Genomic DNA, 144,179 nt, shown 5'->3' with positions numbered 1-144,179 from the left:
CAGTCTCCTAAATTTACTGACTTAAAGATATTACTGATTGAGTAGTAGATTCTGTCCTTGTAACGGGATATTTTTAGCTCCTCATTGCATGCTTTTCAATGGGAGTGATCTGTCTGAATTCACTGATCAAAAACTGATCACGACATGCAAAAGGAAAAAACTGCTGTGGTTAAAGTCAGCAAAGTGCTATGCCATGCAGCTTGTTCTGTTTGTGTAAGCCCAACGCCCAGCATCAATCAAGAGGTGAAAGTTGCTGACAAAGGCCACCTTTCATGAGCATTTCCACATCCCACCATTTTCTCAGCCCTTTGTTTCCTCCCTGGGAAAAAAGAAGCTTTTTTGCTTGGCTCCCAAATTCTCCAAAAGAGTACATTTCCCAGCAGTGCCTAATGAAGTTCCCTTAGAGCACATCACAGTTCCCCATCACCTTCTGGTGATTAAAGAGTTATGAAACCTCACCCTTCCAGTATTCACAGGGAGGAGCACAGAGGGGTCACAGAGCATGCCCTCTGTGCAATGTCCTCAGCAGCAGCCACATGCAGCCCAATCTCTTCCTTGCCGACAGCAGGGACAGTCATGCAGTACACAGCTCTGAGCCAAACTCTTCAACTCTGTTATGAACTGGATCCAAAACTCAAGGCTATTCAAAGCATGTCATAGTCAGCATTTAGGAAGATTGCCTCCAGATGGGAGACACAATTTCCTCTTCTTCATACATTATTTGGTAGAACAACCTGTTGCTTCCACTCACTTATTCTACAAAACCAAAATTGAAGTTTTCACTTGATTATTCAAGCAGATGTTCCTGTAAGATTCTTAGCAATAACAGTTAGACTTGAATCACATTGGCTTTGCAGAACATGGGTTTATATAATGGTACATTTTCACAGTGTACAGACAATCCTGTAGATTTAAAAACATATATATTTTTGGTAGACATAGCAGCATCAGAGATTTTTTTAATTTCTCAAGCCAAGAGATTTCAGTTCCTGAACACTTCTAGCAGCCTTATTAACAAAAGGCATGTTGTTAAGAAGGCTGCAGAGAGATTATGTATGATTAGATGAAACAGGATTAGATATGAATATCTGAATCACACTAAATAATACCTGAGGGAGGCTTGAAACTGAAGTTCATATATAGATATACAGCACTGATTTGATAGTCTTACAGCTCATGAAACACTTTGTAGCTCAGGCCTGTAGGACTATGATCATATTTCTTTAATGCAAAGAGAAAGAAGTGAAAATTTTAACTATTTTAAGCATTTTTCTTAATAGAAAATATCTTGAAAAAATAACATTCAATTTTTTGGTTGAAAATACGTTTTTTTAAACTGTCATGGTCCAAAAACAATAGGTGAAACACTGTAGCTGAAATTCACGGAAAAAGCAAACAATATAAATCTAAGAGTTGAATGTGCAAGGGCTCTTTCTTACAAAATTCTCCCTGTTCTGGAGATATTTTTTATCCACATACATCTGTTTGAGAGAAGGCTTGTGGGCAATGGCAGCAGTCAAGGCACTTTTTTACCTCCTAAAAAAGCCTCTCATACTGCAATTTGAGCATTTTCAACAACACCTTCTCTGCCTACAATATATCAGTGCCAAAAGAATGCACTATTAGCAAGATTTGTACTTTGTTGACTACACATCTGCATAAGTCATGCTCTGTTTCACACACCCCTTTCCTACTAATTTCTTTGTGAGCACTGTGTTACCAAAAAGATTCAGAATCAAGACCCAGCTACAGGCACAAAGTGTCACTTACTGAATAACAGCAGGAAATACTTTCCTTCCAAACCTTACAGATTTTAAAATATTTGCTAATCAACCATCCCCCATCCCAGAGATTATCTACCTTGTCCTTTGGAAAGATACAGCCTGTCTATAAAATAACAGTGATTTTTAGCTGTCTTATCAGAAAAACATTGATCCTTTCTTTATTGTACCATGAAAATACAAACGTGCATGTGGTTGGGCAGCAGACTATATCTTGTATAAATGATCAATATATTCAGGCCTCATAGAGTGAAAGTCCTTGTGAAAGAATCATAGAATAATTAAGGTCGGAAAAGACTTCTTAAATCACCAAGTCCAACCATTAAGAAGACACAATATATGGAGTTTGTGATTTGATAGATGCTGCCCACTCCACAAGAGACTAAATTCAGCAGGTACGTGATAATACGTCGTTCTTAATTTAGCACCAAATCTTGGTTATATAGGTCAGAGGTAACCTCTGCTAGGTTACGTAAACCATACACGTTCATTGCAAACTGCACTAAAACAGCCTTTCTACTATTGTGCCATTTCAGCAGATAATTTTAAAAAGAAAAATATCTGTATATATTTAAAACATAGCTAAACTGAAGAGATATACGACCTGATGGGTGAGGGTGGATACATATGCAGACTCCAGAGCAGGGCCCGGTGCAAGCACAAGAAACAATGGTCACAAACTGAAACATAACAAATTCCACTTCCACATAAGTAAATATATTTTACTGTGAGAGTAGTAAAATGCTGGTACATGTTGCCCAGAAAAGTTGTAGCATATCCATTCTTGGAAATGCACAAACCTGACTGGACATTGCCCTGAGCAACCTGCTATGAGTGACCCTGCTGAAAGCTGGGGTGGAGGTTTGATTGCACCATTTCCAGAGGCCTTTTCCAATCTCAGCCCTCCTGGGATACAATGATTGTATGATGCTTGAGCATGCTGGATAGGCATTCATTTTCAGTCCTCATACCAATAAAACTACAAAATTATTATGTGCACCACTTTCCAGTTCAAGATCTTCTGACCCTTACTGCAGGCTCAGGTGAAAAATGAGATGGTGAAAGAGCATTTCCCTGAGCCGTGGCTGCCGGCAGGCATATTAACTCTGACACTGGTCACAGAGGGCTCTGGGAGAGGCATCACACAGCCTCAATGACTTCAAGGAAACTCTCTCCTACCCAGGAAAGCAAAAAGAACCTCCTCAGGAAGGTTAGCTGCGTCACAGGTTCCTGCTGTAGAGTTTCTCACCACTGCTCTGATGCATTTTATCAGGTGATTGATCCATGCAGGATGCTGAGCTAGAGTGACAATTGTCTGCCCCAGCCTGACTGTAGCCCTAGTCCAAGCATTTTATTGCAGGATATGCTCACTGCTAACAGCACATTCACTGAGCACATCTCCATCAGAGGCATTGGTGGTGTCCAACAGCAGCAGAAAATGGGTGGATAACTAGTTCTCAACACCATAAGATCAGAAGGAAATAAATTTGGGATTTTTGTATCTCATTCTTCACAAATATTGTGAATTCTCAGACTGGGCTATCAAGATCACCAAGCAGTTAGTCTCCTCCTATTTACTCAGAGAATAAAAAAGAAACATCATGTCCCTCTCTTCCAATACAGTTCTTGTCAAACTGCTGGAAAGTATTTCATAATTTTTTTAAATGCACACATCACTGTCTAGACAGGGTAATATTCAGTGAACACTTATGTTTCTGCATTTTATGAAACTAATAAAGCATATTAAAGAAACTAATACAGTGTAATGAGAGAATAATGCTGGATGAATTCTGACAGTGACAATCTGAAAGTATTAAAATTGTGCTGTTTAGATAGGCTTTTCGAAGTCATTGTAGTTGATTTCTGCATATTGTGTTGCTCAAGCACCCTTAAGTGAAAATAAAATCTGTTTGTCCATGAACCAATCTTTTTCAGGGCCTCCGGAAAAAAAGACACAGTTTGGCTCTTTCTCAACACTTCATTTTACTAGTCTGCAGTGCTCCATCACAAAATTGTTTCTTGTTAGTGTGTGCCTCAATCCTGCAAGTGATGCATGCTAACATTGTGGTCTCTGAATTAATCCACTGAACTCAAAAGGAATACTCAGGCTGTGTGAAGTTAAGCACACACAGACATGCTTTCAGGGTAAAGAATGTATTTGAGATGACAGGGGGAAAGCTAAGGCATTTTATAGGCCAGCTTTTAACCAGATTAACTTAACAAACATTGAGGGGGGAAAAAGGTTTTGTCTATTTTAGAGATCAAAATAAATCCATTCTTTTCCTTTCCAACAAAGTTTAATATTACTGTTACGTCTTTTTATTTAAATATTCTTATTATGAGGCCTTGATTGTACAATTGTCTAAACAGCCAGTTAGTTTGTCTCTGAGTTTATAAAACCCATACCACATTTTTTAATGGTTTGGAGGAGTTTTTAGTTTTTACCACAAATACTATTTTCATGCTTGTAACTTTGAAATGAACTACAGCAGTAGCTTAATGCTTGTAACTTGGAAATTAACTAAAGCAGGAAAAAGAAATTACTTGTACTTCTAAGGCCCAAAATAGCTGCAAAGAGTGAGAAAATGTGCCTTAGCTTATTGGCAGCTTCACCTGTAATTATCTGAAGTTGAGCTTCAGTGTAGAGTCAGGATCCAGGTCCACATCCCCAATTTCTGGGGTTGCAAACAGCTCCAGTCATTTTCCCCGTTTGCTGCCTGTGGTCTCAGTTAAGAAACACCAAGCAGCAGCCCAACATGACCCTGCATGAAGCTTGAGGTGAGTGTGTTCTACCTTTTCATGACAGCAAGATGCACCATAGATGTCTATGGGCTCTGATCAAGTTAATATACTACTGCAGACATCCATTTATTCTACTGTAGATATTTATTTGACAGATAAAATATCTTAAAGTAGAAAATCAAATGCACTATGTGAGGTTAACCAAGTAGAGTTGCTTGACCACAAATGTCATGTTTTTGTGGAGGAAAAGTGCATGACAGAAAAATTCTTTTTTTTTCCCCATCCAGTCTTGCCCAAGTCCAGCAACTGTGAGCACTGAAGAAACCCCAGAAAATCTTTTCTAGGTTCCTTTGAAACTCCCTCTAGCATCTTGGAGGCTATTAGGTCTTATCCAATTGGAGAAAAGTTCCTATGTTTCTCAAGGCGCCACTCTCAACCCTTTTATTAAAACACCTCCATCCCTGGGCAGAACCAAAGCATCTCCCACAAGAAGCTGCTTTTAAGCCAAGAAGATGTCCCTTCATCCCCCAGTGCCCTGCAATGCTGTGGCCAGGAGGACACAGGGGGGTTTGCCAACCACTGCCAAGTCACATGTCACCTTTGTATAGAAAATCAAGTAAACTGAATGTCCATCACAAGAAGATTGGAAAATAAATCTGCAAAAAACCACTGGGTGATGAAAGACAGATTCACTGCCGCCAAAAGGGAGGTGTTTTCACCAGTGTAGGAGGTGGAAGAAAGGGAATTGCTCGTATCAACTCAAATTGTTTTGCTAAAAATGTAAAGTAGACAATAAATCAAGACATAAAATACCCCTAGTAATCGGGAAAGTGTCTGGAGACTCACGAGCAAGGTGAGGCAGTCCCTTGTGAGAGCGTCTGCATCCACCCAGCTGTTCCAGAAACCCATTTGCAGGATCAAACAGGAAAGGCATGCTTCAGCCAGAAGAGGACATTCAGAGTAATCAGCACTGATGACTAACCCGTTTATAGCCAACAAAGCCCTGGCTAACACATCACATCAGGAGTTACCTTATGACAAAACTACTTGCAGAGTTTTTGACAAGTTAACCAGGAACAGCTAAGCACAGGCCAGTGCCACACAGGCTGCAAACAGCTATTGGCTACAAGCCGTGTGGCTGAGACATGGAGGTAGAGCAGGATAAATGCAGATACGCCACAGGATTATCCGGCCATGGTATATAGCTCCTGGACCATATCCAGTGGCAATATGAAAGCAAATGCCTTCAAAAGCTTTTTACCTCCCTTCCTCCTAATTCTGCAACATTCGCTGCTCCCTGTTGAACTATAAGGGCTGGGGCAACAGCCCCATGAGGAATTTACACAGGGCAAAGATGGAGTGAGGGAAAGTAAAGGGTATGTTCACATGAAAATGAAAGCTGGACCACTATCCTGTATACTCAAGGACGCTTCCACTAGTCTCCTCTCACAGATGCTTCCCAAACCTTGAACCAGGCTACTCCAGCCAGCCAATCACCCTTGGAGGAAGTCCACATTGATTGAGTCCCTTTATAGGACCCCCAGGCTTTAAAACACTCTTTCCAAGTGTTTTAAGACAAGATGTTTCTGTTCATGGAATGGGAAAGAAAGCCTATTGCCTCTAGATAAGATAAAAGGTCTGATCTGCATCTCTCTTTTGCTCAGTACCTCTCCATACTGGGAGGGATGCCAAGGAGCAGGATAACATTTTAAGTCTGTGTAAATACTCTGCTACCAGCAGTTCCCTAAACTTGTCTGCTTCCTATCAGTGCTCTTTAGGTAAAGAGTAACCATCTGCCTGAAAGAATTATTGTTCCTCACTGCTTTGTAAAAAGTCAGGTTGCTTGTGTTTATCTGATGGCAAGTCCTTCCTATTTATTTTAGACCTAGATCTGTTAGTTTCGGGAGACAATACCTCTGTAAGTAGTTTAACCCTTCTCAAGCCAATTAACAACATTAATGAGATTACAAGTTTTCACAGCCAGTCCCACAAAGCAGCCTGACGTCTTGTTAATTGGTGCAGGGCACCTCATGCCTCCAGGAGGAGGTGCTGGGAGAACTGAGGAGGCTCTGCCTGTACTTCTGTTGCACCCTTCAATTCCTCCATGCACCAGCTTCTCAGCCTGAGGCTGGGACTAAGCGTTCTTGCTCCTTAAGGAACCTGTTGTTGGGATGAAAAGTGATGAGGTATGTTAAAATCTCCTAGAAAGGGTTGCAGGTTTGTAAAATCTTAGCTTGTATTTGTGGCTTTGGCTCATATAAATATGTAATTACAATTAAGTAACACAGCCATAAAGTTTACCTTTGAATCAGAGCATGGACTATGACCCACAAATTCCAGAGTGATTACAAAATATCTAATGAACTTCATCTACTACCAAGAGCTAAGTAATTTACTGAATGTCTGATAACATAAAGAGAAGGATTACGAGGGGTATTGGAAGAAACTCCTGTGGCTTTGCCTCCTTCATAGCTCCCCATTGCTTCAGAGATACAGATTATGGTTTCTAGGGTAACTAGACACACACACACAAAAAAAAAGGACACATTGTCTAGTTTGGTTTCCTGAGAGTGTCAGAGCATTGTCAGGCCAGAAGCATTGCCTAACATAATTATGAAAGAGATCTGTAATTTATTTAGCCACTTACTTTAATTCACAGTCACGCCTTATGTACCATGTTTTGTTTTAAGGGTAATTATCATATTTAAATGTAGAGTTTCTAACAAATAGTGAAACTTAAAAATTCAGACCATTATTAAGAACACACAGAAGATAGATGATTTTTGTGTATTGTGTATGTGCATATACTACTACTGAGTGAGTTTGTATTTGGCTTCATGTCACACACAAACATAAAAATTTGAATAAACATATGACTTTTCTATAGTATTTATGTTTTGGTATGGTTTACATGCATACACACACCCAGATGACAGACCATTTCACAGCCTTTCACACTGTAGAGAGGAGTAAATTTTGCATGTAAGGGCCAAAAATGAGGCCACGCTGGGTAAAACTGGGGACTAATTATACTTTATAACAAAAGTGACTTGTGTGGTGTTTGCCAGCCAGGGTTATGGGCACATGTATGTGTTCCCATGTACACACTTGTGCTGTGGCTCTGATGGAATTCTGCTCCTTTTTTTTTTTTCTTTTTTTGAGACCAGGAGACACCATGCACCTCCTGCAAAGCCCACAGGTCCTGTCATGGGGAAGGCTTTGGGCACACCAAACACTTTTCACCTACAGTACTGACACTCCTACCCTCTTGTCTCTGCACTTCCAAAGGTGTCGTTGCATCTGAAGAAGCTGCATAATTCCATCTCTTCAGGACCCAACTTTCCCACTTACCAAGGTCTGTGTCACTCAGACAGCATTCCTCCCTCCCTCCACCTTCATCAGCATTTAGGTCATGATGCAGCTGGATCATACAACCAGTTATCAGTCTGCCCAGCTAGCCACCAAGGACCTAAAGGTGATGTTGCTCACTGCTCTGGCTGGGACAATGGCACTATACCAAACTGTATTTGGTTGTGTTCCCAGGCATAGAACAGACTGTCAGTTCTGCTCAGTCACTTGAGAGCCCCAGTGTGGTTTTGGCCCATGCAAACGTGCACTCCTCAGGAGTGTTCCTGGGTAGGGTTCAGGAGCCAGAGCACTCCAGCAGCCACTCCAAGCAGTTTGCATGCAGCCACCCTGTCTTGCCAGGACAAGAGGCTGCTCAAAGGGCTCAAGGCTGTTTCCTGCCAGCTGGCCTCCATGCCAGATCATCCCCAGGCATATTCAATTTACTAGCATAAACAGGGCCTTTGAGACTTTCACAGGTCAGGGCTGATCACCCCAGGATGCTTGATGAAGCTGTAGTCAATGCTAATGAGCTTATTTTTTTCTAATCATTCAAGGCATTTAGTTTCTACACTTACTATGAATAAAGCCAATGCCTTGCAGATGTCTTGTAAAGATCATCCCTTGTTTAAAACTTAAAGGTAATTATTTTTTTACACTCTCACCATAGATATCAGAACCTCCAGTATGAGAAAACTTCCCAGCAAAGGAGTTTGATTCCATGACCAGATAGAGTAAGTAAACCTAAAATGACATTAACTGAATCACTCTACAGCAGTTTGTTCATGCCGAGTGCTGCTGTAAGCATCCCATGCCCTGGTGAAATCCAAATAAAGTAAACCAACCCAGGTTATTGTCCAGCAAAGAGCTTGCAATAAACACAGAAACTAATTCAACCTTACCTGGCTCTGTGGAAAGGCTGATTTCTTCTGTTATTCTTCATATTTAAAGATTCTCCAAGTGTCCTACTCCATCAGCCAAAACTGATGACAAATATCTCAAACACTGCTTAAACAAGCCATGCCAAAGCCAGAAAGTCACTTAATACTATGGGCCAAACTCTTTGGAGCAAAGAAAGACTGAAAGAAACCCGTGGCTTTTCACAGGGCAGCTGCAAGAGTTTTAAAAGAGGTAATTTAGAAGATGTCAGAAAACTTGCTACTTTATATCTGGACAGTGTTCAGCAAACTCTTTCAGGCCAGACAGGTGCTAAGCCAATGTAGAAAATCAATAGCATTAAAAAGGTATTTAAGCAAACAACCAACCAAACAAAAAAACCAACCCAAAACTAAGAATGTACACACAAAAATATAAGTAAGATGAAAAGGTCAAAGAGTTTGACTATACATGTATATAAAACAATTGGAATGTTTTACATGCAGCCAGGATTTTCTGACTTGAAAATAATCAGAAAGGATTCAAGATGCCTAATTCCACTTCCAAGTGGTATCAGGCACTAACTAAACTGTACTGCAAGCTCTAACAAACTTGCATTTCCTGTTCTTAAACGTTTTGAGGCTCTCTGAGTTTTAACTGCTGAACTTTGAGATAGAGATCATAGTAAGAGCAGCAGTAGAGAACAAAGGAAAGGAAAGCGCAGCTGAAGCAGCAGCTTAAACCAAAGCATTTAATTGCATGTTGCTGATGTGCTTCTTTTAAGAGGACATAAAAAAGGGCATTATAAAGGATTCAAAGCATTTAGTGGTGAGGAAAGAGGGGAGGAACAGACAACACTTAAAATAAACATTCCATGGAGAGGAAATATCTAATAATTTATTTGAGCTTCAGTTTCACATTGTGAAAAAAAGTGAGTTGTACAAAATCTTAAGACATAGTAGCAAACAACATAGACAATTTTACTTCTTCACTTGCAGTTTGCTTTTAGCACATGAACCACATCTTCAATGGCCAGGAATGGGAACATTATTCTGTTCTAATCACTCTTACTCAGACAGATGTCAGACATATAGAAAAGGGGCTGCACAATTACACCAGAAGAGGAAGGCTGTCCTTTGTTACATGTTTCTACAGTAACCAGCCTGCAAAATAAGAGGAACCTTCCCATCTTATGCCAGGGTTTTTGTGTGCACTCTGCTGTGAACTGCTTCTATCTAAGTCTGGGGTGTTTTGCAGGGCTGAAATGGTCAAATAGTCAGCCAGGATTCCCGCAACAATTCATAGAGCAAGAGCCTCGTGTAGTCCCTGCAGAGCCGGAGGCCCACCCTGACTTCAGTTTCCTTCAGCCTACACACAGGAATTAACTGAGGCCTTGAAAGCAGACCACAAGTTTGGAAACAGCTGCAGAAAATTCATCCCACTTTTGGAAGCTGAATGGTGCTACAAAACAGATTTCATAAGCTAAACAGTCAGATGCAAGGCAGCTTCACCTCTGGATTGTGATCGGCTTGACAGAGAACACATATCTCAAAGCTACATGTCCTTATTCAAACACAGGGGCCCCTGGGGACCCAGTTCTTTACTTCCTGGTACCTTATGTAGTTGCTAGTGCCTGGGGAGAGGACATGCAAAATACAGGAAGTCTGATTTTATGGCTCCCTTCACTCCTGAGAGTGATCCACAAGATGAAAGGCCAACAAAAATTCAAGGCTGTTTGCTTCAACATGGCAACCTGTGCAGGTACAGGGATATAGAAAGGAGACCTATCCTAATCTGTTTTCCTATTGCTAAAGGTTGTCTAAGTGGGGGCAAGGGTAGACAGGCTGTGGGTTTAAATACTTTTTTAATCTACCACTTTAGGAATCAGTTTAATCAGTGGAACTACAATTTTATCACATCTAGCTGGAACCCACCCTTTTAAAAACTGCAAATGACTGCTTATTAATCAATGTTCTCTCGGTATTCACAGAACTCCAAATACTTTATTTCTGAAATGTAAAGAGTCTACTCCAAACAGCAAATCAAACATAAGGCAGCGCAGAGAAACTTCCAGTGACCAATGTAAACACTTTCAGATGACAAAACTTTCACAAATACATCACTTTCACACAGAGAAAGGCAAGCATCACAAATGTGACTATTTTTGTTTTGCATGCACACATGCAGCTGTTTACTTATACCACAGCACACACCAACCATGTTACTGAATGTGCCAGTTTAAGTGGGCTCCAGAAACATTTCGGAAAAAACACAATACAATACAAGCTTCATTACAGGATCTGGCAAAGAAAGTACCTGTGAAACACAAGCTTCTGAAATTCCTAAGAAAAGAATAGCTTCATCTCTGTCCAAAGACCAGAATAATAAGAAACAATTTTATTTAAAAATCAAAATTTGGTTTCTCAGGATTCTCTGAGGCTTCTGAGCAACCAAGTGATTAAAGACACACCTGGATAACAAAAATAAAAAGCAGCAGAGTTTGAGGGCTTTTTTTTTTCTTTTTAAGATAAGAGGTTTGAAATTCATTTTCTATCCCCATAAGAATTTTTCTAGAGCACTTGGGTCTTTGACATCTGGCCATTCAGATGATCTGAAATCCAGATGGATGAGGCAATCCAGTCAGTGCAAAATTGCTGCTCTTTCTTCTTCTTTTTTTTTAAGACTTCATCATTAACCTATGCTGAGGTTTTCTTTTTTGTTTTTATTCTTGAATCACCATTCTCCACTCCTTCAGGACAATGTGGCTATATTGTAGGTAACCCTCCTCCAACCCAATAAATAAATAAATAAGTTTGGACAATGACTTCATCTGGGCTTGGTATCCAGAAGCTCTTCCACAGTATTTGCGTTGCAATCAGGAAGCTGCACAAAGCGAGTGTTTGCAAGAGACTTTGGCTATTTCCAGGTTAGAAATTGAAAGGCATGACCAACAAATGAAATGTTGCAAGGACACCATCTACAAGACACACCACATGCAACCTGGGGAGCTGGTGGCCTGAGAAAGTGACCTCCATGGCTTCTTCCTTTAGTACACGTGTAACTTTAAATCCTGTCTTGTAATCCTTCCATTTCCGACTGGGAAGCCACTCCTCCCTCCCACCTCCAACTGTTACCCAACAGTTTTCTTTCTTTGTGCAGCAGAGCAAGTCAGCAATCACAATATGTGCAAAACATACAATTCACACAAGCCCTTGCAACATGAAGACAATTGCAGGCATTGTTTCAGCATGCAAGCATTGAACAATAAATAACTATATCTACAACAACTAACATAATAGGAAAGGGACAGACTGAATTATAAATACAGGGAAGAACAGGAACAATGAGCATTTTGGGGCTGTAATGTTTGTTCCCCACTGCTGCAAAAACATTTCACCACTGGACTGGTCCTTATGAACAGAAGGTCACTTACTGCACACGGGACAATGCAACACAGGGTGTAACAGATGCTGTGGGCACTGCCCACAGGCAAGCACACTCCAGTCAGCAGAGCTCAGCAGCAATGCTGCTGTATCTTCATTCACAGCAGCATCTTGCTGTTTCAGACCTGGCCTGCTGCCCCTGCAGCTGGCGCTGGCACTTCAAACCATTACAAAGAGAGGTGACAACCATTTCAAATTTCACATAAAAACAGTGCGGTCCATGGAAATCAAGTGATGTGTGGTGCACAGCTAAGAGACGTTCTGTCTCTGTTTTTTTCATCTTTGAAGGACTGATTAACATGGGCATTAATCCACAATTACTAGCACAAGGTTTGTCCATTCATATTTAAACCACGTGTTGAAGCACTAAAGACGGGTTTCTTCTCCCATTCCTTCAAGTCTGGGTTGGATAATTTACAAGGTGCAGATGATTTTCTTCAAATGCAAGAAACGCTGAATGATTTTTCTTCATAAAAACTTCTCCAGATCTGAGGTTCCAATTATCTTCTCCAAATAAAGGAGTAAACTGAAAGCATGGGAAGAGGTGGAAGGAAAGGAGAAATTACTTAAAAGGTTTTGCTGCAACAATATACCATAAGGTTTTTTGTTAGATGTCAAAGAAAATCTAAAAGCTAGGCTTAGGATACAACCCAGTTGATGGGCTTCCCTGCCCACCCTGAACCTCAAGGTTCTTGTGCAATAACCAACTACTAATACATAAATGAGTCAAGAACATAATTATTTAGGGACAGATTCTGATGTTATTATTCTGCTAACACTACTCTGCAAACTTTCCTATTGACGGCAAAAAGACTAACTAATGTTTTGGGTATAAATTCAGTCACTTGAAACCTAAATCAAAGTGCCCTGATACACTTTAAACTGATAAGACTCTGTATCCTGCATACTTCCACATTTTTATGTTCCCCTAAAATCTTACGTTTGTGGACCTGTTTTAAATAAACAACCTTTCGTAACTTCTCTTTCACAAAAAAACACATGAACACCCAGTGTAGAGTTTTTTCTATACCTCAGCCAAAACCAACCTGGTTGGAGCAAAGCAGAAGAGAAGCTGAAAGTGTCTTGTCCCAATACTTCTGTTCACCTTCACAAATTCTGAATTTAATTTACTCACAACAGAGAGGGCCATAGAATTCCCTTGCTTAAAATACATCTACTCTTATTTTCAGAAAAATTCTGCCTAATTTCTTTTCAAACAGCAGTATACCATCCACCAATAAATCCATCCTAGAGTCCTTTATAAAAATAATCATTCAATAAGAAACTCAGCCTTTGGATGCTGAGATTGTGCTTTGCTTTTTCACTCCGAAGCTGTATCAAAATCCCAGCTTCTAAACCATCATCAGTTCATCACAATAATTCTGACAGCACTGCTACAATTTTAGCAGGCAAATTCTACTTCATTACAATGCAAATGAGCTCTAGTGCACTCACAGACCCTTTGAACACACCACATCTCTCTCAGGCTGTGATGTCTAAGAACAACAGGGAACATTCACAGGAAACAACCCAGCCTCCATAACAGTCCATGGGGTTTTTGCAAGTGTGGGCTATTTTTTTTATGTCTAAAAAAAGGGTCCATTCAGTATTGATTAGTCTTCTCTAGGTATTCTTCAGTATAGCATGACATTCTTCCCATCAAAACAGACTATCAACATGGAAGCCAAAACAGTGTTTCTTGTCATGGGCTGAACTTTAAAAAAAGTCATAAATAATTCCAAAACAGAGGGGAAAAAACCCAACCCAAAACTCCCAAGTTTGAGGAAAACGACAAAGCAGACTGAAGTCTTCCTGAAAGCTGTCAGACTGGGGCCACACAGCACCATGAAAACAGAGTAATCACAAGTAATTTCCTTTTTGGCCCTCCCACCCACTGACAAAGCAGCAGGAGTCAGAAGGAAAAAAAGCAACCTACTTACTGGATGAGCACACAGCACTGGATAGATTTCAGACTACAGCTACATTCAGTTATCTTGTGCGCTAGTTAAGCCATATATCTTGTGTGTTAGTGAAGATAAAATAATGGCTTTTAACAAGATACTGCAGAGTAAAGGAAAGTTTTTTGCACCGTTATATTCAGAGAACTCTTTTTCAAAATAAAACACTCCCTCATGCACTGTAAACTCCAGAACAATTAAGTGAGACTCAGAAGAGTAAGTCAATATTTTTCTTGGCACAGACCTGAGTCCGGGCATTCAATACTGCCGTTCTGATAACACTGAGAACTGCATAAATTCTGCAGTAATAATACAAATTAACTGAAGATATCGAGATGTAGTTCTCAGCTAGGGAGGAAGCTGACACACAGAAATGAGGACTTCCATTTGCTTTTGGGGGGCAATTACAGTCAGTGAGCACGACCTGGTAAGTCTCTAGAGTTTAATCTGCTTTCCAAAGAAAAGTCTGGAAAAACAAAGTGGGGAGAAGGCAGAGGGCAGAGTGTTTTCAAGGCAAACAATCACCTGCGAGCAGAGCATCATGGCACAACACTGCCCAATTTCACCGTAGATTTCAAAGCTGAGCTGCTGCTTTGCATGGGCCCAACCTTGTATTCTTTACTCAATCAAAAGTCCCAGTCAACTGAAAGACATCTACAGGAGTAACTGTCTGCCCAATCTACACGGCTTCACAGGCCTTTGGGGCTTGCATTTACTGCAAGAGTCAGGCAAATATCTACTGCTGCAAAGAATACCAAAAAACCTTCCCAATTATCTGTCCCAAACAGAAGAACCTAGAAAAGTCTTTACACACAACAACTTCTTCCTATATTCTGGAGAACCTCTTCAGTCTGAACTTTTCAGTAACCCAGAGGCACATGAATAGCTTGTTTAATTACTGCAACTGTATTTGTCTGCCTTTTTCTTATCACCTGCCTGTCTTCATGGGTACGATATACACTGCTCATATGCAAAAAGAAACTACCATTCACAGGGCACTGATTATTTAGGATCAAGGACATCACTATTTTTATCAGTTATAGTTACTGGGAGTAACTAATTTTGTACTAAAGCCACAAGGAGGAAATGGGGAATAAAAGCAACACAACACAAATGGGAGTCTACCAGGTTTGTTGCAAAATATACACAGATGAATAGCAAAAATCTTCTCCCCTCTGCCCAAAAATAAGAAATGCACAACAACCCACCAAGCAAGACCAAATTCAGACTTGCTTGTGAGAAGATACAATGCTGAAGTTGCATCTGGTAAGAACCTGGCCTATTATGTATAATTAAATTCTTTTGGAACAGTGTGTGCTATAGACTAGTAATTATTTCAGGCTGCAATATTAATTACATATCTTCCTGACACTATACCTAGTTCAACATATATAAGCATAAGTATTTTGAAAAGTCTGTATTTTAAAGTGTTACAATGGAGAAAATGCAACCTTAGTCCATGAAGATGCAACCACATTGTCTAGCTGAGATTGAAAATTAGGCCTGAACTCCCTGTAAAACACCTATCATAAGACAGTAGCTTTCTCTGAAGGCCGTCTGCATGAAAAGTCAAGTGAATTCAGTATGAGGCTTCAGATCAGAATTTTCTGTATCTTTTTTGGGTACTGCTACTGGATGCAAAGTGACCTAGTCTCTGTCATCAGACAACTGGCAGTGGAACCTTTGTTTAGCATGCATTTAGTACTTAAGAGCCAGAGCCAATTTTAAAAAGATTATCTGCATTTCCACACAAGTTGAAAATGCTATTTTTGCTTAGTCCTTTACATCTAAATCATAGAGGAAAAGGCCTTGTAAAGGCTGGTGCACGATATGTGGCAAACTACTTCCAGGATCTGGTGTTGTCATAGATGTGGTGCCTGGCTTTCAACAGTCCATGAACATATGTGTCTCAGGTGATCCAGATGTAAAACTGCATCAAACATACTCACCCCTCCTCAGAGCTGCTGCTGAAATGTTTTTTGAAAAGCATTATTACAGTGAAATTCAAAGGTGTTATTTCTTACCTGATAACTTGTAATTGCCAACAAATACACAATTAGGAGGGGAGGTGCTTCCATGTGCTGACAAATGCCGCGGGAATTAATGAATAGGGCACAGTTGTTATGCTGTTCCACGCATCTAACGTGGGATCGTAGCAGTGCAATGTCTTGCACCTCTGAATGCCAAAGTAGCCTCCAACCGCATACAATTTGTTTCCAGAAGCCACTGCATGGCAGCTCATTCGCTTCGCTGTCACATCTCCCACCTTAGTCCACTGGTATGCCTCACTATTGAATTTATAAGCAGAGCATGCAGAGAATTCAGTATCTCCACCCATAATAAAAATCTGGTTTCCCAGAACAGCTGCAGCTGTGTAGCGCCAGGGCTGGGGGCAGGTGGCTGGTACAGTCCATCTGTTTTCACACTGATCATAGCACTGGACTTTGGGCAGCTTGTCATGGCTAACGCTGGTACCACCAAAAGCAAACAGCTTCAGCTTCGCACTGACGACAGCTGCATTGCTCACTCCCTCTCGCAGTGGGGCAACCATGGTCCATTTGTTGGTCACGGGGTCGTACTGTTCTACTTGCTTCAGGGATACTGAAGGGGAAGCTGGAAGGCAACCAGTTGCTGCAGTGTGCCCCCCTACTACATACAAACAGTGCTTAAGTTCGGCAGAGCCATGGCCAAACCTAGCCACCAGCATGGGAGCAGCCTTCGACCACTCCTCATGAAGGGTGTCATACACCCACACGTCTTTGGAGACCCCATTTTCTGATCCTCGTCCCCCAGTGATATACACCTTGCAGCCTATGGCACAAGCACTGAACTCTTTCCGTGGGCTTGGAATGTCAGCCTTTGGAATGATCGCCTTGGCCTTTTGATCCACCAAGTACAGCTTGTCACACATAAAGGTTTGGCCACCTAAAAGAAAAAGTGAATGGCCAGTTTTTCGGGGTCTGGCACACAAGCTGGTGACCACTCCATCATTCTGTAAGATCTTCAACTTGCATCTTATTGATTCTTCTACAATCTCGTTGCTTTTCCTTTGCTTGGTGATAAGTTCTTCCATGGCCACATTCTCCATAAGGTATATGGCTGGCAGGAGGGCCAGTCTCACTGTCTGCAGTAGCTCTGGCAGGTAACAGTGACGCTTACTCAGGTCATAGTTGACCCAGTTAATAGCTGATTCATATACCAGCCTTTCATCTTCAGTTTCTAATTCTTCACTGGAAAGGAGCTGCACTACCATGTCTTTAGGCAGCTGGAGGAAGTCTTCGCTTTTACTGATACTCTGGAAGTTGCTAAGGCACATCCTCCAAGAGAGCTCATACAGCTTGGTACACTGATGAGCATCTGACAGCAGCAGCATTCCAAGACAGTTGGTGGGATGAAGGTTTTTCTCCAGAAACTCTGCACAAGCATCCCGAATGTCCTGAAACTCCAGCATGTCACCAGCCTCCAGCAGTGACTCTGCATTTTCCTCATTGATGATAACTCTGGAGGAATATGCATAGTCCAGAAGAAGCTCCAGGACTTCTGGGTGAATAGAGTTGTGAAAGTTGACTTCACTGTCCTGGCTCTCTTTCAGTCCTCCGCTGAACATTGCTTCAAAATAGCGGCTACAAGCAGCTAGAACTGCTCTGTGGCAGGGGAATGACCTGTTTCCAGCATGGAGAAGTACATCTGTAAAGAGACGCTGCTGACGCAGAAGGTTTAGGTGAGTAAGGACACTATCAGCATAGGATGACTTGTGGAACAAGTATATGTTTATGGAGCCAGTACTGGCCCTGGACTTGCGATTTTCATGCATGCTGACTGACATTTTCTTTCACACCTATAAGCAAAGAAAAAATTTAAAATAAATAAAAGTCAAAACCATTTTTAGTTTTACATATCAAAAAATGTGACTATTATTCACTACAGGATGGGGAAGAAAAATCCTTAATTTACAGCTGAGCGGACAGAGAATTACATCTCCCTTTGGCATGCATTTTTTTTTTTTTTGTAAGCTGAGATTCATAAATGACATACTCTAAATTTGTTGCCCAAGAGCAGGTTTATCTTGGGAAACCTGATCTCCAACTTTCATAGCAACACAGTAAGCAAGTAAGTTGGAGAAAGAAAATGAACCTGGACTGATTTTCTCACCCTTCCCCAACCTAGACCAGCTGATTCATTACATACATACACATGCACATGCTTGAAACATTCTCCTGTACTGAATCATAGCAGGAAGAGCTATCAGACAGAATACCTAAGGAATGTCAAAAGCTGCATAGAGAACAAAAACCTACTAATCCCATTAGGAAGCTTCCCTTTGGTATAGTGATTCCATATGCAACAACACAAAATGAAAACAAAAAACCCACAAACTTTAAAATAAAACCCTGGTATCATACATTTAGACTTGTGTAACTGTAAAAAAAAATAAGATTAGTAAAATCTACAGATTCCACCTTTATTTCATAGAATTCAGCGTCTGTTTGTTATAGTGATTTAGCATATACTTAGGCAGTGTCGCAGAAAACCATGTTTTCACCACCAGTCACTGAGACACTGCCTCTGAAGCCATCTGGAGCGACAGGTCCTCAGAGCTTAAGCCATTGCTCATTCTGAACTTCTGAAGAGGCATAAAACTATTCCATCCTGCCCTATTCCTAAACAACAAAACCCTACTCAGATCTGTTTAGAGATGAATGTTACTGTTACACGCCATGATGTGCAGGCCTATGTATAATTACAGCAAGTTTCCAGATTTAACTAAGAGTCAAGTCAGAATGGCATGAAGTACAGGGTAAGGGAGGAATATTGACAGCAATATAAAGGTAATGGCCAGAAAGCCACAGTGCAAATAGTGGGAGATGAAACATAAAGAACTCAGGGCAAGCTGTGGCTGTGACTGGTACTGAAATATCTCACTTCTCTCTCTTCAAACTGCAGAAAAACCTCAGCAAAAGCCAAGAACAAAACCTGACTAATTAGTAAGCTATTTGCATGTCCAGAGTACCTCTTACTGCACTTTCAAATAAAGAACTGGCCAAAAGGTCTACCTGGAAAGCATGCAATGTCCTAAGTCAGAGCACCTGGGGCCACTTGTGAAGGTTTTTAATGTGTATACACTTTGCTCTCACACAGACATTTCCATATACTCGAGCATCTTTAAGCAGTACTGAATTGCAGAATTTCATTCCCACACTTCATGCTTCAAGATAATACATGAGCTTTACAAGTCTCAAAACCAGCATTTTTAATAGATGTATTTTCCTTGATTCATATAACCAGAAATATTGAGAAACTCAAAACCACACATTTAATTTGAACAGCAGACTCCATTTCAGAACAAGCAATCTGTGTATATGGAACATGCAACACCTGCAGTCTAACAGCAGCACAGCCAGTACCATCCTCCACACTCTGTGCTAATACAATTGATTCACCATATTGAACAACAGCAAGTCTGTGTTACACCTTTCCCTTCCGTTACAAAAAAAAACCTTAAACCCAACTTGAAGTAAAGAATAGAGAGACACCTTACTGTAAAACTACCATAGCCCACTTCCTTTAATAGGAAACACAATTTGCCCTATGAAATTTAACTGGGATTGAAAATAGCAAGCAACACTACTCAATATATGGTGCACAGTCCAAATTCCTCCAAAACAGAGAGGAGTCCTGTACATCAGAGCTACAAGGCAGAGTATCTGTCTCACTCTGCTTAAGCAAAAGCTTAGTAAGGGATCACACCAGTGCTCCCTAGGCCAACCTATTAAATGCAGTAAGCACAGAACAACTTAAGTCTGCTGGTATGTCTTCAAAACACAAACTCTTTTACCAGGAAAATCATATGACCTTTAATGAACTTGTATTGTCTGGCAAAAAAATACCCAGATGTCATTTGAGGATCTTGAGCACTAATCTCAGACTAAAATAACCCACTTAACCTATAGCCAAAAATAAGATACTGACCATTTACAAGTTGAAATATCCTGGAACTGAAGGATTACAGAAAGGTCAAGGCCTGGAATACTAGTATACAAGCAGCTTGATGACACAAATCAGAAGCTGAACACTTTACTGTCATATTTTTCAAACTTTTCCAGGCACTTTACTGTCTTAAATGCTGTTATGATGCAAGGCACAGTAATCGCTGGATCTCTACAGGTAGGTTTTCCTCACACTGAGGACTTACTCTTTGAAGGTTCCTCACCAGGGAGCAGGATTGGAGCTAAACACCCCACTGATCAGAGACAACAGAACAACCAGTATGTGAACACGGCCACTGCCCCCCACACTCCATTCCAGTTAGCCGAATGTGAGTGTAGACATCACAGTCTAGGCATGTCAGGATCTCTATGAAAACACAGGTTCTCTTCTTTGACCCCACATATTAAGGGAATTCAGAGTTTACTGAAAACTTTCTTTCGTCATGCACACAGGGTTCAGGAATAGGGCAGGTAAAGTTCATATCAGAGGCTGCAGATGCAGGGACTTAGATCTTTCACCAGGCTCTGTACTCCCATGAGCAGCGCTTGTTCAGCACCATTCAGAATGAGCCCATAACCACAACAAAATAGAGGCAAACATAAAAAAACCACCCTGCAGTTATGCATACCGTGCAGGCTAGTGAACTACAGACCACATGCAGAGGGGAGGAACAGATCACTGTCTGTTACCCAAAGCCCACCCACAGCCATGGTAACAAATACCACTTAAAAAAAAAAATTTAAAAATTGTATAAAGACCCCTCCCAAACAGCTACTGAATAAGGCACTCAGCACTATTACAGAAGCCTTAGTCTCTTGGTGAGAAGTAGATTTCCCATATGCTGGTCTTGAACTGTTCCTGTAAGATTGCTTTTATCATCACAATGTCATCTATTGAGAGGAATTCAAAATATGCCAATTCACAATTAAGATAAGCTAACATATTTCCCCAAACAGAACAAAGATATATATCTATACACATCTTTTTCCTCCAGTGTGGTGCTGAGATGCGTTTGCACATAGACTAGCTGAACAAACACCCTTAGAAGCAAGTACCATCATTCAATAACAGGCAGTGTTTCTGTAAATTAGGTCAATCCAGAATCTTGGAAGAATACTAAAATGCAAAAATGACATCTCCAATTTCTCTGCTTAGTGTTGGAAATTATGCAAGCCTCAAATACTTCAGTAGAGGTAATTTACTGTCAGTGATCAAGTATTCATCTTGAATAATATTAGCCAATTTCCTTCAGGCATTTCTTTCCTTAGAAATAGTATTTGTATATAAAAGACAAGAAGTGGTCAGTAAATTACAGATATAGATTTTATCTAGGAACAGAGGTTGAACCAAGACTTTGATTTATAATTACACTTCAACAGGCTACTTGTCACAGCAGCCCAGCAGTAAACACTCTTTAAGACTAAACAACAGGCTCCTTGTCCTCCTTAACAGTTTTATAGCATGCAGATCTCAGCCTAAATCGAAAGAAAAATCAAGTATTTTCAAATTACTGACACATCCCTGATGCACGCTCATTTAAATATGACTGTGTAATTACACACTAGTGGTTGCGTTTTTCTTTAGAATCAGTGAAACAACCGAAAGAGAGGAAATCTGCTGATCATCCCGTCGATGTAACTAACACCGCTTTCCATGGCTAAATCTGCACCGATGCTATCAGTGTGGCAGAGGCAAACCGTGACACTGCCTAAAGTCTCCAAAATCAGTGGCTGCCTAGGACCTGCAGCGAGACAGAAAGCAGAACACGCTGCTCCTGCTAGGAATGCACTACAGCTCACCACATGCAAACAAAGAAACGCGACTCTAAATTCCCCTCAGTTCGCCCCATCAAAACGCCTAAATAACTCCGTCTCTGAGAAGAAACTCAAAGAGCTTCTTCCCAGAGTGATATAAAAACCAGTGTGAGAAGCTAAAATGCATTTAGTTTGCTTTATAGAGCAATAACCACGTGCAAAAAGTTTCTGTACCGGCGCAGGGAGAGCAGCGCCGCAGCCAGCTCGGGAGCAGCGAGGCGCTGGCTCATTCCCTGCCCTGCCTCACGCCCGCTGAGGGAGGGATGCTCGGGACCGCTCGGGGCCCCAAGCGGGAAGCTGAAGCCCAACAGGGAGGCTAGCAACCTCCCTAATAGGAGCCCACGCTTTCCGAGGGCAGCCGAGTACAGGAGATAGCAAATCACCGCGAATGTCTACCCACCAGTGCCCGCTGGTACCTGGCGTTCCGGGTAGGGCGGAGGAGGGCCAGCCTGCGCCTGTGCCGGGGACCAACAAGGCAGCCCGGCTCCAGCCGAAGAAGCACCGCCGGCAGCGCGGCGGCAGCTCTGGCCCCCAGCTCTGCCCCCCAGCTCTGCCCCGCAAGCTCTGCCCCCCAGCTCTGCCCCCCCGCCTCCCCTCCGTGCCGGACGCTGCTCCGGGCCGGCGGCACCAACTTACAGCAGCGGCTCCCGAGCGAGCGCGGAGGTCCGTGGGCGACGCAGCGCCGCGCATGGGAGAGGAGCTGGGCTCTGCCGGTCCGGCGGGGCCGCGGAGACGCGGCGGGCGAGCAGCAGCGCCGGGCGGAGCTGGTGCCGCCGGCGGGAGGCGGGTCGCGGAAGGAGGGCGGGAGGTAGGGAAGAGGGACGGAAGAAAGGGAAAGAGCGGCTCCAGCTACTGCTGGCACGCCGACCGCAGCTCTGTCCCGGCGGCGGAGCGGAGAAGGGGTATATGGGCTGGGGGGCGGGGGGAGGCTTTATGCACAGCCTGTGAGTGACAGGCAGGGGAGGGACGGCAGGGCGAGGGCAGCGCGCTCGCAGTTGCTCTCCCGGCCGGCGGCGCGGAAGGTGCGCCGGGTGTCTCGTGTCGCCGCGGACGGGGCTGCGGGATGGCCTCTGCTTCCCGCCTTGCCCACCCTGCCTGTGGGAGCCCCGCGGGGCCGGGCGGAGCAGGCACTCGCTGTAGGAGCTCCCGCTCCGGGTGTACAAGGGGTGCGCCCCGCCGAGCAGGCACCGAAAACGCCGCGCGGCCGGGAGGGGTGCCGGTCCTCGTGGCGTGTCCCGTCGGGTGGCGAAGACCGAGCAGGGAAGACGGTGGGAAACTCCTCCTGGGCGCCCCGGGAGCGGCCGGGAGGGCGCGGAGGAGCCCGGGCACCGCAGGCCCCGAGCCCGCCGCCGGGCCCTGCTCGCCCCCGGGCCGCGCCGCGGAGCCACCGCGGGCCGAGCGCGCTCGGGAGGCCTTGGCAGAGCTGCCCTTTCATAGCTGCCCAGTGCAATGCTCCCGCAGCACAAAGGGAAGCCTGGCTTTACTTATTTCCCAGTTAACAAAGTATGTGAAAAACGCATTTGTGCAAAAGGCCGATTTCAACAATAAACATTTTCTAGACAAAACAACAGTGTTTACATAATGGTATTGTGTGGCTCTGTGTAAGAAAAACATAAGGTACCGTGCTAAACATTGCCCATATTGTTAGTTTACGATTTGTTAATATCATTTAAAGCAATGGTATTAGTCTAAAGAGGCTTTAACGAAGATAAGAACAATTGCGCCAGCAGCAAGCTTCTTTTTGAATATAATTGTTTGGAGAATTTGACCATTCTTCATAATAAAATGTCTCCTGCTGAAAAAAAGAATGCCCTGCAAGCAATTTGCTAACATGCAGAGCGTTATTTATATTTGTGTTGCTGGACTCCAGTCTCTGCAGATTAGCACACATTTAGTGTACAGCAGGACACATCTGTAATTCTAGACATCCTGTGGGCATATGCAAACCTGGAGAGCATAGCTGAACAGCGAGCAGATTAAAGAGTAATTTGTTTCATAGATTATTTCTTGTTACAATATTGTTTTCTTACAACATGAAGGCTGCAGGTTGCATGGTCTAAAAATGTTGCACATCTGTATGTAATAAAGAATGTTTCAGAGTTGCTTAGGTGTGAGAAGCTGTTGTAAATTGTAAACAACCTTGCACAAGGGGTATTCATGGACACCAATGTTCATTTGAGTCATGTACCTGTAGAGGATTTTGGATTAGACTGTGAACGTTCAACCTTTTTTGCACATTGTATTGTCCACATTATGAGTCCAGGTTTTTCCTTTCATTGTAACATAACCATAAAATGCCTTGATCCTATTTTCCCACATTTTCCCCCAAGTAAAAATCTTCTGAAGAGATTCCACCCAAATCCTGTCCATTATGGTGACTCTTCCACAATCTGGTGTCAGTAAATCAGATTATCTCAATGTCCTGGGGTGACTTTATGGTACTTGTATCCCCATTTGTCTGTTTAGCCCAGAAATGAGTTTTGCGCCTTTAAGGTTGGTTCCAAGATCGGAGAGGGAGAGAGAAGAAGCACGCAGTTTGTGACCAGAACCTGCACCTGCTCCCCCGCATCCTGCTCCTGGACTGTGTTGTCTGCAGCACGGACAGACAGACAGCGGGACAGAGCTCTCCTCTGCTCTTTAGTTAGTTTTTAGCTAGCTGAGGCAGAGAAGTTCCCTAGACTGTGGTTTCTCTTTTTATTGGAACTGTTCAGACCTGCTCTGGACTGAGCACCCAGCGGAGCAGGGGCAGCTCGTACCTGTGGCCACTGGGCCAGGCCTGGGCTGAGGCATTTCCAGCACCAGTGGGACTGGTAAGAGACTGAGTGAGCCAAGCTACAGCCCACCAAGGGGACTTTCTGGGTCTGTCATCTCTTCACATTGGCAAGAGGTTTTATTGTTTAAATTGTTCAGTTTTTATGCTGTGAATGCTTTGCCTGTTAAAAAATCAGGGTTTTTTCCACTTTTCTCCAAGGAAATCTTTTCCCAAACTGACTGGGGGAGGGGCCACTTGGATTTGCTTTCTAGAGGGACCCCAATTGAGAGGTTTTCTCCAAAATTTGCCCTAAACCTCATTCTATGCAACTGAAAACACCAGGACACATTACTTCATACAGTGTTAGGATAAACTTTTAACGGGCATAGTTATCACTATGGGTGGTAAACTAAAATGATAGAATAATGTTACCTATCTATTGCTTAGCAACATCTAAACTACATCTGTAAGGAATGGTCAGTGAAAAATGAGATCCCCACACAGGACAACGTACAGCATTTACATGGATGCCCACAGCATGCACATTTGGGCAGTACCCTCCATGAAAAAAATGGGGCAATAATCCTGTAAACAAATGACCAGATGAAGTACTGATCTTCCTTTTATTTAACGAAATGAGGAACCTGTTGAAGTTAATCAGGGCAGAATGATTGGATGAAGCTTTAAGTCATCTGTTGGGGAAGCAAGTACACAACCAGACAGATCGTTCTGTGTGTGTAAAGCAGTGGTACTGGTGAGAGCAGGGAGAAAATGAGAGAAAAAGGAATGCCACAATCCATGCTTACAAACCACAGCAGTTGTTCTTTTGCATATGCTCAAATGAGGTCTCATTTATGCTTAAGTGACAAAACACCTGAAGTGTTTCTTTTCCTTTCTGCACCAGAGTTAGAAGTAGATAGGTTTGTCTGAATACGGCTTATAGCATATTTAGAATAAGAATGCTTGTTTTGCTAGCATGGGAAAAACACACAAGAAATTAACTTGGTCCTAGCAAATCTTTGGCCTGGTTTACGTTGGTCTGAGAACTAAGTCAGATCACAGTTAAGCACTATTCTGGTTCAGCCAGTTTTGTAGATGGGCCAATCTGTATTTTGACATTGCTGAAAACAAAGCTGGCCTAGCCTATTCGAGGACATAGTTTAACATGCCCGCTGAACTAGTTGAAACATGTTTCTCCAAATATTAGTATGCCAGGATAGATAGGATCTTTGCAGTGTTGCTAAATATCATGATTTTATCACAAATCAAAAGATAATTGGCCCTTTTCTCAAAGCCTCAGTTTCTAGAGTCATGTGAACTTGATAATCTCTTAGGGTTGGTTTTGTTGTTTGTTTGTTTGTTTGTTTGTTTGTTTGTTTGTTTGTTTGTTTGTTTTAATAAGAAGTCTGAAATATGAGTATGTCAGTATAAACCCCTAAATATTTTCATTTTAATCTCAAGAATTAAGTGCCACATTTGACTCTGAAAACACTGGGGCAGGAAAATCTTCATTCAACTCAAATCCAGCTTGCTTGCTATTTAAAGAACACTGCTGTTTTAACTAAATTATTTCACCTTTCTCTTTACTTAAATTGGTTCGGCTTCTGTGTTTAGACAAGTTCTTGGAACCTTGAATGTATAGCAAACTTTATCATATGGCTTTATTGACACTTAATGTTTTGCAGTCATACCTATGTAGCTAAAAGATCTCACAGATTACCCGAGTAGCACCAGCAAGAGTTCTAACACTGGCAGAGCCGTACTGGTAAAATAATCTACTTACCAGAGCAGATTATTTCACTTAGGAGATGGAAATATGTATTTTGTTTTGTTTTGTTAGTATCAGCTGCATCTAAACTAGTAGGGTTTGTCTGTACAGCTATCTTGGCAAGCTTTTAAATGCAAGCAGGCAGTATGTGCCTGCAGCACAGTCTGAGATCTCATTTTTAATACAATTAAGCAGCTGTGTCTTGGGCTTTTGACTTGTTAGATTCTTTTTAACCACATTATTTTGTTCAACTGCTAAATAAACAGCATGGGGTTAAATGTATTAGTGTAATTTATCTTCTTTCCTTCCTAATTTACACTTTGAATGAATTAATTAGAATGATTTAATTAACAATGTACAATAGCAGTACCAGTGCCAGAGCTCTCCCAGGGGGATGGAGCCTGGAACACCCCTCAGTGACCCACACCTGCTTTTCTTATCATTTGACTTTGATGTGCTTCTCCAGGCTGGCCTGCAAACAGAGATTTGTGTGGATACAGCACAATGCATTATAGTGCTTGTTTAGTCCTAGAGACATACTAAAAGTGTTTGGGGAGGTCAACATTCAGTATTTCTTAGCAGCACTTACACCAGTTTGTCCACCAGTTCCAAGGGTGAGAAATCCCAGTTTGCCCACTTCTGCCTTTCTCTGTGTGTGCTTTTGTTTTCAAAAGGATTACATTCAGTTAGGCTGGCCCTTAGATGTCATTCCTTCATGTCATGACAGCTCAGACCAAAAGGAGCTTCGGTCTAAAAACCTGCTGCTGTCTAAATCAGCAGCATGATGGGGCAAATATTGTGGTATGTGACACATAAACTGCTTCTCTCCAAAATATCAGTGTGATAAATTGTTATGTGTGAGTCCCTTGCCACTTATAAAGTATATGAACTGTTTGAAGTTGGTCAGTTATGCCATCATATTATAGGAAAGAGACAGGAAAAATCAGGCCTTGGTTTCCATTCCATAAATATGTTTTGTACAAATGATTTTGGGTGTAAATAACATAATAAATGTGAATAATGTCTGAAGTGAGAAAGATTTCAATTTGAAATTTCTTGATTCTTAGGAGAAACCCTTGTAAAGCCTAGTCTATGGATTCTAGTCCAGAATCCATATTTCAGCAGTATGTACTTACAAAGAGAAGTAATATGGAGACAAAAAAATGTCCCAAGACTCTAAGGAGAAGCCACTCACTTCTCTTTTGCATGTAATTCCTCTGCCTATTTTATCATTTTCCATTTTGTCTTGCTCTCTAATTGCTCCGCAAAGTCTCTGCGATAAAAACATTTCTATGGCAGACTATTCCATAGTCTGTTCTCCTTCTTAACAAGAAAAGTAATTCCTGCTCATAGAAGACAATGATGACCCATTCTTGAGCAGGTTTGGTTCGTAAGGGGTCCCAATTATTACTGATTTGCAAGCCCTTCCCAAAGATATATGGATCGGCACAGGACTGGGAATTCCACTGCAAAAGGTGAGTGGTTGCTGCCACTTCTGCCATCACTCATGATGACGTTTGGCAAAAGTCATGTGTTCATTGTCAGGAGATTTCCTGTGCATACCTTTGCTAGCTATTCCCATCTCTTAAGCGACTCCATAGTGGGTCATTTTCTTGCCTCTCTGCAGGAGCTATCTCCAGTAGTGCAGACTGCGGGCCATGCAGCAGCTTCCTTTTCTCTCTTGCTAAGTAGCAGTGGCCCCCAGTGGTGACAGCTAAGCTGGCTCCTTATTTCAGGTTTTACCACGCTGCGCTGAAAAGCCTCCGTCCTGTAACAACCTTGGCATAAGGATTTCGGAGTTTCTCACATCTTTCACTTCTGCAGGGACCACGGGCCAGTTTCTTCTGACCACGCCTTTCCCCTCCCTCACCCCCGAACTGACCAACACTGATGAGACTTTGAGAATAGAGGTATGTAACATATTATTCTCTAAGATGTTCAGTATTTAAGAAGGAACTATATCACTTAAATAGTACACATATCATCTAGAGAGACCCCTAAATGATGGAGGCATTTTTCTTCATCTTTTATGTCAGTATTTAAAGCAGGAAGACAAAAATGTATTAATTCAAACAATTGCTTTGGCATTTTAAGGACAGTAATGCACATCTAAATAGCTATTTTTACATTGCTGACAAGCATTACACATTGAAATACAAGATATTTAAGGACAAGGATTTCTGACAAGGATTTTAGATGGAATACATATACTCTTTTGGAGCTGCAACTTTGAGTCACTGAAGTCTGCAAACACAGTATGTATGTATGTCTCAAAACACAAAAAAACCCAAAACATTTTACCTAGGGACTTGTTTCACTGTTTCACTCATTAGATTGTATTTTGCCCTCAAATCAGGATGGAACAAGCTTTTCACTTCTTCAGGCCTGCTGAAGAAGACAAGCCATACATAGACAGGTGCCAGAGAAAAAGAAGGTAATGCATAGGGACTGAAATGCCCTCACTCTGTCTCATACTTAGCTGAGAGAGCTTATCAGATGTATTCAGCTGAATAAGAGTAAACATGAGAGAAATACTTCTTTTGTTCTTTCTTTTTATATGGATTTTATAAGTCCAGATTATTGCTCACCTGTCAATAGTCTATGCCTCAATGCTATTATCATCCACTGTACCAAATTAAAGTGAGAGCAAACAAACCTCCTGTAGTTATGCTTTCCATTATCATATACCTAAATCTAAGTTTTCAGGCCATGAGGTTATGGGAAGTGGTCCACAGAACCAGAGAAAACTGTAAAGTGTATATTGTTTGAAATTTAAATTTTTTATTATAAGAACACATGAGAAATTAGAAAGCTTAACATGATTTGTTGGAGACCACTGCTTTAGGGAGAAGGAGAGTACAGAATTCTCTGATTTTAGTGGGTTTAGGACAGATCCAGACAAGTATTTTAAAGCAAGCTTGTTTGTGTAAGTATGACTTTATTAATTTTCCTGCTCAGCAATTCACCACAAACATCTGGAACAGCATTATTAGTAGTTTTGAGGCCGCATTAATTCTGGATGTTCTTAAATAGCATTTTTGCAGATGCTTCACAACACTTAAGAAAGGAACACTTTAGAAGGCTCTTGGCAGAACATGAGAAGGTTAAAACAGTCTCACTCACCTAGTTTTAATCTGGGAAGTTTGATGGTTGTGAGGACTAAGTAATCTGATTCCAAACTCTTTAACAAAATGAAATGTATCCTATGGAGTTGGTATTTCTGTGGTTTAGATCAAACTTTTGAACATGTTGCCTACAGCAGGGGTTGTTTCTCAGGCACTGAATGCACAAATAGCCTCAGTATCCTCATCAGGCTGTGCCTGTTTAATGAGGAGGACTTAAAAGGACACATTTGTCTGATTTAAAAGACTTGTTTATGTACTTTGACCCTTCATTGTTCTTGTGTACAAAGGAAACCAGTGAATTTGATTCTGCCACAGAGCCCATATGTTATAAAAAGGTTTAAAATCCTTCATAGTTGTGATTTGAATTATTTTATCTTTTTCATGACCAAGCCTTGGTAGAAGATTAATTCACTGTTGGTGCAGTGTAATTAATTTAGGTCTGCAGCAAAACCTTTTCCTAAAAATAAAAGTGAGCTTTTGAATGAAGAAATGTCATATAACAGGCAAAGCCTTGCAAGTTACATGTTCAACAGGATGAGGAAACCAGATTTCTTAGGTGAACAGTATTCCAAAAAGGCCCATTACTTCTCTTCTCTAAATGTTCATTTGGATGATTCAGTTATGGCCAAGTTAAGTCAGAGGGTTTAAACTTGGAAGAATGTTTAGTGTGGGCAAAGCTTCAAAAGCCTCTTAACGCAGTCAGTGTGGCATTTACTCTGGTTATTGATTTGTGTCTTCAAAGCTCTGCCTTATTTTAGGCTAATGGAATTTAATTAGACATCTGATTGCTGCTGAAAGTAGTAAAAATGAAGCTGTTGATGCTTTACTTGACCTAAACATTTTCTGGCGTTTTTCCCAATCTCCTGGACATGTCTGAACATGTTTTTACTTCCCTACTAGAAGAGCCACTTGGCACGTCAACATATGTATATTTTGGCTTAAAGAAAAGACAGTAGTTTGGAAATACAAAAGACAGCTTCTGTGTTCTGTAACAAGTCTTGCTAAGATGTAAAAGAGGTAATACATTACATTAGAAAGAAGTTGAAGTGCATAGTTGGAAGATAGCTGACTGATCACTTGTACTTTCTTAAAGAAAACTATTTAAGGTTTCAGTTAACAAGCAATTTCCTTTTCAGAATTTGCTTTCATCTATATGTGAACTTAGAATTTTGCTCTAAATAGAATAACAAAGCCTAGTGACTCACCACATAAAAATAATTGATTGGAAGAATCTCGGATTTTCCTCAAAGGCTGAATGTAGATTAAGCTGGGGAAACAATCTTATGCTGTGATGGCTTGAAGAATAGATTTCTAGTCATATATTCTCTAGACATCTCTGAAATTCATTGCTTATGAATTCATTGTGATAAACCACACATATCATAAGTATTCTGGATAGAAAAATATGTGGAAGCTTTGTCATATCACAATAAGCAGATGGGAGTAGAGGCTGACAGCCTTGAAACTGTGGTACACACACAGCAGTGGCCAAATACTTGTAAATGGATTTAGTAGTTCAAAAGTAATAGTTAACTAAAGTATCTAGGGAGATATTTCTAGTGCTCAATAGCTATCTCAGTAGCTTGTCAAATGCCACTACATTTATGATACACATGCACACATACATAGAAACTATTGTATGCACAAGCCCAGCCAGAACTTGTGTTTGTACATTTTCTTATTTAGAAACAACTTTAAAAACAGGAATCTATGGATTATCAATTACATGAAAATTCACCAGATTTGGAAATCTAACATCAAAATTATCTCGAACAAATTTTGCATGATCATTGCTCAAATGAAGATTAAAAATAACTGAAAAACTCAATAAGCATTAACAGAACAACCAGATGTTAATGCAAATGAAAGCTGCATTCATATGCAAAAAGAATCCTAAGACTTAGCTTGAGTATCACCTGAGCTTCTGTGACTAAGATAGTTCAGAAAAAGCCTCTATTTCTCTTCTGCTCAAGTACTTTTGAAGAAGCTTTCTATTTGCTGAGGGTCTTTGAGATTCCATTCCATTAAATGGGGAAAAATCTTAGAGGTACAAAATGTCTGAAAAGAAATCTTGAATGGTTTCATTAGATGCCATTGTTCACCCCAGATCATAGGCAGATCAAAAGAAAAAAAACAGATTAAAAAACAAACAAAAAAAACCTTGCAACAACTTAGAATTCTCCTTTATGATTGACACAGAAGATTTCATTTAGTTTCTAATAAAATTAATAAATATCATTATTTTATATTGCTTTTCTGAGCAGTGTAGTGAAGATGTGTTTCTGCAAAAGAGTTGTGTTGCCTGAGAGCAAAAGAGTTTTAAATTTTCTAGACTTCTTTCATCTCATTTTCCACCAAATAGCATTAATGTGTGAACTTCTGGAACATGCGGCAAGTAATGTGATGTGATTTAGCTTTTTCATGCTAATGCACCTCAATAAACAGACTTTAGAAATGAAAATACATTTAAAACACAGGACTCCCAGCCCATCCAAATACAAAGCATAAAATTTTGTCCATGATCTTTAGAAAAAATGTAAACAAGAAGCAATCTTTAGACATCTTGTCAAATTTTTCCTTTTACTATAGTCTAAATGTTTTTATATTTCAACCTGTCCCAATATATTCCTGTGTGAGAAATTAGCTAAAAAATAAAAAAATCCAGTCCATTGTTTAAGGAACCAAAAGAAAAAGATACTTCAATCATGTATTACTTCAACAAGGATTATAAAAGGAGGAAATCTTTTTAAACTTTCATTCTTCTTCCACTGTTAGTTACAGCACTTACTACCATTGAATTAACATCATCTTCCGCCGTATACTTGTTAGGTATAATGATTTAGACCCCACTTTTTAAACTGTGATAGTTGTAGAATCTGGGCTGAGTTCTGCAGCCATCTCTCCCCACTCTCCCTGTGGTGAGGTGGCCTGTCCAAGTCAGCACCTCCACAGGCAGGGCAGGACAGGAACATCCTCCCTGCCTGACTAGGAAACAACTATATGGCACCAGGCAAGGCACAAGGCTGCCCAAAGCTCATGAGAAGGGATGTTAAACTCACTGTTTAGTCAATCCATAACCATGAACAAACTTAGACATCTGAAAAAGGAATGAGTACATCCTGGCTTTGTTGAAGATAGTATGTGGATGATTGGAGATGTGGTTATGTCTCCCTAATTATTATAGAGTTAGGCAATAACACTTAGTGAAACGGACATGCATTTATATTACCTAGACTCACTAATGTAAAACAATCTCCACCCTTCCCTCTTTAAATACATTCCTTTCCCCTTTTTTATTACTTATGGTAGAATTACTTATTCTTTATACATAAACACATTCCTAAGGAACTCATTATGATGGCATTTTTCCTTTCTTTTCTGCATATATCCTTCTTTGCACAGTTCCTGTTTTGCTTTGTCTTTGCACAGTGCAATCATGTGCCTTAACTGTTAAAAACATACGTTTTTCTTAGCTGCCCTCCTAGCTTAGCAGTATTTGTCCATAAAGGTAAAAGGAGCTGCAGAGAGAGAAGCCTGCCAATTGCACAGCCAAAATATACTCAGTCACACCCTGGGAATGGACAGATTCTGGAAGGATTGCACAGATTCCACTCTGATAGGTTTTGGTACCACATGCCCTATCTGATCCACTTATTTGAATGAATCCCACAACCATGAAAAGATAGGCCTGACGTGTTTATTCCTGCAGGCATAGCTATCCACTCTACCAACAGATTTACCCAAAGTTTCTGAAGCACATTTTTTTCAACATTATTTATTTAGGACTCAAACCCAGCTCCTGTGAAGTCAGAGGGAATTTGCCAGTGAACATCAACACCTCTGCTATTTTATTCTTTGGCTTCCTAAGCAGGAACTGCCAATCATACCGTATTACACAGTCATTTTATTAGGCATCCAATCATGCTCTCATGAAGTAGAGACAAGTTACCGTTTGCCTTTGCTGGCTACAGAATTGGGCGCCTTCAGCAAACCACCACATTCTCTACATGTTTCTTTTCTTGGAAGACACAACTCTAAACTTCAAACCATTCTGCCTTATGAAAGGAAAAAAACCCAAAACATTATACTATCATATATATATAGTATCAAGCTCATATCTGCAAGCCTATTTCCTGACATTTTTCCTCTCCCTCAGAACCTAAGTGTCTTCCTATTTCTTTCTGAATAGTAAAGACTGCAAAATAGACATTGGAAGATTCAAAGTGATACAGTTTTGCACAACTAGAACAAAGAGTCAAGGAAACATAACATATAGATATAAATCTTGTTTTTCATCAGAAAATCAACTTGAGCTTTATAAAATGTGTAATTATTACTTCAGATTCTTTATCTAGAGGTGTTTATTTTTGACTGAAGTATCTTTTTGTGTGATTATTCTTAAAAACAGTGTCTACATATAACAAAACATATGCCTAACAATATTGGGCAATCTTAAAATATTGGCATGTTAGCATAGCAGCTCTTGGCAGAACTGAAAGCAGCAGACAGATATGGCTTAAATTGTCTTCCTTTCTTTGTTTCCTTTTTTCCTCTTCCAGCTACAGTCAAGGCAAGAAGCCACCCCCAAGGTTCTTTAAACATTCAATAGCCCTTGGGGAGGGAAAGCAGAAATATGGCAGTACACAAGCACTACCTAAGGAACACAAAATGGGAGTAACACAAGACTCCTCCACCCAGGGGGTTGCTTTAAAGCCATTTTGCACTGTCAGCATCAGTCGCGGCAGCTCTAAGCGCCATGTGCCATTTGACTGCACATTCCCCCTGTTTACATTGTTGACTTGAACAAAGCTGGCTTTCTAAGCACTCTTCAGCTGACCAAACAAAGTGCTGAAATAAATAATAAAAGACATTTTAGATTAGTACAGTCCAGTTTTGATACCACTTATTCATAGCAGTCCTAAGAGGAACATTTACACAAAACATCCAAGTCATACAAATACTAAGGACCAAAAGAAGCAGGAGATAAATAAAATTATATGACCACTTCTAGCAAAATAAACTGCAAACCTTAGAGCTCATTGAACAAAAGAGATTACTTGTGGATTGCCAAAAAAAAAAGCAACATCTGTTACCAGTGTCTATAGAAAGAAAATATTACTATTTAACAGCAATCAAAACCATTCTGTAGCTCTTAAAATCCACAGTTCAATTTAAATGTATTGTTAGGTTGTTTTTTTTTTTTTTGAAACTTGATACTTTGTAAGGTTTTCTTTATCGCTTAAAAAATGCTTTTCTGCAAAAAATTTCCTAATAAATCTTGAAATTCTTTTCAACAGGTCTAAGTATACTGAGCAATACTGCTTACAGAAGCCTTTTAGTTACATTGTGGTAGCTCTTTGGATTGTAAATCACTGTTTAATTTTTTTTTTTTGAGACTTCCAGACTCTACACTGTATTCCTAAAATGCTGTCATAATAAATTAAATATTCACAGTAAAGATAAGGGGCTTGGGGAGGTGTGCATATTAGCAATTATATTGATCATATATTAAAGATTCAATTATACATAGAAAATTTAAAATAATTCAAATCTAAAGTCTTTCATATAAACAAAGCACTTAAACTCCATCAATTTCATCAAATTTACTTTGCACTTACCCATTAAGTGCTTAATTAAAGTTAATTTTGAGAGCTGAGATTCCTATCATCACTAAGGTATATCAGATTATTTTCTGTATTATGGCAAAATCATAAATAATTGGCTGGAAAGGGTCTTCAAGGCCTCTAGTCTAACCTCTTGCTCAAAGGAGGGCTATTTTTGCAGTTAAATCAGGTTGCCTATGGCCCTTTTGAAAATCTCCAGACAAATTTTGAAAAATCTTCAAGAATGGAGAATATTGACTTCTCTTCACCCCCTGGTGGAGTTGCTTGTACCACCCAGGATGCCATTCACCATTATTGCTGTGAGGTCATGCTGCTGATCAGGTTCACCAAGAGGCCCAGTCCTTTTCTGCAAGTTGGTCTTGTGACAGCCAGTACCAGTGCATGGAGGTTTTCTGCCTCAAGTGCAGCCTTTACACTTGTTGAACTTGTTCCTGCTTATTCCATGGTTGCAAAGTTCCATGGGTTTGTATATCTTCAGCTCGTTTAACTCGACCCTCCTTTGAGCAATTACAATAATATACAACAGAACACTATAGAATAGCCCAGTTCTGTTGAAAGGGGACTACAGTGATCATCCAGTCCAACTGCCTGACTGAGGCCAACCAGAAGTGAAAGTATGTTGTTAAGGGCGTTGTTCAAATGCATCTTAAACACTGTGACAGGCTTAGGGCATTGACCACCTCTCCAGGAAGCCCATTCCAGTGCTTGATTGCCCTGTCCATAAAGAAATGCTTCCTAATGTCCAGTTTGACCCTCTGCTGGCACAGCTTTGTACCATTCCCACACATTCCATTACTGGGTCCCAGGGAGAAGAAATGGAGACATCTCCTCTCACTCCCTGTGCTCAGGAACCTGTGCAGAGCAATGAGGTCACCCCTCAGCCTCCTTTTCTCCAAACTAAAGAAGCCCGAAGTCCTTAATGGCATCTCCCAGAACTTTCACCAGCTTTGTTACCCTCCTCGAGACACATTCAAGAACTGCCACATCCTTCTTCTCTGATTCTATGTTTTTAAATCACAGGGCCCAGAACTGCACTCAACATTCTAGAAGAGGCTGCACCAATGCTGAATACAGTGATAATCACCTCTCTTGCACTGGCATTGCAGTGTTTGATGCATCTTGGGATGCTGTTTGCCTGCCAGGCTGCCAGGGCTCACTGCTGACTCACGCTGATCTGCTGCCAAACAGCATCCCACATCTCTCTCTGCAGGATTGCTCTCCTGCCACTCATTTTCCAATTTGTACTTGTGTTCAATCTTATCCTGTCCCACATATGGAACCCAGCATTTGTTCCTGAATTCCATGCCCTGATGATTGCCTAATGCTCTATTTGGATCCCTCTGCAAGGCCTCTCATCCCTCAAGAGAGTCAAAAGCACCTCCCAGTTTAGTATCATCAACATAATAATGGTGCATTCATCTCCTGCATCCAGATCATTGACAAAAAGATCAAACAGAACTGGCAGAACCTGGAAGGCTTAGCAGGAGATCCTGCTAGTAAGGACTGAAATAAGTAAAGCATTAGATATGTCAGCATCTTTCATGCCCTTCACTAGTAGATCACCTACCTGATTCACCACCAGGTCTGTGATTTCCCTGGTTTTCTTTTTGCTGCAATATAATGGCAGAATCCCTTCTTGTTGCACTTCACATGCCTTGCAATACCAGCCAAACTTTGGTATTGCTAATTTCATTCTTCCATCCCCATATGGTGTTTCTACTCTTGGCAGTACATCCCATCTTCTGCTTTTCATACACTCCTTTCTTGTGGTTGAGCTCAGCCACATGATCTCTGTTTGACCACACTGGTTTCCTGTGGTGCCCGCTGTGTGTCTTGAATATTGGTGCAATATCAGTGGCCAATAAAGATGGAGTCAAAGCAGGTTGTGTCTACAGGGATCGACAAATTAAAAAAAAAAAATGTTCCAATTTGGACTTTGGAGCATTCTAATATTTTGGCTTAGAATTATTTTTTTCCTGGTGAAACCACTCCATGTCTCTCATGTCTGAACTATACATTAAGACTGAGACATGCTATCCCTCTCTGTCAGGGCTTTAGACTATGAATAAATCCATATGTGACAGTTAATTTGTTACTGTAATGAAAGGGTTAACAGGAACACTGGATCTTGCACTTGAATGTCAGGCCTTTTTCTCTACACCGTGGTTTTCTTTTGCCTTCATCAATCTAGTTACTGAATGAAGCACATATACCCATTCTGTTCATCACAGACTGAAAAGTGGAAAATGAGATACAAATCCAGTGAGAATTCTAAAAAGCAGGAGCTTAATGTTGAAGCTTAATGTTTAGAAGAACTATAAAAAAAGAAGAGCTGGGAAAAGTTGAGAGGGAAATGATTCAAGAATGAATAATAATTTCAGTAGAGCCAGAGCTGAATCAAGGAAGAAGCCTGGCAGTGCTGTAGGGATTGGGAAAGGTCAGTGACACACAAGCAAACTGTAAGGAGGATAGAAGGTTTAGAAATCATGTCAGACTCAAGGATGGCTTCAAGATTTCCTGTCTTCACTACTGCAGAAAATAATTAAGCAAATGATTGCAATAGTTGCAGTCTTCTTACAAAGTTCAAAAAAAAACAAAACATATTTCATTGCTGCCAAACCATCATCCCTACAGACTTCTGCTCCCTTTCAATAAAAGTTAATGGAAGTAGGGGTTCTGATAGCGTTCTGGTACTGACACCTGTCAAGGCTGACCTTAATGCACTTGCTTTTAAACAATCTGTAACATATTTGGGAATACACATGTAGGGGATTTATTTGTTTGAGGAGATTCTGCGGAGTTAAAAGAAAAAACAAAACCAAAATCAAACTAAAGAAACTGTAGGAGATTGACGTTGACAGCTCTTCTACAGATAATAAATGTGTTAAAAAGGCATGGAACAAAGGATTATAAGAAATGTAGAATGCCAGGTAAACAAAGCTCAATGTGCTCGACAGAAATGGCAATGGTAAATGAAAGAAAGTTCAAAGTAGCATTTTTAAAAAGCCTAGATATTTAGTAAATATCTCGTGAAAATAGTAAAACCTTAGACAAAGAAAAGGTGTAGAGGAGAACTGCTCAGTTACCTGCTTTTCAGAGTTGTTTGGAAATTAACAATGGCAAAAGCAAGCTGGGCATGATTCAGTGGAATCTCTTTTCCACTTGATAGGAGTTCAGTTCACCTTACTTGAAAATGTCATGCAAGACTGTAAAATGGAGACTTTCCAGCTGGCTTTTATGCAAAGCTGTTGTCCTAATGAGAAAATGTGAAAGGCTGAACAATAATTTCATAGACCTGCAAATCTAACAGAACACAGTCCTAGAGAAGAAATAAACAACTCTTGGATCAAAGACTTCATAGATCACCTTCACTGGAGGAACAAGTAAAAATTTATTAGTTGCTTTCTTTTCCTTTTTTTTTTTTGAAGCCAACTCACAATAAGTATACAGTTTAGTGTCAACTTAAATTACATCTACAGCTTTCTGACAGATTCATTTGCTTTTTGAGGTTTATGTCTAACACACTGACAGTTTCTAATCAATAGGAGACAATTCCCTTCGAGAGTTATTAAAATATACCTTGCATTTAAATGCAATAAAAAGCATGACTGAACATGCCTCTGTTCCTCATAACACATAAATACCACATCTGGCCCATAAAAAACATGCATTATACAAAGGTTGTATGAATGCCAGATACGTATTATTACATGGAACTGTTTTATCCATCTAGCCTAATTTCCAGATGTTTTGTTATTTGTAGACAAGAGTATTGTCAAATCTGTTGTTCGAAGTCCATTTATTTCAAGAGGGCAAGAGACAGGGCTAGCAAGTTAAGCTACAGGAAATGTTTGTGATACAGTTAATGGCAAATCATGTGACTAAATTATCAGCGCTATCATGTTTAAAGAAATGCACTTAAAAACTCAATTTCAGACTAAGATTTCACTCGACTGCATTTTAAATATGTACTTACTTATTCTTCCAGCAGTAAATGGCACATAATTGTAGGTAATATTTACAAAAAACAGAGCAAGAAACTAATAAAAATGAAATGGAAACCATTAGTACAAAAATTGCTGGTAACTGTAACCATATCCAACAACATATCAAGCAGTTAAATAAAAATTTTGAAGACATTGAAAACTAGTATCTTTTGATTCCTCCAATTTAAAATTGGGCTGTGGGATTCTTCTTGGGTTGGGGAGGGTGTTCGTTTGTGGGGGTTTTTTTAATCTCTAAAGAACAGAAATACATTAGGAAATATATTTGGTAATGTATTAGGGTGACAGTTCTCAAAGAACCATATGGCATCTGAAAAGCTTGTTTGAGTCCTTCACAAAAGCCAGGTTTCTAGTGCAATAGTTAAAGTATGAGGTAGGGAAGGGGGTGAAAAGGCATGTAGGTGAGCATATAAAAGAAAAGCAGCAGACACTATGTCATAAAAATGTTGTTTCACCAAGATGTCTGAACACACAGGACACAAAAGACTTTAAGCACAGCAAAGTGGAAATGAAGAATTGTAAGAATGCCACTAAAAAAGAGTTACTAACATAGGGGTTGGGCAGTAACCACTAGTTTCCTTGTAATGAAAGTACATTTTATTAAATGCAGGGCTTGGTTTAATGAAATACAAGATATACAGAGATATGAAAGTTACCAAGTGAAAACACACAGTTTTAGAATAATTGATGTATCAGTGTGACACTTTTGATTTCATCCTTGAAAACAAACAAAAAAACAACAATCTTAGAAGACTACAGAGAATATACGTCACAATCCTATTCAAAATGTACAGATCTCCTAACTTCTCTTTTCTAAAAAGTAACATTAACCCCAGGGTCTTTTCTGTCCTATAATATTTCCTATACTGGCACTGAAAACCTCAAAGTTCCGCTGCTCAATTCATTGTGAGTCCTGTTTCAAATTACCTACTACTTCTCACATCAAGCCTTGGTTTTTTTTTTTGTAAGTCCTAAGCAGGAGCACAGCCATTAAAAAAAACCCCAGACATTTCAGGTGAAGGGAGGCAGACCTAATAGGGTCTCAGGAAAACCTGGAGGCTACAGTCTAGGGTGGACTTCATAGTTAATGATTAATTTGTTTACCTATCTTCAAATTTACTAAATACCAATATTTAAAAGAGGGTTATAACTATATCCACAAAAAACATAAACCCCCCATTTTTTCTGAAATACGTAATGGCTGGGAGGGTATAATTCATTTCAATCCTGTGAATACCTTGTGAGTTGTTTTTTCCTGAAACCTAACAAAGACTACAAAGATGTCCCAAGGTTTTAGACAGCGCTAAAAGATGGGAAAACATTCATCATTCTGCCTATTAAAAATATGATGGATCCACCATCACTGATAATTTGTCAGTAGTTGAGCTAAGATGATGATCAATAACTTACTCTACTTCTCAAGTTAAGACCTGTCCTGCTGAAGCCATCAGTTTTATTGTCCAAGGACAGCTCCAGTGACTTTCTGATTGGTTAGCATTCTGGGTATTGTGCATTAGCAGGCCCCCTAAACCAGTCAGAAAACTTGGGGCTTAGTGTACTGCCAACTACAGACAAGGACATTTAGAATTACAGATTGAGTAGCACAGCACATAAGATTATCCTTGGTAAACACAAAGCTGGCTATTCACTTGCCTTGCTGTGAATAGCCATCTGAATGGGTTTTCAGACCAAAGACTACTTACATCCCACGTCTAAAGGTTTGTGTATAATGATTGAGATAGCTGTGACAATACTAAGAAGGTAATTAATATTTCTCACTGTATGTATTAGCTGAATTGCCAAGCATTTCTCTTAGAAACTCTTTGTTCTTTTATTGTAAAGAGAAAGCAATCTGGACCAAGAGTACACCTGATACTGGTTGTACAATGGATTGCTCAAGGAAGACAGAGTACACAGAAATATTCTGTGTATGAACACCAGCAAGAAGAGAGCAACAATGCACTTGTGCAATACTGGAAGGAAATAACCTGTACATTCCCTGTAATGTTTCTGAGTTGGAAACATAAATTAATTATTCCTTTTTGGATCCCACAAAGAAGGCCTGGTTAAATCAATCTTGAGGTTCTGCATGACTCCTGCTATTGAAAATAAAAACTACACAGACTATCTGCACTGCTAAATATCCTGACACCTGGAGGGATCAAATATGTCACTTAGAATATGTCTATAATGTATCCAACAGAATGAACTTAAAATTGACTAATTACAGCAGTACAAACACATAACAGAAAAAATTCAAAACAAGCAGCTTGTTACACACATTTATGTTACACATTTATGCTCAAATTATTTTTTTCTTCAAAGCTAAGAACACAAAGATATTAAATACTACTAGTACTGTTTGTTAGGAGGTCTCCAAACACTTCACAAAGGGGACAATGCTTTCTAAACGTAACATGCTACCCAAAACCACACTAAGTCAGAGACAAAACTATCACAAGCTAAATTATAACAGATGCAAAATTTATGGCAGGTAGAATTAGCCTCATCCTCACCCTTTAGAGTAATGCATTCACCTGTATCTACTATCAGTTTTTATTGAAAGCATCTGCAAGCTCTCACTGCAACACTATTGTCCAGGAGAAAAACAAGTGTTGTTAAAAACAAACCAGTACCCTCAAAGTGTTCCTTTCTGGAGATTTTTAAAATACTGTTACCTATATTACAGTCTAAAACATAGAGTATTCCTTTCACAGTTCTCATGAAGTCCAAGGAAAAAAAGATATACATATATATTTGATTTACTGGTCTAGAAAATGCATCTTCCTTGTATGTACTCTGGGTCCTGTTTGCATACATGCTGTAATCCTAACACATGTTCTTGTTTCATTTTATAAGGACCAGTGGAAGAGTTTGTATGCACTGACTTCTTTACTGCTCCATAAAGCATGACTCTTCTGTAATCAAAGTTAATGTTAAAAATTAAATTAGCCTAAGGAGGATAATTTATATCTCCTGCCTCCATATTTCCCCATCCATGCCATCTGCAAAGAATAGTGTACTTGACACTGCAAAAAAAAAGGGGTTGGATTATTTTGTTCTTGACAGACTGCATGCAGCTTGCTGCTCTGGGATCATAATGCTGTATGAAAATAATTTTAAAAAATCAGTCACAAGTTGCCAGCAGTGAACAATGCACCAGATCTAGTTTGGCAATGTACTAGTTCACCCTACTGGTCAGCAACACTGTCTGACCTTTTGGACGTAAAAATCCCAAATCACAGGATCAAAGAATAGTTTGGGCTGGAAGAGGCCTCAAAGATCATTTAGTTCCACATCCTCTGCCACAGGAAGGGACACCTACAACTAGACCAGGTTGCCCAGAGCTCCATCCAACCTGGCCTTGAACACTTCCAAGGATGCGGTGTCCACAACTTGTCCAGACAACATGTTCTAGTGTCTCAGCACCCTTATAGTGAAGGATTTATTTCTAATGTCTAATCTAAACCTACCCTCTCTCATCTTACAGCTATTCCCTCTTGTCTTATCACTACATGCCCTTGTAAAAAGTCCCTCTTTATACCTCTTGTCAGCCCCCTTTATGTACTGGATGGTGTTCTAAGATATCCCAAGAGCCTTCTCTTTTCCAGGCCAAACAACCCTAACTCTCTCAGTTTGTCTTACAGAGGAGAGATGTTCCTGCTTTGTGATCATCTCCATGGCCCTCATCTGGACTAATTCCAACAAGGCCATGCATTTTTTATACTGGAGGCCCCAGTGCTCCAGGTGGGGTCTCAGCAGAGCAGAGCAGAGGGGCAGAATCCCCTCCCTGCCCTGCTGCCCACCCTGCTCTGGATGCAGCCCAGGACACGTGTGGCTCTCTGGGCTGGCAGTGCCCGTGGCTGGGGCATGTCCAGCCTCTCAGCCACCAGCACCCCCAAGTCTTTTGACTCAAATCTGTTATCAATCCGTTCTCTACATCATTTCCTCCTCTCCCCTGGTAACTTGTGCTTGGGATTACGAGATGTAGGACCTTGTATTTGACCTTGTTGAACTTCATAAGATTTACACGGACCCAGCTTTCAACACTAACAAGCTCTCTCTGGACGGCATCCCTGCCCTGCAATACATGAACTGCACCACACACACAGCTTGGTGCAGTTGAAAGCCTTGCTGAGATTGTACTCAATCCCACTGTCCGTGTCACCAACAAATATTTTAAACAGGGAGAGTCACAATACAAATCCCTGAGGAATTCCACAATCACTGGACTTGGACATTGAACTGCAACCCTTTGAGTCTGACCATCCAGCCAATTCTTCATCCATCAAGTGACCCACCCATCCAATCCATTTCTCCCCAGTTTAGAGACAAAGGTCATATGGGACAGAGTCCTTTACAACAGAAGGAGCTATACAAGCACCTCGTTCTTGGAGCACCTCTTCCTTTTACCTTTTACTAACCCTTTTCTTGCTAGGTGATCTCACTGCCCTTGAGCCAGAGTTTGATGTATGGGACTTTATCTCAATAGAAACTTTGGAGCACTGAGTAACACATGCACTCTTTTTTTTCTTCTCTTTTGCTCTCCTACAAAACTTACTTCTCTTTCAAGACAACACAACTGCAGCCATAGCTTTGTTCCATGTCCAGACAAGCTTTAGTAAACCCTACCTTACCCCAGCACAAAACAGTGAAGCTGTAGGGTCCCTCTGTTCCCATGCAGCAGAGAGAGGCACAGCATGGCCATGTGACATAGAGCAGATGAACATTGCTTCAAATACCCAAAGTGAACAGAAGACAATATCATTAGGTTACTGTTCCTAGAATCTTTTATGTCATACAAATTTCCCACACTAATCAGTGCATATTCTTAATTTAAGTATAGTGTGTAGCATAGACCTACTGCAGCTGGCACTAAGCCAAAGTAACACAGCTGAAGGTCAGTCTTACCTGGCCAAGCTCAAATGTCCTATGGATGAAACACCACTGCCTCTCCAGGGAGCTTGTTTCAGTGCTGCACTGAAGAAGTTGCCAACGAGCCTGTTCCGATGCACAGGGCACTGAAGTTAATTAGCTTTCTGTTAGTCCAACCCTTAACTTTCTCAAGAACTCTCTGAAGTTGTACCTGCAGGCATGTCACCCTTTCTGACTGAACTGTACTGTCCATAAGTTGGATATTTCATCACAGCAGACCAACAGGTCTCCACTTGGAAACACTGTCTGCGTTTATTTAGTTTTCTTAGTTTTCAGAACTTAGTTTTCAGAGTAAAATTAGGAGAAAAAGATTAAAACTTTTCCAAGGCCACAACAGTTAAATTCATTCTAAGTTTAACATTTTCAGTGACAGCAAGGAAGGAAGCAGAAACAAACAAAATCTGCTCTGGTCCTGAGAAATAATAATTTTATTTCTTGCCTTTCTAAATATAGCTGATTTCACTTTTTTTTTTTTTTTTTTTTTTTTTTTTTTTTTTTTTTTTTTTGCCACTGGAAAGTTCTTCTAATGTCCCTAAAAATGGGACAGACTTATCCCTGTACACAGGGGGTACAGGAAAATAAGGGTTCCTATTTTCCTGTAATCTGTAATCACTGTATTTGAATGTTAAATACACAGAATAAATATAGTTGTTAAGTAGGCATCTGATTTGCATGGATTTCTTCAGTGACAAAATGCAGCAATATTTATTTTGCCGTATAAGCACAGCATGGAGAAACCCCGCAAAAAACTATGCGCATGGAATCCTGGGATGATTTGTAATCAGCTAACGAGATGCACAGAAGAGACCAATTGTTGTTGCTATCACGCCTGTAGTTGCACTCTCAGGGTGAAGGCCCCAGCAGCGAGAGACACCGGTGCAGTGAGAGCTTAGCACCATCTGCTGGTGAATACATGGCTTCAGAAGGGAGGAAAGGATTTTGTCATCTTTCCCCATAATAGTTAGAGATCAATCAATCAATCAATCAATCAATCAATCAATCAATCAATCAATCAATCCTCTCTGTATAGACTTTATTCTCTTTGATTATTAAAGAAATCTCCAACATTTAAAACTTGCAAGGGCTCTGCACCTCAGATATTGTGTGGAAGCTTCTAGTGTTCTGTTATAAAAGAAAGAAAAAAAAAACACCAACCAAAAAACCTGAGTGTATACTAAAAGGAGGCATAGGGTAGGTTTCAGGTAGTCGGTATCTTCCAAGAACCTCAGCCAATGGGGAAATGAAGAGAGTGACGTGACCAGGAACTCAGGATAAATAGGGGGCTGTGTCCCCTAACAATATGAGAGATCCCAGGGGAATGCCCCATGGTCTCTCCCTTTATATAAAGTTCTATAAAGTGAATAAAGTTACTGAACTCCTCTGTTTCCTTTCTGGACATAAATCTCTGGTGTTGTGAATTTTTCCACACACTTCTAATCCAGAACAGCTCTATTATGTCCTACTTGACAAACTGTACCATGAGGACCAAAGCACTTTAAGGAATCAGCAGTTAATGAACAGGCACAAATAATTACTCAAAAAAGACTGTACAAAAGGCTTTATTCAGCCTTTTTCTCCCTCTGATATCTCTTTGCAATTGCTGCAGACCAAAGAAACAGTGCTGATGAAACTAAAGACCAGTGATTGTGACCAGTGGATCTCTATCAGAATAGGAGGCTCTATGAGCCTGAAGTCCCCAAGCCCAGAGGCAGCACTACTCTAGACCTCACTTTCACAGAATTCCCAGACAGCTGTGAAACAAAAAAGACAAATCAACAAAAGACCATGAGGAGTTTTATAGCCACCCAGTAGCCTAGAACCTTTCTGCATCTGGCATACATTAGCACTTTCTCCCAGCATGTTTTTCACAGTTTCTAGGCGCTTAGGCATTGAAGCCACAGACCTGACCCATTCTACTAGATTCATTCCAATTTCTTTCTATCCAAACAACATAACAAAGACTAAAAGTAGTCAGAGAGTAGCACACAATGAGGCTGGCAGCCTAAACCACAATTCCCTTTACAAAAAAATTGTGTGTATTACATATATGTGTCCACAGTTTCTTTCTAGTTGGTTCACCTACTTACACTAATCATACATCTGGCATGCACATCCATTCACAAACTGCCCTTGCTATTGTTTGAAATATTTTCAGCCTGTGAGTTTCCTTGAAGTTACATCATTTAAACATCCTGTTTTCATTAGTTCTTATCCCTAATTATGTATGTCAACATCAATACCAACATTCCCAGCACGTAGCTCACAGACAGCTCATGTATTATGATCCATTTGGAAACTCTCTTCAGCCAACAAACATACATAAAGTCAGACGGTTCTAAATCCATCATTCAAGCACTTATTGGTCACACACAGGATCTCTAGGCTTATCAGGGTTTCCAGCCTTCTAGATGTAATTAGCACCTGGATACTCCTGGTATTATAAAAGACATCCATAACAAGATATCTATACAAAATGGCCAGGATGAAAATGAACATATATTTGGAAAAATATGGACATACAATAACCATACAGAAAACTGTGCGCAAGTTAGGTTAGGAACTTACAGTGCAGCGACTCCCTTCTAGAAGTTCATTACATTTCGAAACTGCAGCCCCCAACAGAAGTTTATTTCATTTCCAAACTGCAGAATCTTCACAATCTTTCCCTATACAAAATTTTTGTCAGCAGCTATATGTAATATGAAATTATCTTCCTGCTTTATTCAGTCACAACACCCCCTTGTACGCAAGACCTTCATATAAGATACCCTATGTTATGTACCTAGCAAGTAATCAGCTGAATGGAAAGATTCAGTCCCATCTGCAAAAGATATGTACTACTTACTACTCATATGCTCCACTATCCAGATAGTGGAACAGCAGAACTTACTACAATCACAGTAAAAAACACTTCCTTGTGATCTGTCAGTTTCAGGTAACTTAAGAATTTACCTTAGCTTGGCAATGCAGCAAATAAAATATCACCTGGTTTCCAAATAATGGGGAAATCATACTTTTCACTATCAGTGATGAATGTCTTCTAAAATTTAATGGATGAACCTCTAACATAGTCCAAAAATGTCTTTGTGAGACACTGATGTGTAATCCCCAGTCAGGTCTCCATTCACACCCTAGTCTACTGGGTAGTAACATTCCCATATGTTGACCAGACTACAGTGGCCACAAAATATTACTCAGTGGCAGTAAGTCACTGTTTCCTCTATGCTGCCTTGCTATTTCTCAAATAAGAAATCAACAGCGGAGACTATATGGTACATTTCTTTTGTGGAGTCAACAGCAAAACTATATGGAACATTTCTTGGCACACCAGGAAACACTGCTGAGAGATTTCCTGCCACTTTGTAGTGACTGCTGTAGTCACAGAATAACTGCAAGGACTGAGCTACACAAATGGAAGACCTTCGTCCTGTAAAAGTTACTGGTGTGCAGCCCAATTGCACCATTTTGGTTAGCAAGGTGAACTTTTGAGATTCCTAATGCCCAAAACTGCCTGCCTTTTTTGTTTTTGTTTTTGTTTTTTTAATTCCTATTTAACACAGGAATGTGTATGAAAGAATCTGCAGAGTTCTGTGTAGGAGTCAAGCTTGGCTACATTTACCATGTTTTTTTACTGCAGCAATTTTCTTCTCCTTTACAGAAAGGATTATTCTGCAACTAAACAACACATAACTTTTACCTTGGGGAATGGAAAACACATCTCTGATGGAACCAGGGGTTTAAAGTTCATTATCAGAATAACTCATGATGACACTTTTCAATTTTTCTACGAAAATGCAAAATAGTACTTTAGTACTCATTCAATGGGTATGTGTAACCTATAAAACCATATAAGTCTTTCCAAGCCTAGATAAGAGTACATTTCCATTCTAACAGTTTACAATGTAGGCAAAACATCAACAATAAAGATCAAAATTCATTCCTCTCAGAAGCACAACATCAAACTTACAGAACAGGCTAAGAATACAGTATGGTGGATTTTCACATTCAAGATTTTGAGTTGATACTGGAGCTCTTTTTTTTGTTGTTGTTGTTGTTTTTTTTAAGAGCATGAAGCACACTGATGTCTTCTTTGCTTGCGCACAATGCTGGAAACAATTACAGTCCTAGTTGTGCAGTTTCATTGTTCTGCTCTGTTCGGTGGAAATCCCTCTGAAATCACCTGGTCCCTGAAGAGAACAACTATAGCCTGCAGTAAAATACTCTTCAATTCTTTACATCCTGCTTATCCTCTACTATGAGCTTAGAACCAGTCCTAAGATGCAACATAAAACTGAGTTACATCATAACACTTCAAACCTAAGTATCTGAAAATGTCAATGCAGACTTAGATTGTTTGTGGTAACCAAAGTCACTACAGCAATGTTTCCTCAGAAAATGAAGATAGCATGTTTATGTCTGAGTACTCCACCCAGCAACTGTTAAATGCCAGAGGCCTAGATACCAAGTTTCTACAATTTTGTCCAGTATACCTGTGGGTAAAAGAAAGAAACTATACTCATGGACTTACACAAGGAAAGACTATCTGATCTCCTTATTCATCATCAGAAAATCTACCCAGAGAAGATTAAAAAGCAAACTTCATTTAATTATTATTTTGTGCACAGAATAAGTATTTTAAGGTGTGATTATGATAAATTATTAGGTGAATATTTATTAGATGACTAATGAATCGGTGCACTTCATTGGTATAAAACAGACTTGCTCTACAGAAAATACAGCCACTGAAAACAACTGAAAGAAAAAATACTCAGCGTGTCTGAGAATTACATTAGTGGTGGCCAAGCTGGTTAGCAGAAGATTTAGTTTAGTATCTCACAGGCTCACTTCAACTGCACCTAATCATCTCTCCTTCCCTGAGAGCTTACTGATCAAGGTATGTTAAAGGAAACTATGAAATAACCCATAATTTCTAAGTATGTCTAAAAAGATGAACAGAGGTAGGCAGCAGGAATAGTTGAATCAACACAGATGAGGAGACAATCACACCAGGCAAAGGAAAGCTATATAAGGTATATTTAACAGGCAGCTGGAAACCTCAGCCACAGCTTGAAGAGTGTTATAATTGCCTTTGAGAGCACCAGAAAAGACAGAACTGTCATTTCCATGTGTCTCCTGGCATGCAGGGGCAGGAGGGTAGTTTTGCAGGTGTCATGTCCTGTTGTGGCTCTTTGAAATCACCTATTAAAGAATTCCTTTTACTTATAGCATTACAAGATTAAATAACATTCTGCTATGGATAGCCTGCATCAAACACTTTCCATTAAGCCTTTCCACTCCACTTGCATGGTCAGGGACAGCAAATGGCAAAACTAGCATGTTTTGTGATCCATCTCCTTGAGGATGGCTGACCAGCTCCTCCATTACTCTGCAGGAGCAGACTGCAGATATCAGCTCCCCAGCATTGCTGTGGGCTTAACTGGTGCATCAGCCAAAGCGGCAATCATGACACTCCAGTGTTTGCATTAAGCATTCAATTAGAAGAGGCATGAAGCCTGAATTCCTCCCCACTTTGACTTCAAGTCTTGAAATGCTTGATTTGCCTTCTTCACAAACACTTCAGAACGTCCCCAGGTTCGCATCAAGATTGGCCAGAACACTGGGTTTGTTTGGGTAAAGGCTAAAACACTTCACTGCAACTCAGACTCCGGCTTGTTCACATATAGCTTATAGCACATTCTGCTGAAAGCCTGTGAAAAACTATTTTCTGCTGAGACTGAAATTGTTTTGTAGCAGTACATGAGATGCAGAATCTTTGCTTCATAGAAGTGTGGTCTGCATCACACCCTTTCCATACAGAAATTAAGCTGGCCCTTCCACACTCTCTTATTCTGTAGAGCGATGCCATGTGCAGGACATAATGGTGCTGGCTGATGGAAAGTCATGAAATATGCTGAGCTGGAAGGGACCCATCAGGATCATTGAAGTCCAACTCATAGCTCTGAACAGGATAGTCCCATGAATCACACCACGTGCCTGAAAGCATTGTTCAAATGCCTCTTGAACACTGTCAGGCTGGTGCTGTGACCACTTCCCTGGGGAGCCTGTTCCAGTGCCCAACCACCCTGTGTGAAGAACATTTTCCGGGTAATAACGTGAACTTCTCATAACTCAGGTGCATACTGTTACCTCAAATCCTGTCACTAGTTACCCGAGTGAAGAGATAGGGACCTGCCCCTCTTTTTCCCCTCACCAGGATGTTGAAAACTACAATGATGTCTCCCCTCAGTCTCCTCCAAGACTTGGACCGACCAAGTGACCTCAGCCGGTCATCATACATCTTCTCACCCAGACCCTTCACCATCTTCGTGGCTCTCCTTTGGACGCTAATAGTTAATGGGTTTTATGTGGGAAAACCCCTCAGAGAAGCATGAAGGACGCCCTCGCTCCAGAGGGCCACTCGGGCCCCTTCCCCGGCCGCGTTAGAGGGGCCGCAGGGCGGGCGGTACCGCGGGCGGGACTGAGGCTCCAGAGCCCGCCCTGACCGCCCCGTGGCGCCGGAGGCGGAGTCGGGCTGTCCTGTCAGGGGAGCGGGCGGGCTGAGGCAGGTGCCCCACTATGGGCAGAGCCATGGGGTTGGCTGGGCTGCTGCTGGGGCTCGTCGTGGTCCCTGCCGTGCTGGTGAGCACCAGCCTCCGCCACGGCGTCCCGCGGAACGAGGCCGAGCCGGAGCCGTCCGGCTGGGAGCTGGCGGCAGACGCCGTCCCCGAGGACTCGCTGTGGCCGCTGCCGCAGTGGGTCCGCACGTATCCTCGCCAGCTGCAACTAGCGCCCAGCCGCTTCCAGCTGGTGCATGGCGCCGGCTCCTCGGCAGGACCGAGCTGCGGGCTGCTGCAGGACGCCTTCCGCAGGTGAGCGACGGCGGGGCCGGGGTGCTGCAACGGCGGCCCAGGAACGGGAGCAGCTGCCTCAGGGCCCCGCCGGCGCCTGTGCTTCCCCGGCAGGTACTATGAGTACATATTCGGGCATTCCCGGCGGCGGACGTGGGGCCGCTGGCCACTGGCTGCCCGAGCGGAGCCCGAGCTGTTCCAGCTGCAGGTGGTGATCGAGGCGGGGGACCCTGGCTGTGACAGGCACCCGCAGCTCGCCTCCAGCGAGGCCTGTGAGTACCCGCTCACCGCGCCCCTCCTTCCCCGGCTCCGGCGGCACCGTTACGCGCTTGCTTTCCTATCACGTGTCCGCTGTAGAAGTCAGCAGGTTTTGCGGTGGTTTTTTTAAGGAACTGGAAAGCGAAGGCTCTCGGAAGCCCGCAAAAACATTTCACAACAGTGGCCACCAGAAGATAATTCTTGCCCTTGATACTGTGGGCAGTCTCAGCCCATAGTGAATGGTGAAGCTCGCCTGTGATTTTTGCAGTTCAGCTATCGTACAGATCACTTAACTGCTACTATTTTTTTCTAGCAGCTGTCATTAGGAATCAGAGATACTACAGTATGCAGTAGCCGGTTATCTTTGGTGAGATTTGTGCATAGTCAGGAGATGATCCCTTTCAGTACCGGGTTTTTATTGGGAGAAGGCTGTCACTGCTTACCATCTCCTAAGAAGTGACTGCATTTAAATTGAAGCTACTTACACTGAGATATGTACATGGTATTTCCTGTTTTTCCAGGAAAACCAGAAAGTGTTTGTTGAACTTGTTATTCATCTTACAGTCCTATAAATCCATTTCCTTTCTATGTGTAGATGCAAGAAAGGATTTTAAAACATGATGTTTATACTGGACTTATTTTTCTGTGCTTCTTTAGTTCTGTGACTAAAGTCCAGAGTGGAGAAGTACTCTAAGTATTAAAGTACTAAAGTACTCTAAGTATTAAAGTACTAATCACCAGACAATTTCCTTAACAGAAATAAGATTGAGCAGTAATATTGCTTTTTGTCTGGACAGGCTAACACAAAAGTCAACATATTCAGATAAACATATTCAGTTAATCTAGACCTGTTTTAAGATAATCTTCTGTTGTTTGGTATCCAGGATACAGATCCTTAGAAAAAAGATCCTTTTAATCTCAAGTCATACATCCTGCAGCAGGATTAATTCCACCTGAGTTGTGAAAGAATGTACTGATATTAAATTTACTCAATCCTTTTGGAACATATAGCCAAAGACTTTGGTTTTTATGTGCAAACTTATAATATCTTTCAATGCAAATTAAACATAGGAGCAAAAATGCTAATGCTCTTGACCTTGTTCTGACAGTCAGGTTATTGTGCTGCTTTATTATTATTTGAACTTCGAGCTTGTTTGTGAAGTTAAGATTTTAATGAAAGCTGGTTCTTATAATGGAATCTGTCAGACCATGTGATTTTCAGGTTGCATTCTTTAGAGCAAGCAGTTTTTTTCCTAGTGGTTTAAGAAATAAGTTTTCTGTTACAAATAACGTGTTTTCTTCATATAATAAGCTGAGCATTCCAGGCTTCAGTAAGTTTTAATTTCCTGGTTTTTAATGGGCTTTTTGAGGATACAGATTCTGAAAAATGCTGTTACTGGTTATTTGGTGGTCTGGCTTATCAATAAAGATAGTATGGACCAGTTAGTCACTGTCCTGTGGCAAGAGTATTGGATATGTAATCAGAGTACAGGTTATCTCCTCTCCTGCCTACTTACCTGTTTGTGCAAAATGTTTCAAGTATTATAACACTTTCCAAGTTCCTCTAAGGTATGATACTTGTTCAGGGAAAAAAAACAAAACCCAAACAAACCTGCTGTGTTGGAAATAAATCCTTGACAATTTATTTATTTATATTTAGGGTAAACAAACGTTTTCCCTACAGTTTACCTGTGGAGATTGCAGTAGTCTTCTAAATTTTCTTTCTTACCCCGAACATCCAGTATGTGTAATCAGTTCTTAGGTTAATATGGACGCTTGAGGTACTTTCTTCATGCCACTAAATGGCTTTTCTTTGGTAGTTTAGATAAATGTTTGAACTGTGTAAATTGTAGCCAACCATTCTGTCATATGTGCACAGATTATGTAAATCATTTTACAGTAATTCAACCTCTTGATTTTTTTCTCTGCTCTTTCAGATGTGCAATTATTGCTTTGATTTTGAATAATAATATAAATCTATAGATGTAGTATATTTTTATGCATATATATGTATATGATTTTTAAAAATACTTAAAATATATTTGTTTCTTCTCAAAAAACTACTAAATCACCTTAAATTTGAAACCAAAATTATTTTAGCTTTCTTTTTTCATTAGTACTTTGTACTGTACTGCAGTACTCAACTTCAGGGAAGATTCTTATGGATTCCTTCAAGTACCATTCTTCATTTTACTTACCGTGCTTCACCTTACTGCCTCGATACCGGTGCTCAGGTCAAGAGGGTGAGCTGGCACCCTTTAGGTGCATCAGGGACAGCATGGCCAGCCAGGCAAGGGAGGGGATTGTCCTGCTCTGCTCTGAGCTGGGGCAGCCTCACCTCGAGTGCTGGGGGCTGCTCTGGGTGCCACAGTGTAAGAGAGATACAGAACTATGGGGGAGTGTCCAAAGGAGGGCCACAAACATGGTGAGGGGGCTTGAGAGTAATCTGTGTGAGGAGCAGCTGAGGTCACTTGTTCTGTTCAGCCTGGAGGAGACTGAGAGGAAACCTCATTGTGGTCTTCACAAGGGGAGGTTGAAGGGCAGGTCCCGATCTCTTCATTCTCATAACCAGTGACAGGACTTGAGGTAACAGCAGAAAGCTGAGGAGTGGAGCTTTAGGCTGGATATCAGGGAAGAGGTTCTTCACCTAGGCTGTGGCTGAGCAGTGGAACAGGCTCCCCAGGGAAGTGATCACAGCACCAGCCTGACTGATTTCAAGAGGCATTTGAACAGTGTTTTCAGGCACATGCTGTGATTCTTGGGGGTGTCCTGTGCACGGCCAGAAGTTGGACTCAATGATCTTGATGCATCCCTTCCAACTCAGCATACTCTGTGATTCTATATTTTGATTAGTAATTTTTTTTTTTTAATAAGACCTTAATAAGCACCTGACAATATTATATGACAACTTTTATCTTTAAAAAATATGAAACCATTAACTATATGAAAGGAGGTAAAAGGAGAAGTAAACTTTTCATAATCATGAAAAGTTTGGCTTAGGCACCCAGCCTTTATCTCGCATGTCTTAAATGCAAAAATATAGTGTGTTAAGTTTTAAGTCAATTGGGTTAAGCTTTGCTTGAATTCTGGCTCATGTACAATATTTTAGCATTGCTCTTACTAAGCACCTTACTTCTTTTATCTTCTTTCTGATGAGCTGTTGACTGTCTGAACAGTGCAACAGTTTGATTCACAGGAAAACAGAGATGAAAAATAATTGCATGCTATCACCATTAGAAGCAGGATTGATTGGAATTTAATACACAAAGGGAGATGTTGCACTTGAAGAATCTTTTTAATGCCTTTTGGCATTGTCCTTGCAATTCATTCTTTTTTAAAGAGTAAGCGGTTTTTGGGTTTTTTTTTTTTTCTTTTCTTTAGATCATTTAACTGTAACTGAGCCTGTGGCTATACTGAAAGCTCCTGAGGTATGGGGTGCTTTAAGAGGTAAGCTGATGCTTTTCACATTGAGCTATTTGTTTAGGGTTTATACAAACTTCATGGCAGACCAAGAACCAGCTGATCACTGGGCCTTGCCCTCACCTCATTCATTACTTCATTGGAAGTAATGAATGAGGGCCAGAAGGATACTCAGATGTTTATCAGTTAGACCCTTGGTCCAGATGCTCAGCATCTCAGATCCAGTGGCACACTGCAAGTACATGCTTTCTGTACCTGAAATAAGCCAGACCAACAAAAAGCTTTTTAAACTATAGTGTGAACAGATTATTTTCTGACTACACCTATAAAGTGGAGATGCTGAACGCATCACAATCACAAAGAATAACAATCCTGACATTTTAGTCTGCTGTTTTTACTGGAATGTTAAGTCTATATATTAGTTACCTATTAATCAACAGATTTTTCATGCTGAATTAGAAATTTCACCAGTTCCAGAAATTACAGGAATAGATGTACAACAGGACCAGAGATTCCCACCTTACTCTCAATAACTTTCTTACTATTTAGGGATTAATCTGCTGCAGCTGAGCGGTAGCACAGGTATTCAGTATCTGCATAAGAGAATTTTAATGGTTCTCTCCAGAATTTTTAAATGGTGATGCTTGAGCAATTAAGGGAACTGTGCTAAAGAGAGAGAAACTCAACTACAAAGCATTCTTTCTAGCTAGATGAATGCCTGTACATAGTTGTGCTGTTGGTAACTAAAATTTTAAGGGAAAGTACTGGGCTGTAATTGAGATCCCTTTCTTGGGTATTTGTCCAGGTTTGGAAACCTTCAGCCAGTTGGTTCATGAAGATGACTATGGAAGTGTAAGTATGGCTATTAACTAAATCCACTGTCCTGGTAACTGGGTGCTTCTCTGGACTGAGCAGATCAGTTTCATTCAGCAACATTTCAGTTTATTACATATTTCCAAGAATCATTTTCTGAAAAAGAAAAAGTACTTCCTGTTTGAAATGAATATGAAATTAATATAAAATTCTAATTTTTAAATTTTGTTCTCATAGTTTCTTGTCAATGAATCTGAAATCAATGACTTCCCAAGATTTCCTCATAGAGGAGTCCTATTAGATACTTCAAGGCATTATTTACCATTGAAATCTATTCTTACAAACCTGGTAAGTAGGCAGTTTTATATCATTAATAATAAAGGCTTTTTGTTGTGTTTTGGCTCCTGAAGGAGGTAGCAACTGGAGATGGTATGAAAGAAGAACCTATCTCTTGTGTCTGACTGTAAAAGGACAGAGTGAACTTTGCTAAGCAAAGGTCTGAACATAGACTGGAGAGGAGTCAAGTGGGCAGACACGGTGATTATTGTTTCTTTGACGGGGACTGGTATTTGTGGTACCTCAGATTCTCTGTATTTTCTGATGCCTAAACCAGCTTATTCATGATATCTTGGAAGCATGTTTTGAAATGTCTGACCGTCATCAAGCAATACAAGGAACTCCTTGCTTCAGTGACAGTGATTTCAGGAGAACTCCAGTCTTTTGGAGCAGTCTTTGGTAGTCCAGCAGCAGGCTTAGGTAATCCTTTCTTAGGCTGCTAAGTGCAAGCCAGTAATTAAGTATTACAGAGCAAGGGAGGAAATTTGAAATGTTCATGGGAAGCTACTGAATAATAAGCCAAGACTAACCAATGAAACCAAACAAAACTTCTTTCAAAAAGCTTAAGCAAGAGCATTAAGAAATAATGTACTCCAGCCCTGATGGAAAGGTGATGTATTTGTATAAGCTTAGCAGCCAAAGATGGGGTTTTTACTGTTTTGCACTCCCCCTTTTTTTTTTGTTGAAGTCCTTGTAGGAGGGATTATTTAGTTGATTGAAGTGAAGGAACAGGCAGTTTCCCATCTTGTCTCTGTCTTGCTTCTCCAAGATGAAATAATACTTGAAATTTCCCCTCCATGTTGCAGAACTTAGAAAAATAGGTATAGGATAGGCAGAAAGAGTGCAGGTAAAAACAGTCTTTAATTTCTGAGGTCATTCTCGAGCTATGCTCTGAACTTGTCCTTTAGGTATTTACCACCTTGTTTTCACATTCAAGGTCAATGCCTGTTCAGCAAGTAATGCTTGTGTCGTGTTACATTTGCAACAGAGGGTGCTTCAAAGCCTCAAATATTTGTGTGATATTTTTTGTCTTGTCTAAAAGAGATGTCCAAAGAGACTTGCATTTCTAACTATTTTTGTGTTTCTGTAACTGCTGCTTTTCTGCTTTCTTTCCTTAAATTGCATGTCTGTCTCTAATACATTATTAGACCTATGTTTCATGATGTTTGCTGGTTTAAGAAGTATGCTTTTCTTCCCAGCTCTGTGCCTGCTTGAATCTCAATTAATAAAAAGCATCAGTAATGTCTTCTCTGACATGTGGTGATTAGATACTTAGGGCAGCAGTTCAAGTTGATTTCTTGTTTGTGTTCAACTACTGCACTGTATTTCTAGAAACAGCATTGTTCTTGAGGAAGGGGTCGGTGAATTGAAGGTCCAGAGATGTAATTTTATGTTGAAGGATGGTCTTGGTTAGAAATGCATGAAGACTTGGCAATTACAACTTCTGCAGTGTAATGAAACAGATAAAATAAATCTAGGGAATAGACAAGATATAAATCTTACTTTGTATTTGGTGGGAGTTCCTGAAGAGATTTTATCACCTTCTTAAATATACCTAGGTGAAAAAATGAGAGGAATGGGTGGGGAAAACAACTGTAGTGTAGCAAGGGCTTGGGAGCAGCTGTGTTGCTGTCAGTCATGAACGATGTAAACACTTATTTGGTCGGCTCACAGCACATCCTGTGAGGGACTAGCAAGCCAGCATAACTCAAGGTGTGCGTGTAACTGTCCAATTGGAGTCATAATTCTAAAATAAGTGTGTAAACATTGATCTTGATCATCTTCAAGATGAAAAAAAGGAAGTACTGACACTGTTATGAATGAAAACATAAAAGAAACACTGTCTTTTGCAGGGAAAACGCTTAGTTTATTTGTGTGCATTTAAAAAAGATTCTGCAGAAGTCACTAGTGAGAAGGGATGTACGATGTAGTAGGAAACTCTCATGCTGTTCTGTTTTCAAATCCATAGTATTAAGTTATAAATGTATAAGCTTTTCTGTAAGCTGAAATAGTTGATGGTGCATAGAAGATAACCCACAGAACCATCTGTGTTGGAAGGGACCCAGAAGGATCATCAAGTCCAACTTTTAAATGAATGATCCATGAGGGTCAAATCTGTGACCTTGGTGTAGCAGAGTGCTGTAAACCCTGAGCTAATCCCAGGGTACGTGTTCTGAAGTGGAGAAAATTCCTAAGTGTTCATGGCTGTTCATACTACGCAGGCTGGTAGAATGGGGGTCAAATGAAGAGTTTGTTGACAGTTCACAGCAGTGGTGAAAATAGATTACAGAGGGGTGGAGCAGTAGAGGTATGTGCTGTTAAATGAAACATAGAATACTTTTTTGGTTCGTTGGTGGGGGGATTGGTGAGTTTTGGTTGGTTTCTTGAGTGGTTTGGTTTGGTTGAGGTTTTTTTCTTTCTTAGTTGTTGCTCTAGGCATATGGGATATGCTGGGACAAGACCACTTTTTTGCATAGATTTTCTGTGAGAATGAAGTGTTTAACCAATCTCTATTGTGTTATTTCTTACAGGATGCCATGGCTTTTAATAAGTTCAATGTTCTCCACTGGCATATAGTAGATGATCAGTCCTTCCCTTACCAGAGCATTTATTTCCCTGAATTAAGTGATAAGGTGAGTGAACATCATTGGAGCAGTATAGAAGAGCAGAAATCTGGCACATATTTAGTGGAAATAACATGCAGAGTTAACCAATGCTTGAGTGCATCTGCTCTGGCTGACTGTGAAACAGTACCATGGCACCAGTAACCAGCAAGTCCATATTTAGGATCCTGCCTGAGTTTCTATGTGGACCATTTTTAAGTCTTCTTTTGGATACAGGGTAAATGACCACCTTTACTCTTCTGTGCAAATTTTCTGAATGATCCTCAGTGTTTGCAGGCCTTCAAACACTAATGGTGTAAGTAGTGAATAAGTAGTGAACACTAATAAGCAAATAAGTAGTGAACACTGCTTGGATTTCTGTTGATGGATTTCTTTAAATTGGTTGGCTTCTGCCACTCAAACAAATGTGAGATATTTTCCTGCCAGCTCTTAGCACCACTACAATAGTAATATTATCCTTACAAAACACATCATGTCTGTAGGAGATCCAAAAGTGCAAGGTTGTTTCCTGAAGTGAATACAGTGGAATGTGTCTCTTTATTTCTAGACACATAGTAAGCTTTGTTGCATTAGTGAGAGCCACCATTAGGTTCTTGCTCAGTCACAGTACAATAGGAGCCAAATCAAATGTAGTTAAGAATAGTTAAGTAGACTAAGCCTAAGTCCAAGATTTGTGATTCTGTTTAAAAAATGCCTGCTAGAATCTGACTCTCATGAAAATTATGTTGGCAGTGCTAGAGTAGATGCTGTGAAGAATTTTATAATTCAGAAATTGTAGATGTTGCATAGTGCAGTCAGATTATTTTTTGTGGTAAAAGCAAACTCTACTAGAGTTCTGTCATATATCCCACTGACAGCTAGAGAGAGGGAGATGGTCTTTGTCTCAACAAGTTTCTCTTTGAAAGGCTTATTTTCTACTGTTTCCTTTTTTGAGTAACTCAGCTGTGGAAACCATTTTCAGATAAGCAAAAGCTTAAGATGCTATTAATCATGAAGAGCATCTTTGGCAGGTATCTGTTTCACCAAAATGTAGTAATCTGGGTCATTGTCACATTTGTTGGCAGTGGGGGAGTGCAATTACACTCAAATTTAGTGTCATGAAAGAAACACATCCTGATGCTAAATTAGTCACACACAAAACCGAGAAGCAGAGGTGCTGGGAGTTCTTTCTGACTTGGTAGAATTTTTCCATTAGTCTTGTATGTTATGTAGTGAGGGCCCTATATTTCAGAGCTAATGGGCAAAAATAACTTGCCTCTGTACAGAAGAATTGAGAACCATATCTTTCAAAATTCTCAAGGAAAAGAAACTAGCTTTTCTGCATTCTTCAGTAACTGCAAGCTAAGGAGGAAAGGAAGGTCTCCTTAAGGCAATCTGTCTTAGTGTTTTGAGTTTGTTGTTTTGGTGGGGTTTTTTCCTCTCCACAAGTTAAGTGAAAAGTTATGTCTGTGCAGTTGATAAACCACAGCCGACTTGTAAAACTGCTCTTCAGTCTAAGTTAAAATACTTCCATTCAAATTTTGTGATCTGCTGGTATAGTGTGTTGTCTCAAAATTTGAATATTTTACAGGGGGCATACTCCTCTAATCTCATCTATACTCCTACTGATGTCCGTCTGGTGATTGAGTATGCCCGGTTAAGAGGCATCAGAGTTATCCCAGAGTTTGATACACCAGGACATACACAGTCTTGGGGAAAAGGTATGCCCAAGAAAGTATTAATTGTTAAGAAACTGTGGTAAGTAGTAGCAAAAAAATTAATTTTTAAAGGCCTAACCAATAAAGTGCTTTGGAAGGTCTTTGATAAGAGAGAGGTAAGGAAGAGGCATTAAGTGATGTCATGACCTTTACAGGTTACAGGAAATAAAATGAATGAAGAAACATGTTCTATGCTAGATGTGTGTGCAAGGGTACAGATTCTGCTTCAGACATCATTCCACCTTGAGCTATGTACCTCACACTGACTTAGGTGTTAAAAACCCAGAGTAATAAAAAGAGAAGAGAAGCCTCTGAAGCATATTCATTATGTTTGGCTTTCTTCTAACTGGCTTTCTTCTGATGTTTATTAAAGCTTTTTCTTTCGTTGAAGTAGTTATCCAAATGCTGTTTTCCAGGTATTGTGACGTGTTACATATGTTAGGTTGTGTTAAATCATAGATCTGAAAGTCAGAATCCTGACTGCCAGTTAGAGGGTTTTTCAACCTTTTACAAGTTGTTTTATTTCATCCTGCCTCTATATGGTTATATTTAAAATAGGTGAGCATTTAGGTAATGAATATTTACCTTTTTAATGTGACTAACTGCTTCTCCCTGCTAGCAAAGTTAGCATAGCAATATGAAACTGAGTATCATCTATTAATTGTTTTTATTAGGTCAAAAAGATCTTCTCACTCCTTGTTACAATGGAGGACACCCAACTGGGTCCTTTGGACCTGTAAATCCTGTTTGGAATACAACTTACAACTTCATGACTAAGTTTTTTAAGGAGATCAGCAGTGTATTTCCAGATGAATTCATTCATTTGGGAGGAGATGAAGTGGACTTCAGTTGTTGGTATGGTGACAATTCAAGGAACAAATACCTAGTGCCTCCTAAACCTGTCCACCTGCAACTCAGTTGCATAAGATAGTTTTCACAGGATAACCAAAAGATCTTCACTCCTACCTCTGTAACAATTTACAGGCAGATCATTTGTGATCCTCAAAAAGCAACCGATGTGCAGAATTTTGCTTTTACTTGTAGTTCCATAAATATTCAGGTATTCTAAAGGATTTAGAATACTAGTCCTCCTACCCTGGCGGGACAGAGGACTAGTATGTTAGAAAAATATTAGATAAGAAAATTATCATTTAAATTGTTTGGGTTAAAGTAGGTTGAGTTCTGCCCACCAGAAAATCAGGTAACAAACAAACAGATTCATATGTGCTTGTGTTAGAAGTACAGCATGTATTAATGGTGTTCTTAATTCAGTTGTGGATGTTGAATATTTTGGAGTCTTTCTTATGGAGAGACTAATAATAACAGATTTGGAGCATTTTGATGAGTATTCAAATTGATCTAGTTAGTATTGCTTCATTATCTTTAAAGATCAAATCCAAACACTCAGGACATTATTTAATTTTTATAGAGAAGAAAAACTGGCAAATGCTGTAGCACAGAAATGTTGGTTTGCTTTTTGTGGTAGAAACACAAAATTGTTGAGTTCTCAGACTGCTGATAACGTTGGCACAAAGTAGCTGAGATGGTAGGAACTCCAAAGCTCTTAGGAGGCAGCCTGCCACAGACCGCTTCAGAACAGGGACTCCTCCAGATTTACCTGAGATTAGGTCTGCTGGCTTTATTTCAAATCTGGATGAAACTCTCAAAATATCTAAGTCATGTTAACCTGCTGCTTCTGCTCTGCAATGTGTTCCAGGCTGTGGCATGCTAAGGCACCAGTTAGTGTGCTGTGTATAGGTAGAAATGATTGGGAAATCTGATTTAAGACATAAAAAAAAAATCTTTTTTTAAACATGTTTTCTTGTTATTATTTAAGGAAATCTAACCCTGAGGTGAAAGAGTTCATGAAGAAGCAAGGTTTTGGCATTGACTATGCTAAACTGGAATCTTACTATGTTCAGAAGTATGTTGACTTTTTAATTCTTGCTTCAGTTTTTCACAGCCATTATTAGAGGGTGGCTTTGGGGTGCAAATATGGAAGCTGACTTAGTATCTATCATATTATTTTGAAAAATTGCCACATATTTGGAACTATCTACTTTATTTTAAAATACCAGGTCTGAAGTTCATGGCTTTAAAATGTTGGACACGGCATGGATATGTAAGCTAGTTTTACATACACTGTGAATGTATTGGGTGTCTTAAACTAGGTATCTGCAGTAGTGTCAGCACAAGGGTGGGGAGGAAGTTTTTGCAGACACTTCTTTCTCTCCTTAAATAACGTGGACTTAGTCACCCATCACTTAGTCACTGTATGAATTGCTGGTTTGTGTTAATGCATGTGCCCATTGTTCTACATGGTAGAACATGCTCTGCAAGCATGGTTCTGAAACCAGAACAACCTGCTTTTTCGTGGTCCCCTGTGCAGTGGTGGGAAAGGTCTGATATGCCTTGGGGTAGAAAATGTTGCTACTTTGAGTGCTTCTACTTATCTCATTGAAGTTAACAAACCTGATCTTATTTCTAAATTCTAGCATTTTGGACATTGTTTCCTCCTACAAAAAAGGACAAATGGTCTGGCAAGAAGTCTTTGATCACAAAGCACAAGTAAGATGGGAAAATTAGTAAGGTACTCTTGCATAACACCACAATGAGGCTTCCAGAGCAGACTATTAAGTAGATCTGGCTTTGTCTCTTATGAATTAAAGCAGAGTCTGCTGACATTAGCAAGTCTCTCCAGCTGTGGGTAATTTCAATCCCTTGAAATCATCATTTGTTGAATATGTAATAGGTGAAACAGGAACACCAGCATTGAAGTGCTCTTTAAAGGTGAACACAGTTAATAAAATAGGTTTAAAACATCTGAGTAAAGGGTGGAGAAGTTTCTATGAGTTTTTTTGTTGTTGTTGTTTTGGTTTTTTGGGGTTTTTTTTTTTTTTTGTCTCATGTAACTATGTGTCTGGTCTAGTAACACCAAATACTCAGCATTTAACAGCTGGTCAGATACGTGGTGCTTGTCAGAATCCTCTTAGAGCATTAACTGTCTATAGCATAACCTAGGCTTCACTCTAGCTGAGTGTTTAAAACCAGCAAAAAGCTGATCAGCTTTAGACCGGGAGGGAGGGGGGAGGGATGACAAGAAGTAGCTTCCAAAATGTTCCTCTTTGAAACAAAATAGAGAATTTTGAAAGTCATGGTCCTTTTCCTTGATAACAGCAATTAGGATTGCCATTAGTAGTTTTGGTTAATTTGGTTAGTTTGTCTTTTCCTCTTTTAGCTGAAACCGGACACCGTAGTTCAAGTGTGGATGGCAAATAACTACGCTCGTGAACTGAGTAGGGTCACAGGAGCTGGGTTCACTGCTGTTCTGTCAGCACCGTGGTACTTAGACTACATTAGTTATGGGCAAGACTGGAAGAAATACTACAGTGTTGAACCACTTAACTTCCCTGGTTTGTCATTTTTTTATACGTGTGTTCTATGCATGAAACTCCTTGGTTTATATACAGCGTGAATGCAAAGAATAGGGCTGTTTAGAGTGGCCATTCCATCACTGTGATTATAGTACCATCAAAGGAATTATGGGTAGCTAAAACTCTGAAAAACTCTTTTAAAAAAAAGGAACTTTGCACTTCGCACAGGGAAAGGTATTACCTTCCTCAAGCATCTGATACTAGTGTTTTGCATAAGATAGAATGCTGGACTAGGTGGGCAGGTGCTTTAGGAGCAGAGTTGTGCAAAATGGCTGTTCATAGATTGACACTGAATTTGTTGTTATTTACTTGATTGTTAAACTAGTCTAGAAAAAGACGTTCTCTTCCCTTAAACTTTGTATCTAAAGTTGATACAAATGTCTTATGCTTTCCATGGGGCTTTTATTTTGTGCAAGGGAGCTCTCAGACTTTTAGAGCTCAATACCTGACTAAATAATTTTTTCAAGGAATGTTCTCCATGTGATAGAATGAACAGTTTCCGTCAGGTTTTAAATCTCTGAGGAATGTTAAAAAGCTAAGGAATCTCTTCAGAGCATAAAAGGTAAAATCCTTTCTGACAGAGCAGAGAAATAGCTTCTCTGGGCAAATGGCTTGGTGGTTCTCCCATTCAGTAACAAGACTGCCAAAATGTAAGTGAATGCTCAGAATAGCTCAGGTATTTTATATGAAAACAACTGAACATCAGTCCTATCTAATTGTTGATATATGCCTATCTTCTGGACAGAGAAGAATGTTCACTTTCTGGTTTGAATTCAGGATCTGAAGAACAGAAGAAACTTTTAATAGGTGGAGAAGCTTGCCTGTGGGGAGAATTCGTGGATGCAACTAACCTGACACCAAGATTATGGTATGGACTGCTTTATCTTTAGATTTTAAGAATCCAGCTATAAGAAGCATTAATTAATCCCACAGGACTGTATGCTATTGCTAACAGTGCTTTGTGCTGGACCTAAGCAGCTATGAAAAATAATGCTTCTGGATATTGAGGTATTATATTAGACCTGGTATTAAAAAAAATTATCCATTCTTGGTTATAGATCATACCTACTCTAAAACTTAGTATACCTTTGCAGGCCTCGAGCAAGTGCTGTTGGGGAAAGACTCTGGAGCAGCAGCAATGTGACCAACTTGCAGGATGCCTACAATAGGCTAACTAATCACCGATGCCGCATGCTCCGGTAAGATTTAGTAGGTACTGTGTATCTTGGTTCTCAGGTTTTATAACAAATAGAATAAAGGTACAGGCATAAACTGCTGGCCTGGAGATGAAGGGAGGAGAGCTAGCAGTTTAACCTGACTGTAAAGGCAATCCCATTTGATTTTGTATCGACAGAAGAGGAAGACAGACACATTAAGACAGGAGCTCTGGACAGTTTTGCAACTAAAATTTTCAGAGCTCACTTTTTTCAGTGAAATACTAAGACTCTTCTGTGTTTCTCTTTCCTGTAAAGGAAAAATGAACACCATTATTAACTTCTTTCAGACAAAAATTATATTAAAGGGTGTATGTGAGAGGAGTACACTGACAGAAGGAAGAGCAGACTTCTGAAAAAAAAAAGGTGGTGTTACTTATTTGTTATAAATAATAATTAAAGACCTGCAGCAGGTAATCAATTGGAGCTGTTTGCATGAGAGTTGAGCTTGGGCAAGCCATCCTTTCAGGTATTGCCTTACTTTAGGGGCTGAAAAGGGTAGATAAGCAGTCCATGACAAATTTTAATTCATGTATGTACTGATTTGTTTACAGCAGTCATAACACATTCTTCTCCTAGTTCTTTTCCTAAAAAGTACCTAAACAAGTTACTGGTTGTTTATTGCTAATGTTGTTTTTGTACATTCAGGCAGCAGATATGAGTGATTTCTAGGTTTTAAGTCCAAGTTTGACTCCACTTTTGAGGTATACAGTCAGAGAGCTGAATAGTTGAACTGCAACAAGCATGAAACATACCATTTTATTTCTCTACAGAAATTTATGACAACTCACAGAAAATGTCCACTCTGTGTGGTAGTAGTTCAAGTTAGATACAAATAATTACTTTAAAGAACAGGATACAACAGCAGTTATAGTCAGCACTTGAAACTCAAGCTCTCTACTCATGTTCATGAAGATGTCTTAGCATAATTATCTGTTGCAATCACAGAATCACTAGGTTGGAAGAGACCTTAAAGATCATCGAGTTCAACCCAGCCCTAACATTTCAACTAAACCATGGCAACAAGTGCCACATCCAGTCTTTTCTTAAACACATCCAGGGATGGTGACTCCACCACCTCCCCGGGCAGGCCATTCTAGAACTTTATCACTCTTTCCGTAAAAAACTTTTCCCTAATGTCCAACCTGTATTTCCCTTGGTGCAGCTTGAGACTGTGACCTCTGGTTCTGTCAGTTGCTGCCTGGAGAAAGAAACCAACCCCCCCTGACTGCAGCCACCTTTCAGGGGGTTGTAGAGAGTGACCTTATCACTGAGTCTCCTTTTCTCCAGGCTAAACACCCCCAGCTCCCTCAGCCGTTCCTCACAGGGTTTGTGTTCCCAGCCCCTCTCCAGCCTCGCTGCGTCCTCGATGCGCTCAAGCGTCTCAAGGTCCTTCCCAAACTGAGGGCCCAGAGCTGGACACAGCACTTTAATTTAGAGTATATAGTATATGTTTAGCTTGCTGTCACTCTTTAATCAAGAGTGATTGAAGGACTTGGAAGTTTTGACTTGACTGGGTTATTTCAAACTGGCTTAAAATAATCATGTGAGGAAAACAGCTGTATGTAAGTTGTGCTATCTCCCTCAGTCATGAGAAAAATAGATACATTAAGAGAGAGTTGACAAATACATGTTAAAAACCATATTAAGGGGATTGCAAAACTTATGTCCTGTTACTTAGCAGGGTGGTGCATCTCTTGATGGGGCCTAGGAAAACACTGCTACTGAGCAGTTAAGTGTACAGTGGCTGTACCACTAGGATTAGGGTTTTACAGTGAACTAAGCTATGCTGTTCCTGGACCTGGTTGACTCCACTGCTGCATCTGCATCATCTTCCTTACCACTGGTACTTGTATTGCTGTAAAGGGAGCTGGTCCAGATAACAGCAGCTGCTCTCCTAATGCTGGCATAGGCGATGCAGAATGCAGGGGCAGACTAAGGACTACTCCCTGTACTTGTTGCACACATTTAGCAACAGAAAGTAGTCCAAGGAAAAACTACTTTGCTGACTTAGGATGAACAATTCCTGTTAGAAAGTAACTACCTTAATAAAAAGATATGTTGTCCTGATTGCCCTGATATGTTGTGCCTCTGATTGAAAGAGGTTCAGTGAAAAGTAGAATAGGGCCCTTTTTCACTCCCTAAATAGCTCATCTGTTGTTTTCTAGGAGTAGTTTTGTTTATATAGTTATTAAAATAGGTTGCCAATATCTCTTTTCCTGCCTACACAAACAGCCAGTTGTTTGATTATAGTCATTCCCATTCTGCTTTATTTTAACAGCCGTGGCATAGCGGCCGAACCGGTGTTTGTTGGATACTGTGCCCACGAAGCAAGAGGGCCATAACTGCTGCAAAGACTTCTTGTCAACAGCCTGAAGTGCCTCTGGGGATATGTATGTGTGGTTTCATATCTGAATCAAGACTTAAAATTTTCACTTTTAAAATAAAATTATTTGACAGCCTTGCTGGAGTAAAAATTATCATTTTTAACCTTTCAAAAGTAGGGATTCTTCACTGTGAAATCATGAAACTTGATACCATAGTTACTAATTCCGTACACTCTAAGGTTGAAGAAAATAAAGCTAAGACATTATTTAAATTTGGAGCAAACTATCTTTTTTATTTCAAAGTATCACTTGCCCCTTTTCTAGGTAACCAGACAATTGCAACCCATAGCAAATCAGAACCATTACAGCTTAATTTACTAATTCAAAAAGGTAAACAAACAAACAAATCTGTTCTTAACATACTGCAGGATGGTAAGTGGGAATTAGTCCTGGAAAAACTGCCTTTCTTATATTTTTTTTTTTCACAGATCTTACTTGATTTGCAGAAGTATCCATTTCTTACTTGATAAACTTGGGTAAAAATTACACCCAGTCCTCAACTCTGGTTCATAAGTGGTTTCTATCAGTGGAAGTAATACCTGTAAGTTGTACAATGTGAAGTGCTTATTAACCATATCCTTTGTACAGCTGAAAACAAATCAAAATACAGAGTGCCAAAACTGTAAAGTTATTTCAGTGATAAACAAAACTTCCACAAATTTTATTTACTAGATCAGGAACACAGTCCCAGTGGCACATTAAGGTGGACTTAGTGCTCATTTCTGTGAAGACGATATGCATCATTTCTCATTACAAATGTCCACAAGATAAGAATTTGCAGAGCAGCAAATTTGGTTACATCACTGCTTTGCAGTCATGAGGTTCTGCCAGCAGAGCAGTCTCTTGAACCTCCCTCCCTGGACAGTTAAAAGCAGTCTCAGACAGTTCATACAGCTGCTAACTCATTATTTGCCATCACCAGTAGGTCCCAGACGAACACACAGGCGTACATACGAAAATATTTAACAGGAGGACAGAAAACACTGTTCCTAGAGAGTAAAGATCACACCAACCCCATCCTCCTCTGAAGAAGTGCACTTTGCTCTTGACTGCTCAGGGCTTGATAACTGGCAAGCTCCAATGTGAAGGTTGCTGAGCCCGATGTTAGAGAACGCAAAACTGTTGAGTAGCCCTGGACAAAATGGAGAATACACATCACTTAGGTTAGGATAAGGGGAAGATAAGTTAGCACAGGAAGCTGCTTAGACCACAGAGAGAGAAAAAAAAGTGTCAGATAATAAAATACTGCAGTGTACTAGTAAGTTAACTCTCCAATATTACTGTATTAGAATTGCAACACATGCATGAGTCAATAATAATCTTTTTTAAAAACTGTTCTCCATAATACTGTTTTTGTAGTATTTATTAGTTCTCTAGCTTAAAGCTGGTTTAGCAATCTGAATTTGGCATTAAAAAAAGCTACTCAATTTGAGGACACTTCCTTCTGACCTTCAATAATTAAAATACAATTTAAAAAATCCATTCTAAATTTACTTATCCATAACTAAAGAAAAGTAAACTGAAGCCAAATATCTTAAAGCTTATAAAAAAGATCAGTTTTATCATTGCTAAGGTAATCACATACCATCATTTCTGCTAGTGGAACAGCAGCGACCACAACTCTGTTGTCTTGACGAGACTGGATTTCCTGAATATTACCTCTCCTCTGTGCAAGATCAGCAAGTGCTGCACTGAGATGATCTTCACTTACTGTGATTTCTAGGTTCATCAGGGGCTCCAGTATTTGTATACCAGCTTTTTTCAAAGCCTACGAGGAAAGGAAGGAAGTTATGCTGATGTACTCCTATGGGCTTTTTTAAATAAAATTGACATAAGTACTTGTATCACTGAAGCTGACTCAAACTCTCTACTTGCAAAAGCTGTAAATTCCCCAGCAAGGGCATTAGGAGAGCATGCAAAGAGGAACAGTGACCAGACATTGATACACGTGTATTCTCCCAGCAGTAGATCATGCTACTGTGTTCAGAGAAGCTTACAGTTTCACTGTACCTTTTGCAAGCAACGGGAGACACAGGCCGATACCATTGTGTGCGACGTGTCTGGGTGCACTGTCAGTGATTGCACTGTCACATCTATATCTTGAACTGGGAATCCAAGAAGAGGTCCTGGGTAGGGCCATGAAGAAGAGATAAATGGGAAAAAAAACCCACCAAGCCCATTTGTTTTCAGAATATTAAGACGTGTGCAAAAATTTTTCAGAATTAACTGGAAGTTTCTCACTTTCCTCTTTGCTCTTTCCTTTCCTGTCCTCTCCCCAGGGGTGTGGCTACTGGTCATGTTCCTCATTTAGAGGTTTTGTCACTACTAACTTTACCAAAAGAGACACAGGAATGCAGCCTCATACTTTTCTTAACTCTCTTTACCAAAAGCACAGATAATTTTCAGAACCTCCTGATATATACTCATCCAGACAACCATTACCAAAAAGTTATTTTTAAATGCAGTTTATTTTCTAAAACAAGTCTCTTTAACAAGACATCATTTGAGAAAGCAAGAAAAACTTTTCTTTAACCAGAAGACAGAATATTTTCTGTATTTTCCCCAATGCCTGATACTAACACACAACCAAAACTCCAGGGGTAATTCAATTTCATAAACTAAAATCCTAAGGCAGATTACCTCCAACCCAGGACTCTCAACTAGACCAAACTGTCTTAGACTACATATGAGACCTGAACCACATCTGAGAAAAGAAACATTACTTTTTTTTAACAGAGAACATGGCCAGGTATTTTTATTTTTTAAAGCACTTAATGGCATCAATTTCAGGCTGGAGACAGCAGAGTTCTGAAGTTTCTTCAAGAAGCATAAAGAAAGCACATGGTTAAGACATTCTACAGCCAAAGATGGGAGATGCTTTCGAATTCCACAGAACAAATATGAAAAATCACTTCATGCTGGTACTTAAAATCTCCTTTGTTAATCCACAACCTACTGATAATACTGTAAGGCAGTTTTTTGTCCACAAGTTACATAAGACTTCCTATTTTTAATTAAAAGTCAGAGACACTTTTAATTTATTCAAGGACACTTTAATCCTTTAGAAAACACAGACTTTCCAATTACGTGAAGTTTTTACTGAAAACTCATGGATTTAGCATATTTGAAATTTTAAAAAATGCATTAGTATTGTAACCGTAATAGAAGTGTAATACATGCTGGCCTATGAAACCATTTCAGTTATATCACTATGGTTTACATGATGTCATGAAGTAAATGTCTTATCTCTTATACCCCATTAAAAAATAAACCAAAAGAACTCCAAGTTCACTGTTAAGTGACTGAGAAGACAACAACCTTAAAAACAAATGAAAGGCATGCTGATTTCCATTCCAGGCAAAGAGAAAAAGATGTTTGGCAAATTTTGTAGTAGAATTTTTTGTAGTTTTTGTAATTTTCCTTTGTACCTTACATATACATTAGTTGTACATATATGCACTATCTTTTTTTCAAGCTACCAAGCAGTTTTTCCTTCCAGAAAATGGATTCTTACAAAAATATTAGACCAGTATAGCCATCATAACATTTCCTTTACCTTGAATGCATGAATTTGTGATTCCATTTTCTATAGCTCCTTGGAGTTCTTTGGGCAGTACTTCACTGACATTCTCAGCATAGCTGATGATGGGTTTTGTTGCTGCCCCTTCTCCTGACGTGGGCCTCACCTCTATCTCCGCAGTTACACAGTGTCGTTTATGACCTACTGTTTTGTCCAATATATCTGCAGGGGGAGGAAAAAAATAATACATAAAATTCATCTGAAAGCTACTCATGTATCTTTTAAAGTAAATCAAGCTACACAACCAGAAACAAGATGTGCCTTGCATTCACTCATTTTACCTGTAGCTTGGGCAGCATTTAAGATGGTTTCTCGGTATGCTATTTGAAGAGGTCCCAAGTAAGTCTCAATTCCATATTCACGTTTGATTCGGTCATGAATAATTTCTATGTGCAGCTCTCCCATGCCACAGAGGATAGTCTGGTGAGATGATAATTAAGAGAGAAGTGGAAAAACACGCAAAACTCAGGTTTTAATACAAATTCTTTAAGCAATGACCTGCATGCTTCAAACTGTCTCTTAAAAATGCTTCTAATTCAAATGGCCATAATACTTCAAATTCTAAGGACCCTAGACATTGCTCTAAGTCATGTAACATAAACACCATTTAAGTAAGAGTGTTGTTACCAGTACTGTGCTCATCATAAAAAAGATAATCTTACCTAATCTTAAAGACTATGTAATTCAAACCTTTTTAAATACAGAATTGTCAAAAACATGCAGAACATGGGCCGACTTCCTCTGTTGTGTAAAGCACAAGTGCCAAAGACTATTTTAGTTTCATACACATATCATAGAAACATTCAGAGAGTCCTTTTTAATCAAGAACACCTCAATATGCAAATGAACTAACTAAAGCGTGGTCTTAATGTTCTAAAATAATGTTATAAGATGAGCAATAGAAGATTCATCTTACTTGTCCTGTGTCAGGATCTGGCTTCACTTTTAAACTTGGATCTTCACGCTGAAGGCAGCTCAATGCATTATCCAAGTCTGTACAGAAATATCAAACATTTTATTTGAAAGATCAGAGTAAGTGTCTAAATATCACTTTCCTCAAAACAAACAAAAGAATCCTAGAGGAGCATAGATTTTGACAAAAAATTCAGGTCAAATTACAAGTAGCCAGCAACTTCTGATTTTATCCCACAAATTAACTGTGCTACAAAGTGCTTGAATTTAATTATTATACATGCTATTTTCAGAGTGGTATTTTGTGTTTCTATGAAGACAGACTGGAACCTACAAATTATTAATGAAGCCAGTAAATAACTGATAAATGTCAACTGTTACATGATATAACTAAGAACTTCAAGATAACATGAAATAGTCCAAATGAAAATGTAAATAATTTTTATACATGGTTTTGGGGTTTTTTTCTGATTCCCCATTATCTTAACTGCTGAGGAAAGCAGCAGAATGATGAATCAAGAGCCAAGACTGCATACATCATACCTTACAGTCTTTGGGGGGAAAAGCCACAAAAGTAAACAAACAAAAGCAAACTAAAACATCCAAACACCACAAAATCAGTAACACCTTATAACCCAGTGGCTCAGCCTGCAGACATGTTGCTCCAAATCTGTTTTCTACCTCACTCCATTCTGTCACAGTACACTGGTACTTCCCCTCCTCCTCTTCACCCCCAAACAAGCTCAGCTTTGTTAGAACAAAGATACAGAATTTAAAGGGCATTTCCAAAAAGAGTCATATCACCAAGCCATCTACTGTTGAGAAAGACAGTATGATTACAGGACTGTAAGGATGCAAAGATGAACACTAACTAGAAACAGAGAATTCTTGGTATATAAAGAATTTATAGAGTAAAACTGAGAGTGCCAGCTGAAAAAAAAAAAAAACATTTCAAGGCTATTTGTACTTGGGACACTATGTACAGCCCACCACTGTAACTGCAGCAAAACTCAGAATAAGTATCCCTTCTATTTCTAAATGAAGAACTACTACTCTTCTAGACACAAAAACTAGCAAAGTAGTAGTACCACTACTGCTTGATTCAGTTATAACAAAGGATATGGACAATCATGATCTGAAGTATACCCTCAGTACAAAAACATCAGAAAGAACCATACTAGATCACTGGGTTGTTAAGTCTGTTAAGTCATCCAGTTAGGTGGCTGCATTGTACCTTGTTGTCTGGCCATTGAAGGCGGTTCAATGGTACAGAAGAAGACAGGCTCAGGGACCTCAACACCTGCCAGCAGAAGACTGTCTACACCACTACCAGACCTCTTCTTTTCCCCAGCATCCCTTCCAGCTCGGCGTGCTGCAGCAACAGCTGAAGCCTTTGATGACACTATGGTATCTCCAGTGGCACTCTAGAGATCAACAAAGGAAGTGATGTGAAAAAAAAACAACGCCAAACTCAAAATGTATGCTAAAGCTGGTTATATTTTAGAAAATCTGTGTAAATGAGATTCATGCAGCCTATTCAGAGAGTAAGAAATTATTAAACTAATAGAAGCAAGCACAAAACACATTTCTTTGAACTTGAAACTGTTCCTTTTGGGTAACTGATTCAGACCATCATTCCCCTTCCCCACAGGAGGTCTCTTGTGATATTACACTGTATTTTAAGAGTTACAGTATTAATACGAGCCCAACCCTAACAAAACACACCTTCAGCTTTCAGTCCTTTCCAATCAGCACTGCAGTTTCCAGGTCAATTACTGATATTTGTAGACTGTGGTATTTAAATTTAGGAGGAAGTACATCTAAACGTACTTCAATTAAAGCAAGTTTACATACGTCACCACAATCAAGAACATCAGAGATATGATATCACAGAAGTAGAAAGCACACTAGTGAAACAAGCTCCTTTACAGTATCCGTATTCTTCATTACCTGTTTTAACCCAACAGTCAGAGCAATGTTGCCAGGCATTAGTGATGGTATTTCGATCTGCTGATCAGCAAAAGGCAGGAGCAGCCGGCTCATTCTCTCTCTGAAAATTAAATTCTCTGTTACTCAGGACTTTAACAGGCATTCCAGTACTACATAGAACCACACCTCTATCTTACTCACGTGCAACTTTTGTTAATATTATATACAGCTGACTGAGGTTTCAATGAACCTGAGTAAACACGAACAAAAACTAGTGGTCCACGACATTTATCATGCAGAACTTTGAATGCCAGGGCACACAGATCATCCTTGTACCACTGTCTGCAAAATAAAAAGCACAACAAAAAGCATACCTTGTAGGATTAATCCGCTCACACGCATGTTTATCTAAACTTTCACTCATTTAAGAGGTGATATGCTTCTTACTGCAATGTTAGTGGAGGCAGATTTTCAAAAACTGTAATTTGTACCAAAAAATAATAATCTAAGTAGTTCCACCTCCAATAGGACATCTTATGTAAGATGTTATGTGATTCAGACAATACTAAACAGGATTCCTAGATCATGTTTTTGTGAAATGACAATGTCCTCAGATTAAAAAAAGACTAAAGAACTCCAAAATGCAAGTTTGACATTTGGAGATAAATGCATCCAATTCCAGCAGAACTGAACAAAGCAGGTTCAGTACTCAAGTGTATTTTTCTGTCCACACATCTATACTATTACTTAATACCTAAAGACAGTAAATATTTTTTTAAAATATGAATGCTTTGTTAATATATTTCATTTTCTGCTTTTGTGTTTTCCTACTTATCTTTCCTTCTTTTTTTCTGAATCTCCTTTTCTACCTGTACTTACAGAAACTCATATGAACGCTCATTAGGTGCAGGCAGGTACAAAGTAATAGCATCCAGTAAAGGCTGCACCCCTTTGTTCTTCAGCGCACTGCCACAGAGCACAGGGACAGCCTTCTGAGCTAGAGTGATTCTGCGGATAGCAGACTGCAGCTGCAAAAACACAATTATCTTCTGTTAATACACGATCTACAATTTAGTCGCACTCCAGCTATTAGATACTGCTAACCAATCTCCAAAAAGCTAAAAAGTATGTTTGTAAATGCACCACTCATCCAAAACCCTTTCACTGCTTTTAGCAAGCTCCAAACCATAAACCCAAACATTTAGATGCTAAAACAGAAGACACTGGTTTTAAGATTTCTAAACATTTCACACAAATCTGCTGCTGTTCTTGTTATAACAATCCTTTGAATTCAGTATGTTGTAATTCACTGCTTTCAACATGCAGTGTTTAAAGATCCAACCATTCCAAAGTAGCTGAGATGCTATTTTTGTTAGTGAGAATCAGCAGCTCAGTCACAAGCTGCACTGAGTCTACCTGCAAGTTCCATTCACCTTTCCCTAAATTCTTTTGTGGCAGTCTAACTTTCAAAAAAAAGAAAACCCCACCTTCTTAAATAAATATACCCAACTTTTAAAATAAAACCTAGCATGCCTAAGAATCATAGCATATCTTTTTAAAATTCCTACTAACTCTGAATATATTGTTCTACATCCACACTACTGTTAATTTACTGCTTAAATGGTGTGATCTCATTTTATTGAAAAATCTGCAAAATCATAATCTGCATGTGTCAATGGAAGAATAACCCAAACCCTTGCAATAACAACTAGTAAACACTTGCAAATATAAAAAAATACCTTGTCAGCTGGAATTAAGTCAAAATTTTCACTATTTTCTCCTAGAACCAGTTCAGCAAATTCATCATCCAGATCTGCAACCTTCAACACAATAGTTCTTTATTATTTGGCATACAGCAGTTTCACAGAAAAGTTACATATCTAACTTACTTAAAATATATAGCCAAACAGAGCAGAAACAAAGCCTTTAAAGACATCAGCAATTATAAATTCAGATAATATAAAATTATGGAAATGAAGGCTTCAAGAAAGGATGGAGGGAAAAAACCCGGGGAAGCCTGAAGTAAGCAGCAAGCAACCTTTACAAGCCAACAAACACTGAGCTAGAAGAAACAGAGAAGCATCATGGCATTTTGGCCTTCTTCATGTCAAGGATTTGTAGGTCCAAGAGCATGTATCTGTTTTCAAATTGTACCAGTTAGCTTGACATATAACTTAACTCCTTAAACATCTAACATACTGCACTGTCACAGGTTCAGAACACCCAAGCACAGGAAAGCACTTTGCCCTCACTATTGGCTACACACCAATTAGCCAAATTCTGAAATAAACCCTTGATAAGCAATTAGAAGTCTTATCAAGTTAACAGTTAAAACATGAAAGATAAAGGAAATAGTTTGTTTAATTAAGTGAAAGTAACGTGTGCAAAATGGCCAGTATTGAAAATGCTACAGTTTACAGCGTTTTGATAAGGAATATAAACAGCATAGAAAGCATTTCAAAAAATGGTTTGCAAATACAAGGTTATCTCAATTATCACACTACTGGTACAGCCCTTCCTCCTTCAGGAAGGGCCCAGAAAACAAAGGGGAAAAAACCAATACTATTCTTACAAACCTTTCTACCTGACAACACATTTCTTAATTGTGTATATGTTCTATGAAGTCAGAGCAATATAAAATAGTTATCTCCAATTTCAAAGGAAACAGAGCTACCATAATCTGTTTATGCACTTGCACAATATTCAAAGTTGTGTGGGTGGCAGCCCTTCCAACAAAAGGATCGATTTATTTAAGGATCTGTTGAGCTGCTTCTAATACAGCATTTAGTGTCATTTTGACCAGGCTGCAACATCCCATCCAGCTTTTAGCTGTCATTTCAAAAGAGTACGGATACCCGGCAGGTTTCAAGTCAGATTTGTCATGTTTCATGTAAATGTACCAAATATATTTTGGGATCTAAGACAGTAAAAACACCATCTGCTTTTAGCTTCCCCAGCACAAAAGAGACAGAGAAATTGTAGGAATTCCGTTGGAAAACCACTAATGGGGCTGGAGGCCCAGAGAGATAGGTTTGTCTGGCTTGGAGAAGCTAAATCGGGATGCAAATACTATATCTTACTATTTAAACTAGTGGTAGTGGCCCTGCTTCAGGGAAAACAGAATCAGATTCTCCTCAGAGGTACACAAGAAAAGCACCAGCCTGGCAGTTCCAGCTTGCACCACAGTAAAATCCCACTGGACATAAAGAAATTATGGTCAAGCACTGGGAAAGGCTGCCTACAGAGAATCATCATCCCTTGACTTGAAAACTCAACTGAACAAGCCTGAACAAGTCAACCTAATGCTTTAAGCAGATCACTTAACCAGACACCTCCAGAGGTCTCTTTCAGCCTACTTTTCCTACTGCTCTGAGTAATGGGTTTAAATATATTATGTATTTACTTTAGAACTTTACTTGTTCTATTAAGGTATTTCTTGCATCCTGGACCTCTTGGAACAGGTTTGGATCATCAGTCTCCAGCAGCAGTTTTCGCTCAAAATTTTTTCCATCATCCACATCAGAAGTAGGTTTCCAAATTATTCGCTCCTTAGTCACAACATCAACCAGTCCTCTGAAGGTCTTGGCTTCCCCAATAGGCAACTGCAAATCAAACTGAGACTTTAGACTGATGGAAAAAAATTAAGAAAGTAGTTCCATTCAAAAGACACGAAACGAGCATTTAATTTCTAAGCTTACCTGTAACAGTAAAGGTTTTGTCTTCAACTTTTGTTTGATGCTCTCAACAGCGTATGTAAAACTACAGAAAAGATACTAAGTTAAACAAAACTTCATGATATTAGTATGATAGGCTCACCATTCCCTACTTACTCAAAAATTACTCCTAGAATTATACAAAAATATGCATTTCCATAACCAAAGAAGTATATAGTATTAACATAATTGGGTTGCTCTGTGCTTAATGGAAAATGCTAGACATTCCCTTATAAGCTTCTTAATAATGATTAAAATAACTGCCTGAATACCTTGCCCTGTTTTTGTCCATCTTGTTTAAAAAGCAAATTCGTGGTATCTGGTGTTTGTCCGCTTGTCTCCAGACTGTCAGAGTTTGTGCCTAAAGCAAAACACAAAATGGAAACATTAGGGTCAACAGCTGCACTACATGCTCCCCAACACCACTGAAGGTCTGAGTTGAGAGTAGAGAAGGGAACTGTGTTGTGCATTGTGAGAATCCCATTTCTAGCATCACAGATGAACTCCAAAGGCAGCTTTGTCTTAGCTTGTCTCTCAGCTGTTGTCATGTTCTTTTCTGCACTAAGGGCATGCAGGCATAGTGGCAAGGGAATGTGAAGAGAAACTAAGCATTATGGGGGGCACATATGGGGAAAACTCTGTAATGTAGTGACTTTATGCTTTATTGCCAAATTACTTAGGCACACACAGAGGCAAGCATTTCTGTGGCAACACATACCACACTAAAAACTACTGTGGTTTTAACAGTAATTTGTGCACGGCTGAGCCATTCATCATATGTATTTTAACTTGAAAATTAAAGCAGGTATATAGAAAAATCAGTTCCAATTCATTAATAGTCCCTTACCACTACAAGGAATAACGTAAGAACTTGCTACAGTATTTTAGAAAAAAACAAGAAGATCTAATTGCTTTGTTTTTGAGGGTGGAGGCTATTACTCAGTTCAGGTTCATATTTAGTGGCACCTACATGTTTTCCAGTAAGAAGTTAAATAATGTGACTTACAGTGATTAGGAGTTCCCTCATCCAGGAAAAACCTATGTCCCATGCAAGAGGGACTTCACATGTAACTTTTCTACAGGATTGAACTACTGAAACATCTCATGCTGTAGAAAGTCCAGTTCTAGCTTGCCTCCACCACTTGCTGTTCATTACCATGGAAATTCATGTGCACTACATGATTTAAAATTGAATCTCAGCTTCCTGAAGCTGAATTTTTATAAAAGCATTGAGAGAATACAGAGAAAAATCTCTGTACATTATTTCTGCCTGATTAAAGTCATTAAACACTGCAGGAGAGCTTAACTACGAGTCACTGGAGATAAAATCAGAGAAAACTGGGAAGGCACATTCACCCTCTAAGAGAATTTGTAACTGTGGAAACTACACAGTGAGATGCAGTTGCTATTTCCCAGATAGGATGTGGTCAGCATGCCTGACTTCCCACACAATACATGCTGAGCAGAGTGAAGACACTGTGTCCAGGTTCTGTTTAAATCCTTGCAAGAGAGGAAATTCAGTGGTACGTTGTAGCTGGCAAGCCACATAGGAGCTGCCAACCAAAGGGAGAAAAAGGTGACCTTAGATGTAACACTAATATTACCCAGCTAGAAGGTACGACCACTCCCACTGAACCTGATGCATGACTACAGTCACTGAAGCTCCACCTAGACACAAAAATAGTATTAAAGTAAATTAAAAATGGGGAGAAGTTGGCTCCTGGGAACTTCTGGGATCAGACAACAGGCTGAACTTGTCTCATTCCAATAGCGACATCTATTGGGTAAAAACTGCACTCTATCCATGCTGAATGACTAACTCAAGCAAGTTTGGTTAGGGATTAGAGCTGGTTAGCATATTGCTTTCAAGACACTTTTGCAGCCAAATGCTATCACCAGAAGTCTTCAAACCTTAACCTGTAGCAGTTTTCAATTACATTAATGAGGAGTGTTACTCCATAAACTGTATAAACTGTTAAGTCTTAGTCCTTTAAGGGTGCTAACAGTTGCTGGTAGCAGGTAACATACTGCACTGTGAAGGCCCAGGGTCTCTCTTAACCTGTTGGCATGTCCCCCTGGATCTTTCCTGAGGCACCAACAGACGAATTAACGACCCCTTAGGAGCACGTCTTTCTGTTTGCACATGACCCTGAACAAGGTAGTTGAACCCTGCTCTGATCCAGTGGATTGTTCAGTGAAGGGTCCCTGGGTCTCCATAACAGAACACTGAGAGACTGAATTGGGCACAAGGATTTAACCTTTCCTGGGGAACTGAAAGACTAATCAAACACAAAGGGTTTGAGAAAATCTCTCCCCTTTACCATGACAGACTACACACACACACACAAATTATAACAGTTGATTTTACCTCAACACCAGCTGAAGCATCAAATACTGCTACTGCTCCATCTAGGACTCTCAAACAACGCTCAACTTCCACTGTAAAGTCCACATGGCCTAAAAAACAATCTTCCTTTTATACCATCATAATTCAAACAAGCACCATCAATAGGTCATTACAAATTTAAACATTTTCTTTTTCTTTCAAATAAAGTCAAAACAACTTTTTCTTTACTTGCAGAGAAATACACCTATCAGTCTTTGAAATAAACAAGATTATTATAATGCATACCTAGAACTGAGAATGATTTAATGTGGAAACATCTGAGCTCACTTTATATAAGCTAGGAGTCAGCAAGTAATAATTATCCAAAGCTGAACAGAGCTTATTATAGGTGTTTTCATGGATGCAATTAAACCAATTAAATTTTGCACCACATTTAAGACAAAGACACTCTGTGACACTCCACCTCACCCTCTCTCCCTTAATACATGAGTGCAACTAAAGAACAGTACCTGGGGTGTCAATCAGATTGATTCTGTAGTCCTTCCAGTCAAATGTAACAGCAGCAGACTGAATGGTAATACCACGTTCTCGCTCTTGTGCCATAAAATCTGTCACTGTGTCTCCATCATCAACATCTGCAAACAGAAACCACGACTGGGCAGGTAATCAACTCAAAATCTGAAATTGTCTTTGAATACAGATGTCAAGAGAGAGTTGGAAATAGTCTCTTTTACATGTGTGTATATATATAAATATATAAATATATATATATATATATATATATATATATATATATATATATATATATATATATATATATACACACACACACACACACGTGTGTGTGTGTGTGTAAGCTAAGAAAATTAGCCTTTTTGAAAATATTACAATGCCGGGTAATTTACCCAAGCTCCCTTTCCTAGGAATAAATGCCCTGCAAGTGAAAGACAAGCTATTCCAACAACCTTTTTGTTGTTCTTAATCCCAGTAGCACCATGAGCACCTTAAAAACTAAACAAAGACCAAAATCATGAACAAACTACAACTTTAAAAAACCTGGCTGCACTCACTGTATGGAATGTGACTGACATTTTGAAATTTGGTAATCAAAAGGTAATTAAATCAAAAGTAAAGTACAAACAAACAAACCACCAAGTAAGAGGCTGGGCTTTGCTTACTTTTTAATAACAAGAGAAGCAGCTCACATTTTTAAATTAGTGGGATCCTGAGTATCAGTCATATACAGTTGAGAAAAGGGTATAAAACTTAAAATGTCAAAATGAAACCCAAACAGAGGCTGCTGTGAGCATTTCAATCTTGAAGAATTCTATTGAACTTGCTGTAGCAAAGAAGTCTTTCTGTGTCATGGCTTTCAAAAGAAATGGATACTTTTTCTTACTCTGCCCTCTTCACAGGTCAAAAGAGAACTCAACAAACTGCTTTACCCGAATAGCCAATTAGCAACCAGCAAAATAAGGAGATTCTGTAATTAAATGTTAAATAAAACATAACATGATGAAAGTAAAAGAAAAATATCAACCTATGATATCTAAAATCAAAACTGCCTTAGTGCAAAAAGGAACATGCATTAAAATTCAATTAAACTGCAGCACAACTTTGGAACAACTGTCTCCTACATGAGATATTCCATCAGCAACTGTACTGTAATGGTACATTATAAATTTCTTAAACCTACTGAAATACAAAAAGCATTTCTAACCTCCAAGTGTTCTTATATATCCAGAATAATACAGCATTCTCTCTGTTGTTGTAGTTTTGCCTGCATCAATGTGGGCCATAATGCCAATGTTTCGGATTCTGCATTAAGTGAAAACATTGTGGTTAGTGCAGTAATTTTTTAAGCCTGTGATAATTCTTATTTGTATAATTAATATTCCCCAAGAACAGCACACCAGATTAATAGCATTGCTTCTCTGCTGCATATCTGATATAGTGTACACTCCAACACTGAAAAATGTCAGTATTGATATGGTGGATTTTCTTCAAATCAATAGTACTGAACAGTGTTGCAACAGGTTTCCAAGCTCCACTTCATGGAAAACCCCCTCTTGGGATCATGCTCACCCATCTGCCCTCCCGACAAACAGAAACAGCCCCTCCTCTCTCTTATCCATCCTAATCCCTGACACCTGGTGCTCTAAACAACCTATTGCATAGATACGCCTTACACCCCAAATACAGCACACCCAAGTTCCCATGAAGCTGTCCTTGATCCCGTTCAGCCTACTCTTCCTTCCTGAAGTACTTCACCAGTAGCTTCCACAACTGCTTTGCTTGTTTTGCACAGCACAGCTTGTGATCAGCCCCATGTTCACCACTAATGCTGCCTTGACCTCACCCTCAGGTACACTTCCAAGGGAACTTCATCCCTAAGGCACTTCTTTGGCAGCTTAGCCCCTAATTGCCTTGCCCTCATCAAACGTGCCATGAAAACAAAGCGCACAGCCCTGCCCACCCGCAGCCCTCTAGCTACCAAGACATCCTTCCCCCTTCTCCACCTCCCAGCAATACCATGGATTGGGAGCTTCCCTAACAGCCTGGTTTTGGTTAGGATGGTGCAAGCAAGGGACAACACAGGACCTTTGTGCCACGAGCAAGCACTCTCTATTAGAATGCCACAAGGGTAAAGGTAAGCGAGTACTAACTTTATATTAAACATGCACATCAGACAGGCATGGCAACAATCTACAATGCTTTATCACATCAACTGTTCCGACTGAAGTTACATCCCAACAATAAACTAGCTTGACGTACCTGGATATATGAGGATTAATCACAGAATGCAGAGACTTAACATCTCCTGGAAACAAAACAAAACAAAACAAAACAAAAAAACAAAAAAACAAAAAAAAAAAAAAAAAAAAACAAAAAAAAAAAAGAAAAAACTTCTCAGACAGAATCCAATGTAGAAATATATTTAAGAAAACTTCTAAAAACCTTATTTAAAAAAAAGATTCGGAGCCACAAATCATGACAATCTGTAATCTCTACCACCTCAATTTTCTAAAGATATGAACCTAATTTTAAATAAACCTTTCCCCATCTCAAAAAAAGAGAAATGGTTGAGAAAACAGCTGTAATTTAGAAAGAACAGAAAAAAGGCAACAGAGGAAAGTATCATCATCTTACTCTGCAGAAGCATACCTCAGTTCAAGACAACTGTAATGCAGACATTCATCTGAACTGGTGATTAGATAATTAATTTGAAAAGTTATTTCTTCTTTAAGCCTTAAAGCTATACAGCATAATTCTCAGGGACAAAAGGCAAGCTAAACTGTGCTGAGAAAATATGGGACTGGGAAGTTTTAAAAGCTATTTTCTTGCAAGATACATTCTTTCTCACACAGCTTAACTATGAAATAAGTTGTCAAAGTAATTTTTTATGAAACTACCCCAAATTCATTCTTCAAGCTACTGAAGTTGTGTTTCAGGAAAAAAGTAGTATAGTTCATCCTTGACAGGCCACACAGAATTCAACAATATTTAAGCCAACATTCTTTTACCACCTACAGATCATCAGTCTCATCAGAAACACACCGAAGCAGCATCTTACAGGAACCCTTAACGAGAGGTCCCAGCACACTTCACAACTCACCTGACTTCTTATTACATGTACCTTTGCTTATTATTGCTTTCCAAAGGCTTTATACTGTGAATATACTGAGAAAAGAGCAGCAACACAAAACTCTTCAGTCCTTGAGCTAAGCGCTCTATTTATGTTTCATGCATTAAATTCTATTAAAAATGACCAAAAGAATACAATAAAACAGAAACTGTACAGAAATAGAAAGAATTTCTTATTTTTATTCACTTTTAAATTAATCCTTACTATAAAGAAAACCACATAAACTTATACCTGGTGGAGAACTGTAGTTTCTCAGACTGCAGCTTCGCTGTGTCACACCCATGACTCTCGTTTTTGTATTTCTGAAATACATGTACTTGAAAGAAAAAAGAATTATACAGAACATTAATTGTTATGACTAGCTACTTTGCAGCCACATTTCTGGCAGCTGTAGAAAAATAATCTCAAAAAAAAAAATCTACAGGAACAGATATTGTTGCTGGGTATTTATACAAGGTCAAAAAACTAACTATTTAAAATCAGATGCTTGAAGTTGATGTCCACTGAGGTTTAAACCAAGTTTAAACTGAGGTTTAAACCAAAGTTGATCTAAATAGTATTTGGGATAATCAGTAAAAATTTATGGCAGCATCAAAATATTTTTCAATTTCCAAAAATTTTTAAATACATCTAATTACTTTTGTCAATAATTTAACAATTACAAGAGTTAAGCAGTCAAAAAATTTACACAAAATTTACAAATTCAGTTCCCAATTCTGAAGTCCCATTCCAAAATGAAAGTATGGATTGTCCAGAGGCCAACCATTAAAGACAAAAAAACCCAAACAAAAACCAACACATCAATTAAAAAAGCTTACTCAGAATAACACAAGTGTTTCCCTTGCTCACAGAGGAACTATCAAAACCGGGGGGAAAGCTTACCTTATTGCACAAACTTGATGACTTCAATGCATTCACTGAAAATTTCCCCATAATTCTCAACATTCTGCCTCCCGTCTCTAAAGCTGTTCCCTGGCAAGGTAAGTAAACATTGTATAAAATGTTTCTGACAGGAAACAGGCTAACCATGTTCCTCTGACATAACTCAATCACAAAACTTCATTCTTTTTCATGGGAAATCAGGTTAATATTTTTCAGGTTATTGCTTTGCAAGTTAAATCAGTGTCAGATATGTAACAATAATATTATTAAGTCTTAAAAATGCAGCATAAATGCATGCCCACAAACACTAAATATATTTATCACGGAAAAATTAAAGCAGAATAACGAAAATTAGAGAATTTACACTCACTCTCAGATAAGTTCCAGAGCTGGCGAGCAAAGTGCAAATAGCTTTTCTAGTCTTGAAGAACGAAGGATGGCAGGCCAAAGTACCTATTTAGGTCAGAAACAATAGAAAATATTAAGTACAGCAGCGTCAAAAGCATTCCTAAATGGCTGCCGGTTATTCGAGGAGACATCACTGTCCAGCTCCCATGACTTTCTGTTTCGGAGTAGTTTCACAATGCAGAGTAAGGGCTCAGCGCACACGCTCACCTCCACTCTCTCATCTTGCGATTCGCACACGCCTCCCGATGGCGCCGGCGCAGTTTGCTGACCGGGGGAGCGGGAAGGGCGCGCTGCCTTCACGTTGTCCGTGACGACTCCGCAAGCCGAGCCCAGCCGAGTCCCGCCAGACGCCGACCTCCAGAGGCTCTCTGCAAAGCGACACCGCCTTCCGGCCGCGTTCCGAACCCCCCGGGCGTTTCGTGCGCCGGCTCCGGGTCACCTTCTGCTCCCGGACCTCTCCCTCGGCCCGGCCCGGGACTGCGCCGGACCTGCCCCGGCAGCGCAGCCGCCGGAAGGCAACCTGCTTCCGCTTTCCCCCGCTACCTCACCTCCCTCCCGCGTTCCGCTCTCCCTCCACAACTTGACAGACCAGGCAGCAAAAAGCGCCTCTTGAACCTCTCTCGCTCTGTTTCTCCCCCTCTCTTTGGCCTCGTCGAGCCCGGCGCGAAGCCCTCGGGGGACGCGGACCGCAGCCTCTCCGCGGGGAGGAACCAAAGAGGCGCGCGGAAGCGTTTCCACTCGGCGCCACTTCCCAGAAGGCCCGCCCTTTCCGCCGCGGAGGAGGCCGCGGGGCTGCCGACATGGTGGGAGCCGGCGCTGGGGGTTGCGGCAGCCGCGGGCGCGGGGCGCGGGGTCGGGCGGCGGGATGCAAACGGCGGTGCAGGGGAGGGATGGGAGACTGCGGGAGGCCGGGTGGGGCCCGCAGTGAGGGTACCGCCGTCGGGCCGCCGCCTCCCCGCGGCCTCCCCGCGTGCGGCGGAGGAGCCGTCAGCGGCCCGCGGGCGGCCGTGCCCGCTGACCGCGCTGCCTTTGTGCCCACAGCCGCAGAACGAGCACATCGAGCTCCACCGCAAGCGCTATGGCTACCGGCTGGACTACCACGAGAAGCGGAGGAAGAAGGAGGGCCGGGAGGCGCACGAGCGGTCCCGCAAGGCCAAGAAGATGATCGGGCTGAAGGCGAAGCTGTATCATAAGCAGCGGCATGCCGAGAAGATACAGATGAAAAAGACGTGAGTGTCCGCCCCCTCTCTGATACCGTCCCGTCATCTTGACGCTTGAAGGATGAGATGAGACGTTGATATTATTACAAAGAGCTCATTATTGCTTGAGTCGCATGTTATGGTCTTAAATAGCGATCGGGCTGTAGAAGGAAGGGGGCTTTGCCGCAGCAGACACATTTCAGTGTCCCTCTCTTTTAAATGAATGTTAACAATTTAGCTTCTAGAAGTACTTCCTGAGACAAGTGTTGATGGGCAGTAACCGTGACTAATGTAATCATGACAAAAAAAGTGAATGCAATTCTTTGGAGCTTTTACATCAGCTGCTGTGTTAGTGTAACGAGGCGGTATTTTTTAGTGGTTAATAGCAAATATACAGTACCATACGAAGTATTTAAGCAGAAGATGAGGCCTGTCTGCAAGGATAAACAGCAGTGTTGATAATAGATGATAAAAGCATTTTTCTGTAAATTCTGTTATCCAGAACTTGAAATGAAAGCTGTTAATGATGCCTGAAAACTAGGCAAGAAAGTAGTACTCCATAGTGTAAAGCCTGTAGAGCAGGTCTTTGTTTATTCGATGCTGGAAGTGAGGGGGATAGCAGCGCCACAAACTCACCTGTCTGTTCTTTTCACAGAGAAAAGCTTGTCTGCTTTTCTTACTTAATGCGCACATTACACTTTCGTAGCCTTCATTTTGCGACATAGTTTCTAACTGCATGATTACGTGAGCCCTTGTAGCACATGCATGGTTTCCGCAGGAGGTGGTTGCCAGCCTCCTGGTGGTTGTTTTTGGTGAAGGCTCCTTGGTCTTCCTCAGCCTTGAACTTTTCACCCCAGTTCCTGCAGGTGCTCAGTAAGATTGTCTGCTCCAGTAGCCAGTGGTTAGCTTTCTGCAGTTAGCTTGTTGTGCTAAATTTACAGGTTATTAAAACATGCTTCATTCACATACCCTGCTACAAAGTAACTACTTCTTTTTGCATAGCTACAGCTTTTTGCATAGCTCAAGCATTATTTTGTTGCCTCGGCATCATTAACATTCTCATTAATTGCTAATGAACTTCATACCTATCCACCGTGTAGTTTTTGCTGGTTTCAAAGTGTAGATAGCTGCTTTCCTCTGCTACTTTTAGAGGTCATGGGTTTATTAACCTGTTATTAGTGTGTGGGTCTTCCCCCCAGAAAACAGCCTCAAAATTAACAAAACTTGGCTCCTCTTACAAACACACATTCCTCACATGTGTAAGCATTGCCATCAAATCTCAGAAGAAGCATAGAATGGGTTTTTTTTGTCAGCAGAGAGGAAGGCTACCCTCTCTCAAAGTGCTTGGCTGTTTGCTTCGGGTCGCACAGAAATTCCTTAAAGAGGTGCATGTCTTTCTTGTGTTCCTGTCCTGGTAGGAAATGACAAGATTAAGTGAAATTAGTAGTTTTCCTTGAAAATTATTTATATAGTATTATTCCATATATATATATATATATACATATAATTCATATATATATATAATTCATATATATATAGTTCCTTAAATATTAATATATAATACTTCACAAATACCTCTTAAAGAAAACTTTGAGCAGGCACAGGCTAAGTTAAAATGGTATATCTAAAAATAAGTCTTTTTCCTTGTGTCGTTAATATTGGTTTTCTTTCTTTGCAGCATTAAAATGCATGAGAAGAGAAATACAAAGCAGAAGAGTGATGAAAAAACACCCAAAGGAGCTGTACCAGCATACCTCCTGGACAGAGAGGGCCAGTCCCGGGCCAAGGTCCTCTCTAACATGATCAAACAAAAAAGAAAAGAAAAAGCTGTAAGTAAATGTATCAAAGTTCAGATACCTAAAATAACAACAACCACTTTATATTGCTGATGCCAAGGTTATGTAACAGCCTTCAAGCAAAGACTGATTAAAACATGAAATCTTGAGTGACTGAACAGTTTAGGACAATGTGAGCAAATGCAGTATCTTGGTTTTTGGAACTTTAAAGTGCTATTTAAATAAGTGGCTATGAGTTGCATAACAACTATGGTCTAACCCTTTGCTTTCCAGAAATTTGATTTTATGCTTTGATTTTTCCTCTTTCATTTACATATGTGACAGGTAAGAATATTGACCTTTTGTTTTTTTGTTTTACCCTCCTTCCAGGGGAAGTGGGAGGTGCCTGTGCCAAAAGTTCGTGCACAAGGAGAAACAGAAGTTCTAAAGGTGATTCGTACAGGAAAGAGAAAGAAGAAGGCATGGAAGAGGATGGTTACAAAAGTTTGTTTCGTTGGAGATGGCTTTACTAGGAAGCCTCCTAAGTATGAGCGATTCATTCGACCAATGGTAACGTTTTAGAGCCTAAAGAACATTTAAGTAATAATTCTTTTGAGTTACTGCTTTGATTTTCTGTGTTAAAGAAACTTTCTTGTGTGATTATGCACTTGATCATTACCCATGTAGAACATTCCTGTTGGTTTCCTTGCCAAAATATAAACCTCTAATAGCATGGTGGGTGGGGAGATGCCTCTAGAATCCCAGTCTATGTTGAAATTCCTGCTTTTTTCCTATAACTCAGATGATGCTAGTAAGTTAAAGCTATTAGCTTTTGCATTAGCATAGGAAAATCTTTTTCAAAAATACTTTGCATATATTTTAAAGATGACAGTGTCTTTTTCAAACTGCACTGATTCTCCGAACTGCAGAAGCCCACTCTGTTATAGGATTTCAGAATTCCCTCCTTTTGGCTTAAATAAGCTTGAAGCACAGTTGTGACTGTGAAGGGAAGAGCTGTGCCTCCAGTCCAGCCTTTACTTACTCAGCTGCAGGAGCAGTGCCTGGGTTCTATCAGCCTGGCAGCACACAGGCAGAAGAGCTGGATTCAGTGGTTTTATATAAAGAGCCATTCCTGTTCCCTTCCAGGACTCAACAGTCACTGTGCAGGCTGCCCGTTGAATTGTACTTCACTGCTAGTTTGATGGTCTTACACACCAGCCTTGGAAAGATTTTTTTGACACAGAAAAATTTATGGTACATAATGGTAAAGTACCCTCTATAAAGTGCAAGTCACTAGATAAAAACTGCTCTAGGAGATGGGTATTTCATATTTTGTCATACTTCTTCATGGAACAGAAATTGTCCAAGGCAACAAGTATTATTGTTGGGCTGCTACTAAAAATTGACATCCTGAAAACATACATGGAAAGCTTTATCTTTTTATTAACCAGATTTTAAAATAAGTCTGTCTGTCTACAATAGGCAGATGGCATTCTGTGTTCTAAGTTGTTTCATTCTTCCTAGTCTTTCTAAATATATAGAGATGAGGACATAATTCCCAGTGTTTAACTAGATCAGTTGTGAGAGTTTAAAGCAAATATTAACTCATTCTAACACTCTTTATGCAACAGGGCTTACGTTTCAAGAAGGCACATGTGACACATCCTGAACTTAAAGCTACTTTTTGCCTGCCTATCCTTGGTGTAAAAAAGAATCCATCATCTCCTTTGTATACACAGCTGGGAGTAATTACTAAGGGTACTGTCATTGAGGTGAACGTGAGCGAGCTTGGCCTTGTGACACAAGGGGGCAAAGTTATCTGGGGTAAGTAAATTTAACTAGTTATACTGCTGAACTACTTTTTAAAGTTTTTGATCTTCATTGCATCATGTGTTGTCAAGATCTCATCCTCTAGTCATAGTTGATGGATTGTTAAAAGTTAGGTTTGGGCTGTAGCAGAAGCAACTAATAGCAACTCTAAAAATACATGCTTTAGGTGTTAATCTTGCGCTTTCCATTCACACTTGCAAAATCAAATTGGATAAAGTTCAGAGCAAAGACTCAGCTTACTTGCTTGTATATCATATTGAGCAATACCACAAATCTGTTACCATGTGAACCATGAGCAATTGAATTACACTTGCAGTGGAAGTTCTGTGTAGGAGCCTCATTAACAGATTCTGCACCTGGGATGGGGCATCCATGTATGTATGGACTGGGGAACAGTAGGCTGGAAAGCAGTGCCATGGAAAGGAACATGGAGGCCCTGGTTGATGTCAAGTTAAAAGTGATCAGCAGTGCCCTGGCAGCCAGGAGGGCCACCCGTGTCCTTGGGGGGCATCAGCCAGGCAGTGGAGGGGATTGTCCTGCTCTGCTCTGCACTGGGGCAGCCTCACCTCGAGTGCTGGGGGCTGCTCTGGGTGCCACAGTGTAAGAGAGATACAAAACTATGGGGGAGTGTCCAAAGGAGGGCCACAAACATGGTGCAGGGTCTGGAGGGGGAGCTGTTTGAGGAGGGGCTGAGGTCATTTGGTTTGTTCAGCCTGGAGCAGAGGAGACTAAGGGAGATGTCACTGTGGCCTTCAGTGTCATCACAAGAGGAAGCTGAGGGGCAGGTCCTGATCTCTTCACTCTTATGACCAGTGACAGTGGTGTAAGGTGACAGGACTTCAGGTAATAGCACCAAGCTGAGTCAAGGGAGGTTTAAATTGGTATCAGGAAAAAGGTTCTTCACCTAGGCTGTGGCTGAGCAGTGGAACAGTCTCCCCAGGGAAGTGATCACAGCACCAGCCTGGCTGATTTCAAGAGGCATTTGAACAGTGTTTTCAGGCACATGCTGTGATTCTTGGGGGTGTCCTGTGCCAGGACAGTCTAACGGCCAGAAGTTAGACTCAATGATCCTGGTGGATCGCTTTCAACTTAGCATATTCTGTGATTCTGTGATCTTCATAGGATCAGACAGACTTCATTTAACAGAGGAGTTCACTTGGACAGTAGGAAACCTAAGATTTTTTTTTTTTTAATCTCAGAACTCTAAATGATCCATTTATAAAAAAAGAGCCTTAATATAATGTTTTGAGAACACATAAGTTTACAGCTCAGTAGAAGGTAGATTTAGATTTCAAAATGCATTTGAGTCCCTGTGCTGTAGAGACTTGTTGATTGAATTTGCAAACATAGAAAGATCTAATCTGTAAGAACTACTTCCAGGTTTTGTACACATGTAATTCCCTTTTCTCTCTAGGGAAATACGCCCAAGTAACTAATAATCCAGAAAATGATGGCTGTATTAATGCAATTCTACTTGTTTAAATTGGATACCAAGTGTTGGATGTGGACACCTACAAAATAAGTGGACTTTACCCAAATTTACAAAATCTTTGGAACCTTCAGCCATTCCAGAAGAGTGACCCTACAAGCTGATGAGGAACTTCAGCCAGAAACAACTGCTCACATTTTTATATTTATGTTTGCTCAGTTGAACATTGTCCAAATAAAGAGATTTAATTTTTATTTTTTCATGTGGTATGTATTTGATCTAAACCTTCTTGGTGTTTTTACAATAGCAGTTTCCTTGCTTAAGTATGTTGTACCTAATTCAAGTCACATTCCCATAGGGAAAATCTCCCATATGGGAAATACAGCCACTATCTCACACAATGTCCTACTGTAACAACTAAAGGTATGGAAGAAGGTACAGATCTTCTGGGAAAGAAGACCTGGGAGGCTGCAGCTGGAATGTTACTGCAGACTGACATTAGAAACTAAGCACCAAGTTTGATACTTGCCCCTGCAGAATCATGGGCTTGGGAACATGTGAGCAGCAATGGGGGTGTGTGTTTCAAATGAGTGTTTGAGATTGCTTAAAAAATCACTGGCAAAGGCACCTGAAAGAAACAGATTTGATATTAAGCAACAGCACAACAAAGTTGATTGGCAAGATTTGCTCTACTTCTATGAGACAATTAAGGCACACTAAGGAAAAAGAGACACAACAAAACCAAAAAACAAAATCTAGTAAATCAAAACAGAAATTAACCAAGAACTATCAAGGGTATATGTGTCTGTGTGTGTGTAACAAAAGGATAGAAAGGGCAAGGATAAAAAAGAAAACAGCCTAAAAGCCCAGCAGCAGTCAAACATAACCATGTGTAACTTATAACTTCACTCATAACTGAACTTATAACTTAGCCTTAACAATTTAACAGAGGAATAACATTTAACAGGACTTAACCTAACTTGTAGCTTAACAACTTAGCGAAAGAGCAACACTTGACCACATTTAGCTTATATCTTTACCTTACAGGCCTAAGTTAGATACCTAAGATACTTAAACATCTAAGAAAGCAGAATTTCTCCTAGATTTTCTGCAACATATGGGCACATGCATGCACACAGAGAACTAGTGCATAAGGTACCTGTGAAACATTGTCCTCAAAGGCAGTGAAATACTCAGTCCGGATGCTTTTGATATCCTCAGCAGCCAAAGGGTTGGGCCTCAAGGAGTGAGGATATTCTTGTTCAGCAATCCTGTGTATACAACAAACAAGGGTTAGCTGGCTCTGAGAGGCCCCACTTAGAAGTTGCTATTTGCAGCCTGCTGCAGCTCAGGAGATCTTATTTTTGACCTCTGTATGTGGGCCCGAGAGAGTGGATTTCAGTCATAACAATGTTTCATCCTGGCCATAGTTTTGGTCAGCCACTTTATTTGAAAGTGTTAGAGCAAAGATGTTCGGGCGGTCAGGCAAGAGAAACTGTTTTCAAGGCTCTTCATTATGAAAACAGGAGCTTGTTGTCAGCTGTTTCTGGGAGCAGGCAGTGTTCCTGATGAGCCCTAGAGGAGCTGAGCCCTGATGGTGTTCAGTCATGGCTGAGGCCTAGCAGGCTTTTGTCATATCACTGTGGTGCCTGGAAAAGGAGCAGGGGATGCACTCCCACAGAGCAGGGTGAAAGATAACCACAAGGGCAGCTACTCTCTACCTGCCTCCTTACCGCCTCCCTTTCTCTCCTTTCTTTCCACGACTGCATTAATGGAATGAATTAATCTAGGAGAGTGTAGCACCTTAATTTCAAGCAAGAGAACAGTTTCAGAAGTTAATATGTATGAATTTAAAAGGGCTTAAATATGTGAACTTTGAAAATGGTTTGACAGTCTTGATACTACAATTATTTGTAGCAATTTTGGTGGCTTTAAGAAATACTGAAGAGAAGCTAAAGGTCACATGCTTTAGCTGATCAATATATATTTAGCTTGCATTCTTGAAATAAAAGAATCAAAGGCTACTTCTAAACTGGAAGCTTTCAGCAATGTTACAACTGAATTGGTAATCTTCCAGTCATGGAATTAGTGGCAAACAGAAATATTTTATCACTATAAATATCCACAGTCACTACTTTATATTTTATACGTTTTTATATTTTTATATTTTATTTATTTATTTATTTTATACTATTTTTATATTTTATACTTTTTTTTATCACTACTTTATATTCTTACTCTTAAATAGTACTTCACTTCTAGCCAAAGAGTTTTTAGGACAAATTGCAAATCAAATCCTAATAAATTTCTTCCAGTTTATACAGGCAGTAGTCACCTACAGCAGATTTGAGTATATCCAGGTGGGGAGATTCCACCACCTCTGAGTAACCTGATACAGCATTTGACCACTTCTAGTTTAAGCTGGTTTTTATTTAAATAGAATTTCCTATATTCCAGTTTTTCCCCAACTGGGCATCACAGAGTCTTAATCCATCTTTATATCCTGCAGTGATACATAGCCTCTGCCTCCTCCATAGATCTCATTAGGTTTTTGCCTTGATTAACGATTCCTGCACAGTTAAACTTCCCTTGAGCTTACCAGAAACATTCCATAAACAGGAACTTCTGATGCCTAACCAAGGAGGGGCACAGGAGATGATTGCTCATCCCCAATAGTCTTCGAACATTACTTACCTGAACCATAGCCAGTGGAACGATATTATTATTACTGGACTTTGGAAGAATTCCAGTAATTGCTTACAGCCAGGATGATGATTAATTGATGTCTTAAGTCAGTCAACTTGCAATCCTATAAACAATGGTCCTAAGTGAAGCCCTTCTAACCCTCCTGGGCCACAGCAGGCTCCTCTGAGTGAAACACTTCCCACAGCTCACCAACTCAAGAGTTTGCAATACTCAGAGGACCCATGTCAAAAGCTAAAGATGGGACCTGAACTGATAGCTCCCCATACTGCTTAAGGCTCAACCCTCACTCCTTCAGAAATGCAAAGGCATTCAATATGAGTATTTCACTGAACTTAAGGGGAAATTTAGTAGGTATCTTTATCTTTGTACATATGCACATATACACACATATCTGTGAGTTGATTTAAACATCTCAGATCTATAATTATGTTATATTGTTGAGTAAATCCTATTGAATCTCTTCATAAATGTTAAACTAGTCAATGATTGAGTGTTGCCAAGTCCTTTACAGATAAACCACTGACAAAGTCCAGAACTGTGACTGTTCTCAATCATGCTCTATCAGCAGTTTGGAAAGCTGTGGCATCCCATCTGTAAGGAAAAGGAAGCATCCAAAATTCATATGTGCTTGTGGTTGAACAGAATGATAAAAGTCAGAGGATCCTCAAAATTCCATACTTAGCATGGAAACTGGTATGTTAGTCCTTGATCTCCTAGACTCACCAGTGGAGTTTGGATAAAGGGTAGGGTGAAAAGGAAGAAAGATGAGGGAGGGGGAAAAGGGAAAGGAAAATCCAGCTGATGGCGTGCCCAGGTCCTGGGGCACATGTGCACCTGAGCTTCATGGAGTCATGGGGATACCTCAGCCCCATTCCTGCACTGTACCATGTTGTGCTTTATTTCGAGAAGCCAGAACAAGGATGTTTGTCCTGAAAAAGTGCTGCCCTACCTTAGTATGTACCCATCTCAATCCATGTCCTGCTGTTGCTCACTGTGTAATTACCAACAAACCTTATCTTCTATGCTTCTACAAAAGTAAGGGGGTCCTCTTTGAATGTCATGACTCAGCAGGAGGTCTCCCTAATCTTTTTGCATTCCCTATCTCTCTGAATAATTTCAGATGGATTCTAATTCAATTTTTCTTTGTATGCTTCATCTCTCTAGTAAGTAATAGAGCGAATCTTGCCATCAAACTTTTTAAAGTAATGATTTGCAAATTTATATTAAACCTGCTTTTGCTAATACCTTTGACAGTGGTTCATTAAGCAACTTAAACTACTTGTGACATACACTTCCCTTCCACCAGGTATGTGTACACAAGGTTAAGACCCTCCTGAACTTTCTCTTCTCCAGAGATGAGATCTCTTCTATCACAGATGCTTCTCCTGTCAGGTTTCAGATCTGGAACTCAGACAGGAAGTCAAGGTAGCTGCTTTTGTACCATCTTCATAACTTCTCTTGTAGGATCCTACAAACACACTAACTGTAACCACAACCTGTCACTATTTTATTAGTGTAACACACTGCCCCACTCTAGACTTACTAACTTACAAGTATTTGAAAGTAAGAGAGGGTAACAAACCAGCAAGTTACTTACTTGGAGAGAGGGCATTTTGTCAGAATAGATTAATCTCCATTTATTTTTATAAAGCAAAGTTCTTGTTGCTTTAGTCTTTGCTGAACATTAACAACATGAAGATAATATTTTAATTTCCTACAGCTGTCTTGAAAGCCTTTGCTATATTTAGCGCTATAAATACATAACTTGTTGGCTGAATATCACAACTGCACTTAAGACATTTTAATCATGTTGCAGAACTGACATAAACAGCAGAATGCATGCCATAATGCTCAGAAGAGCTGATTCTGCTGCTTTTTTAAAAATAAAATCTGATGCAAAAGCTAAAGAAAATTATTTTCATTGATACAAGGGTTTTTAATTAATAATTTGTGATTTTTTAAAAACTTCTTTGTAGAAGACAGGTGGCAAAATTCATGTTCCAGTGCATTGAACCACTTTAAAATGTGCTTCCTATATAGAAGAAAAGGACTCAAATATTAAGAACCAAGCAAAAAATAATCACAAAATAAGTTTATTACTACTTCAAAACATTTCAAAAGCAGCCAAGACAGTACTAAAAAAAAAAAAAGGAAAAATTAACACAGTAACAAGACTAAGGTACAATACTATGCAATAGCAATACATCTTTCATAAGATTTATAAACAGGGTATCACCAGTTTAGAAAACATCTAACACCACATTTGTGGAAATAAATTTAAAGTGTATCCCCATAGTAATATTTTAGAACAGTCACTTAGAAGCAAGGAAGCTGGAACTTAGGCCAATTTGTTGCTAATAGTGTCAATGACATTGTAAATGATCAATTTGTTTACTGACATTTACAAAAGAAATGGTACAAAAAAGCAGCAAGGTCGGACATCATTTGAAATAAGTTAAGCACTTTTGAAATAAGATTTTACACTTTCATGCGAAGGACTCTGAAACAGGAGAATAGCAAACAAGACTTCTGCATTAAATTAAAATGGACCAAGAGAGAATATGGGAGAAGCAGTACAAGACAGACATTTGAACAAATATTGGATTCAAGTACAAGACCGTTTACCATTTAAGTGCAAGGCCGAAGTTACAAATTAATGCTCTTTAAACTCTATTCCTAGACTAAATAAAGCTCAAAAATAATACTGCCTGCTTTCACTGTACACACATAGTTCCACAGCATGTTGTAATAACATTTGGTACAAACTTGTATAAAGTTGATCTTTTAATCTTTCGTTGCTGGTGCAATAGGATCTTTAAAATTGTTTAAGAGTTGATATTAATAAGACAGTTAATAGTCCCCAAGGCAAAGCACTCCAGTCAATATAGTTGTCAAACACGTCCCCTTATATAAGTGTAACAGAATTAATAAGGTATTGAATTACTGTTCCTGCGGGACAATCAGTACAGCAATACAAACTATTACCTAAAGTCAGTATTTTAATTTTGCTACTCTGTGTTTACTGGAGAAAATTTGATGCCAAAGAAGTTGTAGAAATAAAACGTGTTATTTGGTGCAAAGTACTGCTGTGATCACTGTTAGAACAGTGTCCATCTTTCATGACTGTACTGGTTATTGGAATTGCTAATTGCACCACAACTGGCCACATTCTGTTTGTAAAAGTCTGCTCATCAGCAATTATCCCAGGCACCCCAGATTTATAAAGATATCTACTCAAGGGTGTACTTTTAACATGTGAATTTAAGTTCAGTATTTAAAACTGACTCACCTAAATGAAATCAGAGATTTTATCATTCTCAATAGAAATTAAAACTATCCTAATATCATAATCTCATAATATTTATGTATTTACTCTGCAAATGTCTCAAAAGAAAGGTACTAATTGAAATAATTCCAACTTAACCATGAAAGTAAAATCTGGATGAGTGAAATTACCTTGTTATGAACAGTTTTCCAACCTCACCAGGAATATAAGCGATAAACATACATATCAAAAATCACCTAGAAGTAATTGAAATTACTGCGTCTCAGAAGTAAAAGACTACTTAACTTTTTCAAAGTGGATACATTTGTATCATTGAAAGACTCAGAAGATGAATCTTCAGTAAAGCTTGTCCTAAAAATGGAAGATGAGTTGCAGTATATTGTATACAACCACTCTTTTTTTGAGGACCACCAGTCCGCAAAAATCCCCAATTCTTAGCAATGTAATAGATGTGTTTTCTAGCTACTTCTTTTTTTAAAACAATTAATCTCAGCAGTAAAAGAGAAATCATACAGAAAATATCAAAAGTTTTGTCTTATAATGCTTTATATAAAAAGCTTTATGAGTTTTAGAAATGCTTAAGGTTCACTTGAATATGTTTACACACAATCAGGAAAGCTCTTGAATATTTATCAGTCATGGGGTTCATAATGAGTACCTGTATATGTATATTGATAAGATACTACAGCTACATGCAATAGTTCAAGAAATTCATACTTAACTCAGTAATCTCACATACCCTGAATCTAAAGTTAACACATTTTTTTAGCCACCTTTTTTTTTCCTGTAAGTTGTTCTTAACAGATTAAAAAGGAGCATAGTACTTCAGTTCATCACCTGAAAAATAAAAAGTGAATGAATGTATCTTAAATAGTTAAAATATCATATAAATAGAGTTAAACTTTATAAGCATAAAATCCAAAACCAGATTCTTACATTAACTTCATAAAGGGATAAAAGTTAAGACAGCATTGCAACTATTCAAGTGAACCTTGTACCTCTGTTTTTGCAACACTGCAAAAGACTAGTTCACACATCTTGGAAAAGGCATATGCAGGACAAAAGGTGTAATTTTCTGTTCTCAGAATCACTGTTCTTTTACTTCTGAGTTTTTAGCCTATTACAAAAAGATCTGCATTTATTGGAAAGAAACACACAGCAAACTAAGGCCAACTTAGGTATGTGTGACAAGTTAAATACACAGTTTGCCAAGAGAACCTCAGAAGGGAAATGAGCATGAAAAGTCTGGGTTTATTCCTGTTGGCATACAGTGAATTTTGGTTGTTGCTTTTAAGAAAAGTCATCAACTGGGAAGCTATCATCCCAGAAATTACACTCAAGTTAGAAAACAAATGTGGGAATTAGAAGTATTTGCAAGGTATCACCCACTAACTCCTAAAGGCATACAAGTTTGCCAAGCAAGCATTTGCTGAAATACCCACTAATACACTAATGAATATCCACAACCACCTGAAATGTCAGTGCTCACAGGAGTCACACACCTGGAAGACATAACATTTTAGTAGTTATCCCACAGCACCAGCCAAGTATTTGGAAAACACAAAGAACCACTTCCATTCAGACCAAAACAAGGTCAAGAGTAGTCATATCCTTTTCCTGTAACCCAACAAGGAAGCAACTATCCACTTAACACATGCAAGTCGTTAGGAAGGCAGTTCAAATGATTCCATATGGAGGCTTCATTCAATATACTCTGGAAAAACTTGGGCTTACCTAAATGCTTGCTTTGGAAGCTACAAATAGTTTGCTGCGTAGGCATCTCTTAATCTTTGCTCAAGAAATCCACTATCAGGAAGTGCTGTGGCAGACACTGCACTGCACTCTACCGACTCAGCTGTTTCAAGTGATTCTCATGAAAGACAAGTGCTGCTCACATTGCATTGATCTTCTGAGCTACACTTTCTTGTACATTTTGAGACCTAGAATGAAGAATCTTACATTCTTTTAATATCTTAAGCCTGTGGGAAGGGAACAAGAAACAATGAAGGATTTTTCTTGTTCTGCTTTTCTCCACAGTAGAGAACACAAAGCTATTAAAAAAAATTATCTCAAGTCATGTCCAGTGACAAGGATGTCTATAGCAATTTAAGGGACCTTGACAGGGCCAGAATTTTACACTGCATTTTTCTTCCATGACTACCACTTCAAATATACAAACTATTCCCTTTGAAAGCACAACTGTATTTATTCATCGTGTATCCTTTATGAAGGGAGGAGACTGGCTATTTATTTTCATACTATGAAGAAGCTCAATTTCTAGTGGTTAAATTTAAAAAACAAACAAATCAAAACTTGAGGAAAGGTGATGAACCCAAGAGGAAATCCAACACAGAATTTTAAGCACATGTGTCCTGTGCCAGATATGGTGCAGTTACACCTTAATATTTTACACAAAATAGCCTTGTTATGAATAGATAAATTATCACTATTTGATTTTTAAGCTGGCTTCCCTTTTTTCTTGGGTGGACCTTTGTAGCCTTTAGGCTTTCTTCGCAAGTTTCTCCGATCTACAACAGGTACCTCAATTTCTGCTTCCTCAGAGCTGCTGTCTGCAGCCCGCTCTGCCACTGTCTGCGTGTCGTGATCTGGCTGCTCTGCAGACTCTTCTGAGGGCTCTTCCAACTGGTTCTTCTGTGCTTCCTGACCAGAAGGCTGCTGAAAAGAAACACCCACAAGTTCAACCATTACCAAGGAGCTCTGATTCAAGGCAGCAGGGGCCTCCTGCGAGTTGTGCCCTGCTTCCTCATTTTGATCTTCTAATGACGAAGGTAGGTTTTCAGAAACAGATTCTTCTGCTGCTTCAGTTACCACAGAGTTGGGCGGGCCATTGTCAGAGGGCTCTTCCTTTGATGCCACAGCAGCTGCATTTTCAGTGCTGGCCTTTTCAGATTCTTGCTGTTCTTCGGTGCCATCCTTCTCTACTGATGTAACTTCTTCAGCCAGCATTTCTGAATCATTTTCATTTAAAACCTGTGGGTGGAGGAAAACAATTAAAAAGACAATCAGTTGAAGGTAAAAGACACTGAACAACTACTGCCTCTAGTAATTAACATCAGAGGACAGTTTGGCATTCAGCAGGTTTTTAATTCTACATACATAACTTGAAAAAACAGTCCTCCTTTTTGCACAAGACTATTTTGTGACCTGCATTTCATATCCAGAGTTGCTCTCTGATTTTCTAATTGTTCAAGAGTTGAATAATTTGAGGTACAGAAAAAACACTCTGATATTAATCCCAAGGGAAAAAAATTAATTTAGACAAATACAACTATTGTTTTGCTAGCATATAACAATCTGCTTTTGCACTATTAACAAGAAAACAATAAAACCTGGGTTCTGAAACCAAAGGCATTTTAGCAGTAGTTAATTATTTGTACACCTCATCAGGCACAAATTGCTAGACAAAACAAGTATGTGGCTTTTCACTCTCACCAAACCAGTATTTTAGTGAGATACAGCAGTTTCATGACTATCAAGGAAAACTACTGCAAACATATCTTTCTTTTGGGTATCACGTGCATATAGATCCCACTTCTGCACATTGAAACAGAAATGTTAGTGTATTCTCCCTATGGATTTACATAATCTGGCCTAATAATTGCTTCTCCCAGTAATTTCATACAATGTCAGGGGCTACTTTCTGTTACTTAACTAAAGAAAAAAAATCCCTGCAAGATAAATACACTTTGAAGTAAAAATGACTTCACATTTTGTTTTCAGTTCTCTCACCTTCTCTGATTCAGTGTCTTCTGGGGGTTTTGCTGGAGCATCAAGGGTTAATGGAACTAATGGCATTACAGGTTCTTTTCCTTGATTCTCAGACAGCAATTTTGATTCGCCACTTGGAACTTCATTTACCATCTCCCCTTCAGCCATGAGTGAGGTCTTACCAGTTTCCTCTGCTACCTCACCATTAAGAGGTTCTGATGGCATTTCCTAAAAAAAAAAAAGGTCATATTTCTTAGTCAAAATTATGGCCAGCTATTGTTCCCCAGCACTAATGGATGTACATGCGATCTAAATTTGTAGCTTAATGTGAGAAGCAGATAGCCGAGATATCTAGAATTGTGTACTAAGAAGACAGAACTTAATGCAGATTGGCTAACTTAGCCAGACTATTAGTTTGTTACTGTCACCTGTACTAAATATGACCACAGCCTACAGTTAGGAGCCAAGACAAGAAGTTTTCAATGCACCTCTCATGCCTCCTGCAATCATTCCTTGAAACTAACATACATAAAGTCCACTTTCTCTTCCATCAGTAAGAACAAAAAACCCTGAGGCACTGCTAGGCATAAAGAATATTCAGAAATTTAAATTCAAGTTATTAGCATGAAGATGAAGCTAAAAGCTGGATTTAAAGTTGATGTTTAAATCCAACAGGCAATCTTTAAGTAGAGAAGTAAAAAGAACCAATAGAAGTCACTGAAGCATACTAGGTACTGATGTCTTGAAAAAACTTTTTTTTAAGATTAGAGATACTGGATCAGATCTTGATCTTATCCCAATTCTCTGGAATTTCTTATTAGGAGAAATCAATGAAGAAAATAAGGATGGTAGACAAACTAGAAATTCATCTTACTGAAGATCCTATAAACTTTATTGCTCAAAATACGTACAGTGAAATATTCTCTGAAACTAATTCTGTACTAGCCTTAACTTCTCAGATACACCTCTTAATGAAGCACTGGTGCAAAAAACCAAAGAGCTGAGAATCACATGGAGCAAGGTAGCAAGGACCACATTTAACAGAAACTGTTGCTGTATTCCAAACCCATCTGCTATTGCTATCCCATCCAGCTCACCTCCATCTCACTTTGTTTCTCAGAGGGTGATACATGCATTTCCACTTCTAATACAGACTGGTCCTCATTTTCAACAATTATTTCCTTATCCTTCTCAACAGTATCCACCTTAGGCACTTCTACTAAGTCTTCAGGGCTTTCAGATATGGGGGAAAGAAGTGGTGGCCTGTAGGTATTAAGATATATATTTTAGATAAATACATGATTTTGGTGATCTCAGCAGGGAAATTCTTTCATGACCAATTATGTAGTACACGCTTGCCATAGGAAATACAAATCTAGAAAACTAAATGCATCTAAAAATGGCTAACTCCTCACTAGGAAAAAAATAATAACTAGGAAAACTACTTTGGCAATTATGAATTTATATCTGTCTCACTTCCATTTTATGGGAAAGAAATCTGAAATTTCTCTAAGTTTGTTATTTTAAATTTAGAAAGTAGTGATGTATTACATATTTGAAAGCTACAAAGGGTTAAGAAAAGCAGCAACTTCTTTTTCCCCTCATCCCTACTGTAGAAACAGTTTCAAATAATGGAATTATGAAAACAACTGTATTTGTACAATCACTGGAAATACAGATATTGCAAAGACCATGACTGGAAAGTAACTCAAGGCAATAAACACATCATGAATTAATAAGTTACCATCAGCAAGAGGTTACATTAGCAAATATCTAAAGATGAAGTGCTAGTGCACTGCCACTACTGCAGGGTAGTAACAGTAATTCAAATATTCAGTTCTCATTTTCAAGATGATAAAGTTTAGATGAACTGAAATTATTACATACAAGCAAAGAAAAAAGTGCATGTAATAGATTCACAGGAGTCTACTTTGTGATCTCATAGTAAAGGCAGTACTGGAGGGTTTTATCCTACATGCCAGTCTTGAGATGAAAGTAGGACTCAATAGGAAAGAAGACCCTGATTAATTTGTTGGTGTGCATGGAAAGTACCAAGCTCATACACTGTTCTGGTGCCTTCGTTTTAGTGTTCCTCTTAGCTCTGCTTAAAAATACCATGTAACACATCTTTGTAACAGCAACACTTTGCTGCTACCTCATTGCCTTAATTTTGCAAGGCCCAAAATTTGACATTCAAATTAGGTTAGTTTACTAACCAATCATATCAGGTTAGTCCTCTCACATACAGATTAGCCAATTATTAGTAGTAACAGCATTTCTTAAGCTGTGGCAGCATCAGATGTGTTGCTTGACCTATTTGAACCAGCTTAGGGCAGTGCACTCACAGTGCAGCACAGCAATAAAATATCTGTAATTTCACAGAGCAATTTAAACAAAAATTAGGCACTACCTAGTGCAAGGCCTCAGCCACACAAAGAAAACCCCCACAACAAATTCTGTTTAAAGAAGCCTCATGTCACAAGCTTGAGTGATTTCCTATAAGACAATGAAGTTATCCTATAAGATAATCAAGTTGGTCGGAAGAGGCTTTATGGGGTTGAAGAGGATTTCTTTGGAAGAGAATGAGAGGAAGACATACACATGGAGCAGGGTGGGGTGGGCACAGTGTGTCTATGAGGGAGGAAGGGGCTACTTATTTACTTAAAATAGATATTCTGAATGGAAAGCCAGTACAAATTATTACTCCAAGCCCTGTTCTGTAAGAACTGTTATGGCACACAAGTTACACTACTCTTCACATCCACATCTGATGATTGTTACACAGGCTAACATCATTTAAACTGGAAATGGTTTTGGGTTCTTTTCAGGATGCTAGATCAGATATGATGGTTTAAAATATTGTCTGAGCAAAGGGCTTTCCTTTGAAGACATGGCCCCCCGTAACACTTGTTATTAGCTGACAAGCAGTAACCAGCTCCTCAGCTGAACAGTCAGACCATATTTTACTGCAATAAAGAAGAAACAAGACTGTAACAAGAAGTGGGGAAGGGATACTTCCTCAAAGACCACACAGAGTATTATGGATGTAAGTCCAGATATATTATCTCAAGAAAATGTGCTGCAAATACAAATATTTTTACTATTGTACAGATTCAGTTACAAAAGGACACTCTCAGCCTTCACTTTTCCTATTATTTCTAGTATCTACTGAGCTTTCACGGGTACTACATTTTGATGCAATCACTCTTTAAATGATGTCTCACTTTTCTAACTTCCCATCTTGCGTTAGACTTTACTTTTAGTAATCTTAAAATCAAGCAAGTAAAGTAGGGAGAAAGGAGAAGAAATACCAGTTGCACATCCTGTGACACTAATGTAGTTCACGGCTGCCCAAGCAACAAAATAAGAAATCAGTAAAAATGGGCTCCTGGTACCTGCTTTTGGACATTCGAAGAGCATTTCCCTCATCTCGTTGGGAAGTTTCAAGTCCAGGTTGCTGTCTACTTCTATTTAGCCTCTGACGTTTTAAAGGACTGCTTCGTATCCAGAAGGGAGCATGAGTTGCATTAGGGTCTTAGGAGAACAACACAAAAAAAATTCAAGCGAACAAATTCAGACTAAGATCTACATATGACCTCCCCACCCAAAATAGTTCATGAAAGAAACTGAGTGCCACTTAAACAGCATTTCGTTGTGGTACTTTTTATCTGAATAGTATCTTTACCAAGACTCAATTTTATCTGAATTCCTCTAAAAGGTATAGGAGTTGAATCTCAGCACCTTGGAGGAAAGCATGTTTTTATATCCATTTTACAGATGAATGAAGTAAAATGAAAAGCTGTGAAATAGCCTGCAAAACTATCCATCTAGAGTAATTGCAATACTGATAATCAAAGTTTTTACCTTCAGATGTGCTTGCATGAACATCTGTTGATTCTTTATCTTTTTGAGAGTCAGCCTGTGGAACAAAAGCAAAGCTAATGTTATTCTAAAATTTTCTGAATTTATTAAAATACCTTCATCATCCTACCTATGGTTGCACCTTTCTAAAGCACTCATAGTAATGATTCTATAAAACAGCTGCTGAAATAATTCTTAATTTGTAGCTAAGTAAGTCTTCTGTCTCATCTCAGCAAATTTTATCTTTTTTAAAAGTTATCTTTATGTCATGGATGACTAGTTTTTCTGTGTTTTACTTCTGGCCTCAATGTAGAAGATACGATTTCAAAGTGACCTGTCAACAATATTACCAAGATTTTTTCCTAACAGTTCTACTTATTATAAGTGCCCACACAATTCAATTATAGGAGTCTCTTTCTGTTTGTTTCCCCTTTCTGTATATACCCAAGGGACTACACTGTAGTGGTTGGCAAAATTTATTTGCAAAGTCTTATTTTTATACTTTTATGCTATTCTATAGTTTTATTTTTATCATGACACCCAACAGAATATGGCAACCCATGTAGAAAATAAGAAAAGCCAGAGCTTGGTGATTCATCAGTAACGCAGCTTACATGCACAGTCAGCACTCCCTCAGAGGGAAGCTGCTTAGCTCCCTCTCCCAAGAGCTTTTTTTGTATCCTGTTTCTCCACACCAGCCCTTAAATACCTCAATTTTTTTCTGCAAGTTAGCTGAGGATTCAGCACTTGATACAGTAAAGTGAGTACAAGCTGGACACATTAAAATAAAATTATGTACATTGTTTTTTCTTAGCTGCTAGTAATAATCTGGAACAGCAATTACCAGCATCCTGGTCCACTTTTCTAGTCTCACTTCCAATACTGTGGAAGAAGGCTGGCAAAAAGTGTCCATGTCTACATTCCGCTATTTGAAGTAGTGTCCTAGATTGCAAAACAATGTGTATTCTATTTGCCATCAGTGAGAGGTGTGGCAGTTATCTTCTGTTAAGTGGGAAGTTTATCTCTTCCACAAACCAACAGAGAACTGTTATTCCTGCTCCCATATCTTTGCCTGAGAGCCCCTTAATTTTAAATTTATAACAATTGAGAGGGAGGGGTTTTACAGTTTCCAGTTCAAGGGAGGCTCCTGCCTTCCTTAGCAGACACCTGTCTTTTCAAACCAAGACAAGTAGTGTCAAGTGAGTACTAAATACATTAAAATTTGTAAACTAACAATAAATTCTTCTAGAATCAAAATGCACAAAATGGGGAGCACAAATGGAAAGGTGAAAATTAAAGTTGGGAGATGGTTTTTTCATGGTTTGGGGGAAGGTGGGGTATTTTACTTTCTTAGGTGGTCCAACAATTTTCAAACTGTTGCAGAACTGCTTATAGATACTGCAGATGCCAATTTTAGAGCTGCCAGCAGTTTTACCAAGCTATGAGGAGCTGGAGCACTTTGGGATCTACTGTCTTTTCCTCTGGAAAAGGGCAAGAGGCAGGGCTCGACTTCTTAACTCACAGCAACAAAAATCAAAAGGACTACTGTCACTCTTCTATTTTCTCCGGGTATATCCATATAGCTCTATAACCAAAACATGTAAGTTTTTAGATAATTTTGCTGATATCATCATAACTGGAATCTATCTAAAACACAGAGATGAGACTAGAGACACTGTTACAAATGAAAGGCAACTAAGAGTTATTGCTTCCTGTCATTGAGAGATTTAAAACATCACTATTTTTCCTGTTAATTTTGCTTTGGGAAATACTAATTTCTCAATTGGGAAAACTTGACTTAAATTCCAAATCTAAAGTTTAAACGTTAGTATCTGAGAGTATTGATTTAGCCATTAGTTCCCATTTTTAATTAAAGCAGTGACTTCTATGAAAGCCTGTCAGTAACACAGACATTTCTTAAAGCATGCGAATCCATGCTCATGGTATTTGGAGCTATGAATTATTGTCAAGCAGATTCTGTGTGCATTCAGAATACAAATGAAATAAAGGAAGAGCTTCATAATATTTAATGACCCAAACATATTCATAAGCACATGTCCACGAGCAGCTGTAATCTGGTTGCTGTATAAAATACATACAAAGAAAGCTGCAATCTTTTTGTACAGACAATGTTTAACTCTTCATGCAAACTTAACATCAGCCATTGTACTGAACTGTGACATGGACATGTACCTCTAAAAACTCTCTAAACAGTTCAATCTCAGAGATAGTTGAAATACTCTCCTTTATGTAATCTGCTGGTAAAAGGCTCAAATTGCAGACCCTGACAGCTGCGGCACAGACTCTACATGCATGGGGAAACCCCACCTGTCCACAAAAAACACCAACAAAAAAGCAAAAACCAAGAACCCAAGCAAAACCAAACAAAGCAAAAAACAAACAAAACAAATCCAAAACAAAAAACCACCAACCCATCTTAGACATTAGCATTACATCACTGGGAAGCATTATACCACACAGAAAGTAACAAGTAAGCAAACGTAAGCAAAAATAATTTCTCATAACTGTTTTTCCAATAACAATACACTAAAAAAAAGAGGTAACAGACTGTGTACCTACACTTAGTTGTGTTTCTACCTCAGTCCTGGTTCCAACTGCTTCAGATACTGCAGACTGACAAGAATTGTCCTCTGCTTGCAAACTCTTATTTGCCTTCGAGATCCCTGCTGTGAAGATTTTAAAGAGTAAACAGCACAAGAGAAAATTAGTACCTTTATATAACAACTGTTTGTCCTGCTTTCAGGACATTGTATGTGGATAGAGTTACTTTTCTATCATGGGATAGAGTTACTTTTCTTCCTAATAGCTTATACAGTGCTCTGTCTTGAATTTAGAGTAAGATAACACATTGATGTTTTAGTTGTGCTAAATAAGGGTTACTCTAATTCAAGGACTTTTCACTTTCTTATGCTGAGTGAGCAGTTGCACAAGAAGCTGGGAACAAGACACAGCCAGGACAACTGACAAAAGAAATATTCCATACCACATTGTTAATCCCAGTACATAAACTGGGAGGCGCTAATCACTGCAACTGCATTGTGTATCAGTTCTCTCTCTTGTGTTTCATTTTTCTCATTTTGTTGTCTCCCTTCTCATTATGATTATTGTTACATTATGCTTCTGTTTAATTTTATTTCAATTATTAAACTGTTCTTGTCTCAATACAGTGGTTTTGCATTTTTTTCAGATTCTCCTCCCCACCCCACAAAGGGGGGAACAAGCAGATATGTGGCACTTAGTTGCTTGTTGAGTGTGAAGGAAAGGCCTTCAAGGAAGACATTCCATATCAGCCAGGCAAGTGGACACCATGGACAGAGAGATGTCTAGTATCTGAGGGAGCTAGCTGTGCTAGAGATGATTTGTTATGAGCCAAAGAATGTGCAGTCACACACAGATTTAGACAAAGCCCAATGCACATAACCCACATGGTAGATATTTGTGTATGTAGCACACCATCATCTCAATTCACTGGCATTCATAACCTAGAGAGATGAAGGAATATCTGCAGTGGATTAAGTGGTTTGCTAATTCTGGGAATACAAAGAAAGTCTCTCTTCCTAGCTATGGTCTTGCCTCTCAGTTGTGAAAAAATCTGTTCAAAAGGTATGAAAAACAGGTCCAGGAGTTACAGCAACAAAAAGAAGACAGGTTCTACTCCGCACCTGTATAGACAAGTATCTCAGCTATTAAGAGAGCATTCTTTTCCTCAAAAAAGAGGATAAAGGATACACACCATGGCTTTTAAAATCCTGTGGGACCACAGAAAGGATATGTAAAAATTATATGGGAAATCCACCTCCACCCTAGAGGCATGAACTGTAAGGAAAAACAGTCACAAATGTGGATTCTTCCAGGAAAATTGTTGCTCCAGTCTCTAGCACGCAACTTCCCAGACAGAAAGGAATGGCTAATCTTACCCTGATTCTATGGTAAAGAATTCTAATCCTTGTTCACAAAAAGTGGGTGGAGAATTCTATGTTCAGTACTAGAGGGCCCTGCCTCCTTTCAGTGGGAGATGATGATCAGTTCAGTTCACGGGAATGTGAGGATTCAGTAGCCTAGAATGTCAAACCCACAAGAGTATAATGGTCTAATAGACATTAGTGCACAGTGTGCCATAATGCCATTCTGCTAGAGAGGACAATAACCCAACGTAGTTCTGGAGTGACAGGGAGGTCCCAACAGCTGACTATAATGGAGGCTGAAACTAGCCTGACTGGCAAAAGCATGTCACTGTGACTGTCCCAGAGACTCTGTGCACCTTTGGCAAAGACCATTTCAAAAGAGGACATTTCATGGACCCAAAAGGGTAGCATTGGGCTTTCACTACAGCTGCCTTGTAGACGGGAAATTAAGCATCTGTCTGCCTGGCTTTTTCTCTCAGAGGACCCTTCTGTTGTGGGGCTCTTGAAGACTTGAAGAGTAACAGGTGCCAGTCACTACCACAACAGTGCACCAACAGAAATACTGCACCAACTAGATTGTCCAGGAATCTTGAAAGTGATCAAGGACTGGCCTGAAAAGATTTTTGAATATCACTAGAGGAGGTGACCCATACTGAAAAGGACTCACTGTGTAATAAATTACCATAAAATGAGAAGAAATATGCCTTATGTACTGATTGTTCTGCCACATTGTAGGAAAGGATCAGAGATCAAGTCTCCTACAACAAATTGCTGAAGGAGAAGGTGAATCAAGTGAGTTTGCAGAGGTGAAGGCCATCCAGCTGGCTTTAGACATTGCTGAATAAGAAAAATGACCAATATTTTAGTTCTATACTGACTTGTGTAGTGGCAAATGCCCTGTGGGGTGGTTGCAGTGATGGCAGCAAAAAGGTAAAGCCATCTGAGATGCCACATTGTGACAAGATAATTCTGTCTAGGTGGAGAACTTGGTTGTGAAAGTACCTCATGTAGCAACTGATACACCCAAGAAATGGGCCACAGAGGAACATCGGAACAACCAGAAAGTGCATCAGGCTGCTAAGATTGAAGCAACTCAGGTGGATCAGAATTGTCAATAAAAGGGAAAATTATTTCTAGCTTGGTGCACACCTATGACACCTCAGATAATCAAGGATGAGACGCAAATTATAGGTTGACACATGATCCAGGGGTGAACTCGACCATGGACACAATTATACAGATTATTCATAAATGTGAAACATGCAATTAAAGAAGCCAAGTGGTTAAAACCTCTCTAGTATGGAGAATGACAACTGAAATAGAAATATGGGGAGACTGGGCACATAGACTATATCACACTCCCTCAAAACTCCAGGGAAAAATGTCATGTCCTTATAATGGTGGAAGCAACACTTAGAGAGGAGAAAACATAGCCTGAACCCCATGCCACCACCAGGAACAGTGGGCCTTAAGAAGGAAACCTTAAGAAGATGACAGAAATTCCAGAATGAGGTAGTGCAACTAATTTTCTAAACAACATCATAGACAACTGGGCCAAAGACCATGGCATTGACTGGGGATATCACATTCTCTGTCATGTACCACCCTCCAGAAAAATGAAATTATACAATAATCCATTTATCCTGGAACAGTGGGTGGCAGGACCTTCAAACATTGGGACACACATTTAGCAGAAGCCACCTGTTAAGTAAACACTGGGGAATCTGACAGTCAGTCTGACACATCACAGTCCAAACTTTTACACATTGTAGAAAGAGATAAATTTCCTGTGGTGTGCTGAGGGAAATAGTCTGGGTTATTCCTGCTTCAGGAAAAGACAAAACAATTTGTGGAACTGAGTTTGCTCAAGCACTTGGCTCCACTTAGCAGGTAATACAGGAAGATGGGGAAGTCCCTTGCATTCCTTATGGGGATTTGATTTTGGGTGTGAGTAGCCAATAAATTAAATTGCATGATGCTAATTGCCATATAACACTTTATACTGTCTCTTTCATGGTTATACACCTATCACTCAACTGGGTACCTCACAGCACCTGTTTTCACCATTCTGAATTTGGGGATCAGAACCTGATTCCCATTCAATTGCCATATCAAGGGTATTACAGTAAAAATCACCCAGACCAATGAAGAATTAACTTTGCAAAGGCAAACAAGTGCAGTGGTGACAGAAGCAGAACTGGCTCCAGCATGCAACAATCCAACTTGATGCAAATTTTTTTCTGCCCTGGAAGACTGTTACAACAGATAGAACTCAAAGAAATGGACTAAAGGAACTCATTTTAGAGAGATGGCCCATAGGCAATGATACACGTGCATGATGCATGTGTATATATCAGAAGACAGGAAAGGTAACAGCGTCAGAGTAACTGGTAACTGCAAAGAACAGAACCTGGGTATGACATAAAAGATACAGCAAATAAGGAGTGGATATCATCCCACTTTCAGAAGGGATAGAATTATTACTGTTCCTAGTAGCTGACACAGTGCTGCATTGTGAATTCAGTACAAGAATAATGACGCCACACTGTTTTCATTGCTGCTGAGTGGTGTTTAACCTTTCTGAAGGACTTTTCGGTTTCCCATGCTTTGCCAGTGCACAGGTGCACAAGATGGGAGGGACCATAGCTAGAACAGCTGACCTGAAGTGGCCACAGGGATATTCCACACCACAGAACATCACGGTCAGTACATAAACAGGGGACACTTGGCTAGAAAGGGCTGCTTGGTGACTGCCTCAGCATCTGTCAGCAGGTAGTGAGCAACTGCCCTGTGCAACACTTTTCTCTCTTCAGTTTTATTTATCTGGTTTTGTCTCCCTTTCCATTATTATATTTTATCTTATTTAAATTCTTAAACTGTTCTTATCTCAACTCAGAGGTTTTACTTTTTTTTTTCCCAGACTCTCCTTCCCATCCTACTGGGGGAGGAGAGGGTGAAGAAGCATCTGCATGGTACTTAGCTTCCAGCTGGGGTTAAAATACGACACCATTCCAAATATGATCTCAACGGTCTCAGGACAAATAGAAATCTTTCTGCTAGTTTCTACACAGTGTTCACAGAAATCACTCTTGTAAAGTATTTGTTCAACTTTTACATAGTGTCAGAAAACAACAAAACAAAGCATCCATACCTGCAATTTTGAGACCTTCCTTTTGCATTATAGACATAATAGACTTTTTCTGGAACCAATCTCCTCCTCCCTCCACTTGCCACAGAAGGTTTGTATCCTCAGGGTACTTCTCAAGGTACTGCCTACAAGCTGAGCAAACACAAGAAAAAACACTGTATTATAGCTACCGTATACTAGCTATATCTCAGATTTAAAGTTCATCTGAAATAAAATTATTTTGCAATCTACCATCATACACAAACAACAATAGAAAGAACTGTTTAACAAAACAGTCAAGTCTGAAATAAACTCTGCTTTACCCTACACATCTCTCCTAATTAACCCTTTCTGAATATAAGTTTAAATACTTTCCATTATTATCTTAATCTGCAAACAAAGATGAATAGGATTTTCTTCTTTTCCTAGTACCCACTTGAGATTTTTGAAACCTCACTAGTTACTGTTCCTGCCAACTACAAAACCAAACTCAGGACAGAAGGGTTCTTAAGCAGAGGATGTAATCAAGTGTTTTTTGTCCCCTCACACTCTCTAGGCATCTGTGACAAGCACTCCCTGGGAGTGTTAATATGTTAGCATTGAGTGGTTAATCACTGTTCACTTCCAGAACATTTTCTGCACTGCTGTCCTTCCATCTTTTTTCTCTCTATACCTGTATCAAACATACAAGGGAAGAGGCATGCGTGCTTTGACACTATTCTTTGGTCTTTGCTAGGAAAAGCTACCATTTTTCACCAGGTTCAATACTGACACACAATTTCAGACCACAAGACCCCCACTGTGTCATTTCTTGACTACAAAAATGAATTAGTCATTAAATTCTGCTCAAGTAATTTTTCTCACTGAAGCCTAACAACTAGGTCTTATCAGATCCAGTGACAGACTGTGGTGCTTCAAACAGCAGAAAATTTCTAGCGGTTAAGAAGGCCAGACAAAAATGTTCATAGAAGGAATACTGGTAAATGGCCTAAGAAGGAGCATGCCTTGAGAAACAGGGCAAAAGAAAGGTGCCTCTTGTCTGAACACAATCCCAAGAACATAGTTTCCATGTAATTTCCTGCATGACATAGTTCTCTTAGGTTGCTAATGGAAGAACCATACCTATGTGTTTTCCTTGTGTTTTAGAACTGTCCCTTCTGATACACAAGTGAAAGCAGAGCCTAGTATGTCCTCTTCACCAGAAGTTCAGAGAACACATCAATTAAACAACCTCGTGAGGTTTAGGTAGGTGTGAGCAAGAAAATGGTGATACAAGGCAGATAGACATTAGATCCCACAGAGAAACACCTCTGCCCATGCCACAGGCTTGATGGGGGAAATGGGACAGTGGTAAACTTCACAGCAGCAGAAAGCCAACAGAGTTCAAATAATTCACTTTTACATAGAGGATAAAAAAATTGAATCAGAAACTACTTCATCTTACACAAATCAGGATTTTTAGCCTCCACCAAAGTGCAGAAAATTTAATGAAGAACCTGAGGATAAGGCCACAAATATGGAGGTTGAATGACAATACTCATTTGGACATGAAAAGAAATCACAAATAAGATCAGGAGAAAAAATTAGACAGCTTGCCTGTATACATGAAAGGTGACAGTGGATATCGCAGGCCAAGAGACTCTTCAGAAAAGGAATCCACAAAGTCTTCCAACATGATTAACCCAGAGTAATTCCCACGATGTTTCTTTCTAACAAACATTGTGTCTAGCACTGGCAACTTATACTTCTGATGAGGAAGAGAGGTACAAACACTTCCTGAAATAATCAGAGAGAAAAAATATCCATCAGTATGGATGACATAACTGCATGCTGACTGACAGGCTGCAGCATGGATTTAAGCATATTTAAATAAAGACTTTTATAAATTATAAAAATTCCAAACTATATAATAGTAAGTACAAGTAAGTAAAGTTTTAAAAATAATTTATAACTTTATTAAAAATAAGTAATTTCTAATAGTCACTTATTAACTTTTTTGAACAAGCTTCATAAGTTTTCCTAGATACATCAATACAATAATGTAACAGCAAAAGTCTGTAGCACCAGAAAAGAATAGACAAGACAGAGAGGAAAGGCTCACTTTGAAATCTCACTATAGAGTTCTATATGAAAACTAGCAAAAATGGAGCTGAAAGATGAAGGAGGGAATAGGAGAAAACAAAGTTATTTAACTATACTTTTATGCTGATTACATGACTTCTCAGTACAAATTTGAAAAGTAATTCAGTTCTTGCTTAAAGACCGAAACAGTGATTCCAATTTTTCAAATGAAGACACAAAATAATTCTAGGACATTTTACACTGAAATTCTCCTGTAAACAATATATTATCCTAAATTAAACAAACATGGAACAGATGGTGACAACACACAGGTACTTCAGTATCAAAGGATTCCAAGGGTAGCTATGAACTCAGCAGTGAGAAAAGGATGGCATTATAATGGCATTAAACAGTCCATTAATAGCCAACCTGTTTTCAGGCCCTTCAGTGAACCTGTGAACAATGGCAATGAGAAACAAAATTGTCTATACAACCCTTTAGATAGTATTTGCAACCTTGTATTTTTTAGGACCCATGAAAATACTTATTTTTGGGCCACAAAAACAATCAGAGGGCTGGAGCACTGCTCACATAAGGAAAGCTGGGGCTGTTCAGCCTGGAGAAGACTCTGGGGTGACCTAATGGTGGCCTTTCAGCACGTGAAAGGAGCCTACAAGAGAGCTGCAGAAGGGCTTTTTGAAAGGTCATGTAGTGATAGGATAAAGGGTCTTAAGCCACAGGAGGGTAGATTTAGATTGAGTAGTAGAAAGAAATATTTTACTACAAGGGTGGTGAGGCTCTGAGACAGGTTGCTCAAAGATGGTATGAATGCCCCATCCCTGAAAGGGGATGTTCAAACTGTGTTCAAACTGTGAAGTTGTGAATGCCCCACCCCATGTTCATGCCAGGCTCCAGAATGGAGTCCTGGTCTAGTGGAAGGTGTCTCTGCCCATGGCAGGGGGGGTTGAAACCAGATGGTGTTTAATGGTCCATTCCCACCAAAAACATTCTGTGAGTCTATTATTATTTTCATTTTTCAAGCAAGAGAAACTCTAGCAGAGAGGTTATATTACTTCAGTACCCTCTCGGATGCTTGAAGAGCTCCACCACTCCTCAAAACGTCTGTTTACAGAGTGGTCCACATACATAGGCTACTCATTTGGAGAATACAACACACACTCAAACACGGGTGAAATTTTGAAAATTTTTTGAAAGAAAAGCCTTCCATTTTTGCTAACTCAAGCCTTCCATTTTGCTAACTCAAGTCCAATCCAAGTGTAAATAATCATGCTAGAGAAGAAAAAATGCTGTCGGGTATATCAAGTTTCTTAGTTTTAAATAGAATTTGTAATTATGAAGAGCTTATACTGCTAAAGCATGTAATTATTTCAGCTAGAGATTTTAACAGCCATCTGATGTCTTACAAGTACAGGAAAACACCAATTCAATTAGGCCTGAAAGGCTTATAAAGCCTACTAATACAATATTTTATAAACAAACTATCTCCTCCCCTTTACTTCCCAAATCCCACAACCCTCAAATGTTCTACCTGTAGGTTTCACAGAATAGAACCCAATAGCTTCTCCTTTTTTCCACATGATCTTAGCATAATGGCTGCTACCATGACAGAGAAATGGGAGCTCATATCCTTCCATTTCTTGGGTTCGATAGATAATTCGATTTAGAACATAGAGAACAACTCTCTCTCCAACAGACTTCACCTATGGGCACACAAAAAAAAACATTTCAGAAGTTTGGTCAGATTAGTTAATACCCATACATGAGAGACCTTATTTAACACAGCTGCAGACAGATTTCAAGGGAAGGCTGTAAGTGTTAAAGCAGGATGACTCTCTGAGGTTTGTTATTAGGCAGAAGATGCTCAGAAGTTATAGGTTAACTTCAAGTTATAGGTTAAATACAAATCACAACCACAGAGGATATTTCATGTCTTCAATGTCACTCCCAATCCAATGTGTAAAATCTGTGAGAAGGGCAGCGGAGTGAGAATATTATGATCTAACTCAAACCTATACTTGCACTTAAACATTCAACAAGCACAACAGCAGTACACCAGCTTCAGAACTCCCAGGTTAGCAGGTAACTGAAGTCTTACAAAGGAAAAATGATGAGCCTCAGTGTGGCAGGACTTGGCACACTCAATCACTCCTGATAGAGTGGCAGGCAGAGGACACGATGCCGTGAAAAAACTTGTTACCACAGTTTCTGTGGAATTAAATATCCTTTTTATTAAAGGATTAATTAAAAGGAATTAAATATTCTTTTATCTATCCTACAGGGTTCCTTTTATACATGAAATATGAGTTCACCACTATTCTACTTATTGTAAAGGAAGGAGGAACCGTGATCTATTCCAATGCTTAGTCTCAGCTCCCTCCCTTGTAAAAGACTCGGCTTTCCTGATTTTTCTATCATTAAGAATTACGTGGAAAGCCAGGCTACATGCAAAACTCTCAAGAGAAAACTTTAAAAATCACAAAAATCAAAGACAAATGCCTAGATTCCATAAGCAGATAAAAATTACACTGCTGGAATTTCCAGTTTTAGAAAACTCCATGCTACACAGGGTTAAACAATGGTAACAAAGGTCAATGATGGGCAATAAAGCAGATACCAGGCAACTTACTGTTCCAAACTTCACGTGTTGCCACTGCAAGCCACCAGCTCCAACTTGCTTCTGTCAACACATTCCTGACAGTATTTTTAGTTTACTAGTCTCCTGATAAGATCAATAGGTACTGCTATGGTACAATGCACTATTCTACCAAGATGCTTCAACACAACCAGATCACAATATTCTAAAGAAAATAAATGGTAACACAGCTAACATCTAAATTGTCTACATCTGAAGCTGCTCTACAAAGGTCATTTTTGCTCAAGACTATCTTCACATTGAGGTTCCTTTCCCCCTTGTATCTATTCTCTTGCAACAGTCCTCTCATTTCCAAATTAAACTAAAACATGTAATATCTTGCACACTATCTATTTGCCATTATCTTGGAGTATATGATTAATTGCTAGGTGAATGTTGGAGCGCTTTACCTGATGAAGCCCCTGTCTAGCAGGGACAGATGTTTTCACAATGTCATCAATTGACCACCACTGGTCAGCAAGATACAGGGCTACAGCTTGAAAGAAACAAGGGAAATACAAAGTTAGTGATTCTTGCTATTCCAAAAGAAACATATTCATTAAAGTTGCTAAATACCCAGGAATAACAATGTAGTAATCACATTAGGCATCTTCTAGATGGCACTATATTAATGTAGCTCCTACTACTCTAGCACAACCAGTGGGGCACTGTACACCTCACCCATATAAATGCTCCCTGGTCCAAAACCTTTCTTGATAACTGAGTCTAATAAACACTAGGGGAGGGGTTGTTTGTTTGTTTGGGGTTTTTTTGTGATATGGTATACAGGAACTATTTTTCAGACATAAGCACTACCCTTCAACACTGTGCTCAAACATCTTCCACTAAAAACTGCTTGTCAAAGTAAGTCTCACTCATACATGTATTTTACTATTGGGTGGCTAATAGATATTCATATTGAAACTGTGCAAGTTTTAGGGAGTTAGATGAATGTAAAAGGCTGCCATTTGAGCAGCAATTAGGAAGAGTATGATATATAGGCATTTGTGGCATACTAGGCAATCATAAACATGGCATTAAATGGAAGAAGGAAATGTAGAGAGCTGGAAGAGAAGGAAGAAGGGAGGAAGAATGGGAGGAGAAAATCACAAAACCCATCATCTCAGCCAGAGCTATGCTAGGACTTCAAGCTAAAGGCAAATTTACACACAACTCTGATCAATCACTATTAAAAAAGAGCATTTAAATTCATGTGCAAATTGATGGATTCTAAGAATGTTCAATAAATACCTTTTGGAGAGGTGAAGCATACATAAAGAAACCAAGAGATACATGTTGTACTATGGTCCAGACAAGCACCAAATTATTTTGCTACATATCTTTTGAACTCAATGGGTCCAGTTCTGATCTGATTAGTGTGTGAAGTTCTAGCACTTGTGTATATAACTATACAACAAAAAATAATAGTATGTGAACAAAAAGACAGGGAACAATAAATGTACAATGGAAAAGTTATGGGCTACAGTAGCATGAAATGAGCAAGGGCCTGGTTACACACATTTTCCACAAGAATAAAAAAAGGCAACACAGCGATAAACTTAAAATTAAACCTGTGAATGAGTCCCATGGTGCAAACAGTGCAAGAACTTTGTTTGCCTTCTCTTGACCGTAAAGAGGAACAAAGCTCACAGATGTCAAGGTAATAGGAACCTGCAAGAAGAATGTACAATAATTCAGTAGACTTTTGCTAAAACAACAGTAGTAAAATACAGAGAGTTTATCAAAGTAAAAAAGAAGAACATTAAAAATTAAGTCCTTAGCAGCTATCTGTAAAAGACAAGCCTTTCTTTAAGTCCTTTCTTTAGACACATCTTCCACATCTTCCTAAAGACAAACTGCATTTAAAGAGCTCTGACTCTCAAGCTGTGGTAGATTTAGCTACAGTAATTTGTACAGCTCTTTTCTGCTGACAGTTTGCATTTGTGTGCACAACTGAAGTAAGGTGTGCAAGGAGCCAGCATTATGTTCCCTTCAACAGGGGGAACATAATGCTGTGCAAGCTGTCAAAGCCAACAGAAGAATGAGGCAGTCAGTCAGGCACTGAAACAAGCTGGCACAGCAAAACTGTGTTTGTTAACAAGTTCTAATGCGCTACAGTGGGAAGGCAAATTCAAAAGGGTCTTGTTCCCTGAAGTTACACACATGTTAGAAATTCTGAAGTTGCCTACTTGATATTCCTCCTCAGAAAAGAATATGGAAAGGGTCAAAAAATCTTCTTTTAAGGAATCAAGTAACTCTGTGGAAATGCATTTTGATATTTAAATTCACATGCTTCTATTACTGTATACAAAACTTGGCAGACATGAATGGTGTGGTAGATAGACTTGCTTAACAAATTTAAGAAGATTATGACATGCCATTGTCACAAATGAGGACATTAATACAAGCAATCATTTAGGCATACAGCACTTGTAAAAATGTAGGAAAGTAGTCAAGACTCTGATTCTGCCAAGGAATCTGTGGCACTGACCTTTAGATCCCACAGAAAATCCTCTCAGCTCACTTACTTTACATTAAAACTATACACACTGCTGGTTTTATTGGTAGTATTTCTAATAAAAGCATTTGTCTGGACAGAACCAACACTGACCAACTCATCACAAAGGATAAGTGTTTAAAACATAAAAGTGTCACAGCTCTTCTCTACTAGAGATTAGTAACAGTGCAGGATATTTCAGATAAAGAAAAAAGAACCATCTTTTGAGATTAGTGAAGTTATTAATCAAAACTTGAACCCAAACATAAAGAACACTGAAGGACTGAGATAAAAAAAGAGCCAGTTAGCTTAAGTAAATCATGAACCCCTTAGTGATGACAGGTTTTTGAGAGTGCATGAAGTTTGATTCATCAGTTGAAAATTTAAGGTTATAGTCAGGTTGGGTTTTTTTAGGTTTTTTTAAATTGCTCTTTACATACAGATCCATTGCCTAGAAGCAGCACACAATAACTGAAACCCAGATTTAAAGAGTGAAAAAAATTTGAATTTGGAAAATATGAAAGCTTTGATAAAATAGTTCTGAAATTCAAGAGGACTAGATATCTTAAATTTTAGATCTATAAGGATATTAAGAACACCAATACTACAGTATTTGCTGGTTTTTACCTGGCGGTGGTCTGGCAGAGAAAAGAATTCAGGAGCGTTTGGATTCCTCCACCGAAGGGCAAAAAGGTAGTCCTCTGCTGAGTTCTCCAGTTCCTCATGACTGCAATTGTTCAATATATCCACAGGGAATGACATGCTCTTGAGAAACAAAGCAACATTATTAATGTGGGTACTTTGAGACACACACTCTGCCATTGACACTTACATCCATGACAGAAAAGAGAAATGCTCCAGCATTTACAATTAATTAGGATGGTGACCAGTAACACCAAGTCTGTAAAATAATCAAATCTGTGCTCATAAACAGAAAAGAATGAGATTAGCCTATAGATCCCCCTAGACCTCATTTGTGGCAGATTTCCAACATACAAGCCTCATGTTTGCTGCACAAGCACATGCTGCTTTGAGGTGGTAGACTTGGTTATATCTCCCTCCCAGATGATGTTTATGATGTCACCAGTCATGTTACAACTAAGTGGTAAAAAAAAGTAAACTACCCAGATGATAACAAGATGGAGTTAATTTGAGACTTTGCATTTAAATCCATCTCTGAAGAAACCGAAACATTGCTCAGGATTTTTCTCATCAACTGGCCAGTTAGTGTTCTTAACAGATGGTTGTTTCCAAAAGCATTTCAGCTGTGAACAGAAACTTACACAAGCTCATTAAAAACAAGAGCCCACAACAGACTAAAGAGAGACACTTTAAGGAGGTGACGAGACAAGACTATAACACTGAAGCCAAACCATAGTGGCAATAACTCCTTAAAAGCTCTTAGGTTCAAATTTTCCTTGTCAAAACAGTGTGAAATTAAAATGAGCAAGAGCTCCTGGAATCCACTGTGTGGTCTTCAGGTAAGGTTCTTCCAGCTCTATAAAACTATATACAGAAAGATACCCCACAGCTGCTTTAAAGATATCACTCATAATCTCAGAAGCCTGAACAAACACAAAAACAAGGTCATGAGAACCTTCTCCAGTGTTCTGGAGGAACATAGGGATTCTACTCTGTCTTTCTCAGCTCCCATGAACCCATCACACAAGTTTCTGAACACAGAAGTTTTCATACAAGTTTTATGATTCCTAGTCTTCTCAATGGAGGCTTATTTTTCACTTTTATTTTAAACCTTAGTGTGCAATGATTTTTTTCTCCTCTTTACCTTCAGTCCGCCTATTTTATCCACCATTCATTATTCTACTGACACAGGTAAATCAAGGGTGAAAAAACCATCTTATTCTGACTCAATCAGTAGAAATTAGAAGTCTACATTTTGAAGGTTTTTAAACAGCAATAATATGCTGTTGATTGGAGAGAAGAGGCTGCTCCTTCTACAGAAGAGATTTTTTTCTCCTGTTATAAAGGAACTTGGACATGACTTCATTGGCATCTACAACTGCTGCCCTTAACACTGTTGCTGATGAAAACACTAATGCTCTCCATGAATGCTATTGTTCAGATATACACATGCATTCCTCAGAGCCATTTCCTTTCAAATTCAGGTAATTCCTTCTCCTCAACTGTTATTCGCATTTTCTCCTGTCTTCCTCTCCAGTCTCTCACATTCCTTCTACTATTGCCCACTGACTCTGTCAGATACTTCACTGCATCTTGTAATTCTCCACCTGTTTCTTCCCACTTTTCAGGGCTGCCCTTGCCGTTGCTAACAGTCAACTCCTCTGGCTCCTCCTGTTTGCAAGCAAACTGATTTCCAGAGCCAAAGGTGTGGGGTGCATGCTTTTGAGTGCAGCAGCAATGCACAGCAAACAAAGGAGCTGCTGTCAGGAGTGAAATTCACCCACCACAAGCCTCCGTATCTCTAGCAGATATGGCTTGCCTGCAGATTTGACAGTTCTCAAACACACCAGCAATTCTGCACAAACTATGCTGATAAGCACGTTGCAAGACAAAACAAGGAGGAGCATAAGATCATATGAGACTACTTCTACAAGAGGATGAGGTTTTGCCACCATGTTAACTGCAACATGCAAGGTAAATTCAGCTGTGAAGGAATACAGGTATATGAAAACCACAAAATTTAATTTTCTGTATGCTGGCAGAAAGGGTAACCCCCCTCTATTACTAAACAAATACCTAAGTGCTTAGATAACTCTGCTATTAACAAAGAAATTGAGCTGAGGTTCCATTATTGCATGGCAAACAGACAAACAAACCAGAAGCTACAACTTTAAGCCTCTAGGTAATAATTCCTGACATTTTTTTGGAATAAAACAATGAAGGACCAAAGCAGAAAAGATGCAATAAGAAATTCAATAGATTATCTGAGTTCCAACCACTACGAAAATAAAAGCAGCAACCATATCTTTGCTTAAAAGCAAAAAAGCCTAATTACTGCATACATTAAACTACCCTCAAAATCACTCAGACCTCTTTTCTGTTTGCTATTTGGGCTACCTAATTTCTCATGGCACACTTAGATTTTATTTGCTTTCAACTCCCAGTAGTCACTTTTGACTTTTCCTTTGCAGCATTTACAGAGAACATGTTATGCAAAAGAAAGCAATACAGAGAAATTTTCAAGACTAAATTAAGGAAAACCTAGTCAGCATCCCTTTCTAAATAAACATTAATCTTTTTACCATGTGGTAGATTAGATATGTAAAGTCACAAACTCTCATACACTTGTGTGTTGTATTTTGTCTCTGTGCTGAAGAGGTCAGAAATAGTTCACATTTAAGTTCCCTACATCCCTGAAGAAATCACAAATTCACAAAGCTATCAAGTTATAATAAAAGCATTAAACAAGTGATGAAAGAAGAATGTTCCATGCCAATCTACAGCACAGCATAAGGAATTAGATCATAATACAAAATGCAAGCATCTCAAATTTGAAATGCAAAATAACCTACCAAAGACAAATGAAACGTCTTCCAACGGTAATGAACTAATATTAGTCCCTCATTAAAACAGAGTTGGTTTGACAGTATGTATGTTGAACAAAGTAAAAATACAGATGGCTCCATATCTAGCCAGTCTCAAGTGAAACAGGAGAGAGAAAAAGGGCTGGAGAAAACCACTTTTCAGGTTTTTTTGACTACAGCATTAACATATTTTTGTTGCAGAGGCAGCAGGAGCAGCACAGGTCTCTACTATGGAGTTCCTCATGCCCCTTGATGTTGCTCTAAACCTCCATGCACTGCACAACTGTAAAACTGTCAGGTCAGATCTTTGTCACACATTGCACGACCACGCTCTGCTCATGGGGTACCATTCCAATTGGTTAGCACACAGTCAGGCTGACTGAGCACATGCAGTGTAGCCCTAAGCAACCAAACTCATCATGAGTACATAATACGCTTTTATGTACATTTGTACATAAAAGCATATTAGAAGAGTGTGTTTGGAGGGGAAGAAAGAAAATTAATTTTATTTTTTAAATGAGACAACTTGAGCATTTCATTTTTCAAGTGAAAGAAAAGAAATCTTACACTCTTCAAAAACGTATCATTTAACAAAATAATATTAATGATTTTGTGTCATAAACTCACATGAATAATATTTGCTTTAATGTGGAATCGTATGACTGTCTCCCTTGTCAGCATTATGCAAGCTATTACACGAGGAATGGCACGTCCTTTTTTAGGAACAGCTGCAGCACCAGAGGGTAACAGATCAGTTCATGGAATGCCAACAAAAACCACATTTAAGAGAATGAGTGAACACATTCCTGTGCAACACAGGCATTTTATTCACAAAATCATTATTACTATTAGTACTATGGCTAAGAAAAGCCATGGAATAAGTGAGCGACATTGGAAATTAGTTTAATTATAAATTATATCTACAACTCCTATTTCATCTCAGAGTGCATGAGAGGAGCACAGCACACACAGCTTACATGTGGATTTGAGCACGAATCAAGAGATCTGTTCATCTCCTTGCAGTTCCTCAATAATGAATGACACAAAATTGCAGAAGGATAATAACCCAAAAGCTATGTTATTTCTTACAGTATGTCAGAGAGCTTAAATACAGCTTAAAATTGGGCTTGGGTGCCTTTAACTCAGGGGAAGTGGAGTTAGGTTAACAGATTAGGATTTAGAGAAATTACCAGCTGCAGCACAGACTTAATGTAAACACAGACATGTTATGTGATCTGCCTGAACTCCTCTACAAAACACAAAATAATCATTATCTCAGAGGGACCAGCGTGAGAAATACTTTACCGAGATAATGACATACTTGAACATTGTATCAAAACTTGACAAATACAAATACACAGTTAATTACACTGCACAGCTTACCTGAACCACTCATTCTCCTTAAAAAAAAAATAAAATAATAATTAAAAAAAGAAATTATAAAAAATCAGCCAAGACCTTTTCAAGATAATATAATAACTGGGACAAATAATCATGCAGGTGAACAATCTTCAGGTTTAAATTTGTTTTTAATAATAAATAATTAAAATTTAAGTAGTTGTTTGGGGCCTTTTAAAATAGTGATTTGCAGTTTAGAGAACAGGTGTCAGGGTGCTCAAGCCATGACCTGCAAAATTTCCTGCTAACCCAGGAAAACCAACTTAGACCCAGCCTGCAGGATACAAATACAAGTCCAGTCCTGTGGTGAAGCACCGGCTCACTCACACAAAAAGTAAGCTGCAGCAACATCTGACCCAAGCTTTGACTGATTTCAATGAGTGCAGAAGCATCAGATGACCAAACCCCTCAACGACTGCCATGCACTTCCAATGAATCATCACACACCTTAAACCAAGTTCTGTTTTAAAAATATAATCCATGATCCTACCACAACCTCCCAGACTAGCTGTGAGCTACACCCAGGCTCACATCATGGGAAGAGACATAAAAACCAAACTAAACAGGTATATATGTCCACACATACACCACTTCCAGAGAAAGCCAAGACAGGACTGCAGAAGTCCCAGGCAAGGCTCCAGGCCCAGACTGACGATGCACCAAAGCAGCAACGACCTTGATCAGAGCAGCAGGAGCATCATTTCCACTTTGCTTTGTTTGTTTCCTACCTTGCAGCATCCAGTTACTCATCTGGCGAAAGCTGTGAAACTACATAAAGGTTGTAAGAAAATTTAAATATTTTTAAAAGTAGTCTTTTTAGTCTTCTGGCTTCAACTACAAAACAAAACCATCACATCTGCTACTAGAATTGCTAAGCTGTCTTATCGGTTATTCTATTAACAGATATATTACATAAATGTTTCTTTGCTTTTACTACCAGCTGTTATATACACACACCATTTTCACTTTGTTTCTTCTTTATTCAGCAACAAATACTTTAAACTGAGATAAGTTGTTTTTAAAGTTTTTTTTATTTCTATAGAGTCTCTGAAATACTTATGTTTAAAAGTTCATAATTTTCTATTATAAAAATAAGTAAATTTTAAACCTGTGCTAAGATAATTAGTCATTTAAGTATGTCTAAGAGAGTGAACAGTTGGTTTATCATAAGTCAACATAATTGAAATACATAGAGAAAACCTGTCTCATAATTACCTATTTAGACCACTATTGTAACAAAGGTTTTGAGTTTTATAAACATTCCCATCTCTTAAAACTCTATTCATTTTAATCTGTAATGTTACGTACATTGGCTGTAGGAAAAGGAATACATCGTAGGGAAGAGGTGTTAAAATTTTAAAAAACAGAATTTTTATTAGGATTTCTTGAAAACTGCACCAGCTTGAAGCAGCAACCATTATACACTCATCTGCCACATTGAATGGACAACTCAAGTCTTTCTCACTCAAATAACTACCTATTTAGAGGTAGGTTTTCTTAGGGCTTAAATCACAAATTTGGGGGTTGGACAACAAGTCTTCAAACCATGATCCACACAGTAGCACTAAGACATATTTCCCTGCAGTATAACTTTTGTTCACATTTTTTGAGAATACAAGCTAATAAATACAAGTTCTTGACAGCTCAGATAGATTTGCACTGGTTTCTTTGTTTTTTTTTTTTTTCTTTAAAGACAAAAAAAGATTTTTTTGGTTTTTTGTTTGGTTTATAGTAACATAAACCCCCAAAAATATCTATTCATGCGCAGCAAAATCACATATTGAAAGTTCTTAAGGAAACACATGGCACAAAAATTGCTGTCAACATCAACCAGGATCTCTGGATTAATATGCCAGCCACATTACCCGTAATCTCCTTGAAGCAGCTTATGCAACTCTGGTTTTCTATCAGACACACAAATCAAAGCTGTTGATTTGAACAAAATAAACAAACAAAAAACACAAATCCTTTCCATTCATCAATTAGCCACACAACATAACTTACATGTATAGCACAAAATTATGAAATCTACATACAGGATTCAATTCCCTAGCAAGAATTATGGTCAGAAGTTCTAAATGCTGGCTTTGAACACTTTCATATCAGATGAAACATGAACAAGGACAGAAAAACAAAGAGTCCTCCACATTAAAAAAAAAAAAACCAAAAAAAACCAAAAAAAAAACCACAAAACCAACCAAAAACAAAGTAACAAAAAAATCTTGCATCTGATTTCTTTAATTAAAGGTGATAGGGCAGTATCACAAGAAGAAATACAACTTCTCTCTCAAACCCATCTTAGGCAGGTAAGGTTCTTAGTAATATGCCAAATCAGCCACCTGTGTAACACCACTGGCATTTTACTCAAGTGATTTAAATTAGATAATATATTAGATAGCTTATTTAATCAACAACTAAGTATACAAGCTACTTAGGTATACAAACTACTGACCTGTTATTTACATTTTTCTACAGTCTCTCATTTTAATAAGATTGTCTGGTTTTTTGAAGAACACTTCCTTCAGTAGGGAGTTTTGGAAACTAATGTGCACAAGTGTTTCCTACAATGAAAATGTGCCAGCCATATGCTAAATTAAAATTCTGTCTTTGAGACTGATCAAAATAAACACAATTAATAAATTTGGAAAACTAGTTTTTCTTAAAGAAAGCTCTCATGCCTCCCCTTTCAACTTCTCCAATTCAAGGTGACCATATCCATACATAAAATGAAAACCATTCTAGTTGCGTTTGAAAATAGTTAACATGTATAATTAACAAGACAGAAAGATACAGCCAGGTGGGATTATTACTTCATTAATCTGCCTCTCTCTGACATTTATCTGATCTTTCCACTGCTCAGCACTCATTCTACTTTCTAATTTCCCACTTTCCTCTACTTTCTCTTCACTACATGACAAACCTGTTTAGGAGCTAGGAAAATAACACCAAACTCCACACAGATACCCCTAATGACCCACCTTTCCTCTCTGGTCACTACTCTTTCCCCCTTCCATGCCTTAGCAGTTTGAAGCTGCTGGTGTGCAGTTCTCCAGCTCCATCCTCAGCACCCTCCAATTTTTCTTCTGCAGTTTAGGCCTTACACCATCTGCTCCCTAAGACCTTAATGACCTTCTTATAGCACTCATCACTTAGAGCCCCCACAGCCTCTCTCCACAGGTGGCTGATGGGCCACCTGGAACGTACACAGCCACACTACTCTTACTCCTGCTCATCTGCTATAATTTCCATAGGTTTACCTCCTGCTTCTCCAGGCACGTAACAAGGCAACATTCTGAAGTTTAATTTGCTGCTTGATATCAATAGATTAACTCTTACTCCCACTTGGAACCCACACTTCTTGGCAACTCCTTCCATTTTCAAACCTTCATATCCTCCTCTAACATTATCCCACTGGCTTGCAAGGGCCATCTCATAAATACATCTAGTGATTTCAGAGATAAGGACAATAAAGAAAGCTCTTTTTTTAACACACTAAGGAAAAAAAAAAAAAAAAAAAAAAGAAAGGGCCAACAAAACTCACCAAATCTGGGTAGACAGCTGGTGGACTATCAAGCCTAACATCACTAATCTAACACCACAGTGAGACTGGAGTTGCAGTCACCCTATGTCCACATTTGCATCTATTTTTAAGATGCTTGGCTGCACTGTCCTATCCCCTATCCCCACAACTGGGGCAGACGTCAAAGCTGCACAGATTAGATTAGCAATCATAGATACATGTTAGCAAAGTCTAATGAGTTACTTCTCATCAGTCAAAGAACAGCAACTCTCTCTCGCTGTTTCGAGAATATTCCACATGGAAATTCAAGTGATGGTGTCTATGGCTACTAACAACGAGGAGCAGGTGATTAATCTTTGCAATCACAGTCTCCATACCCAAGGAGTTACTAAAATAGTTGTCTGAACTACAACTATGCCACATCAAGTCTGGCTTTCAGCAGACAAGCTGTAGGAAAATTCAACAGTTAGGTGGTATGCAATCTCTTTTTTCTTGTTTAAATTATCTGTAGTTGGTTTTTTGGTTTTGCCTACTTTTTAATATCATTTGCAGCAGGAGACCTACAACTAAGAAAACAGCACAAAACTAAGAAAGCAGCAACTGCCTTGGTTTTTGTGGGGGATTCAAAGGAAAATGAAGAAAGGGGAATAGGAATTAATATGAGATGTTCCTGGACACAGGATTGCAAATAAACAAGGCTGCAACAAGAGATCCTTGTCAGCCAACCATAAAATTTCCTTGCAAACCAGAGATGTTTCAGACTGTCATTGTATGGCCCTATGGGCCATTTACAACTGCCTGAGCATCAGAATTCTGAAAGCAGTAAGACAGTAAATATAACACATTTGGAGCAGTGAGTATTTAAACCTCATCATAGATCAAAAATTTCTATTTTTCCCAGAAAGTGAATAGGCAGCTATCTCCAAATTCCCAATCCAACTCTAGAATCTTGAAGGTACTACAATTATCTTCAGAAGGTGACAGATGCCTAAAAAACTACTGTTTAACATGAGCAAATTCTGAATTTTACCTGCTACTTGTGCTCAGTGTCCAACCATAGCAAGTTTTTCAGTCTCTTTGCACAACAAATGATGAACTACAACAAAACGATGAACTTCACAGGCATACTCACAAAGTAGTTTGTGGACTTACCAAAACAGTGCAGGATTACTCCAAAAGAACTAGAGACACAGATAATTAGAAAGACTTTTACCTTGCCTTTCTCAAAGGAAAGCTAAAGTGAAAATCCTATGTCAATCAAGATTATCACACATATCAAAAACATTTTTGTCTAAAAACAAAGGATTTTGACAACATACTTGGGCCACAGACCAGATAAGGAGTCATTACTGAGTCCCAGTCTGAGCCCAGTCATGTCAGGAAGATATTACAAGTTATCATCCCAGGTGACAGAGACAATTCTCACAAAAACAGTAATAGCTGTAAGTGGCCCCATATTTCCACGCAAAACAGCACCTTTACTTCCTCAGCTTTACAAAGGCCACAAAAACTGACTGCCTCTGTCTAGCTCTGTCAGTTGTAGTCAGCAGCAACTGCGTTTATCTTCCTCATCCCATCTTCAGAAGGATGGAAAAAAGGCACACATGGACTAAAACTAGAAAATTAGAAGTAAATCTTCCTCTGAAAAATAAACAAGTAAAATAATATGCAAGCCTCATATCAATACAATAAAAAGCTAGGAGAGAGTCAGACATCTTGTAAGCTGCTCCAGCTAGTAGGAAAAAAAAGGTTAGGAAGGTCTGGTATTTGTTTGTGTAGAAATCCTGCTCCCATAACAAAGGAAGAATAAAACATCAAAAAGAATATTTCATTGCCCAAAATCAGAATCAAGAATCTCTTCTGACTGACAGAATCAACTGACTTATGTCTCTCTTCCCCAAAATGAACCTCTTCTCCCCAGTGTTCATACTTCCTTGTCATCCAAACAAATATTTAACAAAATCCTTAGTAGATTGATTCCTGAGCAGCTCTGTGTTTGCCTTTTAGTTCAGTAGTCTTATACTTGTGGATGGTTAATTTTTGTTTCCCACAATTGTCTGGGTATAGCCACTGCTGGTTTTGTTCAACCCATGACAGCCATGTTATAAAAATCCATCCATTAATGTGAATCCACAAGGTATCACTAAACATGTTGCTACAGGACTCAAGATCTATGTCTGCAAACTTTAGCAAGAATGTCTCTAATAGCAGAAAGGAATTCACACAACCTCCTCCCTGGTGGGTCTGTCCTCATCTCCATCAGCAATCATCCTGACACTCCAAGAACTCACAAATTTCTGTCAGCACACTGCACTTCCCCCGCTTCTCACTGTAGTACATGCTTGTAAGACTGGAACTTCTAAGCTACATCTTCTAGTACCGAGGCTATCCAGGTGTACTTGAATTCTTGAAAAAACAAATTAATGAACAAACTGCTTTAAAAGCTTCAGTTACTTGTCTTCTCTGGAAATGCAGACATTGCTTGATTGTTAGTGGTGGGTTTGGATAACGTAAGTAAGCTACTCATACTTCTGAACATACCACCTTACTGTACTTTGTTAAAAAGCAAACAAAAGCCCCAACAAAAAGTACTAGTATTAGTAGAAAAAAGTATTCATACTGCTGACACAATATACTACCTTAAATCAGTGCTCAGCTTAAGAAGGAGTTGCCAGGAATCAGCTCATTATCTCCTGCTCCTTCAAAAAACTCCTTTCTGCAGCTTCAGACTAAATGTTGACAACATAAACTCCCAGTGTTGAGGTATCAAAAGAAATAAATTATTCCAACATTTAAAAATCCTATAAAGTTGTCTGTGCTGCACTGCAGTAACATTTACGTTGCTGCTGTTAAAATCCCTGACTATTTTATCATTATCAACTCACAAATTATTCAAATTCCCCAGTAATGGTTATTGCTGCCTAACTCTACAACAGCTGTGAGGAGTATTATTCAACCGAGGAAACATTTCTATTTGCAGAATATGCTGGCTGCAAAAGAGCTAGAAAAAAGACTGGTCTTCCAGCAAAGCACTTGCTAACTTAAGCACACTTCACATTTTTACACCTGGTGTTTTAGGAGCATGAAGGCAGCTAGGGTGAAGACAGCATTTCATACCATTCGAAGTTCACTGACTCTCCGTGCTGGGGAAAGGCCACTGCCACACCAGAACTCCTGAACTGGGTGTATTCTTCTAGCACTGCCTCAGGGGCTACTGATTCGGCACAGACCACACCTTTACTGATTGTTCTTCCCCTTCAGTAATCCACAGAATTGAAGAAACCTAATTAACCACCTTTATTTTACATGTTTTGATGAAGCTTAGAAGAAAGGATAACACTGAATTCAATTCATCCTGGTCCGTAAAAAATTTCTAATCCTAAGCAGTGGCAAGAGATGCCAGCCCTGTGAATATAGAGATGCCCTGTCCTACAGTATTCTGACACAAAATGTTAATATGCAAAAAAAAAAAAAAAAGACAAAGAGAGAGACAGCTCAGATTTGAAAACAAAAATCAAAACTATTACTTTGAATAACTGTACAACATACAGTTCAGTATACAATTCAGAGAAATGGATTTTCCTAGATATTCAATTCAACAGATCATTTGGAACTTATAGACTTATCATTCAAAACAATAGTAAGTTTTCCAGGTCAATTTGAAGGCAAAGAAACAGATATGTTAGTCCTGATAGTTCTCACTAATTTTATTGGGATTTTAGTAAAGATTTGAAAGCTCATGACTCTTTTGGGACAGGATTTTTTACATATTTTAGCAAGCTATTTAAAAGCTTCTCTGAAATCTCAGAGTCACTAGAGAACACCAACTAAATTTATAATGATTAAATAAATATATGCTGTCACATCCCATTGTTCAGGAAAAAAAAATCAGCAATAGCAGACGAAACTGCAAGAGCATGAGAGAATAGCTACAAAGAAACTGCATGTGCCATTTTGGTTATGTTTAAAACAATGCAGTAGAGGAAATACATTAGAGCAGGCTTTTCCACTCAGACTTGTTTAATCCATGCTGCACCACCTGGAAGCATAAGTTTGAGAGGAGGGTCGAATTCTGATTGAATAATTTATTTTTTTAAAATCTGTCTCTATTGTGAGAAAATTATTTTTGTTGTTTTTCAACGGGTTACAAAATGTTTACCCAAGAGACACTGACTGACAAAAACAGTTCCAAAGGGAAGCGCACACCTCTACCACTGCTGCCCCAAACATTCACAGGCAAAAGGATGACAGTGGCTTTCTGGAATGTATAGTTGATACAATGTGATGGATAAGTTACAACCTTGAGAGTCAGGAGTAAAGTACTTATCTGCGAGAAAACAAGAAGCTGGTATTTTGCATGGAAAAATATTTAAGGACTGCCTATGTGAAAATAAGCCTTAGTAGACATCACTTCAGGTCTAATGCCACATTTGTACTTGCAGTTTAGAAACATAATTGGCAACAGCTTTAAATGATCACCACTACTTGATATTCATTGCTTGACAGAAAATAGAGATCGATATAAAATCTTATCATATCTAAGAATGTAAAACAATGGAAGAGCACCTCTACTCTGGTAAATTTCTCTAGAATCATCAAATCTCATGTTTGTCCTTTAGTGATCCTGCATCAAACACGGAAAAAAAAAAAAAGCATTAAGAAGTGTTAGCCTTAGTACAGAAATGAACTCTGTCTTTCACTAGCAAAGACTCTGCACTGGACTAGATAGGCAAGTACAACTATTTAAAACAAATTGTGCTTATATGAATTGCGGATAAGAAGAGCTTTAAGGTAATTTTGTATTATCTTTACAACACTAACAAACATTAAAAAAGGAAAAAAATCTGCACAAACACATGAACCTTTTTGATTATTAAATCAAAGAAATATTATCTACCTTGATGCGCATACTGAATAAATTAAGAGTATTTTCCAATTCATTTTGTAAAGTGTCTAGTTATGTAACACTCCAAAAAGAGTTCTGGATCACGCACTGCTAAAGAGATATTATAAATGTACAGTAGAATCCCATCTTAATTACTCATCCTGCACAACAGGAAAGAAAGACACTGTAAAACATTTGATTCTGCATAAAGAAAATGATAACGAACATCAAACAGGAGAAGGGGAAACAAGGAAAGGACTTCAAACCTGCCTCTTTTAGTGGCTCTAACAAAACAGTGTTGAAATTGAGATGCTTGCTGACATTAATAACACTTGAATTGGAACATTAATTTCATAAATCACCCTCTGCCCTAACATTTTTCCACTAGGAAACAGGTGATGAATGTTTTTTTCACTAGCCACCAAGAGAAAAAGCAAGAAGTTCTTTGGTACCTAGAGGAGGTCAATTAAACAAGAAATTCCTCAACCAATGTGGTTGAGGAAATGAAGAGAAGATGCACTCAGTTCCTACAGAATTTGTTGCAGGTGGAAAACCACGGTCACTCTAATCTGCAGCAATCTTTTATAGGTCCTCCAGTGAGACAGCACTGATTTTATTATAATGATCACTCTGACACAACTCGTACTCCCCATACAAACTGGTGAGCTTTGTACTAGGCTATGACCAATGGTACAGCCCAATGTATAAAATGAATAAATGCAACTATGCAGAACAAGAAAATAATTCCCTCCTCCTGTGTTGCACGTACACAAAAAAGCAAGTATCAGCTGAACAGGGTCCCCACACCAAAGGTTAAGTTTCTAAATTTCTGATTATTAATAACTGAAAAGTCCACAGCTCAGAAGAGCTGAAAGACAATTTTTTAATCTCTTCCTCTAAATAAAGCATTAATACATATATGAAATTGGTGAGTTAATATATTTTGTTTTCCATTAATGCTAGTAAAACCTTTTGCTCTAGCTCTCAGTGCAATCCACTTTCTCAGGCTGCATTTAACACTCATAAGCAGGATAGCCGTGCTACGTCAATGGATATCTTAGGCAAGATGCTTCCCTATGTTTTAAGAGGAAAGAACCAACCCTACCTCAAAATAAAACTGCAGAAGACTTACACATCGTATGTAGGAAAACAGAAGAGTGTGAGTGCGTGTGCAGTTGTGTGTGTCCACATGTATTTGCACACGTACACACAGCCATCTTTGCGGGAGACAGCAACTGTAGCATCGCAATTACTGTTTTCATACATGCGTAGAGGTGTATAGATGTATAAATGGCTCTTACAAGTGTGTGTGGCTACGACATGGAAATTTCAACGCTACAATAGAAGACCCCACAAAAGATGGCTGGTCCTGGCCAACACGGAGCGGCCTGGGCCAGAGCTCACACCGAACTCGGCGTGCCGCAAGCTCCGCCAAGGCCGGGGGAAGCTCGGGGGGTCGAGCTCGGCCGGCGCCCACCGCGGGGGAGCCAGGCCGGTCCCACGGGCCGGTCCCACGGCCCGATCGAGCCGCCTCCGCCCACCGCCCGCCGGCCCGGCCCGGCGCGGCCCTGCCCGCCCGCGATGGCAGCGGCGGGGTCGGGCACTGCCCGGGCCGGGAGAGCGCGCCCGGGGGGCGGCGGCGGCGGCGCGGGCGGGATGCGGCCGGACACCTGGAGCCCGGGGCGGCCGCGGGGCCGCGGGCAGCCCAGCCCAGCCCAGCCCAGCCCAGCCCGCCCATCGCCTCCCGCCGAGCGCCCCGGACCGCCGCCGAGGGCCCCCCGCGCCCTGCCCCGCCGGGCCCGGCTAGGCTGCGGAGATGCGCGACCCTCGGCAGGTCACCGCGACAACCCGCCGCGCCTCACCTCAGCCGCCCGGGCGAGCAGCCTGCCGCGGCGGCGCGGGGATAAACGGAGAAGGAGGCGGAGGCGGCCGGGCTTCCTAACAGCGTTCACGACGCTTCCCCGCTCACCTCCGGCTTCGCCCGGTCCTGCTGCCCGGCGCCTGATATCATCTCCCCCGGCGGCCTCCCCGCCCCTCGCCGCTGACGCACTCCCGCTGATACGCTTGGAGCCGCCGCCGCTCGCCCCGCGTCGCCCGCCATGACGGCTGCGGGGACCCCGCATCGCCCCCCCGGCCGCGGCGGGTGTGGTACCCGGCACCGTCCCTGTTCACGGCCGGCCCCACGGGCAGAGCCGGTACCCACGCCATCGCTCAGCACCGCTGGGCTGGTGGCACCTGTCCTGGGACCCTGGCATACAGACGGAGCCCGGAGCTGCCTCAGAAATCTGTGGTACTCGCAAGGAGAACGGAGAAAGGCTCCTGGTGTTGGGTTTCGCGCCACAAAGCTAGGGGTGAACTATCCCCTTTGCAGGAAAGGTGACCTCATGGACTCGGGCAGTAAGGATTGCTTCCACATTTCCAACAACTCACTGTGGACCAGCCCGAGCCCTCACCCCTCCTCCTGTTACCAAATTGGGGTGCTGATTGAACTCAGTTACTACTCAGTTACTACTCAGTTACTCACAAGCCTATTTTCCTAACAGAAACATTAATCCCTGTTCCCCAGCACTGACCACTACTGGCCACAGCACCTGAGTATCCACTCCCAAGAAGACCTGTATGCCAGGAAGCTGAAGAGCACCAAAGTCAAATGAAGGAGTTGGTGAGAGGATAGGACTTGCCCTTGACTCTGGCTGTAAAATGTACCCTTGTTTTATAGCTACAATGCTTTGTTGTGAGAATGAGAAGTAGTAGGTGCACATCTGTGATAACATCCATGGAACAAAGGAGGCTGGGCACAAACAGGGGTCACTGCCCAGAGGCAGCAGTCATTTCAAGGGCTTCTTAGTGTTATTTGCCAAAGACAGCTCTGTAGTACCAGGGACCAGAGGTGCCATTCAGTGTATTTATAATGATTATATGCTTGTCTAAATGGATTGTGTTGGTGTAACAAGGTTTTGGTCATGGGGAGGCTGCAGGAGCTCCTGAGCTCTCTGAGAAGCTGCCAGGAACTTCCCCTGTGTCTGACAGAGCCCCTGCCAGATGACTCCAAGCTGGACCTGCCACTGGCCAATGCTGAGCCCATCAGTGATTATGGTAGCACCTCAGGGGTCATTTGTTTGAGAAGGGAGAAAACAACCTGCACACCTCCAGCCCAAGAGAGGAGTGAAAACATATGAGAGAAGAAGACTAAAGCTATTAGAAAGCATCCAAAGGAGTGCAACTAAGATGGTGAAGGGCCTTGAGGGGAAGCCTTATAAGTAACACCTGACATCACTTGTTCTGTTCAGCCTGGAGAAGAGATTGAAGTGAGACCTCATTGTGGTTACCAACTTCCTAATGAGGGGAAGAGGAGGAGCAGGCACTGCTTTCTTCTCTGTGGTGAAGAGTGGCAGGACCCAAGGGAATGGCCTGGAGTTGTGTCAGGGGAGGTTTAGGTTGGATATTAGAAACAGATTCTTCACCCAGGGTTGGTTGGTGACTCAAAGAGGTCACCAGGGTAATGGCCATAGCACAAATCTGATAGAGCTCAGGGAGGGTTTGGACAATGCTCTCAGGCACATGGTGTGACTCTTGGGTATGGTCCTGTGCAGAGCCAGGAGTTGGACTCCATGGTCCTTGTGGGCCCCTTCCAAGTCAGCATATTCTGTGACTCTGTGAGAAACAGCTCTGCAGACACTGAGGACTGTGAAGAAGGAGGTGGAGGAGGTGCCACAGGCACCAGAGCAGATGTTCCCCTGCCACGTGTGGTGAAGACCTGCAGTGTGGTGCACGTGGTCCCGTGTGGTGACCGTCTTCCATGGTGGAACATGAGATCCACTTGAAGCCTGTGGTGGATCGCTCACACTGGAGCAGGTGAATGCCCAAAGAAGGCCTGTGACCCCATGGCAAACCCATGCTGGAGCTTCTGCCATCACATGTGGACTTCCGTCAAGATCTGTGGACCTGTGGAGAGACTAGCCCATGCTGGAGCAAGTTTTCTACCAGGGCTTGTGATCCCAGGGACAGCGCAGCCTGGGGCAATCTGCTCCTGAAGGACTGCACTCCAAGGAAGGAACCCACACTGGGGCACGTTGTGAAGAACAGAAACCCATGGGAAGAGCTTATACTGGAAAATAGGGAGGAGTGTTTTCCTTAAGAGGCACCCAATGCTGGAGCAGGGAAAAGTGTGAGGAGTCCTTCCCCTGGGGACACAGCAGTAGAGACAGCATATGGTGAACTGACCACAACCCCTATTCCTGTGCTGCTTGGGTGGAGGAGGTAGAGAAAATCAGGAGTGAAGCTGAGTTTGGGAAGAATGAATGGGTTGTTGCCAAAGTGCTTCTAAGATTGGGGTTATTTCTCTTTATCCTACTCCAACACAATTGGTAATAAATTAAATTAATTTTCCCCAAACTTGAATCTGTTTGGCCCACAGCAGCAATAGGTGAGTGATCTCTCCCTGCCTTATGTTGACTCAGAAGCCTTTCTGTTACACTTTTTCTTGCCTGTCCAGATGAGAAGGGGAGAGACAGAGCAGCTTTGGTGGGCACCTGGCATCCAGGCATGAGGAACCCATCACACTAAAATGATGTAACTTTGCTGAAACAGATTACAAGTCAGGGGCTGAGATGAAGCATCAACAGAACTTGTTTTGAATGAGCAGTCATCTTAAAACTCCATTTATTACAAGCTTTGACAAAGTTCTCTCAAAGTTTCTCTTTTCTAGAGAAAATGGTCAAATGTTTATGTTCTCCTAATTTCTTCTCCTAGTTAGAGTAATACTAATTATATTTTAAACTTGCATTTCAAAGGAGAACTTTTTTAGTGCAGTGTTATGTAGTGGAAATTGTTCTGCAATATGTAGTATGCAAAATAAGATACCTTAAAGGAGTAAGATTACGAACTAAACCTGGCAGGAAATTCCTAAAATAAGTTCCTCTGCTTCCTGTATTATTTGCTTTCACAACAAATGAATGAAAGAACATAGAGATTGGTGGTAGTTTTCTACCTCATTGTTGCTAACAGTTTCATCGAAGAACCAAGAACCTTTGGACTTCTTTGGAGAAAAACTTTTTGTCCACAGTCATTTACTAGACATTTTAAAAGAGACTTGGACATTCACAATGTAATTTAATAAAAGTATTTACCTTCTCGGTTGTTTGAGATATGGACATGCTATTAAAATCCTCCCAGAAAACCTTTTAGGAGAGGAAATAAAAGGCAAAAAAATTAATTCATGGAGAAATTCTCCAATAAATTACTGCCTTTGCAGGTCATCTCCAATATTGCCTAGAAACACATTTGCATGTAAATTTGTTTTTAAACTATTATTATTTATATCATGCCACTTGTTGTATCTGGAGGAATCTCCATGTAAACCCCACAAATAAATAATGTATTTTCTACTATTGTGAGAGTTACAGAGATATTGACAAAAGATTCTTGTTTACAACTAGTGCTTTTTCTGGTAATCAAATTAATCTCACTGGGATTTGTTCTCCTCTTCTCTCTTCTCTTCTCTTCTCTTCTCTTCTCTTCTCTTCTCTTCTCTTCTCTTCTCTTCTCTTCTCTTCTCTTCTCTTCTCTTCTCTTCTCTTCTCTTCTCTTCTCTTCTCTTCTCTTCTCTTCTCTTCTCTTCTCTTCTCTTCTCTTCTCTCATGCTTATATTGTAAATTTTTAGAAGCATGTTCAACCTCACTAGTACAAGTGCCCACACCAATAACATTAAGTGCCGTGGGAGACCTTACAGACTACAGCACATAGTGCTAGGATGATCCTCTGAATATATGTGCTGTAGATCACACACACACACACACACACACACACACACACACACACACACATATTCCCATCTGTCACAAGGAGACTTTGGATCTCTTTCAACATTTTGGATTCCCATGGTAATTTTTACCTGGAAGACCATACACCATGACATTCGTGGTAGTACATAGGAGAAGGTTATGCTCCCACAAATAAAAAGTTTGTCAAACCTTTGCATTGAAAAGAGAATGTAGACATGGAAGGTCTTACATCTTACCCTGTATTTTCACATCTTCTGCCTCTAGTACCTTAGCACAATTGATACCTTCCAAAGAATGGAAGAAACCCCAGTAAAATTGTCTGGCACATCTCGCTGTCAGATATTTTTCTAGGCTAATTTTTCATCTCTAGTGACAAGATGCCTGTGGCTTGCCTAGGGAGACTTCCAGATTTAAGGTTTTCCAGTAAAAGCAACTAAAAGGAAAGGTAGCAAGTTCTAATTGGCCACAGTCATGAACAGTGTCTGCTAAATAGCAAGCACACTGTGCAGCATGCTCAATAGGAGTGTGCCAGGATAGCTGCAAGACATGCATCTGACCATGCATTCAGCATAACTCCTGTGGCTTGTACTCCAAACATTCATTCAAGGGACACAGGTGCTTGGAAACATAGAATCATAGAATTTTTGGGGTTGGAAAGGAGCTTTAAAGATCATCTAGTTCAACTGCCTCTGCTTTGAGCAGGGACATCTTCCACTAGACCAGACTGACCAGAGCTGTCTGCCTTGACCTTAAGTGTTTTGAAAATGGGGCATCAATAACTTCCCTGGGCAACCTGGTGCAGTGTCTCACTACCCTCTCAAAAACCAAAACCAAAGCCACCAAACAAGCAAAAAACCCAAAAAACCCAACAAACAAACAAACACCCCAACCCAAAATAAATTCATAGAAATATATTAATTAATAGACATAACAGCTAATGAGCATGAGACTTCTCAATAGAGGAAATCAGGAATTTAACATGCAAAATACTGGGTCAGGCAAGAATTGTTGGCAGATATTGCTGGGTGGCTCTGATGTCTATGCTCCTGCTGAAGGACACAGGTAGGACTAGCAGGATTTGGCAGCCAAGTCATTTATTGCTAACGACTTAGTGCCTAACCCATGTAGGAAAAGGACAACCCTGCTCTTGGCAAGATTTATGTGACAGACCAAAGCATAACAAAACAAACATTGAAAGCATGCAATATCATAGCTACTGACCACTTCTATTTCTTTCCTTTCATCCTCAGAAAATGGCAATCCTAGGGATATTAATAAATTTTGTGGAAAGAAAGAAAGGTTTAAAGAAAGAAGCATGCATATGCAACTTCCTTTTACTAACAAGTTCTTTGAAAGCACATCAAGCAGCTATGTCAGGGCCAACTACCCTCCTTTCTCTTCCTTATCCTCACCCACCATCCTCCACAGCAAGAACAAATGCAGCATCTGCACAGATGGGTTCATTCCAGAAGGAGTGATGTTACCTCTTCATCTTTATTAGTGATATATTTCCAACCAAGTGATTTAATAGCAAAAGTCTGTATGTTCCACTATGGCAGGTTGATCTTGGCTGCTGTCACATTCTCACCAAGCCACTCTACCACTTCTCCTTATCTGTACAGGGAAAAGAGAATATAATGAAAGACTTGTGGGTTGAGATAAGGACAGGGAGGGATCACTCACCAATCTCTGTCAAAGGACAAACAGGCTCAAATTGGGGTATTTAATGTAGTTGATTGACAAGCATGTCAGAGGTGAAAATCAGGAAATAAGAATAGATCTTAAAAACACATTTCCCCTTCCCCTCCCTTCTTCCCAAGCTCAACTTCACTCACAATTTCTCTACCTTCTTTCCTAGAGTCTCACAGGGGGACATGGAACCAGAGTTGCAGTCAGTCTATCATGCATTGTCTCTGCTTCTCCTCCCTCCTCCCACTCTTCCTTTGCTCCAGTGTGGAGTCCCACACTTGGGAGAACAATTCTCCACAAATTTCTCCACTGTCAGTCCTCACCATGAACTGGGGTTCTTCACAAACTGCTTCAGCAAGTTCTGTTCTAGGGTTCTCCAATGGCTGCTGTGTGCTCTGCCTGGGACCTCCATGGGCTGCCTCACCATTGTCTCCATCACAGGCTGCAGGGGAATCTCAGCTCCAGCATGAGATTCATCTTCTCTCCCTGCTTCCTCCCTGTCCTCAGTGTCTGCAGAGCCTCTGACATTTTCTCACTCCCCTCACATATATGCTGTTAGTCTTTCTTAAATACACTATCACAGAGGCACTGTGATAACAGCTAAACACCGCTGATGTTTAGCTCAGCTTTGGCCATTGGTGGGTGCATCTTGGAGCCACCTGGAACTGCCTCTGCTGGACATTAGGGAAGCTTTTGTTAGCCTCCTAAAGAAGCAACATCCTCCTACCAAATCCTTGCCACACAAACCCAATACAATCACTATCACACTACAAAGTTTGTCTCTCTCTTCTTACATTCCTATAGCAAGGCTAGAAACATCTCCCTTTTTGGTCAGCTTATTTCATACATGAAAGGATTTTTATTTTTATGTGTCTTTGGAGGTTTCACTGTCCAATGCATGCAATAGAAATAGCAGTACTTCAGTTAAAACTTCTTTTCAATTTCCAGTTTCATAGTCTGAAATCTCCCTTTTCCCTCCAAGTACTGTAGGAGTTTTACTTTCCCAGTCTGACCTTATTTTGCTTTGCCCCCATTCTCCCAAAGACTCCACATTCTGTCTTCATTTTTGCATGATTTTAACAAGTTTTACCAGGAGGTGAAAATTTTGAAGCATTTTTGAATTATTTCATAAACTTTTGTCTGCATCTTCCATTTCTTGACAAAAGCTTCTCATTCCCCAAGTACAGAATGGGCATTTATAGGTGAACCAAAGTTCTCTAAATGAGCCAAATAAAAAGCTGTCTCCTGTAAAAAAAACTGTGAAACTGAGAATAAAATCTGGACAGCTCTTCCTTATCTTGTGTTGAGGAGTCACTTCATACATTTAGAGCTCTTCTGACCTCACACAAGTGGAACTGGATTGTAAGTCACCAACAGAGACTCTCTCTTGCACCATGTTGATGTTGCAGTCAGAGGTGTGGCTGCCACACAGGCAAACACATTAATGTGCTCAGTGTGCAGGCCCTTTAACCAGGACAGCTCTTTTATTCATATCAAGACGGCATTAATAATGCAAAGAAAGACCTGTGACTGTTTTGAAAGATGCCACAGGGAGTTGTCAGTGTCTCTAGGGGAGCTCCATCATAGCGCAATCCAAGAGAAGACACTTCACAAAGCCTTTAAAACATCTTTACCATTCTAAGACTGGTCAAATTTTTTTACTCAAACGTGTAGGTTGATTTTTTCATTTCATCCTCCACCTCTTCCAATTAGGACTGCCTGCAATCAGCAGCCTGACTTCTGCAGGATTTATATGCCCTACTCCCTCACTCTCCTAGTACAAAGGTCTTATTATGCACCTAATTTGAAACCTGGCCTTGTGGCTCCTGCCCTTTTGCTGGCCCCATGACTTACTGTTCCTTCTGGCTGCAAGACGTAGGGCCCCTCACAGCTTTCCTCATGTGAAATGAAATATGGCAGCAGTCCCATCTGCTCTGTGCAGGAGAAAGTCAACAAGTCATTCAGTAGTCACACTCCTTGGGAGTTAGAGAGGCCTTTATCAGGGCACACATGGGAAGAATCAGGGAAAAGACACAAAATGAAAAAAGTAAAGTAAACTGAAAACCTTGGATCTAATTTGCCATACATTATTTAAATGGTAAAGAGCAGAAAGCATTAAAGTAAGCAAGGTCAGTCTATCTCACTATGTAGTGACAAATTCAGATTGAGCTCTGTCCCGCTGTCTGTCTGTCCGTGCTGCAGACAACACAGTCCAGGAGCAGGATGCGGGGGAGCAGGTGCAGGTTCTGGTCACAAACTGCGTGCTTCTTCTCTCTCCCTCTCCGATCTTGGAACCAGCCTTAAAGGTGCAAAACTCATTTCTGGGCTAAACAGACAAATGGGGATACGAGCACCAAAACATCACCCCAGGACACTACCTTTACCCAGGTTTGAATAAGGTGACTGTAGGGTTACCCTTTTCATAAAAAAATCCACAAACCAAACTACTGTGCTGTTACCCTAACTTTTGCAGAAATACACACATTTTCCTTGCACTTACATGATATTTTTTTTTTTGTAAATACCAAAGCAGTTCCCCCATGGCTCCCTTCAAATCTTTCTTAATGCATCTATTGTTTGTGGTAGCTGCACACACCTGATAGAAGATGGGTAAGACAGACAACTCACAGCCTTGGCCACTCCTTGTCAGACACTGTTGTGTCCCTGTTGCCTCATGCTTCTTGTGTCAGCCCATAAACCAGCATTATTTCCTTCCCTCTCATGAAACTGTCAATTCTTTCAACAGAAACCATCTTCTGGTCATTTATAAGATTCACTTATGACAGGATTAACATTCTATGGTAGAGAAGAAAAAATGAAGGATTGCCTTTGCCCTAAAATACCCCACACAGATAACCACAGTCAAATGATAACCCTGTAGCCAGGATTTATCCTGTAGCTTCTACAGAACCAGAAGATCCATAGATGGTTGTGCATGTGGCAGGAATGTGGTTTACATTGTGTTTTTGAAGATAAAAATGTCTCACTACCTCTTCTTTTCACTCACCTAATATGGTGATTTTAACATGGGTAAGTTTGTGTGTGGGTTTTTGAAAATTTTTTAAAGTACATTGAAATACAACTAAATAAAAGGCAAGTTGCTGTTGTTATACTTAATTTTACCATATAGAAATAGGCATTGCGATGTAGAAGTCTGACATGGGTAAGAATGAAAACAATTGCTCTAACAGTGCATACTTTTAATATAAAAGAGCAGGAAAACATCAAACTCTAGGTTTCACCCTCAGGTTATCTACATATATTTATTGCTACAAAACACAGATTTGCTTACTTGTTAGCACTTCAGTGACCTTACCTTATTTATCAGAAAAAAAAGTTTAGTTTTTACTGCCCAAATTCACAGCAAAAATTGCTTTTAAAATTCTCTTGCAGGTCTCCCTATGCACCATGTTTCTATACATTGATTGCCCCATTGGTGCAGGGGTGTGCCTGTTCATCCTGCACAGGGCAATGGTGACAGCGGCTCTCACTGCTCTGTGGCTGTGCCTACACTCTCAAACTCCAGAGGGAATGTCCATGCTTCTGCTGTGTGATTCTGAAGTAAATCTATATAAATCTCAAGTCTTAGTTCTTGCAGTCACTATCAACTAGCATTCTGTGTGAGGAAGAGGAATACTTCAGTGACAGGTGTCCTGTGGGGTTTCCTGAGAAGCAGGTCTGCACAGATAGGTAGGAGCTATGGGCTCAGTGACCTAGTCTTGAAAGTGACACTTGAACTCCAGTCTCAAATGTACTTTCATGTTCGATTCTCTTCAAATTATGCACAGCCTTCAACATTTCCAAACACAAGAGATTTTTCATCCTGAAAAATCAAGAGGATGAGCAAATGTAAATGTAGAATAAAATGAAACTGTTGGCTAAGTGACTCTGACCATCTAATACCTTAAAATGCTACAATACCTGTAACCTTAATTCAGGTCTTCATTTTTAAAGGATAAACATTTGAGAAAGTTTGAATATAAGCTCCTCACCTGGGCAAAGGCAGATCTCAACACCTGCCAAAGAAAATGTTTCAAGTCTCCGAGAGGATTGATCTGCAAGAACTGTTCTTCTTTGAAGCAGTTGTGATCAGGAGCCCTAAACCTCAATTTGTCTACAAACAAAGGAATTAAAGATTATTCCTTAAAACAAAGATAATCTTTAGTCATAGGTGTTATGTAGTCAAGCTTTATAACAAAACAAAACAAATCAAAACAAAACAGAAAACAAAACACCCAACTTCTTTCTTGATTAGCATTCTGCTTGTTCAGCATTCTGCTTGTTCAGAGTGAACACTGTTAAGAAATTTAGTACTTTTGTATGTTCCTGCAGGACCAGGAGCTATGTTTGTTTTAATTTTTGATTTTATATTCTTTATATAAATGATAGAATGACAGCTATATTATCCAGGTAGCAAAGAAATTATTTCTTGTTTTGCTTTTTTGTACACACAGCTCTTGCTCTGCCTACAGTTTACATAAGTAAATTGTCTTTACTTATATCCCTAAGATTTCTCACTTGTACCATTCTGATTCTCCTCCGTCAGGAGTGGAGGAGGAGGGTGTCACGTGAGTGAGCAGCTGTGTCAGGCTTTTCTGCCTGCTGTAGATAAACCATAAACTATGATAATGGTACTGGGAAGAGCATTTGGGGACTATTTAATACTGAATTAGGGTTGGTTAGGGGAGAAAGCAAGAGATCAAGATGTTTTAGGAA

The 144,179-nt window shown here is 39.7% G+C and overlaps 5 protein-coding genes across 8 annotated transcripts; 2 read left to right on the top strand and 3 right to left on the bottom strand.

Moving 5' to 3' along the window:
• Positions 1 to 9,619: 9,619 nt before the first annotated feature.
• ENC1 (ectodermal-neural cortex 1) lies at positions 9,620 to 22,703 on the bottom strand. The gene is made up of 3 exons (XM_063179901.1): positions 22,584 to 22,703; positions 16,170 to 17,983; positions 9,620 to 12,713 (listed from the first exon to the last, which is right to left on the bottom strand). Exon 2 carries the CDS (start codon positions 17,969 to 17,971, stop codon positions 16,202 to 16,204), a length of 1,770 nt encoding a protein of 589 aa, XP_063035971.1. The 5' UTR covers positions 17,972 to 17,983; positions 22,584 to 22,703; the 3' UTR covers positions 9,620 to 12,713; positions 16,170 to 16,201.
• A 27,983-nt stretch (positions 22,704 to 50,686) lies between these two features.
• HEXB (hexosaminidase subunit beta) lies at positions 50,687 to 67,262 on the top strand. The gene is made up of 14 exons (XM_063179798.1): positions 50,687 to 51,024; positions 51,118 to 51,275; positions 54,643 to 54,708; positions 55,487 to 55,533; positions 55,732 to 55,842; positions 58,362 to 58,463; positions 60,025 to 60,154; positions 60,826 to 61,006; positions 61,989 to 62,075; positions 62,647 to 62,719; positions 63,390 to 63,564; positions 64,363 to 64,453; positions 64,680 to 64,784; positions 67,081 to 67,262. Exons 1-14 carry the CDS (start codon positions 50,732 to 50,734, stop codon positions 67,142 to 67,144), a joined length of 1,683 nt encoding a protein of 560 aa, XP_063035868.1. The 5' UTR covers positions 50,687 to 50,731; the 3' UTR covers positions 67,145 to 67,262.
• A 127-nt stretch (positions 67,263 to 67,389) lies between these two features.
• GFM2 (GTP dependent ribosome recycling factor mitochondrial 2) lies at positions 67,390 to 85,095 on the bottom strand. The gene is made up of 22 exons (XM_063179797.1): positions 84,811 to 85,095; positions 84,566 to 84,648; positions 84,196 to 84,285; positions 83,545 to 83,629; positions 82,443 to 82,488; positions 81,388 to 81,485; positions 80,177 to 80,302; positions 79,689 to 79,777; positions 77,593 to 77,681; positions 77,306 to 77,366; positions 77,024 to 77,209; positions 75,347 to 75,427; positions 74,487 to 74,635; positions 73,809 to 73,949; positions 73,629 to 73,728; positions 72,913 to 73,102; positions 71,683 to 71,759; positions 71,048 to 71,186; positions 70,743 to 70,928; positions 69,197 to 69,312; positions 68,772 to 68,954; positions 67,390 to 68,318 (listed from the first exon to the last, which is right to left on the bottom strand). Exons 3-22 carry the CDS (start codon positions 84,256 to 84,258, stop codon positions 68,190 to 68,192), a joined length of 2,334 nt encoding a protein of 777 aa, XP_063035867.1. The 5' UTR covers positions 84,259 to 84,285; positions 84,566 to 84,648; positions 84,811 to 85,095; the 3' UTR covers positions 67,390 to 68,189.
• Positions 85,096 to 85,271: 176 nt separating this feature from the next.
• NSA2 (NSA2 ribosome biogenesis factor) lies at positions 85,272 to 91,090 on the top strand. Its single transcript, XM_063179799.1, has 6 exons — positions 85,272 to 85,406; positions 85,645 to 85,832; positions 87,481 to 87,631; positions 87,968 to 88,147; positions 89,209 to 89,401; positions 90,822 to 91,090. Exons 1-6 carry the CDS (start codon positions 85,404 to 85,406, stop codon positions 90,887 to 90,889), a joined length of 783 nt encoding a protein of 260 aa, XP_063035869.1. The 5' UTR covers positions 85,272 to 85,403; the 3' UTR covers positions 90,890 to 91,090.
• Positions 91,091 to 95,619: 4,529 nt separating this feature from the next.
• FAM169A (family with sequence similarity 169 member A) lies at positions 95,620 to 134,040 on the bottom strand. Of its 4 annotated transcripts, none has more exons than XM_063179741.1 (13): positions 133,961 to 134,040; positions 119,310 to 119,447; positions 117,757 to 117,856; positions 116,596 to 116,681; positions 115,082 to 115,253; positions 113,068 to 113,247; positions 111,496 to 111,624; positions 106,999 to 107,105; positions 104,422 to 104,476; positions 103,953 to 104,091; positions 101,655 to 101,820; positions 100,579 to 100,785; positions 95,620 to 99,819 (listed from the first exon to the last, which is right to left on the bottom strand). In XM_063179741.1, exons 1-13 carry the CDS (start codon positions 134,000 to 134,002, stop codon positions 99,286 to 99,288), a joined length of 2,055 nt encoding a protein of 684 aa, XP_063035811.1. In that variant the 5' UTR covers positions 134,003 to 134,040; the 3' UTR covers positions 95,620 to 99,285. The 4 variants fall into 4 exon arrangements, with proteins under 4 accessions (XP_063035811.1, XP_063035812.1, XP_063035813.1 ...); XM_063179742.1 differs by having other exon boundaries at positions 106,999 to 107,102; XM_063179743.1 differs by having other exon boundaries at positions 133,854 to 134,010.
• Between the last annotated feature and the right edge of the window lie 10,139 nt (positions 134,041 to 144,179).

The sequence above is a fragment of the Melospiza melodia genome, chromosome Z (assembly GCF_035770615.1).
Source record: "Melospiza melodia melodia isolate bMelMel2 chromosome Z, bMelMel2.pri, whole genome shotgun sequence".
Taxonomy (NCBI): Eukaryota; Metazoa; Chordata; class Aves; order Passeriformes; family Passerellidae; genus Melospiza; species Melospiza melodia.
This window is presented reverse-complemented; position numbering and strand designations above follow the sequence as displayed.

What these genes read in the sequence shown, in the direction of transcription:
- ENC1 (XM_063179901.1), bottom strand. Translation starts at nt 17,971, where the DNA reads ATGTCAGTCAGCATGCATGAAAATCGCAAGTCCAGGGCCAGTACTGGC.
- HEXB (XM_063179798.1), top strand. Translation starts at nt 50,732, where the DNA reads ATGGGCAGAGCCATGGGGTTGGCTGGGCTGCTGCTGGGGCTCGTCGTG. An exon ending in GAATCTTACTATGTTCAGAA is followed by an intron (nt 62,076 to 62,646) that starts GTATGTTGACTT and finishes TCTAAATTCTAG; the next exon opens with CATTTTGGACATTGTTTCCT. An exon ending in TCTTTGATCACAAAGCACAA is followed by an intron (nt 62,720 to 63,389) that starts GTAAGATGGGAA and finishes TTCCTCTTTTAG; the next exon opens with CTGAAACCGGACACCGTAGT.
- GFM2 (XM_063179797.1), bottom strand. Translation starts at nt 84,258, where the DNA reads ATGTTGAGAATTATGGGGAAATTTTCAGTGAATGCATTGAAGTCATCA. An exon ending in AATATTAACAAAAGTTGCAC is followed by an intron (nt 73,729 to 73,808) that starts GTGAGTAAGATA and finishes TTTAATTTTCAG; the next exon opens with AGAGAGAATGAGCCGGCTGC. An exon ending in TGACTGTTGGGTTAAAACAG is followed by an intron (nt 73,103 to 73,628) that starts GTAATGAAGAAT and finishes GTTGATCTCTAG; the next exon opens with AGTGCCACTGGAGATACCAT.
- NSA2 (XM_063179799.1), top strand. An exon ending in AAGATACAGATGAAAAAGAC is followed by an intron (nt 85,833 to 87,480) that starts GTGAGTGTCCGC and finishes CTTTCTTTGCAG; the next exon opens with CATTAAAATGCATGAGAAGA. An exon ending in AGGGGGCAAAGTTATCTGGG is followed by an intron (nt 89,402 to 90,821) that starts GTAAGTAAATTT and finishes TTTTCTCTCTAG; the next exon opens with GGAAATACGCCCAAGTAACT.
- FAM169A (XM_063179741.1), bottom strand. Translation starts at nt 134,002, where the DNA reads ATGATATCAGGCGCCGGGCAGCAGGACCGGGCGAAGCCGGAG. An exon ending in AGGTAGAAACACAACTAAGT is followed by an intron (nt 104,477 to 106,998) that starts GTAGGTACACAG and finishes TTTGTTCCACAG; the next exon opens with GCTGACTCTCAAAAAGATAA. An exon ending in TCATGCAAGCACATCTGAAG is followed by an intron (nt 104,092 to 104,421) that starts GTAAAAACTTTG and finishes TGTTCTCCTAAG; the next exon opens with ACCCTAATGCAACTCATGCT.